At 41.6% G+C, this 144,179-nt stretch overlaps 2 protein-coding genes across 3 annotated transcripts; both read right to left on the bottom strand.

Annotated features, from left to right (window-relative positions):
* Positions 1-15,138: 15,138 nt before the first annotated feature.
* Positions 15,139-20,557, bottom strand: FAM83C (family with sequence similarity 83 member C). The gene is made up of 4 exons (XM_049869684.1): positions 20,045-20,557; positions 17,376-17,543; positions 17,064-17,188; positions 15,139-16,573 (listed from the first exon to the last, which is right to left on the bottom strand). Exons 1-4 carry the CDS (start codon positions 20,555-20,557, stop codon positions 15,139-15,141), a joined length of 2,241 nt encoding a protein of 746 aa, XP_049725641.1.
* A 5,707-nt stretch (positions 20,558-26,264) lies between these two features.
* LOC126067840 (ubiquinol-cytochrome-c reductase complex assembly factor 1) lies at positions 26,265-141,217 on the bottom strand. Of its 2 annotated transcripts, XM_049870110.1 has the most exons (11): positions 141,112-141,217; positions 120,279-120,383; positions 108,418-108,513; positions 105,197-105,304; positions 96,334-96,406; positions 87,878-87,935; positions 72,093-72,201; positions 37,755-37,832; positions 32,608-32,721; positions 29,285-29,335; positions 26,265-29,180 (listed from the first exon to the last, which is right to left on the bottom strand). In XM_049870110.1, the coding sequence occupies exons 1-11, from the start codon at positions 141,133-141,135 to the stop codon at positions 29,169-29,171; spliced, it is 828 nt and encodes a 275-aa protein (XP_049726067.1). In that variant the 5' UTR covers positions 141,136-141,217; the 3' UTR covers positions 26,265-29,168. The 2 variants fall into 2 exon arrangements, with proteins under 2 accessions (XP_049726067.1, XP_049726066.1); XM_049870109.1 differs by having other exon boundaries at positions 26,271-29,335.
* Positions 141,218-144,179: the final 2,962 nt, after the last annotated feature.

Here is a 144,179-nt window from a genome sequence, read left to right as displayed (position 1 = left end):
ATGGATTACACCTCGAACTAAAGAAAACAAAAATGCTCACAACTGGACCAGTAAGCAACATCATGGTAAATGGAGAAAAGATTGAAGTTGTCAAGGATTTCATTTTACTTGATCCACAATCAACACCCATGGAAGAAATCAAACGATGTATTGTATTGGGCAAATCTGCTGCAAAAGACCTCTTTAAAGTGTTGAAAAGCAAAGACGTCACTTTGGGACTAAGGGGGGCCTGACCCAAGGCATGATATTTTCAGTTGCCTCATATGCATGCAAAAGCTGGACAATGGATAAGGGAGACCAAAGAAGACTTGATGCCTTTGAATTATGGTGTTGGCGAAGAATACTGAATGTACCATAGACTGCTAGAAGAACGAACAAGTCTGTCTTGAAAGAAGTACAGCCAAAGTGCTCCTTAGAAGCCAGGATGGCAAGACTTCTTCTCCTGTACTTTGGACATGTTATCAGGAGGAACCAGTCCCTGAAGAAGGACATCATGCTTGATAAAGTAGAGAGAGGGTCAGCGAAAAATAAGACCCTTGATGAGATAGATTTTGACATAGTGCCTGCAACAATGGGCTCAAACCTAGCAATGATTATGCAGATGGTGCAGGACTGGGCAGTGTTTCATTCTGTCATACATAGGATCTCTGTGAGTCAGAACTGACTTGATAGCACCCAACAACAGCAACAACCGTTTTTATAGAAATAGACTGCCACATCTTTCTCGCATGAAGCAGCTGGTGGGTTCGAACCTCCCACCTTTTGCTTAGTAGCCAAGTGCTTTAACCACTGCACCACCAGGGCTCCTTTTAGCAGGTCTCATCTCACAATATGGTAACACAGGAGAGGGCAGCCCATGAAATATGTCTAAAAGAACATGTGAAGTATTAATAAACTTAATAAGTGAAATGGTGGAACATCGACCAGTTCTTTTTGGTATAGTGACTGTATATTCCTTCCATTTTCTTTTGATGCTTCCTGCGTCATTTAGTATTTTCCTGTAGAATCCTTCAGTAGTGCAACACGAGGCTTGAGTTTTTTCTTCAGTTCTTTAAGCTTGAGAAATGCTGAGCGTTTTCTTTCCTTTTGGTTTTCTACCTCCATATCTTTGCCCATGTCATCATAATACTTCATCTTCTCAAGCTGTCCTTTGAAATCTGTTCAGCTCTTTTACTTCATCATTTTTTCCTTTTGCTTTAGCTACTCAACATTCAAGAGCAAGTTTTAGAGTCTCTTCTGACATCCAGTTAGGTCTTTTCTTTCTCTCCTGTCTTTTTTATGACTTGTTGCTTTCTCCATGTATGATGTCCTTGATGTCATTCCACAACTCATCTGGTCTTCTGTCATTAGTATTCAACATGTCAAACCTGTTCTTGAGATGATCTCTAAATTCTGGTGGGATATATACTCAAGGTCATACTTTGGCTCTTGTTGACTTGTTCTAATTTTTTTCAGTTTCAACTTGAACTTGCACTATATGGATTATGATATGCCAGTTGACCTAGATGTCCCCCAAGACTATGGTCCCTAGGTCTCAAGCCTAGTATCTCAGCCCCAGGAGGTATACGGTTATGGATAAGTTTTCATGACTGTCCCCTGTGTGCACTATTGCTTACATGTGTATATTTGCAGCATGTACACACACACACACACATACACGTTATCTACCTATGTCTCCACTCCAACGTTATTGTTTGTTATTACTGTTGTTGCAGGATTGTATATGTTTTAGTATTTACCATTGTTGTCTTTTACTCTTGCATACCTTTCTTTGTCTTCTTTACCTTGATTATGTTGTGCTGACGTCCCTCACGTTGTGTTAATATGGGCTACTATTTAATTGGTGGTAACCATCAAGGAATGTTTCTGTCTGTGTGAAAACCTTTTCTTGATTTTTTGTAATACTGACCTCATACAATATTTGCCCTTTGTGATTGACTTATTTCACTCAGCATAATGTCCTCCAGATTCATCTATGCTGTGAGATGTTGGCGGATTCATCGTTGCATAGTGTTCCATTGTATGTGTATATCAGAATTTGTTTATCCATTCATCCTTTGATGGGCCCTTAGGGTGTTTCCATCTTTTTGCTATTGTAAATAATGCTGCAATGAACATGGGTATGCATATGTCTATTCATGTCGTGGCTCTTATTTCTCTAGGATATATATACCTAGGAGTGGGATTGCTGGATCATATGGTATTTCTATTTCTAGTTTTTTGAGGAAGTGCCATATAGCTTTCCATAGTGGTTGTACCATTTTATATTCCCACCATCTGCATATGAGAATTTCAGTCTCCCCATAGCCTCTCCCGCATTTGTTGTTTTCTGTTTTTTGATCGGTTCCATCATTACCTCTGTGAGATGGTATCTCATTGTAGTTTTGATTTGCATCTCTCTAAGGGGTAATGATCACGAGCATCTCTTCGTGTATTTGCTGGCTGCCTGAATGTCTTCTTTGATGAAGTGTCTGGTCATGTCCCTTGCCCATTTTTTAATTGGGTCATCTTTTTGGTGTTGAGTTGTTGGAGTTTCCTATAAATTTTAGAGATTAGACCCTTATCAGATATATCACAGCCAGAATTTTTTCCTGGTCTGTGGGTTTTCTTTTTACTTTGTTGGAAGATTCTTTTGATGAGCTTAAGTATTTGATTTTCAGGAGGTCCCAATCATCTAGCTTATCTTCTGCTGTTTTTGCTTTTTTAGTTATGTTTGATAATCTATTTATGCCATAAATTAGGGATCCTAGGTTTGCCCCTATTTTTTCGTCTATGATCTTAATGGTTTTAGGTTTTACATTTAGGTCTCTGATCCGTCTTCAGTTAGTTTTTGTATATGGTATGAGGTAGGTATCCTGCTTCATTTTTCTGCAAATGGATATCCAGTTTTCCCAGTGCCATTTGTTAAAGAGACTATCTCTTCCCCATTTAATGATTTTGATCCTTTGTCAAAGATTAACTGTCCATAGGTGGATGGTTTTATTTCTGAGTTCTCAGTTCTGTTCTATTGGTCTATGTGTCTATTGTTGTACCAGTATTAGGCTGTTTTGATTACCATGGCTGTATAGTAGGTTCTGAGATCAGGAGTATGAGGCTTCCTTCTTTGTCTTCTTTAGTGATGCTTCACTTATCTGGGGCCTTTTTCCTGTCCATATAAAGTTGGTGATTAGTTTTTTCATCTTGTTAAAGAATGTTGTTGGAATTTGCATTGGGATTGCATTATATCTGTAGATCACTTTGGGTAGTATTGTTATTTTCATAATGTTAAGTCTTCCTATTCAGGAGCATGGTATGTTTTTCCATTTATGCAGGTCCTGGTTCTTGCAGTAGTGTTTTGTAGTTTTCTTTGTATAACTCTTTTATGTCCCCAGTTAGGTTTATTCCCAAGTATTTTATCTTGTGGGGAGGAGGGCTATTTTAAATGGTATTGTGTTCCTGATTTCCTTTTCAGAGTTCTTTTGGTTAGTATAGAGGAATCTGACTGATTTTTTGTATGTTAATTTTGTACCCTTACTCTTTGCTAGGAAACCCTAGTGATGTAGTGGTTAAGTGCTATGGCTGCTAACCAAAGGATCAGCAGTTCGAATTTTGTCAGGCGCTCTTCAGAAACTTTATGGGGCAGTTAGTTCTACTCTGTCCTATAAGGTCACTATGAGTCGGAATCAACTCAACGGCACTGGGTTTTGTTTTTTGTTTTTTGTTTTGCTCTTTGCTATATCCATCTATTAGTTATAGTAGCTTTCCTGTAGAGTCTCTGTGATTTTCTATGTATAAGATCATGTCAACCCGAAATAGAGATAATTTTACTTCTTCCTTACCAGTTTGGATTTCTTTTATTTCCTTATCTTGCCTTATTGCTCTAGCTAGGACTTCCAGTACAATATTGAATAAAAGTGGTGATAAAGGTCATCGTTGTCTACTCCTCTTCTCAAGGGAAATGCTTTCAGTCTCTCTCCATTGAGGATAATGTTGGCTGTTGCTTTTGTATATATGCCTTAATTATGTTTAGGAATTTCCCTTCTACTCCTATTTTGATAGTTATTTTTTTAAATCAAGAATGGGTGTTGGACTTTATCAAATGCTTTTTCTACATCAATCAAGATGATCATGTGATTCTTTCCTTTGTTATATGTGGTGAATTACATTGATTGATTTTTCTAATGTTAAACCATCCTTTGGTAACTGGTGTGAATCCCACTTGGTCGTGGTGTATTTTTTTTTTTTAATTAATTTTTATTAAGCTTCAAGTAAACATTTACCATTCCAATCAGTCTGTCACATGTAGGTTTACATACATCTTACTCCCTTCTCCCACTTGCTCTCCCCCTATTGAGTCAGCCCTTTCAGTCTCTCGTTTTGTGCTAATTTTGCCATCTTCCCTCTCTCTCTATCTTCCCATCCCCCCTCCAGTCAAGAGTTGCCAACACACTCTCCACTGTCCACCTAATTTAATTGGCTCACTCTTCATCAGCATCTCTCTCCCCCCCGCTGACCAGTCCTTTTCATGCCTGATGAGTTGTCTTCGGGGATGGTTCCTGTCCTGTGCCATCAGAAGTTCTGGGAGCATTGTCTCTGGGATTCCTCTAGTCGCATTCATATCATTAGGCATGGTCTTTTTATGAGAATTTGGGGTCTGTATCCCATTGGCCTCCTGCTCCCTCAGGAGTTGTCTGTTGTGCTCCCTAGCAGGGCAGACATCGATTGTGGCCGGGCACCAACTAGTTCTTCTGGTCTCAGGATAATGTAGGTCTCTGGTTCATGTGGCCCTTTCTGTCTCTTGGATTCTTAGTTGTCGTATGGCCTTGGTGTTCTTCCTTCGCCTTTGCTCCAGGTGGGTTGAGACCAATTGATGTATCTTAGATGGCCGCTTGTTGGCATTTAGGACCCCAGGCGCCACAATTCAAAGTGGGATGCAGAATGTTTTCATAATAGAATTATTTTGCCCATTGACTTAGAAGTCTCCTCAAACCATGTTCCCCAGACCCCAGCCCCTGCTCCGCTGACCTTTGAAGCTTTCATTTTATCCCGGAAACCTCTTTGCTTTTAGTCCAGTCCAGTTAGGCTGACCTTCCTTGTATTGTGTGTTGTCTTTCCCTTCACCCAAAGCAGTTCTTATCTACTGATTGATCAATAAAAAACCCTCTCCCTCCCTCCCTCCCTCCCCCCTTTGTAACCACAAAAGTATGTGTTCTTCTCCGTTTTTTCTATTTCTCAAGATCTTATAATAGTGGTCTTATACAATATTTGTCCTTTTGCCTCTGACTCATTTCGCTCGGCATAATGTCTTCCAGATTCCTCCATGTTATGAAATGTTTCAGAGATTCGCCACTGTTCTTTATCGATGCATAGTATTCCATTGTGTGAATATACCACAATTTATTTACCCATTCATCCGTTGACGGACATCTTGTTTGCTTCCAGCTTTTTGCTATTGTAAACAGAGCTGCAATAAACATGGGTGTGCATATGTCTGTTTGTGTGAAGGCTCTTGTATCTCTAGGGTATATTCCGAGGAGTGGGATTTCTGGGTTGTATGGTAGTTCTATTTCTAACTGTTTAAGATAACGCCAGATGGATTTCCAAAGTGGTTGTACCATTTTACAATCCCACCAGCAGTGTATGAGAGTTCCAATCTCTCCGCAGCCTCTCCAACATTTATTATTTTGTGTTTTTTGGATTAATGCCAGTCTAGTTGGTGTGAGATGGAATCTCATCGTAGTTTTAATTTGCATTTCTCTAATGGCTAATGATCGGGAGCATTTTCTCATGTATCTGTTGGCTGCCTGAATATCTTCTTTAGTGAAATGTGTGTTCATATCCTTTGCCCACTTCTTGATTGGGTTGCTTGTCTTTTTGTGGTTGAGTTTTGACAGAATCATGTAGATTTTAGAGATCAGGCGCTGGTCGGAGATGTCATAGCTGAATATTCTTTCCCAGTCTGTAGGTGGTCTTTTTACTCTTTTGGTTAAGTCTTTAGATGAGCATAGGTGTTTGATTTTTAGGAGCTCCCAGTTATCGGGTTTCTCTTCATCATTTTTGGTAATGTTTTGTATTCTGTTTATGCCCTGTATTAGGGCTCCTAGGGTTGTCCCTATTTTCTCTTCCATGATCTTTATCGTTTTAGTCTTTATGTTTAGGTCTTTGATCCACTTGGAGTTAGTTTTTGTGCATGGTGTGAGGTATGGGTCCTGTTTCATTCTTTTGCAAATGGATATCCAGTTATGCCAGCACCATTTGTTAAAAAGACTATCATTTCCCCAATTGACTGACACTGGTCCTTTGTCAAATATCAGCTGCTTATACATGGATGGATTTATATCTGTGTTCTCAATTCTGTTCCATTGGTCTATGTGCCTGTTGTTGTACCAGTACCAGGCTGTTTTGACTACTGTAGCTGTATAATAGGTTCTGAAATCAGGTAGAGTGAGGCCTCCCACTTTGTTCTTCTTTTTCAGTAATGCTTTGCTTATCCGGGGGTTCTTTCCCTTCCATATGAAATTAGTGATTTGTTTCTCTATCCCCTTAAGATATGACATTGGTATTTGGATTGGAAGTGCATTATATGTATAGATGGCTTTTGGTAGAATAGACATTTTTACTATGTTAAGTCTTCCTATCCATGAGCAGGGTATGTTCTTCCACTTAAGTATGTCCTTTTGAATTTCTTGTAGCAGAGTTTTATAGTTTTCTTTGTATAGGTCTTTTACATCCTTGGTAAGATTTATTCCTAAGTATTTTATCTTCTTGGGGGCTACTGTGAATGGTATTGATTTGGTTATTTCCTCTTCGGTGTTCTTTTTGTTGATATAGAGGAATCCAAGTGATTTTTGTATGTTTATTTTATAACCTGAGACTCTTCCAAACTCTTCTATTAGTTTCAGTAGTTTTCTGGAGGATTCCTTAGGGTTTTCCATGTATACGATCATGTCATCTGCAAATAGTGATAGCTTTACTTCCTCCTTGCCAATCTGGATACCCTTTATTTCTTTGTCTAGCCTAATTGCCCTGGCTAGGACTTCAAGTACGATGTTGAATAAGAGCGGTGATAAAGGGCATCCTTGTCTGGTTCCCGTTCTCAGGGGAAATGCTTTCAGGTTCTCTCCATTTAGAGTGATATTGGCTGTTGGCTTTGCATAGATGCCCTTTCTTATGTTGAGGAATTTTCCTTCAATTCCTATTTTGGTAAGAGTTTTTATCATAAATGGGTGTTGAACTTTGTCAAATGCCTTTTCTGCATCTATTGATAAGATCATGTGGTTTTTATCTTTTGTTTTATTTATGTGATGGATTACATTAATGGTTTTTCTGATATTAAACCAGCCTTGCATACCTGGTATAAATCCCACTTGATCAGGGTGAATTTTTTTTTTGATGTGTTGTTGGATTCTATTGGCTAGAATTTTGTTGAGGATTTTTGCATCTATGTTCATGAGGGATATAGGTCTATAATTTTCTTTTTTTGTAATGTCTTTACCTGGTTTTGGTATCAGGGAGATGGTAGCTTCATAGAATGAGTTGGGTAGTATTCCGTCTTGTTCTATGCTTTGAAATATCGTGGTGTATTATTTTTTTGATATGCTGTTGAATTCTGTTGGCTAAGGTTTTGTTGGGAATTTTTGCATCTATGTTCATGAGGGATATTGGTCTATAATTTTCTTTTTTAGTGGTGTCTTTGCTTGACTTTGGTATCAGAGTTACACTGGCTTCATAGACTAAAAAAATAGATTCAAGAATATTCTTTCCTTTTCTATGTTCTGGAATAGTTTGAGTGGAATTGGTGTCAACTCTCCTCTGAATTTTTGGTAGAATTCTCCAGTGAAGCCATCTGGGCCAGGGGTTTTTGTTGTTGTTTTGGGAAGTTTTTTCTTGTTTTTTTTTAATGACTTCTTCAGTTTCTTCTTTTGTTATGGATCTGTTTAAATTTTGTGTTTGTGCCAGTTTAAGTAGGTAGTGTTTCTAGAAATTTGTCCATTTATCTAGGTTTTCAAGTTTGTTGGAGTACAATTTTTCATGGTATTCTGATATGATCCTTTTTTTTTTATCTCAATTGGTTCTGTTGTAATGTCACCCATCTCATTTGTTATTTTGGTTATTTCCATCTTCTCATTTTTTTCCTTTGTCAGTTTGACCAGTGGTTTGTCTATTTTTATTAATCTTCTCAAAAAAACAACTTCTAGTCTTGTTGATTCTTTCTATTGTTTTTCTGTTTTCTATTTCATTTATTTCTGCCTTAATCTTTGTTATTTCCTTTTTCTGGTGACTGTGGGCTTCTTTTGCTGCTCTTTTTCTATTTGTTTGAGTGGTAGGGTTTAGCTATTGATTTTGGCTTTTCTTTTTTAATGTGTGTGTTTATTGCTATGACTTCTCCTCTAAGCGCTGCTTTTGCTGTGTCCCACAGGTGTTGGTGTGTCGTCTTTTCACTCTCATTTGATTCTAGGAAATTTTTTAATGTCATTTTTGATTTATTCTATTATTCATTGGTTTTTCAGTAAAGTGTTATTCGGTTCCCATGTACTTGATTTTTTCCCCTTGTTCTTCCTATTACTGATTTCTAGTTTTATAGAGTTGTGATCAGAGAAGATGCCTTGTATTATTCTGATTTTTTTAAATTTATTGAGGCTTGCTTTGTGTCTATTCTGGAAAATGATTCATGTATGTTGGAGAAGAATGTATACTGTGCTGCTGTTGGGTGAAATGATCAGTATATATCTATGAGGTCAAGTTGGTTAATTGTGTTATTTAGGTCTTCTGTATCTTTGTTTGGAAACTCTGGTGACATAGTGGTTAAGAGCTACAGCTGCTAACAAAAAGGTTGGCAGTTTGAATCCACCAGGCACTCCTTGGAAACTCTATGGGGCAGTTCTACTCTGTCCTATAGGGTTGCTATGAGTTGGAATCAACTTGACAGTAACGGTTTTGGTTTTGATATCTTTGTTTAGTTTCTTTCTATTTGTTCTGTCCTTCATTCAAAGTGGTGTGTTAAAGTCTCCTACTCTTATTGTGGAACCTTTACTTCCTCTTTTCAATGCTGTTAGAGCTCTGTCATTGGATGTGTAGATATTTACTATGGTTATATCTTCTTGGTGGATTGCCCTTTTAATCGTGATGCATTTCCTTGTCTCTTATGATGGATTTTGATTTAAAGTTTATTTTATCAGAGATTAATATTGACATTCCTGCTCTTTTTTGGTTACTGTTTGAATGATATATATATTTTTTTCCATCCTTGGATTTTTAACCTATTTATGTCTTTGTATCTAAGGTGTGTCTCTTATAGGCAATGTATTGATGGGTCATGTTTTTTTTTATCCATTCTGCCACTCTCTGTCTCTTGACTGGTGCATTCAAACTGTTTACATTCAGTGTGATTATTGATAGGTATGAATTTACTGTTGTCACTTTACTATGCTTTTTGTTAGGGTGTTGCTGTTTTTCTTTGTTCTACTTAATTTTCTCTGCTGAGTTCTTTTTGTTCATGTATTTTCTTTTCATTTCCTTCATTGTTGATTTTGTGTTTACTGAGTGTTTATGGTTTTCTTCTTCTTTATTTTGGTAAGTAGGTTTATTAACTTTTCTTTGTGGTACTCTGACATTTACCTTTATCTTCCTAAGTTTAAAACAGTCTGTTATTTATTGATATTGCCATGACTTTCTCTTCATATGGAAGTTATATGTCTACACCATTTAGTCCCCTTATTTGTTTTGAAGTTGTTGTTGCTTAAACATTGACATCTGACTCCCTGTTTTTGGTTCTGTAGCTTTATTTTACTTTTGAGATTTCTCTGTCTGGGTTAGCATCTTGGTGATGTCATTGTGTGGCTTACTCTCAGGCTATTGTCTGATGTCATTGGTTCTCTATTCGAAGGACTCCCTTTAATATTTCTTCTAAGGATGGTCTGGTCTTTACAAATTCCCTTAATTTCTGTTTATCTGAGAATGTCCTAATTTTGCCATCATATTTGAGAGACAGTTTTGCTGGGTATATGATTCTTATTTGGCAAGTCTTTTCTTTCAAGGTTTTATATATGTCATCCCATTGCCTCTTGCTTGCATGGTTTCTGCCAAGAAATCAGAGCTTAGTCTTATTGGAGTCCCTTTGTAGGTGATATATTTTTTTTTTTTTCCTGAGCTGCTCTCAGAATTCTGTCTTTATCTTTGGACTTGGAAAGATTGATTATGATATATCTTGATGACTTTGGGGTCCTCCTGTACGGGGTTCATTGAGCTTTCTGGATAGAAGTCTTCCCATCTTTCATGATATTGGGGAAATTTTCTTCAGCAGATCTTCAAAAATTCTCTCTGTGGTTTTTTTATTTTTGTCTGTTCCTGTTCGGAGATTCCAATCATGCCTAAATTATTCCTCTTCGTAGTGTCCCACATAACTCAGGCTTTCTTCATTTTTTTTTATTCTTTTTTCTAATTTTTCCTCAAACAAATTGGTATCAAGTGATACGTCTTCTACTTCGCTAATTCTTTCTTCCATGGTTTCAATTCTACTCCTGTGTCCTTCGATTGAGTTATCTATTTCTGATATTTTATTGTTAATTGTCTGGATTTCTAGTTGCTGTCTTTGTATTATTTCTAATTGTCTATTTAATTTGTTTTGTTCTTGTGTTTTTTTCCTGAATTCTTCTAGGGTCTTCTCTGTGTTTTGCTTGGTCTCTTTGAGGACCCTATATATAAGCCTTTTGAATTCCTTATCAGGCAATTACATTACTGTCTCTTCCTCAGGAAGGTTTTTTGCCCCTTTATTTTGGTCACTTGGTTGAGCCATCTTGTCTTTTTTTTAATATGATTGTTATTGTCTGCTGTCTCCAAGGCATTAAGGTGTTATTTATTTTTTTTTTAGTTTTGTTTTATTTTGATATATCTGATCAGACACTCTCTTTGTTGGGGGGCTAGCTGGGCAGCTGAAGTTGTGCAGGCACTCTCTCTGGCAGGGGAGGGGTGGGGCAAACAGCTGGGTGTCACACAGGTGCTCTCTCCAGTGGGGGAGGTGTGAGCAGACTGCTGGGGGTGGTACGCAGGTGCTCTCTCCAGCATGGGAAGGGTGGGGTGGGTAGGTGCTCTCTCTGGCTGGGGGGAGGTGGGCAGACTGCCAGAGGGCACACAGGAATTCTCTTCAGTGGGGGGGGTGGGGCAGGTAGCTGGGGTGTGTGTGCAGGTGCTTTCTCTAGCCAGGGAGGTGGAAAAAGAAAAAAGAAAAAAGGAGGGGCTTGTCTATTGCTCTGTGTTTGCCACCCACCCTACTGGTTGGGTACCGCCACGGAGTGTCACCCTGTCTCTGGGTCCTGTCTCTGAAGCTCTCATCCTCTTTCCTTTGCTTTTCCTCCTTAGCTCCACCTCATGTCCTGCTCAACTTGCTTCACTCTAGGTTTGTTTTTGTAGTTTCTCTGTCTCCTGTTGGGAGTTCTGTGACATTGTCTTCCTATATTCCTCACCCAGAGATGCTGCTGGCCCCACTGTGCCAGACCAGCTGGAGGGTCACCTCTGCTCCATATCTCTCTCTGTTCGCTGCTGTCATTTGGTTTCTTTTTCTAGTCAGTGTTTGATCTAATTCTATGTCCTTTCATTTGATGCTTAGGGTTCCAGGATTGTCCTCTGTATCTGTTATACTGTGTTTCTCGGGTCTTTGCTGTAGAGGCACAGAGTGGTGCGTCTGACTAGGCTGCTGTCTTGAATCCTTTTCCCAAGTTCGTCACTAAGTTTGCAAAATTGATTTTTCTAAGTGCAGAGGCCACTCCTATGACAATGTTGCCAATATGTCAGGGCATTATAAAGGCATGGAACAGGAAATTTTAGAATGTAATGAATATGACGTTTTCATACCATGTGCTGCACATTCACTTAATCTTGTAGGACGTAGCACAGTAGATTGTTGTCCTGAAGCAGTTGATTTTTTTTTTCTACCATTCAGTTGCTTTATACATTTTTGCTGCCTCTACCCACTGATGGGCAGCTCTTAAAACATACTTAGGCAATGATGGAGTATTAAAATGTCTTTCTAATACACGTTGGGAAGCACATATTGTAGCAATGAGTACAGTCCCGGAAACGAACACTTGGACTCTAGGTGCCTTAGAAAATATTGCTGAAGAGCAGACACAAAAAGGAGATACTAAAGAGAAGCTGAAAACATCAACAAAACGCAAACACTAGAGTATGTATTTATGTTGCTTATGTGGAATAATATGTTGCCGCATTTTCATCAGACAAGTCAAGTTCTCCAAGATTCAGAAATAAATTTGAAGACATGCGTGGATTTCTACCAGTCATTAACAGGGTATTTACATAATTGAAGAGAAGATTTTGAAAATTCTGAAAACACAACAAAACAAACACTACCAAGTACTGATTATCAAGCAGTTCGTCATGGCAGAAGAATTAGAAAGAAACAAGTAAATGTTGGAAGTGCTTCAGAAGTATTGAGTACCAGAGATCAATTTGGCCTAACCACGTGCTACATTATCATTGACATACTTGAATCCTGCATGAAAAGAAGGGCAAAAGTGTATGAAGTTCTATCAAATAGATTTTCCTTCTTAAAAAATGTGGATATACCTGATAAAGAATGCATGAAGGCATCCCAGAAATTAGTGCAGGTTTATCCTGATAACTTAAATACAAACCTTTACAGAGAAGTGTGACAGTTTCATTCTTACACGAGAACTAAATTTATATTCAGGAAAGACAAATTTTTTCTCATGTAGGCATGTGTGATTCCATAATAGAAGATAAAATACAATGCGTATTTCTCAATGTTGCCATTGCTTTACACATATTCCTAACTTTAATGATCACAAACTGCACAACAGAATGCTCATTTTCGTTCCTAACGAAACTCGGAAACCCTCAGTGTACAACGGTGAGTCAAGAAAGACTAAACTCACCGTCCTTATTCTGTATGGAAGTAGATTTTTTTAGCAGCTTAATTGTGAGAAAATCATTGAAGAATTTGTAAGAGCAAAGAATAGAAAGAAATGTTTTTAATCATAACATGTTAGAGATGAAAGATCTATCTCAAAATAAAATATATTGTTATAATATTTGTTTTCTGATTATTAAATTTCCTTTTATGACATCTTTTCATTTGTTCATTTATAATTATAGCATTTATTATGAAACAAGCATCAAAACTGATGGATGAGCCATTTAAAGCAAAATTAGTGAAAGTCAATTTTTTGTTGTGGGAGATCCACAGAATTTTACATTGATGAAACAACTAAATTCACTGACTCACTTTTCTTTGTTGTAGAATATATGGAATATTCTTTTTGTAAAAAATGTGGTATATAGTAAAAATCTTAGTATCCCACATCCACTAAAAATTTTATGATCTAGTTCATCTCATTCCGCTAAAAGGCATATGTCACTTTTGCGTTCAATCACTAAATATTAAAAAAAAAAAAAAAAAAATTATAGTCCCATTTAAAAAGAACTTACTTCATGGATAGCTAAGACATACACACACAGATACAAAAACCTAAAAACTAAACCTGTTGCCATCAGTTGATTCAGACTCATAGTGACCCTACAGGACAGAGTAGGACTGCCCGATAGAGCTTCCAAGGAGCACCTGGTGGATTTGAACTGCTGACCTTTTGGTTAGCAGCCATAGCACTTAACCGCTACACCACCAGGGTTTCCCTTATGCATGTACATACAACTCACATATCCTGTTCAAATGTATGAGTAAGCAGAGGAGAGTGTACCACAGATTATCAGTGTTTAGGGCCTTCACATGCCTTAATTTGGCCCTGAGTGCGGGACAGACATCCACGAAGTAGGAAGATGGCCTTCTCTGGAGCAAAGGGAGAGTTAAGAGCTGAGGAATGAGATTTAGGTTTGAAGCCTGGGATGGATGAGGTCACCCAGGGAAAGGGTGTTCTTTAGGGAGATGTAGACAACCAGGACAGAGGCTGGAAAAGGAGATGCAGCCAAATAAAAGGGAACCAGACCAAAGCAGATATTGGAGAGGCGGGAGAAGGTGGATAAAGCAGGGTTTTAGGGAAAGTTGGTAGGGAGGGGCCCAGGGTGGACCAGGGTGTGGCGGCTGATCGGTTTCCACATGTGCCTCTCCTACGTACTTGGTCAGTCATTTAGCAGCCATCTTCAGTCCCCTGTGGGTTTCAGTCCCCTGGATAAATGGTGCTGACCAAGGTCCACCTTGAGAGGCTCAAGGACGGGGGCCTGGCTCTGCTCTCTTGGAGAGGAGTACCTGACCCATGTTTTGTAGAATCTACAAAAGCCTACCGTCTCTCAGAATGTCACGGTGAGGGCAGAGGGGGCTTGGAGCCCCTTGTCTCCACCCAGCCCTCCTGTGCATTTAATCCTTGTCTCCCAGGGACTGAGTCTGACTCATTCCTCAGCTCTATGGCATGCTCAGCCCAGGGCTGGGTACACAGCTCAGGCTCAAGAAGATATTGGTTGGCATGTGTGTACATGTGCCTGTGTGCATAATTACGGTCTGTGGACCCTGAGGGGGTCTACAGCACGCACTGAATGCATGTATTTTGTGTAGCTATTCATTTCGTCAAGTGACATTTATTGAGTGCCTACGGCTAGAATTCTAAGTGTTTTGGTTTATCTTATGGATCTGTGTGTGCTTACTGGTTGTGTGTGTCTGTGGGTGTGCAGTGTGTGAGTGCACACCCTGTTGGCATGCCTGTGTGTATTGTGCAAGCATTTAGAGCATTTCTGTGATATGTATATTTTCTGTGCACGGGGACACGTGAAGTATGGTTATTGTGAGTCCTGTCTGCAAAAAACATCATCTTTAGAGTCAGGCAGAGACATTTACTTGGATCTGACTCCAAACAAGTCATCCAAACTCTCTGGGCCTCAGCTTCCACATTTATAAAATAGGGATGATAATACTTATACAGAGGGTGTTGAAAGGATGAAGATGAGAAGAGGTAACTGGTGTGAATACCCAACACAGTGTCTGACAAGTGGGTTCCATTTCCGTGTGTGTGTGTGTGTGTGTGTGTGTATGTGTGTATAAGTAAGCCCAGGTAGTATCTGACCTGAGCTCCTAGACACTCCCCTCCCCATGCAGCCCCTGCTCAGAGTCTAGGACCTGAGCAAGTCCAGAGGCTCCATGGGTGGAGGAGAGACCTGACCCTGAAGGGAGTGCGGCTAGGACTCAAAGCGGCTTCGGAGCATCTTGAACTTGGGCTTGTTGTATTTGGTGATGAGGTCCAGTTTGCTGTGGCCCAGGGTCAGCCGCTTCTCATCTCCATACAGGTCATTGCTACCACCATTGCGATGGCCACCTGTGGAACCCACGGGCAGGCCAGGCTCAGGCCCCTGCCTGGTGCCCTGCAATTGGTGATATTTGGTGATGAGGTCCAGCTTGCTGTGGCCCAGGGTCAGCCGCTTCTCGTCCCCAGAGCCCACTCCAGGCTGGCGAATAGGGCTCAGATCAGGGAGACCATTGGGCCCGGGTCCCTCTCCCCGGAATGGGCCAAACTTTGTGATGAGGTCCAGCTGACTGTGACCTAGAGTCTGCCGCCGCCGCTCATCTGGGCCCTGCTTGCTGGGCCTGACTGGGGAGCTGGCTTCAGGGGGCACTTTGGAGCCCCAGGCCTTGGAGAACTGTGCCAAGATGTCCAACTGGGTCTGGCTGTGGCCCGGGGACAGCCTTCTGTCTTCTGAGACCCGATCACCAGTTCTTGGGGAGCCTGACTCAGGGGTCCTTCCAGCACCCTGGGCCTGGGGCAGGAGGTCCAGTTGGTTGTAGCTCTGGCTTGGGGCCAACCTCCTGTCCTCTGGGGCTTGCTCACCAGGCCGAAGTGAGTCTGAGCTGAGGGTAACCCCAGAGTCAGGGCCTCCTGCTTCTCGGGCTCTGGGGAAGGGGACCAGGAGGTCCAGCTGACCATGGCTTTGACTCAGATATGCCTTCGTCTCATCCACTGTCTCCAGGGCTGGGCCAGGTACTCGGCGACCTCGTGGAGGGCTAGGCCCCTGGCTTCCTGGGACCCCGTTCTCTTGGAGCCGGGACAGGCCTAGGCCACCCCGGGGGAAGGGGAAGAAGAGGCGTGGGTGGGGAAGCAGAGGTGAGCCCACAGCCAGGGCCAGGGGGCTGGCGCTATGGTGGTTGAGGGCAGGGAAGGCCTGGGACCATGCAGATGCTCCCAGCTTGCCCAGGTTGCCTAGGTAGAGCCCAGGAGAGGAACCGTGATTAGGGTCTGACAGCTGGCATTGCAAGGGGGTCTGGCCATTGGCCTCACGGCAGGCAGGACCTGGGGATGAGGACTCCATACCCTCATCACTGCAGCCTCCTGGTAGAGCGAGGTAGGAGGAGCGGCCCGTCAGAGGAGAGTGCTTGACGCTGCTGAGGCTAGCACTGGAGGGTGAGGAGGAGGTGGGGCTTGGGATGCCAGGCCCAAAGCCCAGGGCCACCGGAGGAGGGCGTGGTGCCCGTGGCGACGGCTTCTCACCACTGCAGAAGCCCTCCACAGGCCGAGACTCAGCATAGAGACAGCGGAACTCCCTGTCGAAGTCTTCCACGATGCGGCCCCTCAGCTGCAGCACCATGCTCGTGTGAGCCTGGCTGCACAGCCAGGTGAAGCTAGGGCAGAGGGACAGGGTCAGGAGGCCAAGCACTACCTGGGGGCTAGGCAGGGTCACAGCCAGGGGAGCAAAGCAGGAAACTGGACCAAAACTCTACCACAGTGAGGGGTACAGAGCTCTGACCCCAGGGTCTGCACTAGTCCTAGCTCTGCTGAATGGAGGACTTGGGCAAGTCCAATTCAGGCCCAATTCAGAGCCTCAATTTCCCCATCTGTAAAATGGACTAGGGGCAAGGTTCCCTAAAGTCCTTCCAATTCCAATGTACAATAATTATTCTCTATGCCAAAGACATTAAGGTAATCCTTCCACTACAGTGAGCTCCCCATACTATCCCCGAGCCTTGCACAGTGCCTGGCAGGTTGCAGGCGCTCCATGCATGTTTGAAAAGATGGGTAAAGGAGGGAAAGTTCAAAGCTGCCAGATCCCAGATGCCCTCAGCACCCAGGGACACAGCCCCAGGCCCTCTCCCCTCCAGTCCTCATGCTCACCTGTAGCTGCCCACAACCACCTGCTCACAGTCGATGATGACAAACTTCTCCAGTGCCTGCCCGGTGAAGCGGCGGCCTGCCTTGCTGCAGTATGTATCCCCACATGTGCTCCGCACACGCACGTTCTGGACCAAGGAAGGGGAGGGAGGTTGGAGGGGTGACCTTGACAGACTGTGGGCTCAAATCTGGATGTCCTGTGGAGTCTTTGACCCAAAATACTAAGGGAAACCAGTCCCCTGCTCCCACTGGCCCCCAGTGCCCGCTGACCACCCAATTGACTCTCCTGGCCTCCCCTCCCTGCCCCTCACTGACCGGCAGGTGTCCACCATTGAGGTCCATTTTGTAGCACATCTCCAGAAAGTGCCTCAGGTATTCCTGTGCCAGGAGCAGGTAGACAGGAACACCACGCCGGCTCGAAGCCTCCATGAGATCACACAGAAGCTCCATGTCAGTGAATATGTCCATCACCACAGCTATCGCCTGGGGGAAGAGGGGAAAGCTCAGTCCTGCTAGGCCCGGAAAGAGTACCAGACTGAAAACCAGGAGGCCAGAGCCTGTGAGAACATCTGAACTGGAAGAATCATCAGCAGTGACCTAGCCCAGGGCTTTTTAACTCAGGCACAGGAAGTTTTGACTGTCTTGAACCCAAGGAAGTTGTTTGAAAGTTTTAGGGTACATTTTTCTGTGGACAGAGTATTTATCTGTCATTGGATTCTCAAAGATGTCTGTGGACCCACTGTGCTGGTCTAAAGCCCCATCCTACATATGGGATCACTGAGGCCCAGGAGGAGGAAGGAGTCAGAGGTAGAACCCAGACCCAGATTCCGAGTCCAGCTCTTGGCACTTCCCACTAGCACTTGCCCTAGTTCTGGATGGTCTGAGGCTCCCCTCTCAAGGGTCAGAGCTGTAAAATAGACTGGGGTCTCCAAAGCCCTTCACCAGTGCTGCTTCAGTTTTCCTGTAAAGCTGCAGAGGTCTGGCGTGACACTCGTGGACTCCCTCACTTCTACCCACGACAAGTTTCCTGTTTAGTCCAGGGACAGGGGCTTGTGTCTTCTACTCCACATACAGGCCTGCCTCAGATAGTCCCTGACACCCCTGGGGCCTCCAAGCCCCTACTGCTACTTCTTCCCATCCCACGTATCTGCCTTGAGAGCATCCTCTCCCAAACAAGGCTGACGTGGCAGGGGCAGAGCAGAGCCCTCCAGTTCTGCGATCAGACTGACTGGGTTCAAATTTGGACTCTGTGCTTCCTGGTACTATGGCGTTGAGTGAGCCACTTCACCTCTGGGAGCCTCAACTTCCTCATCTGTTAAACAGAGATAATGACAGCCAGGTCTCAGAGTTATGGGGAATTAAATGTGAAAAGGCTCCACACACAACAGAAGTTCAGGAAATGTTCCTTTCCTGCTGCTTTCTTAACAAACGAGGGCATTGGGCTGCATGGAGGGGAAGCACTTCCCAAGGTCACTCTGAGCCGGCGACAGGGCCCAGAGCAGGAGCCTGGCTCCTAGCCCCAAGTTGGAGGATTCCAGATGGGGGATAAGGAGCAAGGCACTGGGGGATCACAGCACAGGCCTGGCCAGTGCTGGAGGGATAGGGACAGGCAGGAAAGATCAAAAGGGTAAGGGTGACAACAGCAGCAATAGCAACAACCTCCCTAATGACCTCATTCCAGATGCCAAGATGCCAATCAAGCCTGGCCCTCCCCTACCTGGGGCACAGGCAGGCTTGCTGCGGAGGCTCTGGCAAAGGTACTGGGGGACTCTGGTATCCCACCTCCTGAGTTCTACAGCACGCTGCTTCCTCAGGCAAGGGTCATCTTATCCATGCCTCTGCCTCCTGAGTCACAGAAGTCAAGGCCCAGTAGTGAAGCTCTGCTAGTCTGTGGCTGGAGCTCCCTAGCACTGACCACCCTTTCCTGGAGGCACCAGGTTTTTCTGATCTTCCCGTTCTTTTCTGAAAACCCCGCTCCCCAGCCCTGAGCCCAGGAGCCCCCATTCCCCTTTCCTGCCAGTGCAGAGCTGAAAGCCCAGCCCTCAAGGCCATGCCAAAGCCCATGCACGGTGCCCCTGCCCTGCCCAAACCCCAGCTGCAGATGCCATGCAGGAGGGGCTGAGGTGCAGCTGAGGCACAGGCCAGGATGCAGGACTGAGCCAGGGGCTCCAGGGCCTTTGTCAGGGGCCCCGCTGGGCCAGAGCCCTGTGTTCCCTGAGCATATCACAGCCCCTCTCTGTCCTCAGTTTCCTCCTCTGTAAGTCAAGGGGATGGCTCCAGTGTTCTCCAAGGTTGTGGTTCTTAGCTTTGGGGACATAAAACTTTTTGGGCATCTGATGAAGGTCACGGACCCTCTCTCAAAAAAGATACAGTGAAGAACCTCCCTGCAATATGCACAGCTCTGCATGCATTTTCAGGTGTTTGTGGAGTCCCTGGGATGGCTCCTGTTCTGTTATCCATGGTTTTCTTTCTAAATTTTATTTTGTTGTTGAGAATATACATACCAAAATATATACCAACGTAATAGTTTCTACATGTATAATTTAGTGACATTGATTACATCCTTCAAGTTGTGTAACCATTCTCACCCTCCTTTTCTGAGCTGTTCTTCCGTCATTAATATAAACTCACTGCCCCCTAAAAGTTCCTGTCTAATCTTTCAAGTTGCTGTGGTCAATTTGATCCAGTATAGATAGTTCTTAACAGAGCGTAAAGGTCAAGGCAGAACTTTTTTACTAGTTGAGCTAAACTATTGCTCAGTTTTAAGATGACTTCAGGGGATCCATAGTTTTGAGTGCCAAAGGGTTACCAAGGTACTTAAGATATACGCGCACCATCTAGGAGCTTGTCATCTAGTTAAGGCCAGAGGTTCTAGTCTCAATTCTACCCTTAATTGCTGTGTGGCCTCAGGCTGGTCCCTTTCCCCCTCTGGACCTCAGTTTCTATATCTGTGAAATGAATGTCTGAAGAGGTGAGGTCCTTACCGTGCGGGCCTGGCTGAAGAGGAAGCGTAGCAGGTCCTTGATGTTCTTGGCCTTGTCCCGCTGGAAGTGGACGACAGCCTGGGTAGGGGCGAAGCCTGTGGCCTGTGGAACTTCGGGCCAGCCCAGGTCCAGGTCCGGGGGGTCTACATCAGAGGCCATGGGGAAGTACGTGCCCGAGGTGACTTCGGAGAGCAGGCTGAGGTGGTCAGGCCCTGCGGCCTCCGGCCCCTGGGTCTCGCTGAGCTCAGGGCCCCCACGCACATGGCTGGTCATGTAGTGCACATCCAGGGCACTCAGGAAGGGCAGCTCCCGCTCCTCAGAGACGACCCGCAGGTAGGCAGCCTCACCCCGCTCCAGGAGGGCATCGGCTGCCAGCCGGGCGGCTTCGCTGTGCCGTAGCACAAGTGGTGAGGCCTCTCGCCACCAAGGCAGCTTGAGCTCCTCCACCCGGCCCCGCAGGGGTCCCGCCATGCCCTGGGCTCCCAAGCCCCCAGGCCTTAGGCTTCTAAACATGCCTGCCCACCTGGCTGCTCACCTGCCAGCAGGCGCCATGGCCTGCACCCCAGGCTGGCTGTAGCAGGAAGAAGATACCAGCAAAACAGCCTTCTGCCCGCCCGCCCAGTATGTGGGGCAGGATCCCCAACCTGCTGCTACCCTAAGTCAGACCCAGGCTCCACCCCATTGCCCCTGGCCTCTGGAACCTGTTGGGTCGGCCCCACCTATCTGCCCACTGCTGGGACTCGCCCGCCCAGGGAAGTGGCAGTGCCAGGCCCTTGGCATATGCTCCTGTCCCCCTCCACCCCCACCCTGCCCACCCTGCCCCACAACTCCTGCTCCATCCCGACCAGGTTCCTAGCAAGTTTCCCCCAAACCTTGACCTTCCAGGGCTCTTATGGAGGTGGGATTACGGTCCCAAGGGGCTCAGGCCTGCAGAGGGATGCACACATGCACACACATCCTGGCGTGTATGGATGACTCAAGATGACGTAAATACGCGAACACACAAACAGACATGCTGACATACATACTGACACACAGACAGTTGATAGACACACAGAGGTAGAATACACGCTGACACATGCAGACCATACATTTTGATCAAACCCACTCACTTAAACTGACCTGAACCCTACTCCAGCACACCACAATACACACCACAAGGCTCAGCACAGCCAGTGCACAGGCATGGAATAAGAGCCAAGAACCGCCAAGGACAAAGACACCCTGGCCTCCCTCCGTTGCTCCCATGATCATCACCCTGCCACTCGCCACCTCCATAACTGTGGCTCTCACGGCTCCCTGCCCAGCCCCACCCCTGGCTGAGCCCACTCTCCAAAGGCCCAGAGTAGTGGCTCAAAGAAGCCCAGGAAGTGTTAAAATGTAGGTCCTCAGGCTCCACTCACCCGGAGATTCTGATCTGGAAGGTCTGGGGCAGGCTTCTAGAACCCACCTTTAAAACGAGTGCCCAGTGCACTTGGGGCAGTGGGCCAGGCCCACCCCTTGAGAAATGCTGCTCTGGATGGCTAGGTTTCCCACACTCTCAACTCCAGGGGTGTTCTTGGCCCGGGGGGGGGCTGGGCCTCAGTCTTCCTACCCTCCTCAGGGCTGAGTATTAAACGGTTGGGAATGACGGAGGCTGTTTCAGAGCATGGGAGGATACACTACAAGATCAGGAGGCAAAGAAGTGGTCACAATGGTGCCCTGTGCCAGCTCAAAGCACCACGTTTATACGGAGGGACGAGGTACAATAAGGATGGCCATGGGGCAAGGGCAGGGTGTAAGGGTAGGGCAGAAGACCTAAAGCATGTCTCAAGGCCTCAGCAACCCCATTTTAGTTCTGGCTGCACCTAGCTTTACTTGGTCTTGGTCCATCTGTCCATTCCTAAAGGCAAGAACTGTCTGCTTCCTCTGCGTCCGCAGAGTCTGGCAAGGGGTCCAACACATGGTGGTAGGGGTGGGGGATACCATATGCTCTTAGAGTAGGCTCAGGGGCTCCCCGTGTCGAGCTGGACACTGGGGACCAAAGATGTATCTAGCTGGGGCTGTATCTTTCAGGGGTGAGGGCTCATAGGATGAGAACAGAAAGGCTGGGCCATGCCATCCCATGCCAGGGGCAGAAATGGAACACCAGGCTCTCTGAGGAGGCCCCCCTGGGGGAGGGGAGGAGTGAGAGGCAAGGGGTGAGTAAGCAGAGCCAGACCGTGGGAGAGTAATGAGCTGTGGGGCAGTCAAGGTGTGGTGGTGGGGCCCTCATTAAGGCATTATTTCCAGGTGTGTTTAAAGGGGGAAAACCAGGGTCTTATCTGGGTTGCAGGACTGCCCCTGGGGCAGAGAGGCAGGCCTTGGTTCTGTGTTGTGGAGTTCCTGTTTATCCCTCAGTGTGTACATGTCTGATGGTACATATTTTTGGCTTTGTATCTTTCTCTCCATGCCCATGTTTGTATTCGATTCCATTTTTATAAGTAAAAATCTATTGAACACTGGCAGTTTCATAGGGTTCAACCAGATACACGTACACACGTGGCTATGCATAACTACCTGTGCACGTCGGCGCAGATCTGTGCTGGAGAGCTGTGGCATTCCTGAGGCTGCCTGACAGTCTTTAATTAAGCACCTAGCCGCATGTCTGTATTTGCACCGTGTGCATGTCTGTGTGTACGTGTGTCTGGGGGTGGTACTGGATATGTATGGTTGTGGGGAGCTCAACTGAGAGGGCAGGGGTGGAGGTGGCAGAGTTGAAGGGAAAAGGGTTCCAGGGAATCCCAGCCATCCTATAACAACATATAAATCAGATCGAATCCCCCAGGCTGCACGAATGGCTGCCCTTCCTTCAGGCTGAGTGGGTAAGAAGCCAAAGGGAAGGGAGGCAGCCTTGTGGTTGGGCCTGGGGTGGTGACCCAGGGTGACAGGAACCATACAGATAGACCGAAGCCCAGGCCCTGGCTGCAGTGTTCCAGGCTCAGGCCCCTTAATGACTGTTATTAAGAGGAAGGAAAATATTTTTCTGCCCAGGAGGCGTGTCGGGCGCCTGCCTGGCATCATTCTACCAACCTGGGGGCCATTTGTCTGTTGTCTCTCAGAGGTCAAGCGGCGCCTGGGCAGGTGACTGTCGTGTGGAGGTGGTGGGAGCAGAGGCCAGACCGCAGCCCTCCAGTGGCAGCTGCTTTGATTCCAACACAGTCACACACATTTAATTTGTCCCCTCAGGGGGCCAGGGGAGGAGCAGCCCTGCTGAGGAGCAGCCAGAACCAGTAGGGGAGCCAGAGTGTGCCCACCCCTTGAATCAAGGCAGAGTCCTGGGAGCTAGAGAGACAAGGGGACAAGTGGTGAGGACGCCTTGAGGTGGGCTGGAGCTGGGTATTAAAGGATGAGAAGGATTTCCAAAAGTGCAGAATGGCAAGTAAGGCGTTCCAGGCTGGAGGAATATCGAGGTGCAAGGACATGCCCACTGAAGGAAGGTGGGGCCAGGGTGCAGGAAAAGGGGCTGCAGAAAGGCAGCCTGGAGCTACGCTAGGAAGGCCTTGAATGCCTGGAGAAGATGCTAGGCTTTTACTATAAAGATGATGGCGGAAATGCCCAGACATGGTTTTTAGGATAACTTAGTCCATGGCAGCCTCTTCGTTTTAGGAAATCTTAGGAAGCAGTTCCCCAGGGGGACAGTGGCCCAAAGCACCTGACTCCCACAAACAATGCCAAACTGGTGAGGTTCACTGTTGCTTGAGCAGGGGGTCACCATTCTGGGCTCTTCCCTCATACTGACATTCCAAAGGCTGGGCCCACGCAGGGACTTGGGTTGTGCCACTGGACTCAGAGTCAGATCATGTGAGTTTGAACATGGACTTGGCACTTAACGATGAGCTGAACAATCACAACTTCTCTGAGTCGCAGTGGCTTAATCTGTAAAACAGGTCTAATACCACCTCCTCACTGGGTTGTTGTGAGAAAAAAATGAGCTACTTTACGAGGTAGTAGCTCAGTACATGCTGAATCCAGAGCTTTTCTGGCTGCGAAAGGGCCGAGGTACGGTAGTAAAGGCCCGAAGGTAAGCTCAGCAGCAATGCCAGAGGAGCCTCCTAGCCAGACTCCAGGCTTCTTCTCAAAGGCTGGCCCTGCAGGCAAGCAAGGCCCCCAGGCCTTTTTCATGGAGCATGGCTGCTTCTGCGCTCTGCCCTCCTGCACAACCCCAGCAGAAAACCTGTGGCGGATAATTAACAGTGGACAGGCGTGAGCAGGTAGAGGACTCATGGTTAGGGGTCTGAAGTCTGGCTCACCCCTCCCCTAAGGCCAAATCCCCCCAGGATGGGGTGGCAAGACAAGGTGGGACATAGTGGGGTAAGGATCGAAGTGGATGGAACGAGGGCAACAAGGACAGAAGGGCTGCTCCCAAGGGAAGAGTCCAAGCACAGTGGGGCTGTCCTGTGGGCACTTCCTCTGGCCACAAACGTGCCAGCTCTCTTCCCCTCCCACTTCGCCTCAAAGGCTGATAAACTCTAGATTTCCTGGCCATCAAGACCCACGGACATCAGCTCTTCCTTCCCTCAGCCCTCACCTCAGGAATCCCTTGTTGCCCAACCCCTAGTCTCAGGAGGGGGTTCCCTCCTCCCCTCCAGAGCCAGGTCCTTGTTCTCAAGACCAGGCTCCCACTTCCAGAGGGATCTAATAATAATATCTAACACTTACGGAAAGTTTCCAGCTGAAATAAGTGCTTCAGCATTTAACCAATCTGACTCCTCCACACCCACCTTCAGCTTTTCCCTGGGCAGAACATACTTTATTTTTCATCCTGCTCTCCTAATTCCTGTCCCATTTCTCTCCATTTCTTCTCAGCTAGACGCTTCCCAAGATACTAACAATCACTGCCTTCTTAACCCTTTGCAATCTGCTTTCTCTCCAAAAAAAAAAAAAAAAAAAATCGTTCCTGGCGTGGTCCAAAGTCCTTGCACCTCACACACTCGCTCCTTTGCCCTCTCTCTGTAGCACGTGGCATTGAGAGCTTCCTCCTCCTGGAATCTCTCCTCTCCTCTGGCTTCTACTCCAGATTCTACCTCTGCCTACTAACCCAGTGCCGTCGAGTCGATTCCGACTCATAGCGACCATAGAGGACAGAGTAGAACTGCCCCACGGAGTTTCTAAGGAGCGCTTGGCAGATTCAAACTGCCGACCCTTTGGTTAGCTGTGAAATCCAGGCGACCTCACTCACGGCCCCACCTCATCTCTGCAGCCTTTTCTTCCTTTAGCAACCAACTCAGCTGGTTCACTTGGGTCTGAAGAGCTTCTTCTCCTGTGCCTCCACCTGGGCAGCTCCTCGCTTCTTCCCCCCTACCTAAAACTTCCCACCTACCTAAAACTTGCCATCCTTCATGTCCAGACTCCGTCCAAGGCTTTTCTGATTAACCCCCTTGTTCTGATTTTTCCAGTTAGTGTACGTTTCTGCCCATATAAGCCCACATGGCTGGAATACTGCTTTAGTTTTTTTACTTTTTAACATAGCACAAGTGCCCCTTCCCCATCTGGCATTGCTTTTTAGTATGAGAAGCAGTGCAGACAACCCCAGACTGCACGCAGGGTACGTAAGGGCCCCCCAAGCTTCAGTTTCCCTCAGCTGGAACATGAGCGAATAATCCTTACCTCACTAGATTCTCATCGAGTTAAATGAGATAACTAGTAAAAATACCAAGCTGTGTCTGTCACAGAGAAGATATTCAAAAAACACTGGCTGAATGTGACCTCGGCTTTAATCTTAGCTTGATGTAAGAAATAGCAATTATTTATTATTTTAAGATTTTTTTAGGTAAAACTGAAATCTTAGGGGTACTGTTTACTACATTAGTGTTTCTCACTTAATATCCCTTATAGTACATTCTGCTCTGAAGAGTAAGGAAAAAGTTTGTTCCTTCTGATGAACTGGTATATTCCCTTTTATGTGCTGAGAACTACATAAGCTTAAGGCTTTCTTTTTTCTACCTTTGGGTGCCAGGAAGCTCAGAGCAAGATCTCACACTCAATTGCAGGAGGTTTCCTCGAAGACCCGAGGAAGGCAGTGTGGAAGTGTGGAATGGGGAGCCAGCAGGGGCCCTGGAGCCAGACGACTGGCTGGAGCACACTCTTAGCTCTCTATACCCTGGCTAACTCTCTAGGCCTCATGTATGTAAAGAAGACAACGTACACAATGATGAGGATATTAGCCATGTTACCGCACCGTTGTGAGAGTGTGCATTTACAATATTTTATAAATTACAAATTTCATATAAAAGTTGGTTATTAGCTGCCTAGGTTTTCGATATAATTATTTTCCCTCCCAGTACTTGCATTTTATCTTTTAAACTTTGTTTTAATAGTTTTACCATAACTGTGTCTCTTACTGTAGTTTGCTTTGATCCTTTCTGGAAGGACACAGAGTACAAATAAATGACAAAATTATTGCTAAAGAGCAATCTCCCTGAGGGCAAGAAATCATGCCCTTCATTTGTTTTGTACAATAGTAACGATTTACCTTAGAAAATCATTTAGCTATGCAAAGAACTCTTAGTTTGATTCCTGTGCTGAAGACAAAGGAAGTACTTTATACCTAGTTGCTAAAATAAAGTGAACTGTAGGTCACACAAAGAGAATGGTCCAGAAAGGCACCTTTTTGTTGGACTTGAATTGATAATTGATGATTTAGTCATTCATTCCTTCTTTCATTTTATACCGATTTCATTTATACTGATGTCTACTATGAGTCAGGCAATCTGTTGAGTGCTGGAAAAACAAAGGTGACCAATACCAACCCAGTCTCCACTCTGAAGGAACTCAAAGTGCAGTATGGAAGGTGGGTATGTAAAAAAGTAACTTCAACGCAGAAGGGCTGAGCACTGACAGAGCAAAGCATACTATACCGCAGGAGCACGGCAAACAGTGTGCCTATGCCTGGGATGCACAGGAGGCGACACGGGAGGAAGGATGGGATTTCTCTAGTCAGAAGAGAGAAGGAAGAAGGTTCCCTGTAGAGGAAACACGGTGTGGCCTCTCCAGGTAACAACTGGTTCCATTTGCTTAGAGAAGAAATGGGTTAAGGACTCATAAAAAAAAACAAACCAAACCAAACCAAACCCGTTGCCGTTGAGTCGATTCCGACTCACAGCGACCCTATAGGACAGAGTAGAACTGCCTCATACGGTTTCCAAGGAGCGCCTGGTGGATTCAAACTGCAGACCTCTTGGTTAGCAGCTGTAGCTCTTAACCACCATGCTACCAGGATTTCCAGGACCCATAATAGGCTGGAAATGGAGGCAGGGGGCAGAGTAAGAAGAGCCTTGTCTGGATTTTATCTTGAAGTCAAGGAGGATTAGGACAGTCAGTGAAAATGCAGACGGCCAGGAAGTAAGGGCTTTAGGACATCAGACATGATAGATACAATCTGGCTCCTCTAAACGTGACTCCTTATTAGGAGTTCCAGCATTTAATGATGACTGCCATCCTACAGAGCGAGGACGTGGCTCTGGAGGCAGGAGCTAGCCGGTGCTAGAGGGGTTCATTACGACCTATACGAATATAGGCCAGCTGGGATGTTGAACGTAGTGGCCAGAGACTGGACTAAATGACCTTAAAGTTCCTTCCACATCTGAGATTCCAACATTCTAAAGCAAGCCCAGTAGCTGAACTGGTACTGTGGGCTGGGATCTGTGGCTGGGGAGCTGCCCTGGGCAGCAAATGGGTTAAGGCTCAAATAACTTTTATATATGAATTAATGTGTAGAGTTGGGAGCCAAAATCTGTTCCATTAATTTTTCCATCCATTCCAGGAGCAGTTAGGTACACACAGTAAAGTTTATTTTGGTGCATGGTATACTTCACTCCATTAAAAATAAATTAATCAGCAAATTCCTGCCTGGCTCAGCTCTGGTTTATGTAAATAGTGCCCAGCTGTAATGAGTTACAAGGTGTTATTATCTCACACACAGTGAAGGCTTCACCATAGAGCTCCGCTCGCAACAAAAGCATCTTAAATAAACCAAGAGAAGGCGGTTTGATTTGTAATGTTTTCACAGAAGTGGGATACACCTCAGCCATATAGAGTTTCTTTATATGACTCATTTTATAGCAAGTTAAATGAAGAAAGTCTGATTGGGGGAGGGGTGAACAATATGACTCCCCACCTCCTTCTTCAGCTTAAAGAAAATCCCCCAAGAGATGGCCTGCGCTCAGAGGAAGCAGGGGACTGGTCGTCCAGCACTCAGACTGTGGTAGTTCTGCAGTACAAGCCCTGAAGCTGAGAAGGGGACAGAAAGCAGGGCACACAGGCTGGGGCCCAGGACAGTAGAAGTAAGCCAGAACGAAGGTTCTCCTCTTCTCCCCAACATCTCATATAAAGAAGGCCGAGAAAGGAAAGACAGCATGTTCCTCACCCAGTTCACTGGGGGTGACATAGGGAAGTTTATTTCTGATGCCTCTTTCCAAATGACTCAGAATGGCCCCTTGGCCACCAGAGGCCTCCTTGGTCCCAGAGGCTGGGGTCTGGTAGGCTAGAGCAGCAATACACCTCCATAAACTGGAGATATAAGTGGCAGCAGAGACCCTTCCCTTCTCCCTGTCTGTATCTGAGCCAGGCAGTACCCCTCAGTTCATGGCATCACCATCTCAGCTATGTTTCTAAAAGCCACTACAATAAAGGAGAGCCATGGCAGAGATAAGTCTCCATTTCTTTTAATGGCCAACTAACCCATGGCTCAAAGTCAGGTCACAGAAACATGGTTACCCGTCTTGACTCAGCAGCATTACAAACTGCTCCTAGGCTACAGTGGGCCCTTGGTGGGGGTGTCCCCTTTCTAACCTACCCCCATCCTTTCCCATGCCTTTGGGAAAAGCTGTCAGTCACACATAGTTGCTGGTGGGGGGGGGGGGGAACGTGGGGAGAGTGTGCTGGAGAGCTCTTGCTTAGTGTTTCTCCAAGGAAGAGGACACCCCAGAAGAGCTAGGGGTTCTCTCAGCACTATACCCCACCAGATCAGACTCCTGGGCACACTAAGAGGAAAATGAATACAAATGGGGCCAGGTAGTTGAAGATGCTGTTCAAAGGTCAGTTCAGGCTTCTTTCTGCTGAGTCCTGGGCAAAGCAGCCATCTCTCTCCTGGAGGTTCCTCAAGCTAGTCGGCCAGCTGTTTGGAGGGAAAAGCCATCAAAGACCCTCGTCGTTGTAAGTTGGGTAATGGGGCTTCAGGATGCTCTGAGGATTCTTCTCCACTAGAGGGCGCCAGCTCACCTCCCCTGTCAGAAGCAGATCCTCTCCATTCATAGAGTCCAGGTATTGCATCTGCAAACAGGAGAACAGGGATCAGAGCAAAGCGACAAGGGCGGGGCAGACGTGAGGTGCCATAAAGAACTAGTCTCTCAAAGCTGAGGAAGGGGCGGGGGCTGCTGACCAGCCCAGCACCCAAGCCAGGGAGTCTCTGGTTCCCCAGATTCATTTCATTTAGGAGCTTCTGAGAAACAAAAATCACTGGGGCAGCTCACTGGGAAGGCTTCAGGGAATTCCCCATCAAGATGGATGGGATGAAAAGGCAAACAGACACATACATTCCAAAGACTACTCTTCTGATACACCCTCCCTAGAAAGTTCTTGTAGTCCAGAAGCTGGGTCTTGCAACTTACAGATATCATCCTGTCCATCCTCAACCAAAACTGCTGGGTAAGGGAGAGTACCGATCCAAGGTGAGCCATTTCCCCTGAGACCATGGGCCCTCATCTGAGAGAGGGGACAGTCATGTGTACCTCACAGGACTCGTGAAAAGATTAAATGACATATGTACAGTGCTAGTCATTCACTTTTTTTTTAATACGTAGCACTCTACTGTCCTCTAGTGGGCCCTGACACATGGTCAGCAGGCCCAGCTCCACCTTCTAGATGGCTGGGGGTGTTTGTCCCCCTGCACAGCTCTGCTGTTAAAATCACATCCCAGAGAACCCACTGCTGTTCTCCTATACTTTCACACTGATCCTCCTTCCCTCTGGAACTGGAGAGACCAAGCACAGTATCCTCCTGCTTCCCACACCGGCAGTTATCTGGAGACAGCAATCCTGGCCTCTCCGGGCTTTCTCCTAGCTGTGCCTCCAGCCTGTCTGGCATAGAGATGGTGAGCTCCAATCCCAGTGCTCAGAGCTCTACCTCCAGGCAAGGCCAGACTGAAGACCATGCCGAGGATCAGGCTGGATGCCACTGTCCTGGGCAAAGCCAGGCCCCTGGGTGCTCTCAGCCCTTTTCAAGGAATCTAAGTGGAGGTTCCATCCTTGAGGAAGGGGACAACTGTGACGGGAGAGAACCGGCACAGGTACAGGGGAGACGTGATCAGGCAGTTCTTCTAGAGGCAGTTGATCTAGTGACTGGCTGAGTCTCAGGAGAAAATGGCAGTCGCTGGGAGGATTCCCTAGGTTGCCTGCCAGTAAGCAGAGCAGCAGAATAAGAAATGCTTTTAAATAGAGAGGCAAAATCTGCAGTGAGAACTGAATCAGAGCAGGAGTCAGCACTGGATTCAGAAAGATGGGGCTCCATTTTGGGGTTTTTTTGGCATTTGGAGAGAGAGGGGAGGGGCAGGAGGCTTCATCTTAGGCCTTGAATTGTCTCCCTCTTCCAAGAGCGCATTCACTCCTGTTGCTTCATCTTCAGGCTGCTGACTCTCAAACCTCAACCCCCAGCTCTCACATATACCCGGGTCTGGCCTGCCACATGTCCTGCTATTTCCTTCAGTGCACAGAGCTCCAACTGAACCGTTACCTTCCCGAAAACCCACTCCTCTTCTCAACTACTCCATTTCTGTCTCTAAAGCCACCACTTTGTCCACCTCCTTGGTTAGAAACTTTGATACAACCTCTGATGGTCTCGGGCCATGTACCATACCAAATATCATCATAGCAGAGGACTAGTCTAGGCCCAGCTTCCCAATCTTTCCTGCCCTACTTGGTCAGAATTACTCTTTCTTTCTCTGGCCTTTTACAGTCCTTGTTCCTGCCTGTATCACATCACAGACTGACTTATTCTAGTATTAGCTTTGTGCCTGACTGGTCTCCTTGCCAAACCATGAGCTGGTTCCTGAGCACAGGGACTAGGTCTTAATAATATCTGCTTTCCCAACAGAGTACCCGGCACAGCAGATGCTCACAAGGTTTGCTGACAGAACTGGGTCCCCATCAAAACTCTCTGCTTTCTCAGGAGCCCCATAACTGTCTCTCACTAGGCCATACAGGGCTTCTTATATGGGCATTGGCTGTGGTAATCCCTTCATTTAGGACCCTCAGAGGTCCCAACTGTGCCCTAGTCATGGCCCCTGCACAAAGCCCACGATAGGAGAAAGCCCACCAAGACCAAAGTTGGGCTGGTCTCTCAGAAAACATAGCATTTGCTTTGCTAAATGCTTCCTTTGTCTGAGAGCGAGCCTCGTCAACAGCGTGAGTCTTCTGTGGAGTGGGACCCTCTGGCCACAGTGCCTTCTTCCTGCCTCTGGCAGATTTGAAAAATGGTCCACAAAAAGTCCTGGCTTCTGGGTTCTCTGCTCTCTGGGTCTGAAAAGGCCCAATATGTGGCTGTGCCAGCAACCAACATGCTAATCCTGCTGGCTCCATCTTTCTTCTCCTCAAGAGCTGGGGTCTGGCCTTCCTTCTCCTGGCTTTAGGGGGCTTGAAGGCCAGGGACACAAACGAATAGGATAATAACTGTGGGGTGAGGTCCTTTCAGCTCCAGAGGCCAGGCCCATGAAGCACAGCTATGACTCATGGGATAGCCTGAGCTGATGAGTGTTTGGAGCAGCTGGGGGCTCTAGTGGCTACATGAATCACCCAGCTTCGGCTCTAGGCCAGCTGTGTAGGCTGACTCACTGGGAGACCCTAGAAAAGCTTCTAAGTACCCTCTCCCTGCTGCTCTGCTCACTCATCTATTTAGTATGGGTTTCCCATCAATACAGGAACTGGGGGCAGAGAGATCAAGGAGTTAATTCTCCATTGGCTTGAGGAAAAACTATGCATTTAAACAGTCCTCACTCTGGAGCTTTCTCCTAAAGGCTCTGGTATCAGGGAACCCTGGGGAACAAGAAAGCTGAGGTACTAAAGCAGGGGACCCTGCTTGACTACCAATAGCAACCAGTGGGAAGAGGCTTGAAGGATGCCTGTGGAATGCTGCCCGGAGCCTAGTCCTGCTAGAAATCAGGAAGTATGAACTCCGGGGTTCAAAGTGGGTACAGAAAGGGACTACAGTGACTGGCTGCCACCACACCCTATGCTGGTGTCTTACAGGGCTTGTGTGCAGTGACTGTACCTGGCCCACAGGAGGCAATCAGATGTCTAGTGAAGGTAGGAGACTACTCAGTGCCTTTTCTTCTTCTTCCAGTCCCATTCCCCAACTCCTCTGGCCAAACTCATGGTTGGACACACAGAAGGTGCTCATCAGTGTCTCCTGCTGACGTGATTTGATTACAATTCCCTCAGAATGGCCTCTGGTAACTCAGCCTCCCATGATCCTCTGAAAGCCCAGCACCCTTAGACTGAGGGGTGACCCACTTTCCATGAGACTCCGGACAAGAGAGAAGGGCTGCTCACCTGTTTCCTCACGTATTCCACCAGCAGTTCAAGGTGTCGAGGGTCTTCACATTTCCGGCTGAACAAGCTTCTCCAAAGGGCAGCAGCCAACGCATGATCATCTGAAAGGATTCCCTGAAATACGGAGTACAATCTGTCTTCTCAGGAGTCTCACAGAGCCATGATACAAAAGCTGGGGATACTGTAAACAGGCTAGCACACCACAGAATCAGCTGAGGACCTTACAAATACTGTGAGGCAGTAATGGGGCAGCTAAGTAGCAGAACTGGAAGGGATCTGATGGCAGCATCTGGTTCAAGTCCTTCATTTTATACAGAGGAAGACCAGGGGACCCAGACAGTGACTTGGCAAGGTTGATGCATAGCTGGGGCTCATGTCTGGTCAACCCTCCCAGCCCCACGGCTCCTTCTACTCTACCACACAATGCACCTAGTCCAGGCAATGCTTAAGTGGCCAAGAAGAGAAATGGTAGCAACAGTGTTTCCACTGCTGTCAACAAAGCATGGGCTAGGAAGTAATTTGGTTTTTTTCCTAGTAATTGAGATGGGCATGGACTGAGCCTTCTCTCCTGGCCCAAGGGCACACATCTGCAAGGCAGCTGGCTCCTTGGGGAAGGGAGCCAGGTACCTTGGCCTCACCATTACCCAGCTCTGGGTTAGCCATGGCCAGCCCAGCCTTTCTCCCTTATTTTCCTCCCTTTAAGCAGAGGAACAGGCTGTTCAGCAGAACCGCCATGAGCCACAGAGGGCAATGCCCAGAGTCTGTGTGTATGTGTGCGCTTAGAACTGTCTCTCCCAGTACAGAGGAAACCTTTGTTGGGAAGCCTAACCATCAAGCAGAAGCTAAATGAAGGCTGGGGCCATGTGCTAGGGCCATTTTCTACTCAGATCTCTAGTAAAGTGGTGGGTGGGCGGGGCGGGGGGAAGGGTCTTGTTTCCTGAGGTGGGGGCGAAGGAAGGAAAAGGTCCTGAGAAGTTGTTTTGTCCAGGTGGCCAAGGTAGTGTGTAGAACCAGAAAAAGGACTGACTTGGAGTAAGAAGGCCAGGTCAGCAATGATAGGCAATTCACTAAACCCGAGTTTCAACCTTCTCACTTATTAAAAGAGATGAAACTGTTTGTCCTGTTTATAACATTCTTGAATTATAAAAAGAAGATAACGTAAGGGCATTTTGTTAGCCATTGATATGGTGGATACAAAGATTAGGATCATGCTTTGGCAGGCAGTTGTGGATGTAGTTGAAAGAACAGTGGGATCTGGCAGTCAGACCACCTGAGTTCAAATACCAGCTCTGTCATTTAATGGCTGCGTGAACTCTGGAAAGCCATTTACCCTCCTTTAACCTCAGTTTATATTCCACAGAGTTGTGAGAATTCAGAGATAATGGCCACAAAAAGGCTCTGTAAACAGTATATCATTACACAAGGACCAGGGAGCACTTACGCGATGTAACATTGTGGGTTGGCCTCTGGGGCATCATGGTGCATGAGGTCTGGCTCCAGGCCTACTGCCAGGAAGGGCCCTGTTCAGTATGGGGTGCTGACAGTTTGGTGGAAAAGCATTCCACCTGTTCCAAATGCCAGTGATAAACATCCCTACAGTTCCACAGTTTAAGAGGCTATGCTGGCGCAATGGCTAAGTCAGGAAAACCAGCTTCTTCCAGCAGATGGGGACAGGGGCCAAGGACAAGCTCAGGCACATCACCACTCTCCAAGCTGTTGGCTAACACAACAGCCTGCCTGTGTCTGAAATGCCCTGGGCACATGCCGGAGTGCTGCTGGCAGTGACCCACATGTGCTACATGGGGAGGGATGGGAGGGGAAGCGGGTGGCACAGCAACTTGAGAGAATGAGGGCAGGGCCCAGGAAAGCAAAAGCCTGGGAGCCACGGCCTGCTGTCATGTGTGAGATCCTGGGAAGGGGCAAATCCATAATCAGGAATTCCTGAGCACTCAGAAGGAGAAGGATGACTCAGGACTCAGGTTATAACAGTGATAACAAACTTATTGCTCCAGACTGTCAGAGTTCCTTCACATACCTCAAAATGACTATGTACGTCAAGTAAAGCAGATATTATTATCCCCATTTGAAAGATAAATAAACTGAGGCTTAGAGGTTATCTAGCTAATTGGTGATAGAGCTAGGACCAGAATGCACTAGGGAGGTCAGGAAATGGTATCTGACTATCGACTCAGAACGCAGTACCTGACACAGAGTGGGAGCGCAATAAAAATGGCTGAGTAAGTAAATGAACCCAACTCCAGTCTTCCTTCCACCACACTGCTTGTAAGTCAGTGAAAACAACTGGGACTCTGATCTAAGAGTATCAATTTTGACTAAGGAAACAGGAAAAGAAAAACCTACGCACTGAGGCTGCACAGCAATTTGTCTGCAATCTAATAGAATGCCTACTTGTTTTCCTTCATGATACAAAGAAAGGATCCTTCGGGGAATTAAGATGTCTAGGTCTAGAATAGCTGAGAGGACGCTGCAGGGATTGTCCTGGCCCTAGAGGGATCTGGTTATAGTTCAGGGTTAAGAGTGGCAGGGCCTCACATAGTAAAGATTTGATTCGACACCACTATGTACGTTCAATAAACACCTGCTTAAATGGGTGGGTAGACGGATGTTGAAATTCAGGGTAAAAAACACAAAAGATATAGCGAGGTCAGGGAAAGCTTTGTGGAGAAGTCTTTAAGGATAGGAAGGACTTAAAGAACCACAGCATATTCTAGACAAGAATATTTGTAGAGGGGGTGTCTACAAAGTACCAGGCCCAGAACTAGGCCCTAAGGTACAAAGGGGACAAAGACTCAGCTACTACCATCAACACCACAATGTCCAGCAGAGCCTCAAATGGCACAACATTTCTGTGGGGCAGTGAGACAAATGGCTGGCCTCATTTGGGGAGAAAGCTACACATTAGAGGGCAATGGGAGATAACAGTAGATGGGCATGACACAATGGGAGTGAGAAAGTCCACAGAAAGCCTGGAAGTTCCAGGGAGGAATTTGGACCTGATGTAATAGAACACAGGAAGGTTCCAGGAGTGTCCAGGAGGGAGGCACAAACCAAGCAAGACTCTAGGAAAAGGCTGCTACAGAGCAGCGCTATCCAAAAGAACTTTCTGTGATGATGAAAATGTTCTGTATCTGCACTGTCCAATAAAGTAGCCACTAGGCACACATGATTTTTGTGTACTTGAAATGTGGCTAGTGTGACCGAGGAACTGATTTTTAATTTTATGCAATTAATTTAAATCAAAATAGCCACACATGGCTAGTATTGGATAGCACAGTTCTAGAATCTTGTCACCGAAAGTGTGGTCTGCAGAAAGGTGGCACCTGCATCACCTGCAGCTTTTTAGCAGGAGAATCTCAGGCCTCACCCCAGACTTGACAAATCAGAATCTGCATTTTCACTAGATCTCTAGGTTGTTTGCATACATACACACCTTAAAATTTAGTGTTCAAGAATTGCATGTTAAAATCACCTAAGGAACATTTACAAATACAGATGCCCACCTACGCCAATTAAATCAGAATCTTTGAGGGATAGGGCCCAGACAGGATATTTAAAAAATATGCCTCAAGAAATTAGCGTATTTCCCAAACATTCTGCTCTTAAGAGTCACCTGGGGTACTTGCTGAAATACTAGGCTCTGCTCCTAACTGAACTGGATTCAGAGAGGTGTTCAAGATTTAAAAAGCATCCCAGGTATGTTTGGGTGAGACGCTCGGGCATACAGATGGGGGAGAGACAACTGACAAAATTCTGAACATCTTTATTAACACTGTTGAAAAGATTCAACTGAGCCACCTTCCGCAAAGACCTCCAAACAAATGCTAATAGAAAAGAATACTTCAGTTCTAACCCTCATTCTTTTGTATATGGTAATGTTTCTGAAGACAGACTCATCCAATTTAATAATTGATGTGTACATTTAAGCAGTGTTTTTCAAGCCCCACCCTACCCCTCAAAAGCTCCTGTTAAATTTACGGTGTGTGTGGTGTGCAATCTAAACTGGTCTCTTACAATTGGGGATTGGGGATATCTGGTAGATCGGGAATCAAGAGGTCCCAATTTCAACTAGTCCTGCAACCCTGGGAAAGTCATTTATTTTTTTTGGCGGGGGCAGGTAAGCTTATTTCTAGACTTTAATTATTATTTTCAGGCTGATAACATTTCCTCCAGCCTGAATTCTAGTTTCTTGCTTTCATTCCTTCATGCAATTCCGCTCTTCCTCATTCTTCACCTGCCACGAGCCAAGCACCACGCTAGGCAATAGAAATACAAACACAACAGACACTGTCACCACTGAGAAGAAATCCCCAGCCCAGCCGGGGCAACTTCCAGGACAGTTTCCCAAGAGAGAGAACACTTGCATTAAACCTGGAGGTAACCACAAAATGAGTCTAACAGGACATGGTTGGTAAAAAGATGAGGTATAGTGAATCTTGGTGGGTATATAGGAGTTCATTACACCATTCTTTTAACTCTTCCATGTGTTTGAAATTTTCATAATAAAAGATGAGCTAGATCTAAATGGTCTGATGTGGAAGGATGTCCAAGATATATTGTTAGATGAAAAAGGCAAGCTGCAAAATATTGTGTATAAAGTAACTCATTTGCATAAATAAAACATTCATCTGTATGTATAGGTGTTTGTCTATGCACAGATAATGTCTAGAAGGACACACAATAAACTATTAATGGAGTCTTCCTCTTGGGCAGGGAATTGGACAAAAGGGGGCAAAAGCCTTCTGGTTTCTACTTCAACCATTTATGTACATTTTATAAATTAAAAAAAAATGAGTATGTATTGCTTTTATAATTTAAACGAAACAAAAAAAAAGTGTGTAGTTTGGCATCTGGGGCTGGCACAAGGACTGACTTGCCTTTGAGCCCCCATCCAGCACCTGCTGGCTAGTGATCTGACTATATTATGTAGTGTTTTCTTTCCCAAGCATTAGGCAAACTGCTGCACATTCATTCTAGTTGCCCTGTCAGTGAGGATAATGAGGAAATAAATATGGAGCCCTAATGGCAGGAGGTGAGGGTGTTCCCTGAGGCTTCCCTCAGAGGCTCTCATCAGAAGCCTTTGTTAGTGGAGGCTACCCTTCTGCCTGAGGCTTGGCAAGTGATCTTACCTCATCATAGCCCAAGACTGCAGCATAGAAACTATCTGTCATGAAGATCATGTTCTTCTTCAGGATATAGGGATTAACCTAGAGAAACAAAATGGCAAAAACAAAAGTATGAAAGAAAGGACAAAACCAAAAAGCTGATTTTTGGCTTGGTTGTCACAGACTCTTAACAGGATGAAGAGCTCAGAGAAGGTCCCCAACAAGTCAAGCTGCCCATCCATTCCCAATTCTGTTATCTGTCAGGATTCACCTCAGTTTGCCAGTGTCTTTTATCTTTTAGATTTGATCCCAAATTACACACAGCAGTCACTCAGTTTAATAAACTGAGTCCCAACTACGTGTGCCCCAATACCCAGTAGGGGCTCCAACAGGCATGTTGATGACTGAATCCTGACAAGGGCTGGAGTACCACACACCGCATCTTCAATCAGATTACACAGGGTGTTTTAAGTTTTTTGCTGCTGATCACCTTCCATGTTTCTGAAATTTCAGACACATATTGCCAAACTTCTACTGCACTGTCTTCCTGAATGGGCTGGGGATGAGAGGCAAAGTCAAAGAATAGGCCAGAGCTAGAGTTAATTCCTTTGTAATGTGAGGATGGGACTATAACCCAGACCTCCTGATAGTCATGAGTGTCTCTCCCTACCCCCATACTAGTTGCTCTTCTCATTATCTAAGAAGAACCAGAGCCATAAAAGGACAATGCCAGAGGTGTCAAACACTAAGGCAAGAGCACCTCTCAGAGGCAAACTTTCACTGGGCCTGCTCAGCAGAGCTAGTTTTTGTGTTGCATCAAGCCATTAAGCATTAGAGCTGGAAGGGCCCTCAGAGACCCCTCAATTCCCTTGAGGAAATGATAAACTGAGACTCAGAAAGAGAAAGGGATTTGTCCAAGGTCACACAAGTTAGTGTCAGATCCAGGATTACAGGATTAGAATGAGGTCTCTGGGTTGGGCTTTTTCTACTTTACCATCTACAGGGGACTTCTGGAGATCACCAACGTATTAACCTGCAAACCTCAGTTCTTGCTTTCTAGGAAGGTCTGTGGACATACATTCTCTTGGATACCCTGCATTCTGACTAGCTATTGCCCAGAAAGAACACAGAGCAGGAATGGAGTTCCTTATTAGCAAGGTTCCTCTGTCTCCTGGAACTGCATTCTAATTCCAGTGACCTGTAAGCTGCCTCCTCGTCACCTTTAGCTGAGGGATGACAAGCTGCCACAGCTAGGGATGATTTTAAGATATCATCACCCAGGCCGGATTAGATCATGAAATGGGCCCTTCCTGGAAAAGGGTGGAAGCTCCACCAGTGCAGACACATGATCTGCAGGCAACAGGTGAAGAGCAGCTTCCTGAACTACTGGACTCAGCCTATTGGGCCTTCTGGCCAGCCCAGCAGCCAAGGGGAGGAGAATATTCCCTCTAGTGAACCCTTGTTGGGATTTTATTCCCTTGCTTAAGCTTTTGTTGGTTGGTGGACAGGGGGTGGACAGGGAACCTTTTGCCAGATCACTCTATATGGAGCAATCCACCCGTGAGCCATCCACCAGATGAGAAATTCCTCCTAGACTGTGTTGGGCTGTTCTCTTACTAAACTTTTCTCCTTTCCATAATGCTTTGCTTTTTATAAAAACCCATACATACAGCACCACCACCAGGAAAAGGTTCCTTTTATATCAGTTACTCATATTTTCCCATTTATTTAAACTATTAAAATTCATGCAGATATTTTATAAGCCATCAGGATTTGGTGACTGGTATTACTGAATGTTTAATAATAAACTAAACAGAAGAAATCAGAGGGTTAAATGATGACTGCAATTCCTGTAATGACTTAATTAAATTTTTATTGAGTACATAAACTATGACATCATTTCTAACCAACCATGGGTCTGCTTTCCCGGCTTGTCACAGGGTGGGAGCACTCAATAGGAGGCTAGGCTAAATGAGCAGCAGGTCTCAGCTGAAACGGGAGGGGAGCAAGGCTCATGTAACACACTCAATAAATTATCTGTTCATTTTTAAACAAAGTCCATGAGTTATAATATATTTGCCATGCACTTTTTATGACATAATAAAAATGTTACCTTAAGGATTACTTAACACATACTACAAATGTTATAGCAGAGGCAGGCACAAGGGGCAAAGAAAACAAACATGAGCAGGCCAGGGACAGGTCCTGGAGTTTACGTCCCAAGGGGAATAGCATAATATATTAAAAACCAAACCAAACTCATTGCCGCAGAGTCAATTCCAACTCATGGCGACCCTATAGGACAGAGTAGAACTGCACCATAGGTTTTTCAAGGCTGTAAATCTATATGGAAGCAGACTGCCACATCTTTCCCCCACGGAGTGACTGGGTGGGTTCGAACCGACAACCTTTCAGTTAGCAGCCAAGTGCTTTAACCACTGTGCCATCAGGGCTCCTTAATATATTAAAAAGGAAATGAAAAAAAAAAAAAAAAAGAGGGGGGGATACAAGACTTCAGGGTTACGAATCAGCAGATTAACGAATGAGACAATCAACAGGGAACACAAGTAAAGCAATAATGAATCTTGCAAGGCACATTCTTAATGTAGTATTTTCAAGGAGAGATGATAGTTCATCTGAGGCCAGTTCGCGGCCCTCTTTCCCTTTTTTGTTCTTGCTGCTCCTAAAAGACATTTACGTGACTGCTTAACAGAGGAACCAGATGATGTGGATATAGAACTGATGAAGGATTAAGTTTAAACTGTGAGCTCTACAAGGTTCTTTGCGATCAGTTCTTGGTCATCTTTCCTCCCTTCTCACCTCCTCCCACCTCCACACTTTTGTCTCACCCTCCAGTCAGAGTAAACCATGTTCAATTTCCACAGATATGTCATGCTCTCTTATATCTCTTAGCCATACTGCTGCAGGGAATCCTTCTCCCTTCTCTATCTACTAGGAGGCTAACTTCTACTCTTCAAGACTTAGCTCATTAATTATATCCTCTATGAGGCCTCCCCTCTCCCTAGTCTATATGTGCCACAAAAGTGATTCAAGTCAAGAAACTGTTCCCACAACTCAGTGTTTACCATGTGCCAAGAACTGTGCTAAGAGTAAGAGCTTTACATATATTGACTTATTTAATCCTTCCCAAAAACTCTATGAGATAGGTACCGTTCCTATCCCCACTTTAGAGAAGAGGGAACCAATGTTTGGGGACGTTAAGGTTAGACAGGTAGGAAATAGTGAGGTCAAGACTGGAATACATAGCGCAACTCCAATATTTCAACTCCTACGTTGAAGTAAACACCCTAAATAATGTGGCTGTCCTTTCTTATACCCTACGACTCAGGCTATCTGTAGAGGCAGGGCTAAGAAGTGCTGATGAGGCCTTAGGTAAATACAACTGAGATTTCTAATTCCAATGGTAGCTAGAGATGGGACACCAGATGGGTCATCAGCGGCCAGTAACTAAAACATCAGACAGCCCTAGTACAGCTAACCCCTCTCCTGTGATAACGGGGTGGGGGGGCGGGGAATGGCTCCCTGGTATAATTATGGTGGGGGAGGGAAAAAAACAGAAGAATGTTGGTATGGACAAAGTAAGAACTGATCAGCATGACGGTCAAGAATAAATTTTAGGCCCCCAGACACTCTTTTAGCTCAGTACTGAAGCCACTCCTGAGGTTCACCCTTCAGCCAAAGATTACACAGGCCTATAAAACAAAACAAGACTAAATGGGCACACCAGTAGAGAGGCAAGGATGAGAAGGCAGGAGGGGACAGGAAAGCTAGCAATAGGGAACCCGAGGTCGAGAACGGGAGAGTGTTGACATGTCGTGGGGTTGGCAACCAACGTCACAAACAACATGTGTACTAATTGTTTAATGAGAAGGTAGTTTGTTCTATAAACCTTCATCTAAAGTCCAATTTAAAAAAAAAAAAAAACTACTGATGAAGTTTAAAAAAAAAAAAGGCTAAGTTTTAGGGATACTCACTTGAGGCAAGTTTGGTAACAGTAGCAGGCTGGTAACAGTTTGCTGGAATCCATGAATGACAATGGGTGGCTAGACTTGCTGACTAAAGAATAAGGTATATATCAAATTCATCATAAGGCAACCATGCAGTACAAAGGATTGCACTGCAGGCAATGCTAGAGCCTCAATACCATGCATTACAGTCATTGTGTGGCAACAGGCTAATAATGTACACAGAACATCAGCCAGTCTATTAAATTTTTTTGAGGGGGGGGAGAAGGCATTTTATTTATTTTTATTGTGCTTTAGGTAAAGGTTTACAGAGCAAATTAGTTTCTCATTAAACAATTAATACACTTATTGTTTTGTGACATTGGTTGTCAACCCCGTGACATGTCAACACTCTCCCCTTCTCAACCTTGGGCTCCCCATTTCCATTTGTCCAGCTTTCCTGTTCCCTCCTGCCTCCACACCTAGGCTGGGATGCTCATTCAGTCTCCTATACATGGTAGAGCTACATGTATTATTGTTTGTTTTATGGACCTGTCTAATGTTTGGCTGAAGAGTGAACCTTAGGAGTGACTTCAGTACTGAGTTAAAAGGGTGTCCAGGGAAGACTACCTAAATTTAATGTTAGAAATGAGCCCACTGTGGAATACTTATATGGGACACAAAGAAACAGAGTGAGGGGAGATAGAAAGACACAGAGAAGGGGACATGGAGAGAGTAAATGCCCACGTGTGCATATAACTCACTTATTACATTATGGCTAAAAGATCTCCTGAGGCTCTTTTAGCAATGACCACAAAATACAAATAAAACTCTAACTATGTGAGTATGTATTAGGCAAGTCCAGAGAAAATTGTGTTAATGGCAAGAAAGAAAAGGAAAAATAATAAAACAGGAAAAGATGGACAATTTCAGTTTTTTCTTCCCTTTTTAAAAAATGAAGTGGCTATTTGAGGAAAGCATGTTCCAGTTGTGATGAAAGACCAACTTAAACGAGGCATGACACAATCCTTAAATTTCATTTTACTAAAGTACTTCAAACTTTTAATGCACCAGAGAAGCTTGCTATATGATTAAATCCCTTAAAAAAAAAAAAATCCCTTATTATTTATTTTGGAAATCCCAGTTTTGTTGCTTGGCATGTGCATATTTAAAATCCGCGTAGCCTGATAATGTCCTGGAAAACAAGGTACATGGATGGCAGGCAGAGCATTCAAACATATCAATAAACCCATAATCTCCTTGAAAAGCAGCTGATGGGGCACATTAAGGTCCTTTGAAGATCAAACTGTCACGCCACTTTAATTTTCTTCTATGTCAGGACACACAGATTAGAGGAATGTAACAGCTATAATCTACTTTGATTTCTGGAAGCTTTTCACTGTATTCCACATGACAAGCCAAGGTAGTATGGTCTTGTGCAAACCCCAGTTATAGGGATCAATACCTGGCTTGAACGAATCACTGTTTTCCTAACAGCACTGATGGTGTACAGGGTCCTGTAGGAATCAATCTTGGGTGCTTCCACTTAAAATCTATACTAATAATCATTATGATAGCAGTGGTAGTAACAATCATTATATACTGTATTTTGTTTGAAAATGTTTTCACATATATGACCTTATTTGTGCTTTACAATCATAACCTTGTCCTCCAGGAGCTCACAGTATAATCGGTACAGTTGTCCCAATTCTATAAGTAAGGAAGCAAAAATTCAAAAATGTTAAGTGACTTGCCTCCCCAAAAATCATACTCTGATTATAAGTGGCAGTGCTGAGAGTTTTAACTCAGGTGACCAGTCCCTAAATCTAGTATCCTTTCTGTACCATCATAGCTTCTGCTTCTGATAAGTCATAACAGAGATGGAGAATCACATTTGCACAAAGCTAACAAAAGTAAAATGGAAATGATTCTGAATTGTTGGAAAAATCATCGTAAAAACAAGATGAGATTCAACAAGCTCAAATGCACAGTAGCATGCACGGACTGACGGACAGACTGAATGAATACATGAATGAATAACAGGATGGAGGACAGGTTTGACTAGGTAGTCATAATAAAGTCCCAGGCAAATCTCGGCTCGTGAACAGATCTTACCTTTCTTGTGGGAGGTCTGGGTTTAATGCACAACCAACACATCTCATGTGCAGCCACCATCCACCTGTCAGTGGAGGTCTGCATGTGCTATGACACTGAACAGATTTCAGCAGAGCTTCCAGACTGAGATGGACTAAGAAGAAAGGCCTGGCAATCTACTTCCAATGTGAAAGTAGTAGTAATTGGACATATTAGAAGAAATGTAATATACAAAGGTCAAGAAGTATTCCTTCCTCTATTATTGTAAAAGTCAAGAGTCTTTGTTTTAGCTACCACACCTAAGAGTGAACATTGAGAAATGAGAAAGTTCAGTGAATGTCAGACTCTAACATAATGTCAGATTCAACTAACCGATCACAACAGATTGGCGCTGGGTCACAGGCCAGAACATTTCAGATTATATGATCAAGAGAAATGCCCACAGGCTGTTCCATGGGTTGACCTAGTTGTTTCCATCATCGGCTTCAAAAGGTAAGTGCTCTGATATTGTCTGAGGTGGACATCACTCTCTCGCTTGTTCTTTCTCTCCGCACCCTTCCTTAGGGAATCTGCTCCTCCCCAACTAGACATGAATTGGTAGGCTGCTGCTCCTGGAACCCTGTCCCCTCATCATGAGATAGGCAAACAGCCCAGGCTCAGCTCATCAGTCTCTTGCTTTGGAAAGTACAGATATCTGAAGATAAAAGGCAGCTAAAGTTGAATCTCTCTAAAGAGACTGTACATATGTTCCTGTTACTAAGATCCCTGCCTTCTCTGTATCTTTCCTTCCTGCAGCCTATTGTTAAATACTCTCTTCTATTCTGCAAGCCTTAGGAACCCTCCAGTAAATCCCTTTGTTTGCTTAAACTAGCTAGAGTCAGTCTCTGTTGCTTGCCACCAGCAGATACACCATCAATTCATTAAAACTTCTCTATAATAAAAGCAGTAATAACAATAACAACAGAAACAGCAGCAAACATTTGTTGAATGCTTACCATGTTCCAGAAACTGTATTAAAAGCTTAGTAAGTGTTATCTCTTCAATCATCACAACAATCCTAAAAGGGGAATGTTATTGTTCTCGTTTTATAGAAAAGGCATCACCACGTTTTCTGCCAAGCCTTTCAAGTCTTGTGCTTTCTCTTTTACATGGCTTTTAATACTTCATCAGGAACACTTAATGTTCTACCTTAAGGATCTGTTTATGGGGACAGTGGTGGTTCAGTGGTAGAATTCTCACCTTTGTTGTGGGAGATCTGGGTTTAATTCCCAAACAACACATCCCATGTGCAGCCACCATCGGCCTGTCAGTGGAGGTCCGCACGTGCTATGACACTGAACAGGTTTCAGCAGAGCTTCCAGACTGAGAGGGACTAAGAAAAAAGGCTTGGCAATCTACTTCCAAAAATCAGCCAGTGAAAGCCCTGTGGATCACAACGGTCTGATCTGCAAACAATCATGGGGATGGCACAAGACTGGTCAGTGTTTTCTTTTCTTGCGCATGGGGTTGCCATGAGTTGGGGGCTGACTTTATGACAGCTAACAATGACAACAATGATCTGTTCACAGGCTTCCCCATACTGCATTAGACTGTGAGCTCCTTGAGGGCAATGATATCACACCACTCAGCACAGGCATTGTAGAATGAGTGAGTACAATATTTTCTGTCATAATTACCTAATGTAATATTGATGTCCATACATTCTACAAATTTCAAGGGAGTTCTGAATACAGGGATTTGAAGAGGGGCTGAATAAGTCTGTGGACATACTGCTCCACTCTAACCTGAGAAGGCTCAACTCTCATCCTTTTAGTCTGTCCTCACATGGCCTCTGAAACCCCACAATCCCGCTCAAATCAAGCCCTTTCACCGAAATAATTTTAAAACCACCTCTAATTCCATTACTACCATTTGCTAGAGTTTTGGATTTGGAGCTACGATACTTACATACAAGTTTGAAGTAAAAAGGAGAGCTTCTGAATGAGCACGGAAAGAACTTCATGACTGCCAGGGCAAGGGAAAAAGTGGGCAACTGAGTTTCTTTCTCTCACTGGTCACTCTAGCAAGGTAATAGCCAACTAACTCTCTGAAGTACACAAGTTAAACATTAACAGACCTTAAATCTCTGCCTGCTCTATAAGAAATAACAAGTACTATGGAAGGATAATTAGGAAATTTTCTAAGAAGTGCCTTTCTGCTTATACTTCAAAGTTTAAGAAAGGGCTTAAACCCTGCTAACAAGTATTAGTGCACAAAAGTTTGGTTCAGGCTTTGATTTTCTGTGGTGAAATGTAAAATCTGGAAACTGAAGGCACAGTTTAATTTACTATTAGTTGCTAACTGCCAATAATCAAGACGGAACCAATTAACAAGACAATTATCTAAAGTATAAGCAAAACATAATTCTAATTATAAACAGTTTGTCTCAGGTGGGTATTTCAATCTCACACAGATGTATACTAAATTTTCTCTCATGATTCTTATCCCATCCCACTCAGTACTATCACAAAGTGATTTCTGTTCCTTGCTAGACCACAAGCTCTCTGGGTGCAGAATTCTAGATTGCCTTGAACAAGCTTGATAAGCATGTATGGAGTCCTACTATATTCTGACATTTGGTACGTACTGGAGGTAAAAAAGATGAATAAAATGTCCTCAAGAAGTTTAATCTCATAGAGAAGACACAGCACACAAAAACTATTATAACACTTAGCACACTGTAAGGAAAAAAAGGCAACGGTGAGTTTGGGAGCTGGAAGGTTTCAGAGAAGAGGCAACATTTATTGCAATGGGTATGGTCTGAAGGGTGAACAAAGATGGGTACTTTTCATACAGAAGGAATGGCAAGTGCAAAGCTACAAAGATGTAAACAAGCACAGGATTTTCAGAGGGAAGTCTGGAACACGGGGTTCATGGTGGGGAAAGGCAGAAGGTAGAGTTGCAAGGGCAGCTGGTGTTTTAGATTGTAAACGGCCTTGAATGCCAGGTGAAGGAAAGACAAAGAATGATTCTAAGCAGGGAAGTTACACGGACATGTTTATTTTTGAAAAGTAACCCTAGAAGAAGTACAGATGATAAAGTTTGGGAAAGGACCAGAGGAGGCTGTTGCAACAGCCTAGAAGAGAGTTGGTAAGGAATGGAATTAATAAAAGTGGCAACAGGAATAAAAAGGAAGGGATGTTTTTAAGAGAAATTTCTACAGTAGGATCAATAAGATTTGATTATCAAGTGGATGTGTAGAAAAGGTGAGACCATGACTTGGACATAATCAGCCCCCACCAAATGCGAGCTGAAGCAAGAATGCAACAGTTATATTCAATTATACACTGATGACTTTCTGACCCTGGCAGCACTCAGTGTAGACAACCAATCTTACATGGTTTTAGAAATCACTGTGCCCTCAATGTCTCCTATGTTGTGGTAATGGAAAATCTGACTTCAGTAAGATGTAATATGAGCAAGATGTGTATTTAGCTTTAGCCCGGCAGGCGTCCCCAGTGGAACAGGGGTATGGCACTTCAGGGCCTAGGAGCCTGAGCCCCGTTCCCAGTAATCTATTCGCTACATGCCCACAGACACCATTCCTCTGGGTTCTTTGCATTCTACCTGCAGCCATGAGGTCTGATTACTGTCAGCAAGAAGAAACTGATACACTTCACGTTTCCAGAGACACTTGCAGACTCCTAATTGCACCCTGGACCTCATGATTGCATTTATGAGTGTGGAAAAGCTTCAGGCACAACTTTACTTTATTAATGATTTTCTATTAAATTTAGACAGGCTGGGTACAGTGGAAAACTACAGGATGCTTGTTCCCCATCAATACCGGCCATCTCAAATGCACAGACATACAAGCCAAACAGCTCAAAATGGATAATCAACAAGTTATGGAGTGCTTGATTAATGGAGCTGTTCAAGGACAGCCTAGGCACGGTCACTTGTCATGGGTGCTGAAGACCTAAACACTGACCTCATGAACCCAGAATCTTTTTCCACACAGCGATTCTAAGATAGACATCATGTTACCTTGATAAAAGAGGATCCAAAATCTAGGCCCCTACCGATTTTGAGGCCCCGGGCCCTTTCAGCAAGCAGCTCTGCCTTCTCTTTCTCTGCAGTAACAGGAAGTAACACAGTAATTCGGAATGAAAGGAGCAGGACCACCCTAATGCACTGAATCACACATGTTAACAAGTAACTCCAACTGGGCAGAGTAGGTCAGTAGGTCTACAGCCCAAAACAGTAAAACAGACACTTTCGTTGTTCTCCATGGGTCACAGAATGCTCGTCTTTCACTGCTATGTCCTTACAGCTTACTGTTCAAAAAAAAACCAAACCCAGTGCCATCGAGTCGATTCCGATTCTGACTCTGTCCCTACAGGACAGAGTAGAGCTGCCCCGTTGTTTCCAAGGAGCACCTGGCTGATTCGAACTGCCGACCCTTTGGTTAGCAGCTGTAGCACAGAACTATATAATTTCCAAAATACTGACTCTCTGGTAATCTGAGAAAATGGCTGTTCCCTGCTGTTGAGGTGATGACTCAGAAAGGTCAAGTGACCTGACTAACATCATTCAGCTAGTAAGCGGGTGAATTGTTCATAGAAACAAGGTCTTCTGACTCGTAGTCTAACATTCTTTTGTTTGAAGATTCAAGCAGAATTGCTACTCAGCTTAGAGCTTATAGAATCCTGTAGAAGTATCCTGGGAATGGCTGAGCCTGGATCCTGGGCAGAAGTGATACGCTCATGGTCATGTCACACCCACTCAAGTGGTGAGAAGGCCAAACGCAAGGCAAGGAGTGAAGTTCAGATACCCCCTAAAAATGGAACTGACACTTGGCCTTGGAAGCTCTGAGAGGGGCACCCTATCTATAAGGTAATTATCTTCTTCTGTCCACTTTTCAGTAAAATGTTCTTAAAAGGGGTTAAGTATTCAAAGGAAAGAGGAAACCTTAGTTAAAAGCTATTATCTGTTAAGAGATGCTCTCTCTGGTGATCTGTATTCAAGTCCCACTCGGGCCTAAGAAATGTTCCGAAATCTAAGTGAATTATGGGCCCAGGAGGTCCACTTCCCCACCCTGTGGCTCTGGAAGACAAATCTGAGTTTCAGGTTTTTTTCCCCAAAACTATGCCTTTCTTTTTTACACTATCATGTGAGAAAAATGCTTAATATTAAACATCTATCTATACAAAGTGTCAGGCACTGTTAGAAGAGCCTCATGTGTGATAACTCATTTAACCCTCACAATGCTGTAAGGTGTGAGGTAGGTACTAAAGGTATTCCTATTTTACAGAGAAGAAACTGAGGTACCAAGATTCAATAACTTGTCGCACAGCTGGAGCTGGGATCTGAGCCCAAACAGTTTGGCTTTAGTGTTTGAGTGCTCCTAATTGCTGCCTCAGAAAGCAGGTTACAAATCCAACCCACTCCCCCACTTGGAGATGAGGGCCTGGCAGTCTTCTTTCCCTTGGCACCTGCCAGCTTGCCTAATCTCCTGCTGCATCCTTCCCATCACCCTCAGCCCTGCTCTGGACCAGCTTCTCTAGGGAGCCTGCAGGCAAAAAAAAAAAAGGGAAATTTTATCTTACTTGTTCCCAATTTAGTTTGGAAATTAATGCAGAAAAGATTCAACTTCATTTCTCTTCTTGGCATAAACCAGACCACAAGCTCTGTAAGATCACTCCGCCCTGGTGTACTGCCTACCAATAGCATTTAGGAACTAACACGTGGTAAGGGACAAAAATGTTCCTTGAGTAAGTAAATGAATGAAACAATCCTTAATAGAGCCATACAAATTAATACTCCTGCTGGACCTGGAAGGAAAAAAATTTCAATAAGGCCTGCGACATTTACCGAGTGGATACTCAGTGCTAACCATGTACCAGGCACTGGTCTAGGAGCTGAGGTGAGAGCAGTAAACACAAGAGACAATTCCTGAACTCGTGGAGCTCACATTCCAGAAAGGGGGGCAGGAGAATACAATGAACAAAATAAACAAAACATGTACCTTGAAACTTGTGAGAGGTGGAACATGATGGGACTGCCTTATTTTTCTGGGTCTCTCAAGTCTTCCACCTTTGATAGGGCAGAAAACTGCCTATCATTTGTTTCAGTGGAAAATATTTGAGCTTTCTGTCTCTGACAGGTTTCCGCCTTACCTAGGTTCTGGCTTTCAAAGGTTTTACCTTAGAATGCTAAATGGTAAATTTACTGCTAGCTCCCAAGTCCTGTCACTCAAGGTCCCTAACTGCCCAGCGCTGTGTATGGTCTACAGGTGTGGGGACAGGCTGAGAGCTTGCTGCTGCTAAAAGCTGGCAGGCACTGACGTGCAGGCAGGAGAAACTGCTCAGGGACAGAATCAGGGAAGTCTGCTGGAGGCTTTACTATGAGTTCCTGGAGACAAAGGCCCTGGATGGTCATGTGTTCCCAGTATAGTGCCCGGCACATAGTAGGCGCTGAGTGAATACTCCATGACAGTGAGAAGGGAGCATGGGCGGTCTCAGCCTCTATGTGCACCACTCTGCTCTGTACCACCATGCCAGATGAGAAAGGGCCAAGGGAATCACTGAAGAAAATTAACCACGAAATTATTACTCAGAATATGCTTTACCCATGCACCTGGCACAGACGTCTCAATACGTGTATTAACTTTAGAAGGATTATCTTTACTTCATTCTGGTGTTACCTTGGACCTTGTTATAATGCAACAAAACCATTCGTGAAACCAAGAAGGATTTCCTGTGTGCTTATGATGTGCCTTGCTGTGTTCTGGGCCCTCAGGAGATGATTTAAGGCTGCCCCACGATCCTTGCACTTAAGGACTTTACAATAATATTGGTAGAATAAGACACAAACGTAAATCTGGAGTGGTTAGGGGAGGTTTCAGCAGGGAGTCAACATGAGCAGACAGAGACTGGAAGAAAAGTTCTGCAGGGAGAAAAGGTAACATGATGACAGTAAATTACAGAGAGCCTTGTAGAAAGGTTAAGGGGTATGGCTCCCATTGAGCAGGTACTGGGGGTGCCATTGTGGGTTTTTGTGCGGTCAGTAATTTGATTTCAGTAGTGTTTAGGAAGATTAGCCAGGTTGCTTAAATGATTTGCAGAACAGATCTGAGATAAGACAGTCAAGAGGCAGGAAAGGCCAGCTAAGCATCTGATAGTGAGTTTAGATGAGAGGTCAGGACTGGATCTAAGAGTCAGTAAAACAGCTGAAGTCCTGTAGTGGCTGTTCTAAAGAAGGGCTCCTTTTAGCACCTTCTGCTCCTTTAAGGACTAGGCATGTCACATTTACTGCAAATATCACTGCCACTCAGAAAAGACCAGTTAAACAGGCAACAATTGATGTAGAGAAAGAAGTCCCTCCTTTCCAGCTAGACCTCTTCAGCTCTCACCAACCCCCCAGGATAATATGCCCAGCATTTTAAGGAAACGGGGGAGAGGTAGGTTACAGCTGGCTTACCAATGGATCCAGAAATACTCACAGCCCATCCAAGGCAGCTGCAATAAACGTCTGGCTCTCTTGTGTCCTGAGGCTGACCTCCCGAGCTTCCAGAACTTTTTTATTTGCCAGTCAGACGCTGGCTGAGCCACTGCCCTCTGGTAGTGCCCCAGTGCAAGGCTAAACCCACAAGAGAAGAGAGCAGACAGCTGCCTACTTTATGGTAGGGAACATGGAGTCAGGATCATCGTCAATCTTGCCTCACCCCAAGAGCTCCTCACAGTGCCTGTGTGTGTTCCTACTGAATCATTCCTTTTTCTGAAGGCACCATTTACAGCAAGCCCCAGTAAAATGCAAATGCTATCTGGGACCCTTAAAACATTATCCTATTAGCATCCATTTACAATTTAGCATGAATTTGTTTAGTAGCAGTAGAGAACCGTTCTAAGAAAGTAGAGTTAGGAACAGACTCAGTCATCCACCATTCAGCATCTGATGATTGCCCCCTATGTGCTAAGCATTGTGACAGACACTAAAACACCGACTCAAGGGAAGAGGATCAAAAGAGGTCTGCAAAATAGGAAGCTTTTCCCAGGAAGACAAAATGGAGGGGGTGTGTGCTAGCTCTGGGGAACGGCAAAGGTGAGAGCGTGATTTAGTGAAAACAGCAATAGAATGAATCAGGGAAAGTGAGTTTTCATCTTTGCTCTGCCACTGATACGTGACACTATTGTTGTTCAGTGTCATTGAGTCGGTTCCGACTCATAGCAACCCTGTATACCACAGAACGAAACGCTGCCCAGTCCTGTGCCATGCACACAATTGTTGTTATGCTTGAACCCATTGTTGCAGCCATTGTGTCAATCCATCTCATTGAGGGTCTTCCTCAATACGATGTCCTCCTCCGGGGACTGATCTTTCCTGACAACAAGTCCAAAGTATATAAGATGTAGTCTTACCATCCTTGTTTCTAAGGAGCATTGTAGTTGTACTTCTTCCGGGACAGATTTGTTCGTTCTTTTGGCAGTCCATGGTATATGCAATATTCTTCGACAACACCACAATTCAAAGGTGTCAATTCTTCTTTGGTCTTCTTTATTCATCGTCCAGCTTTCACATGCATGTGATGCGACTGAAAATACCATGGCTTGGGTCAGGCACACCTTAGTCTTCAAAGTGACATCTTTGCTTTTCAACACTTTAGAGAGGTCCTTTGCAGCAGGTTTGCCCAATGTAACGCGTATTTTGATTTCTTGACTGCTGCTTCCATGGCTGTTGATTGTGGATCCAAGTAAAATGAAATCCTTGACAACCTCAATCTTTTCCATATTTATCATGATATTGCTTATTGGCCCAGTTGTAAGGATTTTTGTTTTCTTTATGTTGCAGTGTAATCCATACCGAGGACTACGGTCTTTGATCTTCATCAGTAAGTGCTTCAAGTCCTCTTCACTTTCAGCAAGCAAGGTTGTGTCATCTGCATAACGCAGGCTGTTAACGAGTCTTCCTCTAAACCTGATGCCCTGTTCTTCTTCATATAGTCCTGCTTCTCAGATTATTTGCTCAGCACACAGACTGAATAGGTATGGTGAAAGGATACAACCCTGACACACACCTTTTCTGACTTCAAACCATATGTGACGCTGGATGAGCCATTTTCCTTGCCAGGACTAAGTATCCTCACTTGAAAAGGGTTGAATTAAGATCATGTCTGTAACCATCAGGAAACCCTGGTGGCATAGTCGTTAAGTGTTATGGCTGCTAACCAAGAGATCGGCAGTTCAAATCTGCCAGGAGTTCCTTGGAAACTCCAGGGGCAGTTCTACTGTGTCCTATAGGGTCACTGTGAGTTGGAACCAACTTGACAGGAGGGCATTTTGGGTTTTAACCATCAAGCTTGTAGGAGATCATCAGCCACTAAAGCAATTATAAGAGAAATGACCCAAAATATAAACACCGACTGCTCTGCAATTTTGACCAGCTAGGGCTCTGGCTGGGGCTTCCTGCCATCATCCAGAGCAGCCTGGACTTCCTTTACACAGTCCTGGGGGTTGTCACCAAGTGGGATTCCTCTGACATTCATACCTAGCCACTGCTTCAGACCAGAAAACCCTAGCATGTTCTGAACCCCACATTTTCCCTGAAACATTCTAGTCTCTCCTGGGTCCTCTGGGCTAAAGATACTAGGGATGAGCCAGTTATTCCAGGGCTACAGGGCAAGTGAGGCTTGGGAAACAGGAAGTTAATCTGGCAAAACGCTCTTCACTCTTACAAATTCTACTCTAGGTTAGAAAATTCTCATCTCATAGACTTTTTCCAAGCTGAAAGGCCCCTTCGAGATAACTCAGTCTAGGTTCTTCACCTGAGTCTGCCGGTAAGTGGTAGAACCAAGTCTAATTCCTTAATCTTCTGGCTCTAAGACTAGTAAGTGGTTTTTCATCTCTCCCATCCTCTCCTTCTTCTGGAGGAAGGCTCTTCTTTGGCAGGCAACTCACCTTGGGACCTAAAGCACAGCAGACTATAAACACCTCTGTCTTTGAAAGAGAAGAGGTATGTATAGTCATAAATATTTATATTTAAAATGCCAAAGACAACAGAGTTCATTTGAAATCCAAAGAGCATCAGCAAAAGGTCAAGGGACAGGGATGAAGAGGAATAGTGTAGAGAGATACTTAGAAGGCCACAGAGTGCTTAATGGGAATCATCTCCTATTTCCCCCATAACCATTCACATACCACAAGCCTGCTGATCCCTAACCCCGCACTGAACTGCCCAAGGCCCAGAAAAGGGGCAACATACACAGTTGACACCTTTTATTATTCTGATAGAAATTTCTCTCCTGGGAGCAGAAAGGGGTCAAAAGTCCAAAACCGAAAATATATATTTTTATAAGTCATGAGCAGAGAAGCATTAAAGTAGACAGTTATTAAAAAAAAAAAAAAAAAAAAGCCACAGTGAATAGAGTAGAGTAGGAGGTGTTAGAAAACTCACTCCAAGTAATTTATTCGCTGGGAACCACAAAGGGCTTTCCCAAGAACAGCAAAAACACCATTAATTTCCCCAGTACCCTCCTTTCAAAGGGCTCCAAACACTTCACACATATCACTTTAAATTGTCCTCAAAGTTTCCAAAATAAGAAGGTGTAATTATTTCCTCAGATACAGATGGAGAAAAGGAAAGCATTTGTGCCTACCTTCCTCTGCCCGAGTTATCCTAACAGATTCAGCCAACACTCACTGACTGCCTGCTATGGGTATGACCTGTGCCAGGCAAACCAGATGGTATCAAGATTAAAGCTATGACCTGTCCTCCAGAGTCAGAACCCAGTGGGGTGAGACAGATGCATAAATAAATCCTTACAAGAAAAGGCAGCCTAGTTAGGTGCTATAAAAAAAAAAGGTCCAAATACAGTGCCCCAATAGCTCCCATTTATCAACTAGTTCATATGAGCCAAGCACTGTACTAAGTCTTTACTAGCAGCATACTGTTTAAGTCACATGCGTGACTTATTTTATAGAGGAAAGAATGGAGACGCTAGGAGGTAAAGAGACTTGCCCAGGTTCTCAAGGCAGGGCAGGGACTGGAACTCAGGTCTCTCTGGCTCCAAAGCCCATGTGATGGAAGGCAACTGCTTCAGAAACTGGTCTTTGGACTTTTTTTTTTTTTTTACACATCAAGTGCCCACACCTCTTGGAGGTGGACACCAGACACAAAGGGGGCCCTCACCAGATTTGTGGGAAATGGCCTACTTCCTTGGTTAGAATTGCATATGCCTGTACTAACCTGGACTCACCATCACAGTGACTGCTCCTATGGGTCAAGAAGCCAAATGCAGGCATTTCTTCCAAAACGGAACAGAGTCTCCGGGCAAACAAGGGCTGAAAGGTCCTGAGCACTTCTTGTTCCGGAGGGTACAGGATCTCTTGGCTGGCTTTAACAGAAGGTACACAGCCTGTAGGAGCAGGGTGCGGTGGTCACTGTACACATGCCAGAAGAGCATCCTTTTCTCAAGGCCAGAGTGAAACTCCTGCAGGGGAAGGAGCCCTCTGTGGTAGATCCCTGGAAAAGGGCATGGCTTAATGACAGCTTCGCAGAGCTTACCTGGTGGTGACAGACTCCGCCTCTTTGGCCAAGGTTCCATTTTGGAGGCCAAAGAGGCAAGTGCTAGACTTGGAGGAAGGAGAGGTTATGGGGCAGCAAGCCACAGCCCCCAGATCAAACAAGTTATAGAGAACATGGTGAGCCCTGGGGAATCCCTGAGTGTAAGCAAGGGCCAGGCTACTAAACAGCTTTATTTTATGCCCACAGGACATGAAGTAGATGGGGGAAAGAGAAGGTTCTCCAAACCCTAGGAGCAAAGTTGAGCCTGAAACTAATAAGGAAGCCTGGTCCCCAGTCTAGCATTCTTCCCACTGAACTCATGGCATCCTTCTGCAATTGCTTTCAAATATTAATTTCAACCTAACAAAACAATAACAACAACAAAAAAGCCTTTTATGGGGCCAGGTACTTTCAGGTATTATTATCTCATTTAACATAAGTGACTTCTGCTCCTATCAGAAGATATGTTAGTTCATTAGTTCACTTACTTACTACTGCTTATATTTTACCAACTTCCAAAAGAAGGTTCAAGTTGGTTTACAAGAAAAGGCATGTGTTATTTGGCCAAAAGAGCAAAGGGTTTGAAATCCATCACATCTGGGCTTGTGACTTAATTATGTGAGTGCAGCCAAGTCCTTTCACTTTCCTGCCCCTCAGTTGTCCTCAGCTGCAGAATGGGAGCACGCTCATCTCTACTAAGGATAGTTTGTAAGGGTTAAATGTGATGCCTTGGATGGAGTGTGACCCATAATAGGCATCTCAACAAAAACAAAAGCCCAAAAGTAAAAGGATTAAGTAAAAAACAAAAGTAAAAGGATTAAGTAATAAATTGTGAGAGAAAGTGGATAATGAATAATTGCATCAAAACGTCTTAATAAGGGAAGCTCTGTGCTTTCTTCGGTAGTCATGGCAAAAGGCAAGTTGGGTTGATTATACCACTCTCACATAAAGGGAAGCATGTAAGTTCATCAGGAGAAAGAAACTTCTTAATTTTAAATTCAGAGAGGCACATATATACATGAGTAAACATGTATGTGTGCACACACACATACATACGCGTGTATGCGCACTTCTGCCATTTCTCTCTCCAACAGGAATGGGAGAAAATGGCTCTCCAGAGCCCTGCTACCCCTCTGACACCACACTACTGCTGCATACGGTGAAGTACTTCAACAGTTAAAACATTTCTGTGCCAATATTTTAAGAGTGCAGAAGGTTCCAAATTACATGTAAAATAAACAATGCCAGACTGTGAAAACTCTTGGCTGCAACGTTCTCTGATGTTAACAAGAGTTTCTTTATTACTGTAACCTTTCAGAAGTGAATAAAAGTTATTTCTCTGCCCTAGTTTTGCCCTCCAGTAAAAGGGAAGAGAACAGTGACCATGGAAAGAGCTGTACAATGGCCTCTCCTGAAGGCTGGGGGACTGAGAAGAGGGCAGTTTAAAACACATAGTCTACCATATATGTTTCTTGTCAAACGTTAGAAATTTAGTTTGTGTTGTGCTGATCATACTGTAAAATTTTACATTTCTAATATTTTTATGTAACTAAAAATTCTTAGGGGGATAAGAGGGCACTTGAGAGAGCCTGAACTGAGCTGGAGCTATGGCAATCTTGCCCAAGCCTCCTCAACCATTCGGTGAACTCCTTTACTCAGAAATTCAGTCTGAAGTGCCCTTAGGAAAAAGGGAAGAAGATCTAAGGGTGGCCAGGACTTAGATAAAATACATTACTTTGAAGACCCTTGAGTCAACGAGTCTGTGAATATCAGACACACAGAAGGGTCTCAAAATCGAGCTAGTCTAGAGAGAGTCTCATTTCACCACTAAAAGAAAAGATGGAAAAAAGTCACCGCAATGAAGCCAAACATGCTCTGCCCTCTCACAACACTCTGTGCCTTTACCCAAACTGTTCCTCTGCCTGGGATGCTCTTCTTGTCTACCAGACACCTACTTACTTGGAAAGATCCAACCCAATTGTCATCTTCCTCAAGCTTTTCTCCTCTAGGCCTTCTCAGCAATTTTTAAACATCATTATTTCTTAACATTGTAATTACCTGTTTTTGTGTTTGCCTTCCCTTACTAGACTGGACACTCAGGGACAATGTCTCTTAGTCATCTTTGTACCTCCAGTGACTAGTATAGTACCTGGAAGCTGGCAGGCCACAATAAAATGGATGGATAGATGGATAAAACCTTATGTGTGTCTGGGAACAGAAATCAGTCAGAGAATGATGAACTGCTAAAAAAACAGAATACAAGTTCTGGGATTTAACACAAGGCTAGCTTTTCAGACTTTCACAGAGTTGCAGAATGTTAAGTCTGGAAGAGAATTTAGAAATCATCTAACTCTCCTCCCCAGAGAGGTGAGGTGATTTGACTCACTCAAGCTCACCCAGACAGTGGCCAGACTAGCCAGAACTCCATTATACCACATTGTCCCTTTCTTATTATTGTCTAAAATTGTGGGTGTAAATGTACATTTGGCAGTGGAATAAGAAATGCGATTAAGACTAATACTGTGAGAATGTCATTTCATTATAAACAAATGAACGATGGATATCAACTACACCCAAACCAAACCCATTGCCGTCAAGTCAATTCCGACTCATAGTGACCCTATAAGATAGAGTAGAACTGCCCCCATAGAGTTTCCAAGGAGCGCCTGGTGGATTCGAACCACTGACCTTTTGGTTAGCAGCCGTATCTCTTAACCACTATGCCACCAGGGTTTCCATCAACTACACACTAAATTATATTCAAATAACTTGATATAAAACATAATCTGAGTTCCTCACAAACTTAAAACATAGTAACTGTGTGACCCAGCAATTCCACCCCAGTATATCCCCAAGAGAAATGAAAACATATGTCCACACAACAATTTGTACACAAATGTTCGCAGCAGCATTATTCCGGAAAGCCAAAAAGTATAAACAACCCCAAAGCCCATCAACTGATAAACAGATACACAAAATGCTGTACATTCATACAATGGACTATCCATAAAAAGGAATGAAGTACTGATTTATGCTACAACACAGATGAACCTTGAAACATTACACTAGCTGAGAAAAGTTGGATTTAAAAGATTACATTTACATGAAATGGTCGGAATAGGCAAATCCTAGAAAGACAAGGTAGATTAGCAGTTGCCAGGGGCTAGGGAGAGAAGAGAATGGGGAATGACTGCTGATGTGTATGGGGTTTTTTCTGAGGTGATGAAAATGTTCTGGAATTAGATAGTGGTAATGGCTGCATTTAATGCATTTAATGGCTGCATAGCATTGTGAACAGACTAAAAAGCACTGAATTGTATATTTTAAAATGGTGAATTTTATGGTATGTGAATTACAACTCAACTAAAAAAAAATATATCTGCCCCGTAAGAGCTAACAATCTAACAGATACCTAAGGACTAACGGGTTCAGCATTACATGACAAGTGAGTATTATGGGAGTTAGAGGAAGAAGGGAACAACATTTTGGTTAAAAATCTTAATGCTAATGCTAGAGCCACAGTTTTTAGTAATGATCTTTCTAGGCATTAAGAGCATGGGCTCTAGAGTCTGGCAGGCATGGGTTCCAATTCAGGCTCCCATATTCCCAGTGTAAAGCTGGTTAAAGTAGCTAACTGTGATAGGCTGAATAATGGTCCTCTAAGATATCTACATTCTAATCCTTGGAACCTGTGAATGTTACCTTATATGGCAAAAAAGGACTTTGCAAATGTGATTAAATTAAGGATTTTGAGATGAGGAGATTATCTTGGCTTATCCAGGTGGACTCTAAACACAATTGTAAGTGTCCTTATAAGAGGGAGGTAGAGGAAGATTAGACCTAGACAGAAGAGAAGACAATGTGACCACAGAGACAGAGATTGGAGTAATGCAGTCACAAACCAAGCAACGCTGGTAGCAACCAGAAGCTGCAAGAGGCAAAAGATGGATTCTCCCTAGAGCTTCTGGAGAGAGCGTGGCCCTGCCAAAACCTTGATTTTGGCTCAGTGAAACTGACTGCAGACTTCCAGCTTCCAGAACTGTGAGAGAATAAATTTCTGTTGTTCTAAGTTACCAAGTTTGTGGTAATTTGTTACAGCAGCTATAGGAAACTAATATACTAGTCTTTCTGAGCTTTAGTTTTTGCACCTGTAAAACGAGGATTAAAATACTACCTATCTCCCCAGACTGGACTATAAAACAAAATAATGCTCGTGAAGAGTGTTCTTAGTTCAAGCAGATACACAAGGCCAAATGGGTGCCTCCTGTCCGGAGGCAGAATGAGAAGGCAGAAAGGGACAGGAACTGGTTGAATGGACACAAGAAACTCAGGGTAGAAAGGGGGAATGTGCTGTTACGTTATAGGAAATGCAACTAATGTCATATAACAATATGTGTATAAATTTTTGTATGAGAATTAACTTGAGCTATAAACTTTCACCTAAAGCACAATATAAAGAAATAAAATACTACCCATCTTATAGGGTTGTAAGATTCCAATGGTGCTTGTAAAGTGTCTGGCAAAGAGTAAGTACTCAGTAAATGCTGTTATTATACACTGTTGAGTTGATTCCAACTCATAGCAAACCTATAGGACAGAGTAGAAGTGCTCTATAGGGTTTCCTAGGCTGTAATCTTAAAGGAAGCATACTGCCACATCTTCTTCCATAAAGCGGCTGATGTGTTCGAACTGTTGGCCTTTTGTTTAGCAGCCAAGCGCTTAACCACTGTGTCACCAGGGCTCCTCAATAAATGTTAGCTATTACTAATGGGGAACTGCTTCTGTGTTACGCTAAAATTCTCAGCTTTCATATGTCATTAGCCCATACACAGACCCTACTCCTCTTAGCGGGGAGAGTGTAAGGGTTGGCAATCAGGGGACCTGAGTTCCACTCTTCAGTCAGTTTCCAACTTAACTTATTCAGCTCTCTCGGAATCACTTCCTTCATCAATTAAGTGACAGGATCTGACTAAAGCAGTGGTTCTCAAACTGAGAGGTCTGTTAAAACACAGCTTGCTGGGCCCCACACCCAGAGTTTCTGACTCAGCAAGTCTGTGGTAGGTCCCTAGAAGCTGGATTTTTAACAAGTTCCTGGGTGATGATGAGATTGCTAGTCTGGGGACCACATTTGGAGAACCTCTGAACCAGATTATTTCCAAGTTCTTCTCAGTTTTAACAGCCTAAGATTCCCCAGAAACATCCAGGAGATGTAGCACTCAAGTAACAAGCACTGCTGTACCAGGCTGAAATAGCCTTAAAACTAAGTTCTTTTCCTAAGTAAGCGAGTGGGTAATGGGAGGGTGACTATGAGGTACATGGTAAAAACATAGTTTTACTGAAGTCACTCCCAAAGTCCACCTTTCAGCCAAAGATCAAACAGACCTATAAAACAAGCAATAACACATAGTGAAGAACGTGCTTTTTAGTTCAATCAAGTATACAAGACCAAATGGGCAACACCTGCCCAACAGCAAAGACAAGAAGGCAGGAAGGAATAGGAAAACTGGACGAATGGACATGGGAAACCCAGGGTGCAAAGGGAAATGGGCCAAGTGTTGACACATTGCGGGGATTGCAACCAATGTCACAAAACAATTTGTGTGCATATTTTTGAATGAGAAACTAATTTGTGCTGTAAACTTTCACCTAACTCAGCCAAAAACCCATTGATGTCAAGTAGATTCTGACTTACAGTGACCCTATAGGACACAGTAGAACTGTCTCATAGGGTTACCAAGGAGTGGCTGGTGGATTCGAACTGCTGACCAGGGCTCCAAACTTTCACCTAAAGCACAATAAAATAAAAGATTTGACCCCTCCACAAAATTAAAAAAAGACTTAACTTTTGACCTAAGCAGAATGAAAAATCTTAAGCAATGGCAGGATCAGGAAGAGGCTGTTCTTATCCAAAGTACTGGCCCCATTTTAATTTATCCTAATTCCACCTTTCTAACTTTTCAGCAGACCCTTCCCCCTTCTGCCTTCCTCTGGAAACACATCTAGGTGTCTCCTGAATTCATTTATTGGCTTTGCCGTGCACAGTATAATACTGCCTTTGTTAGTCCCCAGGCCCAGCCCCTCAGAGGATGGTGTTCAGTCTCGGTGTTTCTCTACTCTTAAAAAAAACATAACCAAGTAGTCTCTGAAAAATAATTGTAGAATCAACTAAGGCAAATTCAGACAATGTGGAGCCATTCAGACCAAATGCTGGAAAGAGAAACAAATTCAGCATATTGTTAGCATTCTTATCTGTCTTGTTTCCTCTTAATCTCTATTAGTCCTGTTGAGTAGGAAACCTCTGCCATATTGGGTTAGAAATTCTGAAGAAAAGGGACCTCAGGCTTGGGACTGCAGTGGAGAAATGGAATGCCTTTAGATTCAAGAAAAGCTGTCCTGTTGGTTTTTGTAAGTCCTCTGGAAGGCAGGAGTGAAGAAACATGCCACGAGGTGGATTTCTGGAAGTATTATGGTATAGTAGACAGAACACCAGACCAGGAATCAGCATGCTCTAGCTTCTGTCCTCACACTGCTGTTTACTAGCAGCTGCATGACCTTGGGCAAACCAATTAACTTGTCCAGGTTCCATTTCCTCACCACAGAAATAGGAGGATGGGGCCACATCTGTGGTCCTTAATCAAAGACATGTTTTGGAAACTTCTGAGATTTTTCAAAATACCTGAACCCCTTCACAGATTGAGAACCAATGAATTAGAGAATCTCTTAGGTATGAAATCTAACATCTTAAGGTTCATCTATACTATAAAGTTGTTATGCTTGAGCCCATTGTTGCAGCCACTGTGTCAATCCATCTTGTTGAGGGTTCTCCTCTTTTCCGTTGACCCTGTACTTTACCAAGCATGATGTCCTCTTCCAGGGAGTGATCCCTCCTGACAACATGCCCAAAGTATGTAAGACGAAGTCTCACCATCCTTGCTTCTAAGGAGCATTCTGGTTGTACTTCCAAGACAGATTTGTTCGTTCTTTTGGCAGTCCATAGTACATTCGGTATTCTCCGCCAACACCCCAATTCAAAGGTGTCAATTCTTCAGTCTTCCTTATTCATTGTCCAGCTTTCACATGCATATGATGCGATTGAAAATACATGGCTTAGATCAGGCACACCTTAGTCTTCAAGGTGACATCTTTGCTTTTCAACACTTTAAAGAGGTTCTTTGCAGCAGATTTGCCCAACACAATGTGTCTTTTGATTTCTTGATTGCTACTTCTATGGGTGTTGATTGTAGATCCAAGTAAAATGAAATCCTTGACAACTTCAATCTTTTCTCCGTTTACATGATGTGGCTTATCAGTCCAGTTGTGAGGCTTTTTGTTTTCTTTATGTTGAGGTGTAATCCATACTGAAGGCTGTGGTCTTTGATCTTCACTAGTAAGTGCTTCAAGTCCTCTTCACTTTCAGCAAGCAAGGTTATGTCATCTGCGTAACACAGGTTGTTAATAAGTAGATTAAAAGTATAACTGACAAAAGGGCCCAGGAGTTCATCAGGTAGGGCAGGGAGAGAAAAAGAAAAAAAGGAACTTTTTCTTTCTTTCTTTTTTGAGGGGAATAGAGAACGGTGAAATTGAATCCAGGTGTGATCAGAGACGATCTTACATCATGTCAATATTTGGGGAGATACTGATGGCCAGAAGCTAATAATAGAAGTACCTTTGTTCAGCCAACAAGTATTTGAGTGGTGACTAGGCACTCTGTGGAAGACACCAGGGATCCTAGAATCCTTATCCCATCGAATGGGAGTGACCCACATAAACCAATAATTACAGTAAAAGCATGGTAAATCTTATGTCAGAAGTTTGTGCAAAGGAATACAGAGGCGGGCATGGCCAACTATACTAATATTATTGTAGGGTGGTGGGAAAAGCTTCTTGGAGGAGGTACTATCCAGCTGTGTCTTGGAGTATCATGCACAGAGAAGTGATAAGCCCACTTTAGAGGGAACAGCATAAACAAAAGCCCAGAGGAATAAGATAATACAGCATATTATGATACCAGTGAAAGTCTGGCATGAGTGAACATGTGTTTGAGTGTGTGTGTGCAAGCCCATGAACATTTGTGTGGGATTGGGAGGAGCAGCTTGTTGGAGATTAGACTAGAAAGGTGGGTTAGGGCCAAAGTGTGCAGATTTCTTTTCCCAAAATTTTTTACTTTGAAAAGTTTCAAACTTATAAAAAGTTATAAGCATAATATTACAAAAACTTGTATAATCTTTAGATTCACAATTGTTAATATTTTACAACATTTATTTTGTATCTATACACACACATAAGCTTTTTTCTTTTGCTTAACGGTTTGAAGTTGTAAATAATAAAACATTTCACCCCTAAACACTTCAACATGAAATCATCAGGTTTCTAAGCAGAGGAGGGACAGGATCAGATGAGGGATTTAGGAAAAAAACCTCTGGCAGTTATATGGAGGGAGGGTTCACTGGAGTAAAGGCTAGGACCTACTTAAGAGGCTATTTGCAATAAAAGGAGAGATGATGATGTTTGACATGAAGCAATGAAATGGAGAGGAGAGGATAAAATCAGAGATACTCTAGGTAGAAAACTGACAGGCCAGCTACAGGTAGAGGGTGAGGCAGGAGTTGAGGATGACTCTCAGAATTCTAGCTTGGGAGACTGGGCTGATGGTGATGACATCAGAAGTGAGATAGGAAACACAGGAAGAACAGAACAGATTCAAGGAGCTATTTATCTCCTGTATCCCGAGTGAGATTTCTTTAGAAGCGTTAGTGACCGCTGAAGGGAGGTCTGGAAAATGGCTTCAGCTGTACTCAATATGTACAGCTCTGAGACACTTTTAACAATGGCACAAAAGATACCAAATGGAACTGGGCACCCAAGGAGATTGGGAGACAAAAGAAACATGAGGAATTGGCGAGGTAAACACTTCTGAAAGGAAATGTGCTGAATGGAGTACTTAACATGAGGAGTGCTTAAGGAGGGGCAGTATAGAAAGTGTCAGCAGACTGAAGCTGCCAGATCTTTGAAAAATGGAAATCAGCCATGGTCTTTCTCCTACAGAAATTCCTTGAAGTAAACTGAATATAGCAAAATGTGATCAAATTCACTAATTTACTCAGTCAGGAACTCTACTGAATGACGATTTTGTACAAAGTCCCATTTTTGGCGCTGTAGGAATACAAAGATCAATAAGAACTGGACCTTAGGAACTCTGGCAATCTATAAAATATAGTTGAAGGTAAAAAGGACCATGACAGAGACAGATGATCGTGTGCTGAATTAGGAGTTTCAAGCTTCATTTCATTTCAAATACAGAAATATTTTTAATTTCTCTTTCAGGGACACCCTCTGAAAAGGAGAGGCCAGTGTGCCACCAAGAAGGACAGGTGACCTGGGCCATCAGAGTGGCATTCTGGTTGCATGCACACAGGCACTGATCAGGTGGATAACTTGCCTAAAGCACCTACTCAGTGCACTCTTGCTACTTCGTAAGGCCGGGGGTATGAAACTTATCCAGAGAAAAGGAAAGTATCTACAAGAAGCACATCTTCAGTTGGACCCTGCCTAAGTTCATGAGCCAATTCTAACATGAAATGACTTAGCCTTCTAAGAGTGTAGCTTTCTCTCCCCTAATAACTGGGTATCAACTCCAACAGCTCTGACATTTAAAAAACTTTCAAAAGAACAGCTGATAACTGAGAACAAATACTCTTATTTTAAAGGGCTCAAGCGCAAGGGATTGCTCTGTATTTATAGTCAAACACCATTCACATTAATGGCCATGGAAACTATCTTAAAGTGGTCCTTGGCTTTAAAAACAATACCTTTGGCAGTGAATTTTAACTCTGATTAGAGATGCAAAGTTTTTAACTCATGGCAAAACAGAGGAGTTTGTTTGTGTGAAGACTTTTGTGTCTGGGGAGGAGATGGGAGTGAAATTATGGAAGCCTGAAAACTTTCTGAAAAACTCTTGCTGTTGTCATTAGCTGCTGTTGAGTCAGCCCCGACTCACGGTGACCCATGTAAAACAGGACAGAATGCTGTCTGGTCCTATGCCACCTTCATGCTCAAATCCACTGCTGTGGCCACTGTGTATTCTGAGTGCCTGCCCATCTAGGGAGCTCATCTTCCAGCACTATACTGGACAATATCCTGTTGTGACCCATAAGGTTTTTTACTGGCTAATTTTTGGAAGTATATCACCAGGCCTTTCTTCCTAGTCTATCTTAGTCTGGAAGCTCCACTAAAACCTGTCCATCATAGATGACCTACTGGTATTTGAAATGCCAGTGGAATAGCTTCCAGCATCAGTGACACAAATGTCACCACAGTATGACAAACTGACAGATGGGTGGTGGTCAGAAAAACTGAAGTGTGTGTAATTCCTATTTTTAGATGCTAATGTCTTTGTTAGTTTAGAAATATAAGATATGTATAAATTGGTTTTTTTTTTTTTAATCAAATAATTCCATTAGAAGATGGGGGGAAAAAAACAGAAAAATGAAGGATAGAGAAAATGATTTTTCATTTTTTTTTTCTTCCAATATTTAAGACTAACACATCAAACAAATATCCTTGGGATAACAAAGAAGTTTCTTCTCCCCACCCCCTTCCTCCAATACTTGTCTGGGCTTTCAGAAGTCTTCTTTCATTCTTTTAATATCTGCTCTTGCCATGAGTTGATTTCAACTCACAGCGACCCCACGTACGCAGAGTAGAAATGCTGCATAGGGTATTCGAGGCTGCGACCTTTCAGAAGGGGATTGCCAGGGTAGGTTTGAACTACCAATTTTTGGCTAGTAGTCAAGTGCTTAGCCATTTGCGCCAGCCAGGGTCTCCTTCAGGTATTTATTGGACACCTGTTCAGCCAACAAATAATAATAGGCACTGTAAAAATGGGGTGGTGGAGGTGTCTAACCTCCTCTAACTTCACAAGGGGAAAGGAGAATCAAGAGCAACAGCTTGACGTTGATTCCTATGAGGCCTCTTAGAGGTCAGAGATGCCTCCTCTCTGCCATCTTTACCAATTCCAACACCAACTGTTCCTCCCACAGCACTTTCTACTTCTCTGCTGAGTTTGATAATTTGTTGCAATGGCCACACAGAACTCACAGACCATACGCACAGTTACAGGGTTTATATGGGAAATAACAGGTTACAATTCAGGTACAGGAATACTCAGGATACAGTTCTTCCATCAGGACAGCCTCTTCTCAGCCATGTCCACAGGCACACCTCTCTCTGGCCCTTGGCCTCTGCCCTGGACGCCAAGTGTTACAAAGCTCTTTTAGCTCTGTTGATAAGTGTCTGGAGGTACCCAACTCCCCCATAAGCCTCAGCCAGAAGGTGTTCAGCTGTAGCTCCATAAATTGGCATACCTAGCTCCACCAAATGCCTGGAGGCACTGTACTCTGCCAGCAAGTCCCCTGCCCAAAAGGGCTCAGCCTTCTGGCTCCATGGGCTCCCAGCCCACCACACCATCTCCTGCCTTGCTGCAATTTCTCTGCTGCAGCTTCTTGCTGTCTTCAGTGTTACAGCTCTCTCTCTCTCTCTCTTCTGGGTCTTGGAGGGTCTCAGCACAGGGATCCCAGGTCCAAAGGATGTACTCTGCTCCTGGCTCTTCTTCCTTGGTGATACAGAGCTCCTCTCCTCCTGCATCTGGGATGGCTCTTTTCAAGCCTAGTGGGATGGCAAAACTGACCAATCCCTTTGTTAGCGTTCCATAGACTTTATTTGCATGGTCCCACCCTCACACAGGTCCCATGAACTTTATTTGCATTATTAGCAAGCTATCCGTTTCCCTTGGTGGACCACGATTATCTTATTTGTATACTCCCATCCAATCATTTGGGTGGGGTTGTCACAAGACCATGGCGAGAAAGGCCGTATAAATGCAACTGATCGCACGGAAGGCACTTTGGAGAATTCAAAGATTGCATGTGACCCTGCCCCCAGGAATTCACCTGAAAGATAGTCCACATAAATGAATGACAATGATACAAAATAGAAACAGTAAGTGCCAGACAAAGGTTACCCACCCAGTGCCGTCGAGTAACAAAGGTTACATATAAATTATTATGGTACTTCCAGCTAGGGGGTATTGGGGTTGGCTTGCAGTTTAGGGTGGTAATGGAATCAGCTCTTGAAGGATGTGAAGGAATTGGGACTCAGATGTTAGGGCAATCTAGGTATACATACAGCATGAGGAAAGGCACAAGGTAGGAAAAGCAAGGTATTTGTTTGGGTCGAGTGAAGGGTATGTGAAGCAAGGATGGAATGTGATCCTACTGAGTGCTTACTATGTGCCAAGGACATGGGATAGAAGATTTCACATATTTAAGGTTTGAGAAGAGCTAGGGGAAATGAGTTTGGAAAGGTAGTCTGGAGTGTGATCACAGAGGACCTTGCAAAACAAATGCTGGTTCTGAAAAGCAAAGCAGAATTTCACAAGAGTCCAGGTGAGCCCACGGCTCCTCCACCTCTTCTAAGGCCTCTGTACTATCCCATCAAGCAGCTCTGCTACAGCAGAGAGCAGGAGACCATTAGCAATGGATTCTTATTCTGAAATACTGCTAGCAAGAAATCATCTTAAGTCTTATTGAGGCAACTGGCATGTCAGGGACCACTGATAAGGAGTAAACTGTCCCAATTTCTTAACTACACCCCACCCCCACCCCTTCCCACGTAGTCTCCATGGCTTGGAAAGCTTAAACCTGCTCACTGTAAGCCACAAGGTGGAGATGTCTGGCAGGGCAGAACTGAGAGGAAGTCGTTGAGCCAACCTAAGGTTACCATTAACACTTTGAGCCACTGCCTTGAGCTAATTTTTATGTTTGTTTTTTAAGTTTGGTTGAAATGTCACAAATGGAAAAATTAAGTAAAGAGCCCCAGTTAGCCACAAGACTGGACACACCTGGCTGCAAACCCAGCAAAAGAAACTTACTTCATTAGTAGGAGAGGCAAAGAGTGAAATTTACATCTGAAATTTGCCTGCACCAGGAGAAAGTGCTGAGGCCAAAGGCGCTGTCTGTTTTTACAGCTGTGTCAAGTCTTAGTTCTCTACCCTTACCAACACTCATGAGTGCGGCAAGGGCCCAAGGAAAAATGGTCTCCAACCTCTTCAGCTGAGACTCAGCTCACAAAGGTTTTTAAGAACTAGTTAATGAAATAAAACAAGACCAGATGAGGTGATATAATGAACTTTATTTCCACTGGTAATTTATGTGTTTAAATCCTAAATAATGTGTTGGTTTTTTTTTTAAGTCAGAACACTCTGAAATTATTGATGTGATTTTTTGTAACCTTAAATTTAACACTTGCTTGCTTTTTGTGCCAGCTTCACCAGTGATATATGAGTCTGCCCAATTTTTCACAATAGTTGAGTTCCGAAAAGACTGGTAAAAAGCAATCTTTTTTAAAATGAGAATTTCCCCACCAAACAAGACTGGAGTTCTAATTTCAAAGGAGTTCTTGATGCAAATTTGATTCATCATCAATTCACAAGGGGCTCTCTCAGTTCTCAATCTTCCCCACACCCATCCACTCAAGAAAAGTAATGGCCTCTAAGAATTCTTTGGCACAAGAAAAATCACCACTACATCGATCAGCTCTGTAAGCTCCACTCTTTATATGAGTCTTCTTAAAGAGGTACACCTGGGATGCCAAATCATACAGAGATTTGCAAATTATCACCTTCAAATCATAGGTTCTCAAAGCCAAAAAGAAACTTAGAAATCATGTAGTTATCCCCCTTCTTAAAAGGGAGAAACTGATGCACAGGGGAAGAAAGACTTGCCAGCCAGGGTGAGAGCCAGGCTGGACTGGCTCCACACTGCCTGCTACTCCTCTCTAGCCACACGTTCCTAACTTTCCCATTTCTTTTGGTTGTACACACGCAGAAGACTGAGATCCCCTTTATGCACAACTTAGAAGTGACTAATATACAATTTTCTTGCCTTGTATAAAAGCTATCTATTTATACCATGGGACTGGAAAGGGGAAAGCGAATCAATTACAGTAGAAAAGCAATAATAGTAATTCTCAACTCATTCATATCTCTGTTGTTTTTAGATCATCATCTTTTATTTATAGTCTTTGTAACTAAACGTGAGCTTAGTATTTCTCTTCATGAAGACAAATTTAAGAGTCTGTCTTGGGGAGCGTATGGATCACCTAAAACCCTGTTATTCAAAGTGTGGTTTCCTCCTCCCAGCATCCCACAAACGGCATCGGCAACACCTGGAAGCTTCTAAGAAAGGGTGACTATCTGACCTCATCCCCAGATGAACTATAGGCACATTAAAGTTTGAGAAGCACTGATCTAAAAAACTTACAGGGCAGCACCATTATCTAGCACAATCCAGATAGAACAACTGGCTACATAAAATGGGGGAGAGAAAAAAAAAAAAAGAAAGACTAACTCCTACAGGACTGCCTGCACTGATAAACACCTGGACCAGAGAATGATAATCAGATACAGTTTATCTGATAAATAAGATAGCCTTAAAACAGAATTCCAGAGGCTGAAGTTCAATTCATCCATTCATTCAAGTGTTTATTCATTCAATGTTTACTGTATAAGCAAAGAAACGTGAATAAGACAGGGTTCCTGCCTTTATAAAGCTTACAGTTAAGTAGAAGAGAAGATTACATTATGAAGTAACATAGACGAAAGCTCAAAGTGATGACTGTTAGGATGGACTGTGGTCCCAAAGAAATTCATTTGGAGCGAGGAGGGAGGAGGGCAACTGAAAGGTTCCTGTGGTCCAGAAACAGCTGTGGCTCACATGGCTCTAGTGGCCCAACTTCCAACAGAGTTTAGTCAAAGTGATAAGAAAAACAGACTTGCTAATAGAAGAGCTACTGCATAGCTGCCTGGCAGTCAGCCAAGGCTTTGGCTGGCCAAGGGGTATCACTGGTCATCATTAAATGGGATGATTTGAGACAGCCAATACCACCCTATGTCCACTGCACGCTGCTACAGAGTTGAGACTTGAGGGCAAGAAGGAAAGTCAGCTGGATGAAGAGCTTAAAGTGCAATAGCAAGACTGCTAATCCCACTCTGGGCAGCTAGGACAACAGGAAGGCATGACAGTAAGAAAAATGAAAAAGGAACCAAAGAGGATAATTACAAAGATAATTGAATATTAACTGCAAAACAGAAAATAACAATAACAGCTCAAATTTCATACATGCTATTTGTCTTCTTAGAATGAATAGAAATGCCAACAGTCCACTGTCCCAGGGAAAGGCATGTAACCGTTAGCCAAGATACTCTAAGATGAACACATGTCCATGTTGCTTCCGACGTATGTAGTCCCTCCAAAGATTTGAAGCTTTAAAAATACCCTCTACCCAGGTTCCCAGTAGGCAACCAGTATCTCCATGATAATAGTCTCTCAAAGATTATAATTTTACACATGAAGTACACAATACCAACAGACAATAACACAGGACTTTGTGAAAGTAACTAAAACATGGCTGAAGATCTCCCATTTAACTCCCATGCAGTACTGGAAGATCTCCAAGACATATCATTGTGTGAAAAAAAAAAAAGCTGCGTATCAGTACACAGAAATGATATCATATATATATTGAAACAGAAAAATGATTCTCTATTTCTATAGATAACACAGGAAAAAATCTTAAAAGATACACATAAAACTGGAAATAGTGGTTACTTCTTGGAAAGAAGTACTAGCCAGAGATTGATAACTAAAGGGACTTCAGCCTTAGTTAAAACGTTTTGAATTTTTAAAAAAATCGTAAAGTAAAATAAAACCTAATACATATTAAGCGAAAAAAGCCAAGATGTAGAACATTGTATATAGTATGATTTCATCTGTGTTATGTTAAAAGAACATACGTTTATAAACTTGTATTTGTACAGAAAACAACCAGAAGGATACACATCAATTCTTAACAATGGTTAATTTTGGGGAATTGGATTGGGGAAAAGGCACTTGTTTTTTTTAACGTTATATGTTTCTTAACATTTAGTTTTTATTCCATCAGGGTGTATGACTTTTATAATACATATACAGCTTTTCAACTGACAGGGAGAACTTTCCTCTGTAATGAAAGAAACTAAATGAATTCATCTTATTACTCAATCTGATGGTTCTGGTTTGTATGCTCCCAAACTGGGAGGCAATGAAATGGGAAATAACAAGGAACTAGAATCTACTAAACATGGTCTAGACACACAAATACACAAAAGAATAGATTATTATTTATATAACCAACTGCATTCTAATGTTTTGGTTTCATTTTTCTATTGTCATTTTCCGCGTGACATATATAAAAAACCAAACCAAAACTATGGATGCACTAGCAAATGAGCTTGCTTTTTAGTTCCGAGGATAGTGCAGGCCCTATACCAGGGTCTTTCCATTTAGAGGAGGACTGGTTCAAATGCTGAATCAGTGTCAGAGACAGTGTACTTAAGCTAGATAATTATTTGATTCCCTCCAATCACCAAATCCATCTCTCCAGTCACCATGACTTGGGCTTTATAATCCCACCTCTAGATACAGCATGCCCTCACACTGACAAACCACAATAACGGGTGCAAATACAGAAATAAAGGATCAGTAGCATGTCAGTCTCCACAGAGGCAGAACAAGTGACTCTAGCTGAGAACTGCCACTTAACATTAGGCAGCTTTTCACAGAAATCTAAAAGCAAGTACATTCTAGAATGGAAAAAACCCCAATTCGAGTCAGGTAATTCCTCATCAGTTTTCCAGGAGCAAAATTTGACAGTAGCACTTACTTACCCCCATGACTTTGCTACGCTGCTCAACATCCTGCCACATAAAATGAACTATGATATGACACATGTATTTTCCGCTCCGGCCTTCCTGCTTCATTCGAACTAGACACATCCTGGGTGGGAAGAAGATATAAAGAGTCACTGGCTATCTGCAGTTTTCACATTACATATTTCCATTGAAGGTCTGTTCAACCTCATCTAAGAGTGATTCAGCATAGGCCACAGAATCCAGAAACTGGAAGATGCCTAATTAAAAAAAAAAAATCCACTGAAGTATAACATCCATACTGTAAAGTACATGAATCTAAGTGTACAGCTTGATGAATTTTTGTATACGTTCATGTAACGATCACCCAAATCATGATATAGACTAGAGCACCTCAGAAGGCTCCCTCATACTTGGAAGAGATCACATTTAGTTGTTAGAAGATAAGTAAGTTTAAACCCTTCATTTTACTGATGAAAATAGGACTCCTAAAGACCAATACCACAGAGTAGTTTGTAAAGCTGAGTATGGAATGGTATTGTCCAATATGGCAGCCACTAGCCACATGTGGCTACTGAGTACCTTAAATGTGGCTAGTTCAAATTAAGATGTGGTGTAAGTGTAAAATACAGATTTTAAAGATTTAGTTCAAGAAAAAGAACACAAAATTTCTTACTAATTTTTTTTACACTGCTTACATATTGAAATGATATTTTGGATATATTGGGTTAAATAAAATTAATCTCACCTTGTTTTTTTATTTTTACCTTTTTTAATGTAACTACCAGACATTTTAAAATTATATATGTGACTTCTATTGTATTTCTGATGGACAGCAAAGGCCCAGAATATGCATCAAAGAAAATATGATGACTATATTATCTGTAATTAGCGAATTGTTAGCCCCACTAGAATGTAAGCTTCAGGCAAAAGTCAAGACTATTTTTTTTAAACTATTGTTATCTCTAGGGTTTAAGCACAGTAGGCACTATATCTATATACAGATAGACAGAGAGAGATAGACAGATATAGATATCTGCTGAATAAACACCCCAGGTTTTTAGGCTCTTTCCCCTATACCACATTCCCTCTAATGAGTCCAGAGAGCTCTCTGCTTAAGACCTTAAAAAAAAAAAAAAAGATAAAAATATAAACAGGGTCACCAACTTTTCAAGTTAATTCCTAGTTTCATTCTTGTAATCACACTTATTTCTATTATCTTTCATTAAATAGTTATTAAGCAGCTACAATATGACTATTCATCTAAAACACAGTTACTGCTATAATTATGGAATGTTCAGTCTAAAGTGTCAATTCAATCTTTGCGGTCCAAGGGATCACTTTTGTGTGGCCTTTCTTGCCATGGTCTTGTAACTCCCACCCAAGCGATTGAGTGGGACTATGCAAATAAGGTAAATATGGCCCACTGAGGGAACTAGTCAGTTCTGCCATCCCACTAGGCTTAAAAGAGAGCCAATTCCAGAGCAGAAGGGTCTCTCACCACCATCAAGGAGGAAAGGCCAGGAGCTAAGCGCATCCTTTGGCCCTGAGATCCCTACGCTGAGAGACAGCACGAGTGACCTAGAGCAAGAGAGTGAAAGCGAGACAGCTGCAACACTGAAGACAGAGAGAAGCGGTGGCAGAGAAATGGCAGCAGGAGAGAGAGACTGGCAGGAGATGGCAAAGTGGGCTTCCCAGCCCACGGAGCGAGAAAGCTGAATGCATTTGGGCAGGAGGCTTCCTGGCAGAGTAGGGTGCCTATAGGCACTTGGTGAGCGAGATTTGCCGATTCACAGAGCTAGAGCTGAGTACCTTTGAACCGAGGCTTACCGGTTGAGTGGGGTGCCTCTGGGCACTAATCAGCAGAGCTAAAAGAGCTTTATAACACTTGCCCCCAACAGGGCAGACGCCAAGGGGCCAGAGAGCGGCCTGCCTGTAGGCATGGCTGAGAAGAGGCTGTCCTGACAGAAGAACTGTTTCCTGAGTGTTCCTGAACTGGAATTGTAACCTGTTCACTTCCCTATGACTATAGTCTGTGAGTTCTGTGTAGCCATTGCAATGAATTATTGAACTCAGCAAAGAAGTAGAGAATGCCGTGGGAGGGACAGTTGGTGTCAGAATTGGTAAAGATAGCAGAGATAGGAAGCACGTCTGACCTCCGCCTCATAGGAATCAGCCTTGGGCGGTTGACCTCCTTCCCCTTCATAAAGTTAGAAGAGCTCAGACACCAGTACCATGCCATTTTTACAATCTCCATATACAATTAATCCCATCCATTAAAATCTATTAGCAATAATAGCATGATACAATGGAAGGATTCCAGCCTAGACTGCCTTAACATCTGTTAATGCCTTAGAGGAGAAAACAAAACATTACTTATCAAGCTTGCAGATGACAAGAAGTTGGACAGGAAAACAAATATGCTAGATGACCCACAACCTGACCCAAAAATACTTCAGCAGGCTGTTTCAATGGGCTGAATCTAACAAAATGAATTTGAACAGGGGTAAATTTAAGAGTCCTGCACTTGGGCCTAAAGAACAACTATGGAGGTACGGGATAGATGAGTCATGCCTACCTATGTGTGAAAAAGACTTTCAGGCTTAAGTGGGCAGTATATATTCTACAAGTCAAGACAAGGATGAGGTTACCCTAAAAAGTTAGTGTGATTTTAGATACAGTAACAGAAATATATCTTCAATGTGCAAAGTGAGAATTTTGTTCTACTCAGCACAGATTAGACTCTACTTGGAATACCGTCCTTAATTCTGAACATTATATTTTGAGAGATAAGAGGGAAAGATTAAAGACTAGAAGATAACCTGAAGAAAAAGAAGAGTACCTTAAATATTGTAAAAAAATGACTAGACTATGTGTCCAAGAGTTAGAATTAGACCCAATAGGTAGGCCTTAGAGGAAGATTACTCAATATTGAACAACAAAAGCAGAAACTTTCTAACAGGTAGGTGTCTGAAGAGTCAAATGATAGAATGGATGACCTCAAAAAGTAGAAGTTCCTATTACTGAAAGGTGAATAAATGCTTGATGGGAACTCAACTGTGTGACAGAACGTTGACTACATAATCACTAACAACCTTCCAACCTTGGGATTTGTTGATGCTGTCATTCTCAGTTTGTAACCTCTGAACCCAGTTAGTGCATAAGAAATAACACTTTGGACAATAATGAAACATGTCATGGAAAAAGATCGGGCTACTTTATATGATACAGGGCATATTCCAAGGCAGAAACAAACTGGGGAAAGTTTAACAGTCCTTTTTCTTCTAAGGGGTAATCAAATCACTCGTGTCAGCCTCTCACCTGAAAAGACGCTGTGTGTTTTGATGCATAAGTGTCGTCAGAGGCCAATTCATCAACAGCAATAGTGAGGTAATGGAATTCTTCATTTATTTGAAAACTCTGTAGTTTGTTAATACACCTGCCCACTGAGGTTTGAAAGTCACAGATTTTCTCAGATCATAAACTTTCTAACTATATCAACATGGGGTGAAATGTTTTTTTGTTTCATAGCACAGTTTATTCTATAGCCCTTAGAGATAAGCAGTCTGCTCAAATGGTTATCTTCGTTGAAAAGTTGCAGCAAAATGAAGACAGTTTCAAGATGTTGACTGACAATTCACTTGATGAACACAAATTAGGCTCCTACTACATGAAGCTATATGGTTGGATATTGTAGGGATTACAGTGATAGCTAAAACTACAGCCCAGCTTTCAAGGAGCAGTTAAGTCTTCTGTGAGAGATAAAATCTGCCATACAAACACACATAAAAGAGAATGCAGCAAGTGTCCCAAGAGAAGCACAAAGTGCAACAAAGTTTGAGAGGATTAATTTTGGCTAAGTGGGATCAAACCTTCATGGAAAAGGAAACAATGTGACTGGGAGTTAGAAGGATAAGTTGAAGTTGGACAGGTAGAGACAAAGGATAAAGGGAATTTTCAGTAGATGGAATAGTACACACAAAGTGAGGGCCGTGGAAGAGTTCAGCACATGGTAAGGGAACAATGGATGCTCAGATTCTGTGGGACGGCAGGGTGTATGAAGCAGAAAAACGAAGCCAGAAAGGTCATGAAGGGCTTTGAAATGTCATTCTAAAAAATCTGAACTTCATTCAGTAGACAATGAATAGTCACTGACTGTTTTTCAGGAAGAAAGAGTGTAATATAATTAGCACCTTGGCATTGAGAACAGAGTCTCTAGGAAGCTTCCCTTCTCTTCCCACCTTCGATCCTGCAATTAAATATCAATGCCAACAGGGCTGAAAAATGACAAATCTGGCAAATATTTACTTTAGTAGAATACTATGGTGCCCAGAATAATGTGATCCAGCAATATAATCTAAAGATTTCAACTGTCTTTTGATAAATATGCAACCAGTAAAGTTCATTATAACCTGTACCTAATGTTGCCGATAGTTTAGAAAACGTGGGTTGGCGCCTGTTAAAAGAAAGGATGGCAAATTCTAATCACGCCTAAAACACTGTGCCTAATTAGTTCAAAAGACACTTGATGTAAAACACTTTCAAATGTAAAGCTCTATAGCAAGTTTCATCATGCGTAGCTATAGTTCTAAAACTAAACCAAAGACTCAGTCTTCCTATTAACAGGAAGTATACTGAAGAGTCCCACGAGCACTACTGGGAAAGCAAGATTCTGAGCCATAGGGCTGTCTAGTCACAGTACTACATTCAGCTAAAAAGCTTAACTAATTTTTGCCCTGAGTTTGTGAATCAAATTCTTTAGGAAGTTAAGGGAAGAAAAGTAGTCCTGTTGTGAGGAACTTCGGTGTTTGTCTTCTTCAAAGGAAAAACAGAGTTGAAGGCTGGAGCCCACAGCTTAGACCAGCAGCTGCCTGGAATGTCCAGACTGGGCAGCTGAAGGTCAATACTTAGGCTACTTGACCTTGAAGCCTATCACATTCAGTCTACTCCTTTCTTTGTTTAATAACTGTTTTGAATAGGTAACACACATACACAGTAGTAAAAAATAAGTCCCCTCCTATCCTCCCTCCCTAGTCACTCCCCAGTCACCCAGTTCCCTCCCTAAGGCAACCATAGAGTAGTTTCTTAGGAATCCTTCCATATATTTTATTACAGACATACATATGTGTGTGTATGTATGTATGTGTGTGTGTGTATATGTATATATAAGCTTGTATGTATGTATATACACAAGCTTATATGTCATGTATTCTTTTTACATAAATGTTAGCTCTTTATTTTTTCCTCTTTTTAACATTCTACATACATTATTCTTACCTCAAGAAAACACTTCCTGCTACAAAAAGGACAGAGGTGAAGAAACCTCAATTCCAGCTCTGTGTCTCATCCACCGATACCACATTCACCCTAGTGAAACCTTTTTTGGAGGCCAGAGATGAAAGATTCCTACTAATTTATTTAGCAATTATTAGGGTAACATTTGATCTAGGCTGAATTCAGCTTATCTAGCAATTTTTCCTACTCTAGAAATGACTCATAGAAAGAAGCAAAAAAAGATCTTAAAATAGCAAAAATGGACAAAGTGTCATAATTAACAGCTAACACAACTATGTGCCAGGCACTGTGCTACGTGATTTAAATACATTATTTCATTTAATTCTCACAACTCTATGAGGCTGACATTGTTACTGTGTCTCTTCTACAGTTGAGGAAACTAAATCTTAGAGAAGTTAAGTAATTTGCCCAAAGTTACAGACCTAGTAAGTGGCAAAACTGAGATCTGTACTCAGTCTGATCCCAGAGTCATAGTTTTTCTGCCTCCTTTAATGACAAGACCTGGTGGCAGAGTAGGCAACGCCAAAAGATCAGCAGTTTGAAATCACCAGCAGCTCTGCAGGAGAAAGATGTGGCAGTCTGCTTTCATATTTACAGCCTTAGAAGCCCTATGGGGTCCTATGAGTCAGAATCGACCCCATAGCAGTGAGTTGGGTTTTTTTTTTTTTAATGACAAGGACAAACCCTCCAGGATCCATCTATGCTTATTTTTCATTTAATCCTCACAAGAGCAATAATTTAAGTTTCAAAATTGGTATCATGTTAGAATTAGCATATCAAAAGGAAAAAGACTGGCTAACTTGAGGCAAGCATACCTACAACAACAAATGTAACTGCTGGCAGTCTAACAGGAAAAGGAAGAAACTAAAAATTTATTTTAAAAGGCAATTTAAAAAAATTATTTAATAATCTTATTAATAAGTTATGGTATATTCACACAATAGAATACTACACATTGATAAAGAACAATGATGAATCCGTGAAACATTTCATAACATGGAGGAATCTGGAAGGCGTGAGATGCTGAATGAAATTAGTCAGTTGTAACAGGACAAATATCGGATGAGACCACTACTGTAAGAACTTGAGAAATAGTTTAAACACAGAAGGAAATATTCTTTGATGGTTACGAGAGTGCGGAGAGAGGGAGGGAAAGGGGTATTCACTAATTAGATAGTAGACAAGAACTATTTTAGGTGAAGGGAAAGACAACACACAATACAGGAGAGGTCAGCACAACTAGACTAAAGCAAAAGCAAAGAAGTTTCCTGAATAAACCGAATGCTTTGAAGGCCAGCGTAGCAGGGATGGGGGTTCGGGACCATGGTTTCAGGAGACATCTAGGTCAACTGACGTAATAAAATCTATTAAGAAAGCGTTCTGCATCCCACTTTGGTGAGTGGCATCTGGGGTCTTAAACGCTACCAAGCAGCTATCTAAGATGCATCAATTGGTCTCAAACCACCTGGAGCAGAGAAGAATGAAGAACACCAAAGACAGAGGGTAATTATGAGCCCAAGAGACAGAAAGGAACACATAAACCAGAGACTACATCAGCCTGAGACCAGAAGAACTAGACAGTGCCCAGCTACAACGGATGACTGCCCTGACAGGGAACACAACACAGAATCCTTGATGGAGCAGGAGAGCAGTGGGATGCAGACCTCAAATTCTCATGAAAAGACCAGATTTGGTCTGACTGAGACTAGAAGGACCCTGGAGGTCATGGTCCCCAGAACTTCTCTTAGCCCAAGACTGGAAACATTCCCAAAGCCAGCTCTTCAAACAGGGATTAGACTGGACTGTAAGACAGAAAATGATACTGGTGAGGAGTGAGCTTCTTGGCTCAAGTAGACATAAGACTATGTGGGCAGCTCCTGTCTGGAGGGGAGATGAGAAGGCAGAGAGGGACAGAAGCTGGCTGAACAGACACAGGAATACAGGGTGGAGAGAAGGAGTGTGCTATTTCATTAGGGGGAGAGCAACTAGGAATATATAGCAAGGTGTATATAAATTTTTGTATGAGAGACTGACTTGATTTGTAAACTTTCACTTAAAGCACAATACAAATAAAATTAAAAGAAAAAATTTAATAGTTTTATTAGAACAAAAAATAAAATAGCACAGCAACTGAGGTTCAACAAGGTAAGGTAAACCCATCCAGTGCAACTCAAAGCAGACAATATGGCAAAATATAGTTATGAGTTATTATGATAAACCTGAATCATCCAGAAAAAGTTAAACTGTGTTTGAAGGTGAAAGGAAAATGAGTAAAACTTAAAAGTCAAAATGGCTAACAAAAAACAAAAAAGATTTGATAATCCTGGTACCCAGTGAAATCAAAGCCAATGCTTGTCACAGGCTCTGACCATACAGTAACAATGTTTGAGTCATTTAGTAAGCTGTTCTACAACAATTAATACTGGTTTAAGCCAAAGAAGAGAACAGCTCTACTTCGATTCACATCATAGATACACTCCTCATAATGAATGCTTAAATGTTGAGAAGTCAAATTATATGCTGCCACTGATTTAACTTTATCATTTCAGAGGTCATTCCCAAGGGATGCAAGGGACTTCCATATTAAAAAATAATAAAAATCACCCTTAAGAATTAAAAAAAAAAAAAAAAAAAACTGTTAAAGAGACAATCTAGTAATAAAAAAGATTCATATATTTAATAATTACCTCATTCATTTAACAAGTATTTACTAAGCCTCTGCTCTGGGTATAGACTAAATCTGTGCATAGCTACTCTGTTTAGGAACAATTTCAGTTACTCCTCCCAACTTTGATGATGTTCTTAAACCCACAATTTATTATTGAGGTTTTACACTTCACAGTACTATCCTTGTCTCTCAGTGACTCCAGTGGCTCATAAATAATACTGATCTCTTTTACATATAAGGAAAGCAAATAACCCAGCTAGCAAAGTAAAGAAAAAAAAGTGTTCAAGTCCTAGTATGACAGCTCCTTAATAGCTCTAAAAGGCAAGTATAGAGGCAGGGGACAACGGAAGAAAAACTTACTGACCAGTAGGAGTCTTAAAAATAAACGGCTAAACTGGAATTCTGCTGTATGGTAAATAATGATAAAGATTACTAACATTTATTATGTTCTCTAATACCTGTCACTTAAGATCCATTTACATTCATTACCTCTTTCAATCTACATGATCATCTGTCTAGTATAACCATCCCCCTTTCACAGAAAAGAAAACTGATGCTGAGAAAGTTAAGTAACTTAAGGATGCACAACAGGCAAAGAGAGAAGCTGGAATAAAACTTGTCAGGCCGCAGAGCTCCCTGCGTTTTCACCTCAAACCACAAGGGCTCCCACGCCAGCCTGCATTGGTTGTTTCTCCCATTCTCTGACAGCACAGCCCCAAGAGCCTCTTCCTGCTAAATAAGACAAGAAGAAAGATGCAATGCTGTCTGCAGAGTTAAAAGGAACCAGAGAGTGTCCTAGCCATGATTTCCTCTTCTCTGCCTAAATCTGGGAGGGAAGAATTCTTGTTATTCCTGATGCTGACCTCCTGCCACGTACTGGCAGTTCTGAGCATCCTGTCTCGCTTGCTGTTCGGGCCCTCTGACAATGCCAGTTGTGTTTTGGCCGTGTTTCTCCCACATGGTAGTTTATAAGCTTCTTACAACGGACCTGATTTTGAATTCAATGGAAGACTAGTGAGCACTTGGGCAGGTTTGTCACTCTGGCTGCTATGAAGGAATCCCAGAAGGGGCTTTCATGCAGCTTGTTTCCCTAACTCTGCCATCAGCTGAGGCCAAGAAAGCAAAGCCTACATGGCCACACTCAAGCCCCAGCAGTGTGCTAATGAATGAGTTTATTTATTTGTGAGCTGGCACACTCTTCCTTTCCTGGGGCTGTGTACATGGCCATCTCCACCTGGTTTCCTAAACTCCTTCCCCATGAAGCCAAACTCTTATGTGGGGATGGTGGAGGCACAGGGCAGTCTGTGGGCAAGAAGACAAGTGGGGTGAGGCACTTCCTGAAGCCATCTCACCTGACAGTGAGCCTCCTCCAAGAGCTACACCTGGCCTGGGGCCTGTTTGTCAGATCCACTATGAAGAACAAGCTCCTGGATAGCAGGTACCAGTGCTCTTAGGTTATGTAATGTTGGTAAAATGCTGCTGCATAGGCCTCTGGTTTTGGCAAAAAAAGCTACAAGGGTGGGTGTTTAGACAGAGCACCTCTGGCTGGGGCAGAGAGAAAGAGGAAGTGCACATGGCCAGGGCTCACCATATATAGCAGGTCTGGAGCTGCTGGAATCCTGCAGGAGCCTGAACACCCTACAGCTACATCAAAACTGCTGTGGTGGTTCTAAAGAGCCCTCTTGCAAAGGCTGGGAGTATCTGCCAGGGCAGTTCTCTGGCTGGACTAAGACTACAGCCAGTCAGGTTTTCAGCCCCTTCCCACCCCCACACTTCTCTCTCTCTCCTTTCCCAGAGGCTTCTTCCTCTCAGCTTATAAACAAGTCCCACTGTTTCTCTCATCTTAAAACAACTCCCTCTAGTGATCATCCTCTTTTCTGCCTTTCTCACTCAAAACTTGTTAAAAAGTAGTTTATGATTTCTCCTTCCACTCCTAATAACTCCTCAACCCCACGTCCTCTGGTCCTATCCCCAGAAGGCCAAGGAAACTGGTTTCCTTGACCGTCCCCAGGCAGCTCCCCTACCCCTATACTCCCGAAGATTTGTACGTCTGCTTAACACAGCACATGTCACCCTGTACTATTTTCAGGTTCACGTGTTGTCTCTCCCACGACATAGACCGTGGCTCCAAGAAACACAGTGCCCACCATATAACTCTGGTCAGTAAATGTTTACTATGCTGTTCACATTCAGGGGAAAAGATTGCCCTCATCATCCCCACCATCAAGAGAGAACACTGAGGCAGTTCAGTCAGCTTTGGATTTGCCTCTCAGATTCTCCATTACTAAGTGGCCTGTGAGAAATCCCTGAAAATTGCTACAACCCCCTCCTCATTTGTAAAACAAGGGAATTGGACTAGATTTGTGGTTTCACCATGCTCTGAGTTCCTATGGAGCTACTTAAGGGTCCTTTTCAGTGGTCATAAATGTGAAGACATTAAGTGAGTAGTAGGTCATTCCCACCTCCTTCAACCCAAGTAGCAATCCTTTTATCTGATTTATATATTGTGGCTGAGCATAAGATTTCATTTTCAAACAGGGTTCTGCTGTTAAAGTTTGAAAACCACAAGCTCGCCCAGCCTGGAACACTTATTCAACCATTCTTTGACTTGCTAACTTCAACTCATCCTTCAGGTGTGAGTTTAAGCCTCACCACTTGAGCGAAGCCCTCTCTATCCTACTCTCCTCCCAACTAAATTAAAACACTTTGCCATCAACTCCGACTCATAGGGACACTACAGAGCAGAGTAGAACTGCCCCACAGGGTTTCCGAGGCTATGATCTTAACGGAAGCAGACTGCCACATCTTTCTCCTGAAGAGGGGCTGGTGGGTTCAAACTTCTGACCTTTCAGTTAGCAGCCAGTGCTTAACCACTGTACAACCAGGGCTCCTCCAACAATTAAATTAGATACCCTCTTTTCCCCCAGAGCCCGGTCATTTCCTCTCACAGCATTTATCACAGTTGTACTTTATTAATGGTCTGTTTAATGTCTTTCTCCCCCCATCTAAGCCCTATCAAATCTGTCTGGTGCACGCAGTAGGTACATTTACAGAATGATGGTTATAGTTTTATGGACCTACGTTTCAATAAGCAGGTACTTAGTTAAGTAATAAATATGGATTGATATTAATAAATCTTAATAGTAATTATTTTAAATCACTTTGATAGTTTTAATTATTAACAAGGAAAACAACTTAGTACTTTGAGTTAGCCAGATCTGCACTTGAATTTCCTCTCCGCCACTTACTAGCTAGTTCTTTGGGCGAGTTCTCTGACTTCTCTAAGCCTCTGATCCCTCATATATAAAATGGGGGTAAAGTAGTTGTGAGAATTTGTGAGATAATATACCCAAATAAAAATATTTGTAATTATATCTATGATAAACCTGGCTTTAAAACAATTTTAAAAAAACACAAACTGCATTTTACTGTTTTCCATCTCACCTCTATCACAGGCATGTTCTAATTTTATTTATTCCATTCCATTTGCTAAAATTACTTTCTGCATCTAGAAGGTCTTAGTGATCAACGACGAAGCTTAAAAGAGGAGTCTCCACAAACCCATTAACACTTAAAATGACAAAATAAATTCCAACTACAGAAATCTCTCCCCTCAGGAGAGCTGAAGTAGGAGCAGGGCTCTGCCCCTCTTTCCTGACTATCTGTGGCCAAGGCAAGAACCCTTCTCCTTGACATTGCCATGGCAGCCAAGTCAGATCTGAGGCCATCAATTATTTAATAAATATTTATTGATACAAATTAAAAGTAAGACATGGGACTGAGTGGAAGACATGAGATACAAATAAAATGAAATAATTCTTGCTCTCAATAAATTCATCCTCAAGAAAGACCCCCCAAAAATAAAATAAAATATAAACATATTATGTGATGGGTGCTATAATCCAAACCAAACCCACCACCGTCAAGTTGATTCCAACTAACAGCGACCCTGCAGGACAGAGTAGAACTGTCCCACAGAGTTCCCAAGGCTGTAAATCTTTATGGAAGCAGACTGCCACATCTTTCTCCTGTGGAACAGCTGGTGGGTTTGAATCGCCGACCTTTTAGTTAGCAGCCGAGTGCTTTAACCACTGCACCACCAGGGCTCCTGGTACACAGGAGAGGAACTAACTCTGCTTTCAGAGGGTAGAGAAGGCTTCAAAGAGGATAATATCTGAGTTGGATATTGAAGGGAAAATAAGTTTGTCAAATGGAGAGGAAGGCGAAGGGCCTCCTAGGCAGAAGAAACTGCAGAACAAAGACTTGATATTTCTACTATACAGATTTCTCCCCCCTTGCAGAGGAGGGGATGGTGGTGGTATTGGTGGACGGAACAGCAACAGATGATACTAGTAAAGGCAGCATGGGGGTCACACTTGGCGGGATGCAAATGCTATACTAAGAAGCTTATATTTTATCCTGAGAATAATGGAGAATATTAAGAAGAGTGTGTGTTTAAAATGAATTTGAATGGAACAGAATATGCCAGAAATTATCTGACATTATAAGGATAAATTTTACAAAACATTTATGTCAGATATTTGTGTGTATACTAGGTCGCAAAGTAAAATGCATTTGTTCCTGATCAAAAAAATCTGAGATATGATGAGGCAGGTGACAGGTGACTGACCAGATAAAGGGGGTGAGGGAAAAGTCAAGGATGACTCCTAGGATTCTGCTATGGGCACCTGAGTAGATCACAATGCCACTGACCAAGACAGGAAAGAGAGGAGGAGGTCTACTTTTATCAAGTCCATGCAGGGATGCTGGACAGCCCAGACAGCAGCCTCTCAGCATTTTTCAGCAGCCACAGTCAATACTAATCTCATTCAGCAAAGACAAAGGACACACAGTCATTGCAGCTGCAAGCTCACATGAGTACACAACTGATAAGGCATACTAGGAATTGGACGAATCCCAGATAATATGATTTAAACAGTTCTAAATCTCAAGTAAAGACCCCCGGTGGCACAGTGGTTAAGTGCTCGGCTGCTAACTGAAAGGTCAGCAGTTCAAACCCAGCAACTGCTCCGCAGGAGAAAGATGTGGCAGTTTGCTTCCATATAAGATTTACAGCCGTGGAAACCCTATGGGGTCCTATAGGGTCACTAGGAGTTGGAATCAACTCGACGGCAATGAGTTTTGGGGTTTTTTTCTTTTAATTTCAATCAACAGAAAAACTCCGGAACCAGAGAAGGCAGACAGGGTAATGGAAACATCAACACTTCCTCCAGGGAACTAACAGGATGTGAGAATCCCTGCCCCTATTCTGAGAGGCAACAGGGAGACATCGCCTTTGGTAACCCACGCAAACTCTCAGAAAGCCCGCCACCAGGGTTTTTGCTTTTTTTTTTTTAGGGGGAAGAAAGGTTGTTTCTACTGTTTTTAAGCCTCCTCATTCTCCCTCATACCACTACCTAGAGGAGGTATTTCAATCACTATCTAACAAGTCTACTGAGTCCTATAATACAGGATTTAGCTAACTCTTCATCACTCTCCTAGAGCTTCAGGCTAAGAGATCAGAGCTAGAAGAACAAGGCTTCTTCACAGACTTGGAAGTGGATTCATTATACCTCCTATGTCTTCTGTCCCTCAAAGGAGAGAGTTCTCTAATTCTTCTTAGGGGATCATAGCAAAATTGGGCCCACACTATTTTCCTGGTGATCCTTCCTACTATATTCCTCCAAAAACCTGCCCCAGACACTTCAGACAACTGGCTCTCCTCAAATCCTCCATGTGTTTGTACATGTTCTGTCTTTTGCTCCTGCTCTTCCCTCAGTCTAACGTGCCCTCCGTTTCTGACAGAAATTCTACACACCATTCACAGTGCATCTCAAATGCCACCTCTACCACAGGAATACCCTTTATCCAACACTCCCCTGCCCCAAATTTAGATGTAGTCACACCTCCTGTGCTACCACAGCATCTGCTTGTACCTGGGGCACAGCACTTCTTTCATTCTGTCATCCATTACAGACAACAGTACTTATATCTGCTTTCCCTCTAAGCTATGTTTCTTGAAGGTGAAGACCGTGTCAGTCTTCTCTCCAAAGCCCCACAGTCCAGTCCTTAACACACAGTACGTCCTCAATACAAGTTTGCTGACTCAAACTCAAAAACTATTGATTCATTCCATCAAAGCCTATAGATCATCAGAACTTGAAGGGAGGAGAAAAGGGTAGAGGGGGGATCAAGCATAGATGTAAGCATACAGCCTTTGCCTTCCTACTAAACTGGTGGCGGTACTCCCCACTCTGAGAAATTAAACCAATCTCAGCAAGAAGGACTCAGGAGGCACGGTTTGGAAATGGTGGCTAATTTAAAGAACTATAAGTAGTTTCAAGGTTCTCCCAGCTGCTATTAGTCAGGTATTGACCTTGGGATGTGGTCACAGGGGTTATATGTTTTATTTGCTATCCACTCCCTCTAACACTCTAATACCTGTAGCTATATGGGCAATAAAGAGTCTTTCATACGGGCACTGAATATTATCTTTGAGCTCCTCTGGGAACAGCCTAATCCTCCTTTCAACCCTCCCACCCTTTCAGCGAATAATTTCACAGTGCCACCTCAGCAGTCCTCCTCTCTTGAAAAAGTAGTTTTCCCTTCAACATATTCAGCTTCCCCCCCTGGCCCTCCTCCCTAGCCTTCTCCATCAGGACGAATGGACAGTAGTTTGCATTCTTGGCTGCCTGACTAAAAGACATGGCACATTTCAAAGAACTAGTAGGTAGAACTAGTAAGAGTTTTGATAGTTGTAGCTTCCTCCATGATCCCATAAGCACTATTTAATTCACATTTACTATAAAACTCAGTCATTCTGGTTTGTAATTGACTATTTTACATGTCTTATCTCCTTCACTAGACTGTGAGCTTCTTCAGAACTATCTCTAGTTCCCAGCAAAGTGCCCAGGACATAGTGTGCACTCAATAAACTACCCACTTAGAAAAAAATAGCATAAAATAAATTACCACGTTAGGCCCTTTAGCCAATCTCCCTGACTATGTGAGTTCAGAAGAAGAAACATTTCAGAAGTGATCAAAACCAAAAAGTCTTTATATAGCAGTCAGTCTCATGATGCAAAGGCTCAGCTCAAGGCAGTCTCAAACAAGGGTCCTTTTGACAAGGCAGCCATTCCCTATGTTCCTCAGATACTCACTATGGTCAAAGTAGTAAACTTAGTTCTCCAGAATTTACTTCCCCAAGATCTGGCAATTCAATAAATACATTCCCCAGCCCCCACTTCAACATCTCTCCTATATCCTTCTGACCTTTAATAGTGTGTAACATTAGATGAAAAATTGATTTTTTTTGGCTACTTATTTTGCAGCTGTAGGAAAAATATACTGTTTAAGGTGCTAAATATTTTTACATGCAACAAACCTAGCATGAATCTAACCTGTATGCACATTTTAGAGGTACAGGCATAAATGTCACTGCTATAATTTGTTATAGGTTTCTGATGACCAGCAATGAAAATGACCACGGATTCTCACAATTCAAACCACTTTTACGTAAATGTGAACTTTCCTAAAACACCCAAAGGAGAGAACTTTCCATCCAAGCTCATAGAGTCCCTTGGAGATACTGATAGCATTGTTCACTGAATTAGGTGTTCTTTGAGAAAATCCTACAAATATTAGTTTCTTTCTGGGCCTATGCTTTGACCTTTATAAAACTGTGCTTTGAGACACCAGTTATTAAAATGAAAGAAATGGTTTTTAATGCCTGAACAACTGCCATTTCATATAATCAGCCCTACTGAAGGCACACCTTACAAGTCAGCAGTATTTTTTGTAAAAAATGCACTTAGTGACTTCACTTAAATTGCTCACTTACCAGACATGAAGTAGGGTTATAAGAAACCATGAATTGAATGTATCAGGAATCTGACACCCTAGAAAATAACAATAAAGTATAAACATGTGAGGGCTTAGAGAAAGCATACTGATTATATATTAAACATTGGTAGGAATTTGTTCAACTAAAACATACAGCAGTTACAGTGCTCTCTGACTATGTTATCACAGACGGGGCAGTAGAAACACAGGGCAAGACCGTGGATTGAAAGAGCAGTGACTGTAGTCAGACAACCAGCCATCTAGTTCCAGTCCTGTTATCACCTTGTTCTATGGCTTTCCACAAATCACTTCTCTTCCCTGAACCTCAGTTTTCTCATTTAACACGGCCTAGGTCACTACTGGAAGCCCTGGTGGCATAGTGGTTAAGTGCTATGGCTGCTAACCAACAGGCCAACAGTTCGAATCCACCAGGCACTCCTTGGAAAACCTATGGGACATTTCAACTCTATCCTATAGGGTCACTATGAGTCGCAATTGACTCGACAGCAATGGGTTTTTTTGTTTAAGTCACTACGAGTCAGAATCAACAGCAATGGGTTTGGTTTTTTGTTTTTTAAGATCATCTCTATGGTTCCTTACAATGTCTTCCCTTCCTGGTCTTAAATTCTCACATTTAACATACTCAGCTTCCCTCCCTGGCCCTCCTCCCTAGCCTTCTCCATCAGGACAAATGGACAGTAATTTGCATTCTTGGCTGCCTGACTAAAAGACATGGCACATTTCAAAGAACTAATAGGTAGAACTAGTAAGGCGCCATCTCATCTTTTTTCACTTGAGCCCACCTGAGAAGTTTAAGTTCTTCTAGTGGTTAAGAGCTACGGCTGCTAACCAAAAGGTCAGCAGTTCAAATCCACCAGGTGCTCCTTGGAAACCCCATGGGGCAGTTCTACTCTGTCCTATATAGGGTCTATATAAGTAGGAATCGACTCAACAGCAAAGCGTTTTGGTTTTAATGTGCTATGGAGATCTCAGTGGGTTAAATGATTTACCCAAAGGAAATGACCAGGAGAAAGAAGTGAGACTTTAGGGAGCTGGGCCTGAATAAGAAAGGAGACCATATCTAATTAAAGAATGCCTTTCATCACTCCAGGAATGACAAAACTGGGCAGGGCTTCTCTGTTTTAGATCCCACAAATCAGGTCAGTGCTCAGACATCCAGCCTCTCAATTCTCAGATCTCTGAGAAAGGACTTTGGCTAGGTAAGTGGCCTCTTACTGAATGTGCCCTCTTTGTTACATGACAGGAGAAAAACTGGAGCAAAAGAATGAAGAAAAAAAAGAATTAGTGAGAAATTTAAGCCCTTAATGTAGAATCTCCTTTTTGGGGCAATGACTTAGGAAAGAAGTGATATCTTCTGCCTTTCAGCAATAGGTAAAGTGCACAATGTTGTTGTTGTGAGGTGCCATCGAGTCGGTTCTGACTCCTAGTGACCCATGTACAACAGAACGAACCACTGCCCAGTCCTGTGCCATCTTCACAATCGTTGTTATGCTTAAGCCCACTGTTGCAGCCACTGTGTTAATCCAACTCATTGAAGGTCTTCCTCTTTGTCGATGACCCTCTACTTTACCAAGCATGATGTCCTTCTTCAGGGATTGATCCCTCCTGACAACATGTCCAAAGTATATGAGACATAGTCTCGACACCCTTGCTTCTAAGGAGCATTCTGGTTGTACCTCTTCCAAGACAGATTTGTTCGTTCTTTTGGCAGTCCATGGTATATATTCAATATTCTTCTCCAACACCACAATTTAAAGGTATCAATTCTTCTTTGGCCTTCTTTATTCATCATCCAGCTTGCATATGCGTATGAGGAGACTGAAAACACCAAGGCTTGGATCAGGCGCACCTTAGTCTTCAAGGTGACATCTTCACTTTCTGACACTTTAAAAAGATCTTCTGCAGCAGATAAAGAACACAATACAGTATACTAAATGATAACAAATAGGGGCCACCAGTGGTTAAGTGCTACGGCTGCTAACCAAAGGGTCGGCAGTTCAAGTCCTCCAGGTGCTCCTTGGAAACTCTATGGGGCAGTTCTACTCTGTCCTATAGGGTCACTATGACTCGGAATTGACTCGATGACACTGGGTCTGGGTTTTAGGAGATAAAGCACAGGACAGGACCTCTGTAAGGAACGCTAAATTAAAAAAAAAAAAGAGTTGCCATTGAGTCAATTCTAACTCATGACAACTCCATGTGTGTCAGAACTGCTCCCCCTAGGATTTTCATGGCTGTGATCTTCAGAAACAGATTGCCAGGCCTTTCTTCTGAGGCACCTCTGGGTGGGTTTAAACTGCCAACCTTTTGTTTAACCATTGGTACCACCCAGGGACTCCTAAGGTACATGAACAGCACCAATAATAATAACAAGTGTAATTCATTGTGGGCTTACTATGTGCCAGGTATTATACAATTGGTGCTTTACATGCATCAGCTCAATGAATCCCACCAATAACCTTATAAAAAAAAAAAAAAAAACCTTATAAGGTGGGTATAAATACACCCCATTTTATAAAGAAGAAAACTGACTTTTAGAGAGAACAAGATAATTGTTCAAGGTCACACAGCTATAAAAGGAAACAACTGGGATCAAATTCAGATGTGCTTGATTCCAGACACTATGTTCGTCATTACTACTATAACTGCCTCTATAATATTAATATCAGAAACTAGCATTTGCTAAGGGCCCATACTGGATGCCAGGTCTGCTGCTAGTCACCTTAATATGTTATCTCACTTAATCCTCACTTTATCCCTGGAGGCAGGCGCTATAATTCCCATTTCAGAGATGAGGAAAAAGGCTCAAAAAGGCTAACTTGCCTACAGCCACAATATTAACAAGCTAGTAGCAGAGGTGGGGTTGAATCCAGGTCTGTCACAAAGTGACACCAAAATACTTTGGTAAGCTTACTGGGTGGTGCCCAGCAGCTGTCAAGTGGACTTCCTCTCAGAGCCCAGCAGGAGGGAGGTGAAGGCTGGCCTGGCCAGCCCTACAGCTATTAAGATACATGCCATCTGAGAGTGGGCCAACCACCCTCCACCTAGAACAAGAATAGCCATGAGAAACTCTCAAGCCTGGATACTGAAGTTGGGTCTTTTTTGGATGCTAGAACAAAACATTAAAAAGAAAAGTTTTCTTGGAAGTCTGTCTTTCAATTTGGAAAATGAAATTTGGCCACTTCTAAAGGACAATCTGTTCAATTGCTACCTCTACATCAAAGCTTCTCAGCAGCCTCCAGGAGCCTTTCCAATTTTCTCAGAGAGGGAATCAGTTCTTGGGCTGGAAAGCACAGACAGAAAGGCCAGAAGCTGGACTTGGGTCACAATTTCCCCTTCTGGGGGTCGGCTCAGGGCTGAGGATGGGAAAAGAGCTAGCATATGATTATGTCCTTGTACCCATTAGGGTCAGAACAGAAACTCACAGGGTTGTTGTGGGTCCTATCAAGTTGATTCCAACTCATAGTGACCCTACAGAACAGAGCAGAGTTGCCCAATAGGGTTTCCAAGGCTGTAATCTTCACAGAAGCAGACTGCCACATCTTCATTCCATGGAGCAGCTGGTGGGTTCAAACCATCGACCTTTCAATTAGCAGCCAAGAGCTTAACCACTGAACCACTGAGACTCCTTGTCCACAGCATAAAGCAACACAAAAACACAGGAGACTATTCAGATCAACGAAATGTGTTTAAACACTTCAAAGTTAAAACCTGCTATAGTCTTTTGCCACGATCACGTTCTTGCTCCAATGCACACTCACCCGGTACATTATTTTCTGAGGCGAGCTACTTTCTTTCACGACATCAAGTTGAAAAAAATAATTCATTCCTGTTATTTGGAAGGCAGTATTAACACAGTTTCATAATGAAGGCTTTGGGGTCTGATTGCCTGATTCAAAACCTTGACTCTACCTCTTACCCACTATGTGACTCTGGGTAAAGTTACTTAGCCTCTCAGTGCTTCAGTTTCCTTCTCTGTAAAAATGAAGGTAACAAAAAGAAACAACTTTATAGGGTTTCTGTGACGATTAAATGAGATAAGGCCTGTACTAAACATTTTAGTACAATAGTTACTATTTAATAGGTACTTGATAAATATTTAATAAATATTGGAGTCCTAGGTGGTATAAACAGTTAAAATGTTTGGTTGCTAATCAAACGGTCTGAGGTTCAGGTCCACCCAGAGGAGCCTCAGAAGAAAGCCCTGACAATCTACTTCTGAAAAATCAGCCATTGAAAACCCTATGGAGCACAGTTCTACACTGACACACACACGGTTACCATGAGTTGCAATCAACTTGATGACAACTGGTTGTTTGTTTTCCAATAAATATTAGGTGTTGGCTTTCAATAAATCATTTAAATGTGATGGTTTAAAATATCCTTTTAAAAACTCACTACTTAAGATTGTGTCAACAAAGTAATTTCCCCTCCAACCACTGACCCAGAGCTTATTTACTCCTCTCCACGTAATCAGTCTCTTACGGGCTAAAGACAAAGTAGTCTGCAGACAACAATGTGGAATTAAACACAAGCTTTATTGATTTGCCACTTTTGCTCTCAACTGTTCTTCCTAGTAGAACTGATCTCCAAAAGACCAGTCAGCAAAGCACTATGCTCACAGAGGGCACACTCCTTTATGCTGCAAATGACATCATCGGAACATCCTGGAAACAACGGTGGGTTGTAGGCTATCTCTCCAGTCAAAATCCCCATGTCTAGCTTTCTGGGTCCTAGGCTCTTGAACGCTTTGGCTCTAAGATGAAGACAGTCCATAGCTTTGCTGCCTTATGGAAGCCTACCTAAGATGTTGATAGGCTTAATGTTTGCCAAAGCTTCTCTGTAAGTAAACAATTCATACAATCTTCATGAAGGGAGATGAGAGGATGACAATGGTTAGCTACCTGAGCCTCTCTATCCTTTTAAAAAATTACTGAACTTTCAGGACTATAAAAGTTAAGGTCTAATATACCAAAAATCCAAGTGAGAAACAGGCCACTTTAAAAGTGTAATTTTGATTGGCATAATAAAATCTACTAAGAAAACATTCTGCTTCCCACTTTGGAGAGTGGCGTTTGGGGTCTTAAACGCTAGCAAGCAGCCATCTAAGATGCATCAATTGGTCTCAACCCACCTGGATCAAAAGAGAATGAAGAACACCAAGGACCACTATCACAAGCCCAAGAGACAGAAAGGGCCACATGAACCAGAGACTACATCATCCTGAGACCAGAAGAACTAGATGGTACCCAGCTACAATCGATGACTGCTCTGGCAGGGAACACAACAGAGAATCCCTGAGGGAGCAAGAGAGCAGTGGGATGCAGACCCCAAATTCTCATAAGACCGACTTAATGGTCTGACTGAGACTAGAAGGACCCCAGTGGTCATGGCCCCCAGACCTTCTGTTGGCCCAGGACAGGAACCATTCCCAAAGCCAACTCTTCAGACGTGGATTGGACTGGACAATGGGTTGGAGAGGGATGCTGCTGAGGAGTGAGCTTCTTGGATCAGGTGGACACCTGAGACTATGTTGGCATCTCCTGCCTGGAGGGGAGATGAGAGGGTGGAAGGGGTTAGAAGCTGGAGAAATGGACACGAAAAGAGAGAGTGGAAGGAGGCAGCGGGCTGTCTCATTAGGGGGAGAGTAATTGGGAGTGTGTAGCAAGGTGTATATGGGTTTTTGTGTGGGAGACTGAGTTGATTTGTAAACTTTCACTTAAAGCACAACAAAAATTATTTTTAAAAAAAGTGTAATTTTGAGAAAATATATATGTATGTTCTCTTCTCTTACCCCAAACCTGTCTGGTCTCTTCTTTAGAATTCAAGCCGCAGAAAAGTCAGTCTCATTAGTTTATAGTCCTTATCTTCTGCCTCCAAATGGTACTTTCCAGACTGGTTCCTTTTTAGTCACTAGCCACAGTTTGGAATTACTTTGGTTTGAATTTAAAATTTAATCCACCCACAAATGACAAAGACAGGCCCCAATGGAGCATAATGCAAATGAATGTGCTATTGGTCTTAGGCGGCAAGTCTCAAATTGAGTCCTAGAAAATCTGAGTAAGAGTGTTGCCACTAAATGCAGAACAGAATTTCAAATTCTCATGGACTCTAGACTTTCTGGAGCCATGGAGGGTAGATGAGTCCTTGAAACTACTGCCCTGAGATTATCTTTAAACATTAAGCCAAAAACATTCCCTGAAGTCTCCTTAAAACTAAAAAATAGTTAACTAGTATAAAAGGTCTGCTTGAGCATTAATGCTCTTTTAAGAACTATATGGGATCAAACTGACAACAGCAACTCAAAAGATTAGACAGTAACCTTAGGGAACTGTGAGTTTATGTTAATGAGGGAGGGACAACTCAGAAAAGGAGGGAGAGAATGGTTGTATGACTTGAAGAATATAAACATTACTAAATTGTGTAGAAACTGTTGAATTGGTATATGTTTTCCTGTGTATACTCCCAACAACAACAAAATAAAATTTAGAAGGAAAAAAAGAGTGTTGTCACTGAAAAATTTACTGCCTCCTTAGGTAATTACTTTGAAGGGCAACGCTATGACAACGTTCACTGAGATGCACACTATCAGTTTACAACTCTGACACAACATCTCACAGAGGTAATTCTCATTCAAAATTTAATAAAATGTAAAAATATTAAGATGGATTATAATTTCTAATTTGCAGTTATTGAATGCGCTTTCACATTCATTCACAGGCAATAGGTTATACTGGAAAAATCCCTGGATTTAAAGCCAGATAACACAGGTTCAAGGCTTGGCTATGCAACTTCGGACAAGTCACTTAGTCTCTTTAAGGCCCAAATGTTTCTGAAAACAAAACAAAAATGAAAATAATAATACCAGCCCTTGCTATCCCACAAGGTTTTGTAACTCATAAATGAGATAAACATAAAAGCACACTATGAAAATATGAGTTTATTAGTATATAATTGTAATAATTTTTATAAACTTTTCTTAGGTTTTATAGAAGGTTACCAGTTGAGACATGATATATTAACTTAAATACTTAAAAATAGCCTCATTATTCAATATTATAATTAACTCAAGAATTTTCAATAATGGGGAATTGGCTAAGACAAAGATAGCTAGTAAACACCCTTTCAAAACAATAATTACAAATTTCCGAGCTATTTATTGAATCAAGTGTTAAATAGTTGTTTGATTATGAGGTTTTTAAAAAGGATCTGATGAAAAATGCTTAACCACCTGGATTCAAAAAGTCACTTCAGAAAAATCCAGCTTCTAACATTCAGTTTCTTCATCAGGTAGAGAAAGAACATTTTCTGTTTCAGATTAATTTCTCCTAGGCCAAGAAATTGTTAGAGTCTAACAAAGAAGAAAAGTTATCTTTCCTGGTTATGCATAAATAAGAAATGGAAGGTGAATATTAAATTAGGATTACAACTCAGGTGGTATTTTAAGTTTTTAATATCGATCCGTTGAAGTAGTAAACTAAGCAAAAGAAATTGCATTTGTTTTAAAAAAAAAAAGGTATCAAGTAGTCACAACTGCATTTAGCTTTGTTCACTGTTGTTAGCATAATTATACATAAATATTCGTTATTGGGGGAAAATATTCATAGTATATAGGTAGGTGTTTGTTGCTTTGAGGATAATGGCTATTATCATGGAGCTGCACAGCACACATTTCCTCCCAAAATCCATGGCTGGAAATGGCTTAAACTCTCCCAATGACTTTACAAGTATCTGCTTTAATTAACTTTGGTAATAACTGAAATAGCTTACAATATCAAAATGAATATTGTAGTGCTACAATCACTCATGGTGGCTTTAAGCCGGTAAAACCCTTTTGGAAAACAAATTATCAATAGGGTATAAACAATAAAATTACATGTGCCCTCTCATCCAATAGGGTCGTTACGAGTCTGAATCAACTCAACAGCAATGGGTTTTTGACCCAGTAGTCCTCCAACAGAAAGAAGAAAAAGCATGAGGTATTAACTAAAACAACTACAAACTAGAAACAGAAGAGGAATGACTGGCAAAAAATTCATGTCAAAGTGCTAAGTAAAATATCAGAATGAAAAACAGATGATATGTTTACTACGAGTATTCTTATGTAAAAGGACACATGCAAATGGAAAAGAGGGGTGACAATGTTAAGTTTGAGAGAAATTGTTAAGTTTTCTCAAGCTTGTTAAAATATTTCATTTATTGTATTACATTTATTATAGAACTATTGATTTAATATATTTTATTATAGAGTTTTATTTTGTTATTTACTCTTTTGTCTTTGTTTAGTCTATTAAAAGAAAAACAGCTTGTGTTATATACTTTACGCAGGAAAAATTATTTCGCTAGAAACTTGAAAAAGTCTATCCTCTTAATATACAATAATAAAAATGAAAGATTCATTTTCCTTTTCATAACTATCAGACAATAACTTACTTCGAAAGAATTCCTCGAAGTCAGTTTTCTCCACACAGCTAGTATACATGCGCAGGGCCGCAATCTTAATCTTCTAGATAAAGAAAATAAAACCAAACTCAAGACATGACCAAGTGGGTGTTCTAGTGCCATTAGATCTAGGTCACAGAATCTTATATTTTTTCAGTCAAAAGGAAGGGTCCAAACCTGTGTCTAAGCAAATTAATAACTAAATCAACACAGATATTCATTTTTTCTTAAAGCTAGCCATTCATACAATTTTCACTAAAATGTCAAAGAGAATTTTCCATTATTTAAATGAAATCTCTCCTTTAATTCAAACCCATTTCACTGCATTAGTGCCTCTAAACCACTGTATAGCATCATTCATATAAAAACTCTTTATATTCTGAAACCTTTTATATTAAAAAATTACCCATTCTTCTTAACAAAAACAAACAAAAAAACCCTCAATCCCTTAATCTTTCCTCAGAGGCACTACTATCTATTCTGTAAATCTTTGTCTTTACTTCCTCTAGATTTATAGTGTGGGGATTAGCAGAAGACTGTATATATAAGTAAGGGTTACTAATGAAGGTAAAATATAGTAGAAAAATTATCCTATTACTATACCTCAAAATCCTAAGAATTGTCTTAGAATCTTAATGTGAGTGGTGGCTTTAATTTTTTCATTTAGCTGTATGCTTAAGATTTTAAAAAATATTTTACTGTATGTAAATTACACCTTGATAAAAATAAATTTAAAAATAAAAAAAATGAATTCTTTTAAGAGTTGAATTGTAGATCTGAAGACCAACTCAAGGCTAAGGGAACATAAATGTATTTCTAAAGATTTCCAAAACATTTCATAAATGATACAACTAAATAAATTAGTATATCAATTAAGAATTTTTCCTTAAAATGATGGGGAAAAAAAAGAAAAAAAAATGACACGGAAAATTAAAAACTCAACTATGCAAAAGGACAAATATTGTATAAGACCACTATTATAAGAACTTGAGAAACAGTTTAAACTGAGAAGAAAACATTCTTTTGTGGTTACGAGAGGGGGGAGGGAGGGAGAGTGGGAGAGGGGCATTCATTAATTAGACAGTAGATAAGAACTACTTTAGGTGAAGGGAAAGACAGCACACAATACAGGGGAGGCCAGCACAATTGGACTAAACCAAAAGCAAAGAAGTTTCCTGAATAAACTGAATGCTTCGGAGGCCAGCATAGCGGGGCAGGGTTCTGGGGACCATGGTTTCAGGGGACATCTAAGTCAACTGGCATAATAAAATCTATTAAGAATACATTCTGCATCCCACTTTGGAGAGTGGTATCTGGAGTCTTAAACACTAGCAAGAAGCCATCTAAGATGTATCAATTGATCTCAACCCACCTGGAGCAAAGGAGAAGGAAGAACACCAAGGAAACAAGGGAATTACGAGCCCAAGAAACAGAAAGGGCCACATGAACCAGAGACTACATCATCCTGAGACCAAAAGAACTAGGTGGTGCCTGGCTACAACCGATGACTGCCCTGACAGGAACACAACACAGAACCCCTGAGGGAGCAGGAGAGCAGTGGGATGCAGACCCCAAATTCTCATAAAAAGACCAGACTTAATGGTCTGACTAAGACTAGAAGGACCCTGGTGGTCATGGCCCCCAGACCTTCTGTTGCCCCAGGACAGGAACCATTCCCAAAGCCAACTCTTCAGACGTGGATTGGACTGGACAATGGGTTGAAGAGGGATGCTGCTGAGGAGTGAGCTTCTTGGATCAGGTGGACACCTGAGACTATGTTGGCATCTCCTGCCTGGAGGGGAGATGAGAGGGTGGAGGGGGTTAGAAGCTGGAGAAATGGACACGAAAAGAGAGAGTGGAAGGAGGCAGCGGGCTGTCTCATTAGGGGGAGAGTAATTGGGAGTGTGTAGCAAGGTGTATATGGGTTTTTGTGTGGGAGACTGAGTTGATTTGTAAACTTTCACTTAAAGCACAATAAAATTTTTTTTTAAAGTTATTTTGAATTAAATCACAAACCTTCACTAATATCCTTAAAAAAAAATCAAATATGCACAGACTAAAAAAAAAAAAAAAAATGCAGCCAGAATGACATAGCAACTAAACGAAAACCAATCTAAAATGTTAGTGGAGCTATGTTATTGAGGTTTAAAGGCACCCATGATATACTATACCCAATACCATGTGATTTTCATATTTTTCTATACTTTCCTGGGTCAAAACAATAATTTTTCTTATGGGCAGAAATACTTGTAATCGACTAAGGAAGGATTATGCCTCTACATGTAATGTTTAGGATTTTTAAATTTGCTAACTAAAGCTCAAATGGGGAAAAAGAGAACAAACACATAACAAGTAGAAATAGATATGCTCAATGGAGGAGCGAGTCTGCATTAGAAGCCCAGGTTAAATAATCCCATGGATAAGACACAGAAAAGAAGCTCAAATTAAATCCAAAACAAGCAGAAAGAAGCATACGATAAACATAAGAGCAGAAATCAATAAAATTTAAAACAGAAAAACAATACAAAAAATTAATGAATCCAAAGCTGGTTCTTTGGAAATACCAATTAAATTGATGAACCCATAGCCAGACTTGATGAAGGAAGGGGGAAAAAAAAAAAAGGCCACAAACAGAGAAGATACAAGTTACCAATATCAGGATCAGAAAGGGGACATCACTAAAGACATTAATAGGATCCTAAAGATCTTAAATATAAATAATTCTAAAGACATTAATAGAATAATAAATACTATGAACAACTTTAGGCCAACACATTTTATTACTTAGATGAAATGGGCAAATTCCTTGAAAGACACAAACTATCAGAGCTCACTAGAATAAACAAATAACATGAATAGTCCTGTATCAAAGAAATTGGATTTGTTGTTAAAAACTTTCCCACAAAGAAAATTCCAGGTCCAGATGACTTCACTAGAGAATTCTACCAAACATCTGAGCAAAAAATGATACCAAATCCACATTAACTCCTCAAGGAAAGAATATTTCCCAGCTCACTCCACTACCCTGATATCCAAACCAAAGTCATTACAAGAAAACTACGGACCAATATCCTTCATGAACATAGATACAAAAATTCTTAACAAAATATTTAGCAAATCAAATGCATCAATATTTAAAAAGGATAACAGATTATCATGATCAAGTGGGATTATCCCAGGAATGCAAGACTGATTAAACATTCACAAATCCATCAGTATAAATCGCCCTGATGTAGTCCACATCAGCAGACTAAAAAAGAAAAAGCATATCGTCTCAACAGATGCAGAAAAAACATTTGACAAACTTCAACACTCTTTTGTGATAAATATTCAGGAAACTAGGACTAGAAGGGGTACGTCCTCACTATGATAAAGGGCATCTAGAAAAACTTACAGCTGATGACATTCTCAATAGTAGTAAAGAATCCCATGGTGACATCAGAGAAATTCAGCAGCCCAGAGGATGGTAGCTGTTTGTCTAATTTCAGCATTTCCAAAAAAGTGTTCTAAGAAACATTAGTCCTGCAAGTGGCTTCAGAAAAAGCAAGGGTCAAGTAAGTTTTAGAAATGTCCCTTATAAATATCCCCTGCTGGGACTTCTAGAAGTTACTGCTCTAGAAGTTATTGAAGTCCTGCAGCCAATAAGCCTGTTCAACTTGGTTTACACCTGCAGTTCCTGAAAGCATTTAACTAAAGAATACATTTTGGGAAACAATGATCTATACCATCGTCAAACTAATGGTAGCCTAATGATATCATTATCCTAACACTTTGGCCTTAACAGGTCTATTCTTATCTTTGAGACAGGGAATTTAGGACATCTGGTAGCTCCTCGCTTCACTTGACAAATAAAATATTGAGTATCTACTCTGTATCTGGAAACCCTGGTGGCGTACTGGTTAAGTGCTACAGCTGCTAATCAAAAGGTTGGCAGTTTGAATCCACCAGGAGCTCCTTGGAAACCATATGGGGCAGTTCTACTCTGTCCTATAGGGTCACTATAGGTCAGAATCGACTTGACAGCAATGGGTTTTTACTCTGTATCTGGCACTGATCTAGATGCTGAGGATAAAGCAGTGAACAAAACAAACAAAAAACCTCCTGCCTTCATGGACCTTATGTCCTAGTTCAATGACAGACAAACTTATAATTTTAACTAAAATTACCAGTTGCCTGTTTGATTTTTTTTTTTTAACCCTACAGTTTCCTTCATATTCCTATACATACAAAGTCCTCTGGGTTCTGCCTAGAGGAAAGGCAGACTTGCCTCCAAGCCCCAGGTCTTTCCCTTTGGCCCTTGAGAAGGAGGCTTTCCCTCATACCATGTTCCTAAAGGAAGCATTCATTACAAATCATGAAGACCTCACCAGATTGGCCAGTGTATTAATACAGAGCTCATACTGTGGCAATCAGGAGCATTTTAGAGTTCCTCACTTTTCCTTCAGCAGAGCCAAGCCTTTGTACTGGGGTGAGCCACTTTCCTGGACAAGTCTCTAAAGCAAGTCCCTTAAGACCATCACACAGGGCATGGAAATAACAACGTGAAGAAAGAATCTCTTGAAGAATCATGAGTTAACATAAGTTAAGGAGGAAGGTGGACTAAATTTCCACACAGTCAATACAAGCTGTTCTGATCCTCATTCTAACTTTGGAAGACTTCATCACTCTACTTGACTAAGACAGAAGCACCCTGGACAGCTTTAGGAAATGAAAATCAGCTCTCCCACTCACTGATGCATCTTATACCATCCTACAAAATGAAAACAAAGTAAAAGCCTTGCTCTAATAGCTGTGTGAGAGTTAGAAGGAGCTTTGAAGTCATTTGAATGTTCTATTCTGCACTGGAATTCCTTCTACAACATTCTTGATTCACAATCATCTAGACTCCTGTTCAAGCAAGTGCAATGACCTTGTGAAGCTATCTGTCCCACTGGAGAATAATTCTTTTTATTAGATTCACTGAACTTAAGTCTTATTTAGCTTAAATCTGCTTCGTTTAACATTTACCCTTATTCTGCTCACTGGAGTACCTCAGATTAAGTCTCTTCATTTTTTTTTTTTTTTTAACGTTTGTCCCTCAAATAACTGAGAAGAACCGTTCTAACTTCTGTTTTCTAGGCAAAGCATCCCCATTTACTTCAACTATTCTTCACTGAACATGGTTTCTGAAGCTTTTACAAGGCTCACTGCCCACTCCTGAATGCGTTCCAGATTATAAGTGTGCTTCAGAATAGGAATAATTTTTTGGCTTAATGTGAATATGGAAACTGCCCATTCTATGACATGTGGTAGAATCTGGTAAATGTTGTCCTTATCTCACCTGATACTGCTACATAAGGATAATGAGAAAGAACGGTTATTTCAGAATAAATAGGTTTAAAAAGGCTATGTTTAAAATCCTAAATAACATTCTAGAAGAAAAATGGAAGCTACACATAGAAATGTTACAGAAAAAGGTGGAGGAAAGATAGTTGATACTGCTTATGTGGACAGACAAGCAGGCACTTTATTCCCTAATCAAATACATGTGAAAAGGTCAAAGAATTTTGCCATTTCAATCCAATACAGGTGTTTAGCCATACATTTCTGAGTCAACATTATTGAAAAGGGCTCTGGGCCTGTTTCAAAAAGAAAAGTTTTACCTAACTTTTCCCACCTAGATCATACTAGAATGTCATACTTTGTCGTCACAAATTAAAATATGAGGGTAGATACTGCCATATCACAAAAGATTTTAAAAATGCAAATATTAAAGACTTAATTGAGGTCACAAAGGAACTAAGAAAAATTGGAGGCTAACTTAAGCTAAACAGTGAAGAAATTTTCCTGATGATTTAGTAATCCCCCAAATTGTAGCCAACTTTCTCCCTGGAACCATGAAAAAGCAGACTAGACAAAGCATATGGTAACAACCAAATGGAACCCAACTACCAAGAAATGAATAAAATAGTAAATTTTTCTCATTTGTGCTTAGATCTCTCCTCTAACCTTTCTTTCTGCTTTCATTTCCCTTTTCCTTTAATTAATTTCTAATTTTCAAGCCAAAAACATATTTTAAGCTTTTAAATCCAAATGCCATAATTACAACCTTTTTTTTTTTTTTAAAAGTAAGAGGGAATAATTCTGGTCAATAGAATTATCATATATACCAACAATTATCAACTGTCAAAGAACTAAGATTTAAAAAGATAACTTTAATGAACATAATATTTCTTTGACAATTAAGAATGCATTTTATGAAAAAAAAAAAGCATTTTATAACCTTAGCATCTCAAGGACATCATTATTACTTAGTATTTGCATTATCTTCTACATTTTTCAAAGCCTCTTACAAATAAAATGCTTTTGTTTACTTTTCAGAATTCATGCAAAAGGGAGATTATAAAGAGAAGCCAGTATTTGCTGCAGGGAAAATTGTTAGGAAGAGAAACCAACACTATAATAAAAAAGAGCCCCTAGGTGCTACAAAACAGTTAACTCATATGGCTATTAGAGCAGTTGGAGAGTCAAGTTCACCCAGAGGCACCTCAGAAGAAAGGCCTGGCAATCTACTGCTGAAAAATCAGCCATTAAAAACCCTGTGGAGCTCAGTTGCCTTGAGTTGGAATTGACTCAACAGCGATTGGTACTGGTACCTAACAGGTAATGTGCTAGGCCCAGAGCTGATTAGGAGTGATATTAAAAAAAAAATTTTTTTTTTTTTTTATATAGTTAGCAAATATCCCTGCATAATAAAAACCACAATAAATCACAGGGTTATTTAATTAGTTAATAAAAAGATGCCTACTAGTAAAATTTTAAAGAAAACTACTACAATCACCTATGAATATGGATTCATCGAGAATATGTTTTTAAGAATGCTGTCCAAAGATGCTCAGCACCATTAGCCATCAGAGAGATGCAAATCAAAACCACAATGAATACTACTGCACTCCTACTAGGATGGCTAAAGTTAAAATAAATAAATAACAAATGTTGGCAAGGATGCGGGGAAGTTGGAACCCTCATCCATTGTGGGTGAGAATGTAAAATGGTACAGCCATTGTGGAGAAGTGTGACGGTTCCTCAAAAAACTAAAAACAGAACTACTGTATGACCCAGCAATTCCACTCCTCAGAATATACCCAAAAGACTTGAAAGAAGGGACTCAAAAACAGACTTGTACACCAATGTTCACTGTAGCAATATTCACAATAGCCAAAAGGTGGAACCACCTTAAATGCTCAATAGATGAATAGATAAACAAAATGTGGTACATACATACAATGGAATACTACTCAGTGAACGGCAGAAATGAAGTCTTGATATATGCTACAGTACGGACGGAGCTTGAAGACATTATGCTGAGTGAAATAAGCCAATCACAAAAGGGCAAATACTTTATATGACCTTGTTTATACAAAAAGACAAGAAAAAGCAAATGTATAGAGACCAAAGTTTATTAGTGGTTACCAGGGGTGGAAGGCAAGGAGAAAATGGGGGTTAATGGTTATGCAAAAAGCACACTGATTAAGGGTAGGGTTGCACAGCCAATTATTGCATTTGTCATCAATCAGTTATACACCTGTAAAAAGTTGCAAGTGGCAAAAGTTGTGTGATAGATATATTCACAATGACAAAAAAAAAAGTAGCTGCTGAGGCTGCTTATGTACAATCAAATATCTCATAGGATTTAGCTCCTTGGTTTGGAGGTTTAGGGTATGGGTTTCATGGGACATCCCAGTTAACTGGCCTAATAATATGTCTAGTGCTTCTGGGGTCTTAAAAGCTTGCATGCGGCCATCTAAGGCAAAACAACTGGTCTCTATTCACCTGGCGCAACAAAGAAAGAAGGAAAATCAGGACTAGGAGGAGGATATGGAATGTGTGGCTAACTGCCTCCATGAACAACTACCTCCTTTGCCATGAGACCAGAAGAACTGAATGGTACATTTTGATCAAAGACGTCATAGAAAAATCCTGATCAAAAGAGGGAAAATGCAGAACAGAACTTCAAATTCTCATGGACTCTATAAACTTTCTGGAGCCATGGAGGGAGGGATTATGAACTCCTGAAACTCCTGCCCTGAGATAATCTTTAAAACTTAAACCAAAAATATCCCCTGAAGTCATCTTAAAACCAAACAATAGTTTAGCTTAACCAATAAAAAAAGTCTGCCTTGAGCGTTATACTCTTTTAAGAACTATCTATATGGTGCTTCTTGGAAACTCTATGGGGCAGTTCTACTCTATTCTATAGGGTCGCTATGAGTAGGAATTGACTCCATGGCACTGGGTTTGGTTTTTTTGATATGGCATCAAACTGACAACAGCAACTCAAAAGATTAGATGGCAACCTTAGAGAGCAGTGAGCTTATGTTAATGAGGGAGAACTACTCAGAAAAGGAGGGAGAGAATGATTACACAACTGGAAGAATATAATCAGTGTCACTAAATTGTACATGTAGAAAATGTTGAATTGGTGTATGTTTTGCTGTGTATATTGTCACCAACAAAAACAAAATAAATAAAATTTAGGAAAAAGAAAAAAAGAATGCTGCCCATCTTACACCTTAGAACTCATCTGTATGGCATGCCATGTGGCAGAGGCCAAGAGAGCCCAGTCTTACTGCCATGCCTGCTACTGAAATACTTCCAAAGAGTCAGGTTGAAGGAGCAGAGGGAAGTATTTCAGCCCCACATGTTGTAAAGATCTGCCTTGGAGGTGGGGGAGGGGGCAGGACACACATTTTGAGGCTCTCAAAATGACATATGAATCTCACAAAAGCAAAGCAAAAGTTTTAAAAAATCATCTATGAAGAGCAGAGAGCACAAAGCCCAAAAGGAAAAATGCAAAGAACTTAAAGAACTTTACCCATTTACTGTATTTCAAAGGTCCAGTGAATCCCATGGCTTCGATGATCTTCGTGAGGGCACCAACCTTTTCCTCGACAGGCTGTGGGGAGCCCTTGGTAGTAAGAAGCTATTTAACCAAAGAGAAGGGACCAGAATTAGTTGCAGAAAAAAACCTTTCCAAAGAATGCTTTTGTTCCTCATTAGGTCTCAGGGCATTTTATTGCTTAGATTCTTTTTTTCCATTTAGAATTTTTAATTTTCATTTTTTAAAAGCATCTTATCAGTGCAAACACACCTGGAATTTTATCTAACAGATGTTTCCTCCAAATTTCAGAGCAAGATATACCCACCTCACTGACCATATACCTATGAACTCGTGCCCAGGAAATGATAAACATCTTGGGTATCAGAATAAAAATTCTATAAATGACAATGGTGGGATAATTTGGAAAAAGATAGGAAGAATGGTTGCACAACTTGAAGAATGTAATGTAATGTAACACGGACATCGCTGAACTGTACATGTAGAAACTGATGAAATATTTGTATGTTTTGTTGTATGTATATCACTATTAAAAAATTCTATGGAAAAAAGTACTCTTAAAAGAAAATCTTGACCGCATATCCCAAAGAACAATTCTAAGAGAAATGGTCTATGTTTATTGACATAACAATAAAGGGAGAGAAAAATACTGTGTGAAAGCACTCAAAAGTCATTCAGAAGTCTGGATTCCACAAGAATCTGAAATTCTGTTCTGTATTTTGCCCCTTTTGTTCAGGATTCTTCTACAGAATCTTTGATCAAAATGTTCAGTAATGGTAGCCAGGCACCAGCGAGTTCTTCTGGTCTCATGGCAAAAGCAACAGTTGTTCATGCAGGCAATTAGCCACACATTCCATTTCCTTCTCCTATTCCTGGCTCTCCTTCCTCTGTTGCTCCAGGAAAATAGAGACCTACTGTACCTTGGATGTCCACTTGCAAGCTTTTAGGACCCCAAGCACTAAGCAACAAACTAGGAGGTAGAAGAGAAACACTAAACACGATATTAGGCCAATTAACTGGGATATTCCACCTAATCGTGACCTACAATCTCCAAATCAAGGAACCAAATCCCAAGAGGTATTTGGCTGTACATAAGCAGCTTCGGCAGCTACGAAACCCTGAAATTATTGCCCTGGCATAAAATAGTTTATATAGAAAATGTTCTACAGTCTACTTTGGCGAGTGGCGTCTGAGGTCTTAGATGGCTGTAAACAGCCACCTAAGATACTCCATTGGTCTCATCCCCTCAGGAGCAAGGAAGAATGAAGAAAACTAAACACACAAGGGAAAGATTAGTCCAAAGGACTAATGGACCACAACTACCATGGCCTCCACCACAACTAGATGGGTCCAGCACAACTAGATGGTGCATGGCTACCACCACTGACTGCTCTGACAGGGATCACAATACACGGGCCTGGATACTGCTGGAGAAAAATGTAGAACAAAATTCTAACTCACAAAAAAGACCAGACCTACTGGAGAAACCCTGAGAATATGGCACCTGGACACACTTTTTGCTCATTAATGAAGTCATTCCTGACGTTCACCCTTTAGCCAACAATTAGACAGGCCCCCAAGACAAAACGAGACTAAAGGGGCACACCAGCCCAGAGGCAAGGATTAGAAGGCAGGAGGGGACAGGAAAGCTGGTAATAGGCAACCCAAGGTTGAGAAGGGAGAGTATTGACATGTCATGGGATTGTTAACCAGTGTCATAAAACAATACGTGTACTAACTGTTTAATGAGAAGCTAGTTTGTTCTGTAAACCTTCATCTAAAATACAATTAAAAAAAAAAAAGAAATTATTGCCCTGAGATATGCTTTAAACCTTAAACCAAAAATATCCCCTGAAGTCTTCTTAAAACCAAACAATATTTTAGCTTAAATAGTAAAGAATTTCCATCTTGAGCACTGTGCTCTTTTAAGATCTATCTATACGGGATCAAACCGACAACACCAACTCAGAAGATTAGGTAGGAACCTTAGAGGGTAGTGAGTTTATGTTAATGGGGGAGGAATGCAATCAGTGTCACTGAATGGTACATGCAAAAATTGTTGAACTGGTGTATGTTTTGCTGTGTATATTCTCAACTACAACAAAAATAAATTATTTTTAAAAAGTCATCGAAAACCATAATCAACCAAAAACACTCATGCATATTTATCACTATAAAAATGTATATGTATATCACTATATAGTATATGGAAACCCTGGTGGCGTAGTGGTTAAGTGCTACGGCTGCTAACCAAAGGGTCGGCAGTTTGATTCCGCCAGGTGCTCCTTGGAAACTCTATGGGGCAGTTCTACTCTGTCCTAAAGGGTCGCTATGAGTAGGAATCAACTCAACGGCACTGGGTTTGGTTTTGGTACGTAGTATATACAGCATGTAAAACCCAAAACCATTGCCGTTGAGTCAATTCTGACTCACAGTGACCCTATAGGACTGAGCAGAACTGCCCCACAGGGTTTCCAAGGGGTGGCTGGTAGATTTGAACTGCCAGCCTTTGCTTACAGCAGCTGAGCTCTTAACCACTAAGCCACCAGGGCTCCATGTAGTAGATATATCACTACAAAAAAAATTATATGAAAAGAAGTATTTTTAAAAGAAAATCTTGACCCCCTCCATCCCAAAGAACAATTCTAAGAAGAGGAATGGTCTATGTTTATTGACGTAACAAGAAAGGGAAAGTGTTTTTAAACTCTTGTATTCTTTGTTTTAAGCTCTTGTATTCTTTAATGTTCTTCAACTCTTGTATTCTTCAACATAAAAAGTTTTATTAATGACTATAGAAGCTAGGAATTTTGCAGTTTGCAAATAAACTCCAAGGAAAACCTGTTCTAATACTAAGCCAGGCTAACTGATAGAAAATTCTCCAGAAGTTAAATATAATTTTATTTTTAACATATGATTTGTAAAGACTTTTTCCTCTAAAGAGTTTTCCAGGCAGGACAGTACAATGGAAGAAACACAGGACAAGGAATCAGAAGTCTTAGGTTCAAATATTCAGTTGGTCTGTCACTTACCATCCTGTGACCTTGGCAAGTCACTTCACCTCCCTGTGCCTCATCCCTGTATTCTCAAAACAGGTGTAATAATTCCTTGCCTCACCCAGGTGACAATTTTGCTGAGATTCAAATAAGTACATCTGTGTGAAAGCACTCATAAACATAAAAAGCACTAATAATTCTCACCTTGTTTGTGGTGTGATATTTTCTACTCAGCCTTATGTCTATTCCAGGAATCTGTTCCCATCCACCACATGCTAGGGACTGGCTCATCTGGGGCCACTGGGAGGTAAAAGAACAGATGTTAGCAACACTGAGCATTCATTTACAGGGTTAATCCAAGCAAAGCTGCTTCAAATTAAAGACTACAGGATCTTTCCAACCTTGTTTATCAGCCCAGTTCCTGGTGATCTGATTGTGAAGTAGCCAATATCAGTATCTAGAATGGTGTCTGGTACAGAGTAGGTGCTTGATAAATACCTGTTGAATACCTGAATAAATAAAAGGATTCAGCCCTAGAAACCTGGAGCTAAATCTGAGTCAAGTCTAGGAACTAGAATTTCAATACTCATTTAAATATTGGCATATATGGGAAACTCGAAATTGAGTTTAAAACCTGCTTCTACCACTTAGAAGCTAGGGGTGACCATGGGGCAAATTACTGAATATCAGTTGTAGTGAGGATTAAAGGAGGTAACATACGTTACCTCGATAAAGTAGATACTCGATAAACAGCAAAAGCTTCCATCACCATTATCATAAACAACATCATTGTTGCTTAGATCAGAATTGCCTTCCCTTTATGTTCACATTGCATCTGAAGGCAATCTGGCAATACAACAGCCATTGTTTATAATAATTAGGTCCCAGCTACTGAGCTAAGTGCCTTATAATATTTCCTTATTTAATTCTCACCAAAAACCTATTAAATTGGTATTATTACAACCAAGAACAATAAATGTAGTTTTGGAAATAAATTCCTAAGGAAAAAATCTATATGCAAGAGACCCTCATTGTGGCACTATTCACAAAACTGAAAACTAGGAAAAAAAAAAAAAGCCCAGTAAAGAAATGATTAACTAAATTAAGGTAGCCACTCAACAGAAAGTCCGGTAGGCACTGGGATTATTTTGAGCAACATGAAAAAAGGCTTTACAGTATATATATAATTGTAAGTAAAAACATGACTGCATATGGACAAGTCTAGAAAGGAACAGAGAAATGAAAAGAGTAGTTAAATAAGTAGGATTCTGGATGACTTTAAGAACCTAGTTTCCAAACTCTCAGTAATGTTATATTACCTTTATAATAAAAAAGGGTGGGAATGGGACAAGGAGGGTTATCCCTTGAATTCTGGCTTATTTTGAGAAGAGATAGGACTCATGGAATGAAAATGATTATTTTCTTTAATCCCAGTGAAGGAAAAACAGAACTTCTAATTGCAGAGAGTTACTATTACTTGTCTTTCCAAACGAGGATATTAAAAGATTAGTCAGGATTCTTCTGGTCACTCCCAAGGATGCCTATGCTTTAATTCACAAGTATCAAGCAGGCTTTGTAAAACACAGACTAAACACAGAACACCTCCCATTACATGACATACATCGATGTCACGGTCCATCTAGAACACAAAACACTTAAGCTGGTTCAAAGAACACAACCAACAGTAGTTTCAACTAGCTGTGGTTTGGAGTTCTCTTCTACTAGTTACGTGATTTGTCTTCCCCCATAGCTCCAAGAGAATCAACTCAACGGCAATGGGTTTTCTGTTTTTTTTTTTAAAGCTCCAAGAATAACCAATAGGCTCTTTCTGTGGCTCTCTCACCACCTGCTGCATTTCTGTCCTACCAATCAATATTCATGAGTTGACTATACTGAACTACTGATGTATTATCACCTGGTACCAAAGGCAACATCCAGTTTCCCCACACCTATACACATCTATAAACACACATTTACTTTTTTGTACTACACATGGTTGCCCATGCCCCCCACCCAAAAGATTCCCTCTGCCCGTAAACACATAAATTTTTCCTTTATTTAGAATGAGAAGATACCAATAAATAACATTAAAAAAAAAAAGCTCCAGAATATTCAAATACCACTTTTTCAGGAGGCCTTCTCTGACCACCTTATCTAAAGTAGGTTCTTGCTATCCTATTATTCTCTATCATAGCTGAAGCCTACTTGTTTCCTTCAGAATACTTATCACAATGCATAATTTTATATTATGTTCTTGCTTATTTTCTATCACCACTACTAAAAAGATCCATGAGGGCAGGAACTAGGTATATAAGCATAATCAAGTACAGCACATTGCACATAGGAAACACTCAAGTATTTGTTGAATGAACAAATTCTACTACCTGTACAATTTTTATTTTTTTTCCTTCTACCCTTGTCCACACATGTGCCATCCACGCATCCTTCATTGATTCAACTTCTATTAAACAACCACTATACGGTCCTTGTGCCAGGTTTCAGAATGCAAACAGAACTCGTTCTTGTGAACAAGAGAAAGAAGACTCACTACACAAGAAACAGAACCACATAACACATTTTAAAATGTTTAAAGGTTACCACCAAAAAAGAAACAACCCTACCAAGTGCTAGCAAAGATATGGAGCAACGAGTACTCTTACACACTGCTGTTGGGAGTGTAAAATGGTAAAATCACTTTGAACAACTACTTTGCGTATACTGAAGCTGAATAAATACACATACTATGACTCAGCAATCCCATTTCTAAGTATACACCCCAACAGAAATGTCTACACGTGTTCACCAAAAAACATGTACGAGAATGTTCATAGCAGCCTTATTCATAAAAACCCCAAAATGGAAACAATCCAAATATACATCAATAGAGGAATGGAAAAATGAATTGTGGTATATTCACATAATGAAATACTGTACAACAGTGGGAATGAATAAACTATTGCTATACGCTATGAATTGGAACTGACTCGATGGCACCTAACAACAACAACACATGGAGCAACATGGATGAATCTCAAAAACAAAGATGAATGAAAACAAACGCAAGAGAGTGCATACTGCAGATTTGAAAGGCAATACCAATCTACAGTGTTCAAAGCGAAGAAGACCAAGGTGAACCTTCGTTGCGTGTACTGACTAAAAGGGGATCGAAGAGGCTTCTGGGGTTCTGGTGAATTCCATTTCTTGATCTGGAGGCTGGTTATATTCACTAGTAATTCACTGTGCTGTATACCTATGATTTGTGCCTTTTTCTGTATTTTTATTTCAATAAAATATACGAAAGTGTTTAAAGTTATAAGATAGGTAGTATATACAACAGGAATTTGGAGGTGGAACTGAATGACCTAGAGTCATCAAGAAAGACTTCACTGAAAACCCTTAAGAAGTGGGCAGGATAGAGAAGGTAGAGTGAGAAAAAGGCAGAGGTGAGGAAGCATGGTGTAGTAAAAGAGAAAAACACTGAGTCAGAAGACCTGCACTGAAGCTCTAGCTCCACCTATCTCATAAATTTGTTTTGAGAATCAAGTAAAATAATGTATGTAAAAGAGATGTGTAAACCACAACGCATAATATAAATGTAAAGAACTGTTCTTAACAACTCCACTTATAAACTCTTCTGGAGGTACTCCCTTATTAAAAGGAATACGGTGAGTTTTTTAAGTTACTATTAATCTAGCAGCAGTACCAGATTTGGCTAAGATTTCACCCTTATATTTTGCTTCCAAAAAGGTTCTGAAAGTGAAGACACACGTGATCTAGAAGGAATGAAAAAAGGGAGAGAGGAGGAAGAGAAGGAGAGAGGGAGGAGGAAGGAACTCAAGCAATTCTTCAGTACCACGAATGTATGTGTCTGGTAGGAAACCCTGATGGCACAGTGGTTAAGAGCTATAGCTGCTAACCAAAAAAGGCTGGCAGTTCAAATCCACCAGGTACTTCTTGGAAACTGTACGGGGCAGTTTTATTTTCTCCTATAGGGTCACTATGAGTTGGAATCGACTCGACGGCAACTAGGATGTATCTGGTAAGGAGCCCTGGTGGTGCAGTGGTTAAGCATCCGGCTGCTAATTGAAAGGCTGGCGGTTCAAACCTACCAGCTGTTTCATGGAAGAAAAATGTGGCTGTCTGCTTCTGTAAAGATTACAGCCTTGGAAACCCCATGGGGCGGTTCTACTCTGTCCTATAGGGTCACTATGAGTCAGAATCAACTCGATGGCAATGGGTTTGGTTTTTTGTTTTGTTTTGTTTTTTGATGTATCTCATTCTTTTAGCAAAACTATAAGCTCCACCAGGGCACAACTCATACTTCTTTTATTTTCTGTCTCAGTGCCCTACACCATTCTGGGCATGGAGTCGGCACTCAATAAAACCTAGGTGGATTTTTTTTTTTTTTTAAGAGAAGGATAACCTGGAGAAAGTCCAGAAAAGAACTGCAGAATGATCAAAGGGATGAATAAAAGGTCCTAGTGGAAAGGTTAAAACGAATTGAGGCTGTTTAGCTTGGAGGAAAGGCAACTGAAGAACTAAGGAGTAACTTATAATAAGAACACTTGAGCTAGAAGAAATCTCAGAGATCTTCTAATCCGACCTTTGCGTTTCACAGATGAGGAAACTAAGACCCAGGGAGAGGCTGGAACTTGCTTAAGGTAGTTTTAGGACAAATTAAAAAAAAAAAAAAGTTTCACTTTATACAACGAAGAGAGAAATTTACTGGTACTTCCAAGTAGCACGAATATAAACAGCAACAAAAAGAGCAGTTACAAACTTTGGAGAAATGGTTGAATCTAGGGCTGTGGCAAAGAAAATACACAAGCCTCAAACATCTCGTGGTGCCAGGAAATAAGGGAGAGCTCAAAAAACGATGGAGGCTCCTGACAAAAACTCTCAGCAAAATAGGAAAAGAGAAATTCCTCAACATAATTAAGGGTATATATGCAAAACCAAGTCAACATTATTCTCAATGAAGAAAGATTGAGCACATTCCCCTTGAGAGCAGGAATGAGGCATAAACAAAATCAAACCCAGTGCTGTCGAGTTGATTCCAACTCATAGCGACCCTACAGGAATGAGACACAGATACCCTTTATCACCAGTCTTATTCAATATTGTACTGGCAGTCCTAACTAGAGCAGTAAGGCAAGAGAGGGAAATAAAAAGTAGCCAAATTGGAAAACAAGAAGTAAAACTGTCCTTATTTGCAGATGACATGACCCTAAAACACAAAACCAAACCAAACCCTGTGCCATCGAGTCGATTCCGACTCAGAGCGACACTACAGAACAGAGTAGAACTGCCCCATAGAGTTTCCAAGGAGTGCCTGGCGGATTTGAACGGCCGACCTCTGGTTAATAGCCATAGCACTTAACCACTACATGACCCTACACATAGAAAATCCTAGAGACTCCACAAGAAAAGTTACTGGAACTAATAGAAGGATTCAGCAAAGTGGCAGGTACGAGATCAATATACAAAAATCAGCTGGGTTCCTCTCACTAACAAGAACTCTGAAAAGGAAATCAAGAAAACAATACCATTTACAATAGACCCAAAAGGATAAAATACCTAGGAATAAACCTAGCCAGGAATGTAAAACACTTATACAAGGAAAACTATAAAACACTACTGCAAGAAACTAAAAGACATCTATATAAGTGGAAAAACATGCTCACGATTGGAAGACTTAACATTGTCAAAATGTCGATATTACCAACAGCGATGTGTAGATGTAACACAATCCCGATCCAAATCTAACAACATTCTTCAGTGAAATAGAAAAACTAATATCTAACTTTATATAGAAAGGAAGGAGGCCCTGAATAAAGCAATATTGAAGAACAAAGTAGTGGGCCTCACACTTCCTGATCTCAAAACTTACTATACAGCCATGGTAATCAAAACAGCTTGGCACTGGTTCAAGGACACACAAAGACCAATGGAATAGAATTGAGAACCCAGAAGTAAACCCATCCATCTATAGGCAGCTGATCTTTGACAAAGGGTCAAAGTCCATTCAATGAGGAAGAAACAGCCTCTTTAACAAACAGTGCTGCCAAAACCGGGTATCTATATAAAGAAAAATGAAACAAGATCCGTACCTCACACCATGTACAAAAACTAACTCAAAACAAATGAAAGACCTAAATTTTATAGCAACTATAAGTCCCTGGAAGATAACATAGGGTCAAAACTAGGAGACCTAATATTCAGCACAAATAGCCTATCAAACAAAACTAAAAATATGCAAATGACAGAATATAAATTAGGTAACTGGAACCTTCTAAAAATTAAATACTTATGCTCATCCAAAGACTTTACCAAGAGTAAAAACAGAACCTCTACAGACTGGGAGAAAATATTTGGCAATGGCATATCTGATAAGGCTCTAATCTCTAAAATATATGGAAAGCTTTAACAACTCAACAACAAAAATACAAACAATCCAATCAAAAAACAGCCAAAGGACATGAACAGACACTTCACCAAAAAGGACATTCAGGGGGCCAACAGATATATGATTATTAGCAATCATTAGCCATTCCAAAAACCAAACCCAGTGCCGTCGAGTTGATTCCGACTCACAGTGACCCTACAGGACAGAGCAGAACTGCCCCATAGTTTCCAAGGAGCGCCTGGTGGATCCGAACTGCCGACCCTTTGGTTAGCAGCTGTAGCACTTAACCACTACACCACCAGGGTTTCCCATTAGCCATTAGACAGATGCAAATCAAAACTACAGTGAGATACTGTTTCACACCTGCAAAACTGGCAATGATCAAAAAAACAAAAAACAACAAACGCTGGCATTTGTTATACATTGATGGAATTACAGACTGGTACAACCACTATGGAAAACTGTATGGCACTCCCTCAAAAAGCTAGAAATAGAAGTACCTTATGATCCAACAACCCCACTCCTAGATATATATCCTAGAGATATAAGAGCACTGGCACAAATACACATATATGTACACCTATGGTCACTGCAGCATCATTCACAATAGGAAAACGATGGAAACAACCTAAGTGCCCACCAACAGATGAATGGGTGAATTCTGGTACATACATACAATGGAATATTATGCAACTATAAAGAATAATGAGAAGTCCGTGAAACATTTTATAACATCGATGAATCTGAAGGACATTATGCAGAGTGATATAAGTCATTTAGAAAAAGACAAATATTGTAGGGTCCCACTATTGTAAACAGTCAAGAATAGATACACACACATAAAGCAAAGTTCTTTGATGGTTACAGAGACGGAATCACTTTCTAGATAGCAGACACTTGTTACTTTTGGTGATGGGAAAGGCAATCCCAAGTATGGGAGAAGTCAGCATAATCTGACAAAGGTAAATAAAGACACTAAGAAGCACACGAGAATAGGGACAATTTCGGTAAATGCAATTTTGCAACAACAGTAAAAACAACCAAAAATCCTGTGTGTGGTTATGTAGGTAGATATGGATACATATTCATAGGAAGTCATATGGGAGTAAATGCACATGTATGTATAGATGTATCTGCAGGCATATGTATATACACGTTTGTGCTGCATATATATCCACATATATAACAAACCACACAAAGGCACATTTATGAAGGCTCCCTAGACATATCCAAATAACTCGTGAGATTGGTTTACTGGATCCAAAGGCTTGGGACCATAGTCTTGGGGGACAACTTAGTCAACTGCCATCACAAAATTCCAAAGATAACGTTCTACATCCTAGTTTGGAGTGTAGTGTCTAGGATCTTAAACGCATGTGAGCAGCCATCTAAGATACAACTATTGGTCTCTACTTGTATGTAGCAAAAAAAGAATGAAGGAAATCAAAGGGTCAAAGAAGAAACTAGTCCCTGGGACTAATATCCCACACAAACCACAGCCTCCTCAGCCGGGCTACCATTACCGACCTTTCTGAGAAGGTCCCGGATAGAATGGGAGAAAAATGTTGACCAAAACTAAAATACCTTAAAATGGACAGACCTACTGGAGCCATAGAGACTGGAGGAACCCCCAAGACTATCGCCCAATTGAATCTATTTCTGTAGGTCAACTTTCAGCCAAATAACAGATTAGCTTATAAAATAAACAATATCACCCATGAGTAATGTACTCCCTTAAACAATAACTATATGAGAACAAATGTTCAACATTTATCCAAAAGCAATGATGAGAAGGCAAAGAGAGGAAGGGAAGCTAGATCAAAGGAAACAGAACAAACAGGGTGGAAATAATGAGGATGCTGACACACTGTAAAAACGTAACCAAAGGCACAAAATAATCTTTATAAAAATTGTTAACCAAAAACCAAACCCACTGCCTTCCAGTTGATTCCGACTCATAGTAACCCTAGAGGAGAGAGCAGAACTGCCTCAGTGTTTCCAAGGAGCAGCTGGTGGATTTGAACTGCCGATCTTTTGTTTAACAGCCAAGCTCTTAAGGACTGTGCCACCAGGGCTCCAAAATTGTTAAAGGGGAATTGTCATGGATTTAATTATATCCCCCAAAAAATGTGTGTATCAACTTGGTTAGGCCAGGATTCCCAGTATTCTGTGGTTGTCCTCCATTTTGTGATTGTAACTTTATGTTGAGAGGATTAGGGTGGGATTGTAACACCACCCTTACTCAGGTCACCTCCCTGATCCAAGGTAAAAGGTGTTTCCCTGGGGTGTGGCCTGCACCCCCTTTTATCTCTCAAGAGATGAAAGGGAAGCAAGAAGAGAGTTGGGGACCTCATACCACCAAGAATGCAGCACAAGGAGCTGAGCGTGTCCTTTGGACCTGGGGTCCCTGCGCCTGAGAAGCTCCTCAACTAGGGGAAGATTGAAGACAAGGAATCTTCCTCCAGAGCCGACAGAGAGAGAAAGCCATCCCCTGGAAATGACATCCTGAATTTGGACTTGTAACCTACCAAACTGTGAGAGGATAAATTTTTCTTTGTTAAAGCCATCCACTTGTGGTATTTCTGTTACAGCAGTACTAGATGACTAAGAACCCAATTTGCTGTGTAAACTTTCACCTAAGACACAATAAAATATTGTTTAAAAAAATCAATAAATGATGGAGGTATGTCAAAAAGACATAGGAGCAAACCTGAAGGCATTCACAACAGCCAAAGCTGGGACAATTAGATCAACAAATAATGAGAATAATGAATTATAACCAATAGGAGAAAATAAATATGAGTTCACATTGATGTAAACAGTTGATTAAATAAATAAATGGGGAGAAATGACAGCTCTCCCTTGGTAGAATTCTAATCAACAAATGTATTAGGAATGATGAAAACAAAAAATTACCATTAGGCGAACACCACAGTGATGCCAGCTGCAGACAAGAATGATCAATCGATGCTAAAATTAGTGAGCAAAAATATGAGAAACAAGACGGTTGCATAGTCTCAAAGTATCCCCTCACAAAATACCTATTAATTGCAAAGGAAAAAACAGTAACTTTATAGTGGAGAAACCTGACCAGACACCACCTTAACCAAGTGATTAAAGTTAACACCGCCAGTAATGAAACATATTAATATCATGTAGCCCCTGATATGATGCACTAAGAAGGGAACATCACTTCTGCGAAAACTGCATGACTCCAATCTAATTATGAGAAAAGAGCAAACAAACTAAATGAAGGGACAACTTACAAATAACTGGCAGTACTTTACAAAAGTATCAAAGTCTTAAAAAGATGAAGAAAGCTTAAGAAATGGTCACAGATTAGAGAAAACTAAGGAGATAGGACAACGAAATGTAATATGTGATCCTAAACCCCAAAAAAGGACATTAGTGAAGACAACTAGTAAAACTGGAATAATGTAAGTAGGTTAGTTAAGAGTATCATAACGACATTTATTTTGTGGATTCGATAATTGCATAATTGATCACTGTTATATAAGATGTTAACATTAAGAAAAGCTAGATGAAAGGTATACGGGAACTCTACTATTTTTGCAACTTTTCTGTTAAGACTAAAATTATTTCAAATAAAATTTTAAAAAGTAGACTTATCAAAGAATGACAACTTCAAGAGGTTATTTAGAAAAAAGACGAGAGTAGAATGTTTCCAGCTTTTTAAAAATAACACGATTATAGCACTGGACATTACCTTAGAGATCATCCAATGAAGGACTCCTTTATGTTATGCCCTTGACATAGAATCATCCAGCCTTTGCCTGAATATTTCCAGTAAGAGTCAATTCAGGATGTCAAAATGTAGCACACATATTCCATTACACCACAGTTCTAATTAACACAAAGCTCTTCCTCATTCTGAGCCAAATCTGCTTCCTTGTCAGTATGTACCTGAGGATGCCATTCTAAGGCAATAGCTTCCAACAAGAGGGCCTCAATAGTGACAAGACGTACTAGCGAAGTCTATTAAATGTCAAAATGCCCCATTTACTTACATTAGCTAAAATTATCAGTGTAAGATAAACCACTCTGGGTTATCTACATGGATGATTTACTGTAATGCTGTTCCAGAGCCTAAGAAAACATCTGGTAGACACTAGGTGCTCAAGAAATGTTTATTGATTGAAAAAAATGGGGCACGAGTCAGGGATTCTTATCCAGTATTAAAATTTTCTCATCTACAAAAGGTAATATAACATAATCCAACCCCGAAAAAAAACATCTGCGTGACTATCCAAAGCAGTCTGGACAGGCAGATTCATTTGTCCCCCAAACACTTAGTGCCCACTCTGTGCTAGGCTTAATGAAAAGCCCAGGAAATACAGGGACAAACACATAGCCTCAGAAGAATGGAAGGAGAAATTACTCCATATTAAAATATATACTTTTAATGTAATTATATACAGCAAAAATAAGTTCTTAAAAACTGCGTAAGCTATGAAAAAAAAGTTAATGGTTACAGAAGAAACATATAAATTGATAAGTAACAAATTCCCAGTAGATAAATGGAGAAATGATAGAAGCATACCATTTTCACAAACAGGAATATTAACTGGTAAACGTGAAAAAAAAAGTTTAACCCTGATACCTAAAAAAATAAACAAAGAAACAAATACAAAGCAAAACCAGGTAACATTTTCTACCCAATTAGTTTTTTAAAAATATCCCATTTGGAGGAGATTATGATAAAAAACTGGTTATACATACATTGCTGAGGGCAGTATAAATTACAACACTTTGAAGAGGCAAACTGTTCACACTCTATGATTCCTTGGAATTAATTTTTGGTAAATAATTTTTTAAAAGTTTAAATATGCCAAGAAAATGTTAACTGCATGAAAACCTACAATGGTGGGGAAAAAATTAGAAACGATTTTAATATCAAACAAAGGCTAATGGAATATCATGTAGCCATGAAAAAATGTAATCACAAGTCTAACCAACAAATGAATAAATGCCTACTCTAATAAGTAAAAAGGCAGAATATAAAATTCTATGGATATCTGTTACGGCCCGTAAGGAAAAAATTAGTCACACACACATAAACATAAGGACTAAAAAGGAACCAGTAAAATGAAAATACTGATGATTTCAGGTTTGAGGTCACAGGTGATTTTTATTTCCTTTGTTACTAAATTATTTGTACAATTAAGAGAAAGAGGGGAAAAAAAACCTCAAGGAGGGCCCAAGGTGAATCACAATATAGTGAATCATGTGGTTAAGGGTAAACTAAGGCCTCAAATGATTGTTCCTTGGATCTTATATTCATAAAAAGGGGTGGGGGGACCATATTTTTCAGCCCGTAGTAAGACTGGCACAAAGCAGCTATGAAAAGAAAACTGAAGAAAAGTTAACTCTGAGACGAATTATCTGGAAAGACTCCCAACAGTAAAAATCATCAGACTGTAGCACGGTATCCCAGGCTAAGTTCCACTGCAGGGTATATTTAGAAGCAACGTCCTAGACACTACACTGTAGGAATCAGTCCCGAGCTGGCACCACAGAGACCCAGAAGTGGTCTCATAGTTTTTTCCGTCACACAACTTGGTTGGCTAATCTATAAATACGTAACATTTGCACATAAACACTAAGGTTTTCATACCAAGAAAAGAACAACAAACCTTACCTGGGAAGTGCCAGGCGGCGTCCTGCCCCACTGTTCTTGGGTAGGAGAAACAGTTATCAATCGGCTGCATACTGGAACCCACTGGGTGATGCTAGTTTGGTTCCTCTAGAGAGAGAGAAAAAAAAAACTAGCTGTTAGGAATCTACACCAGACTCCATATACAGAAGGCAAAGAGGGTACTGCCAGAACAATGCACAAGACAGGAGAAATTCCAGAACGAGACCAGGACCAAGTCTCCCCATGCTCATCTCTCCAAGGATACGATGTACCCCTAACTATTCCTGGCCCCACAGACTAAAAGAATTCTGGCAATAGGAGGGTATGGGCTCCCTCTAGGGAAATGAAATAAGCAGACCTTTAGGAAACCCTGGTGACGTAGTGGTTAAGAGCTATGGCAGCTAACCAAAAGGTCAGCAGTTCGAATCCACCAGGCAGTCCTTGGAAATCTTATGGGGCACTTCTACTCTGTCCTATAGGGTCACTATGAGTTGGAATTGACAGCAATGGGTTTGGTTTTTTGGTTTCTTATATTTTACAATTAGATCAGTATTCAAATTATAGTTTGCAATGCCTTTTTATGAACACTAATTTATCTGATCTTCACAGAATTCCTTTACTGTAAACAGTGCCTAGGGTCATCATCATCCCCCAGCGGATAAACAAACTAGGCCAGAAATTTATAGGGTGGGAAAATGCATGTAGACAGCTTGACTTCCAAGATAAAAGAATGACTGAATGGCTGTTTGAGTTATGGCTGAGATTTAATTTTCCGTCTGGCATTAGCTGACTTCAGAAGGGTCTCTTGGCTAAAGCGAGATGCTAGGCTAGAGAAAGGGGGAACTGTCTTGATAAAGGATAAGTGTGCTTTTTTTCATGAACCTGAGATATATTTCGTTGTATAAGTGGCCTCCACGTACACAGCACTGGAAATCTCTATTATAGGAACCAATCCTGGTGTATCCAAGGGTTTCTGTCATTTGACTTGTAGATTTAACAGGGCCATAATGAGGACTGGCTCCTTGCTCTTCTTGCTTGTTGATAATAAGGTTTTTTTCCTCTCTGCTTGGTTCTCTTTTATATCTCAAAAGAGATTGACTCAACATACAACCTAATCCTGTAGATTGAGTCCTACCTTATGTTAACAGTTATTAACGTAACTTCTTCTAATCCTGCCTCATTAACATCACAGTGGTAGGATTTACAACACCTAGGAACACCACATCAGATCACAAAATGGTGGACAACCGCACAATACTGGGAATCATGGCCTAGCCAACCTGATACACATTTGTGGGGGGGGGGGCACAATTTAATTCGTAACAATACCTATACAAAAATCTACCAGGGACGGAGCAGCTTTGAGTCCTGGTACACACACAAACTGAGAGCGATGTGTCGTAGTAATGCACTAAATACTGCAAGTAGTATGGTAAAACCTGTGAAAGCTGGAACCTGTGTAATGCAGAAACCTGTCAGAGAAGGAAAACACAAATACTTTCCACTAATAAACATTAAGTTGAATCTGAATCTCTGTCTCCTCACAAGCAGGCAGGAAGGAGCAGGGTGGGGTGGAGAAAAGTTTAGAATTTTAAACCTAGAGATGCTTTCTAAATTATCTCACAGTTCTAAAATTATATAGCTGTTTCTAATAGGAAATTTACAGCACCTTACATTTCAAATGAAAAGTAAAGCTAAAAATACTTTATTTCAGCGGAGGTTTGATTTGTTGCAACAGTTGTCAAATGAGAGACAGTTACTGACTTTTTGTTTTACTCATTGCCGACAGATTTACCAGAAATCAGTCAGTGTCAGATGTTATTCTCCTAAAAACATAAATATGGGATAAGATGAAACTCCTAAAAATTCAGGCCCAAAAGGGGGAGGGGGAAGGCAAGAGGAAATTACAAGTAAGAACAACACAAACTTACGGAAAAAGAACTTCATCACATTTTTTTCAGTGTCAACAAAGTTTTTCTCTGTAATTTTGGCTCTACCTGGTCCTATGCCAATACTTTAAATTGGCTCTTATTAGAAGAAAAGAACAATCTGCTCTGTTCTTTCCTTCTCCAATCCTACAGCAACAATTCTTGTCTAAATCCCTAATTGAAACTGCTGAGGTGCAGCAGAAAGGGGGTTTGAATCCTGAGCCTACCATTAAAAAGCTGTGTGACCCTGAACAAGTTATTCAATTCTTTGGGCCTCTGTTCTCCCTTATGTAAAATGGGAAAATAAAAACTAAATTAATGATATCTTTGTGTTACAAGGAATATTTGTAGAAGTACTTTGATAGCAACAAAATACACACGGAGGCATCATTGTTAGTAACAACTGTTACTGAACATCGTAAGCAAACTCATCTTTCTCCAGCAAACTCAGAGCAGCAAGAACCATATTCCTAAAACAATTGTTTTGAATTTGACATTTCCTTTCTCAAAAGCTTGTAGTGCCTCTTCAGTCAAGCACCTGATCTTTACAGGTCTTTACCAACTGGGCCCTTCTTGACTCATCTTCGGACTCACATACCCTGCCTTGTAGTCTCCACTCAGAGGTTCCAAAAGCTAAGGCTCTGTTTTGGGAACCACTGCTCCACTCCACGGAAGCTAATCCCCTTGTAGTCATGTACTCCTGGATTCTCTTCTTCACTTCTACCCAAACCGTAAACTCACTTGCTTTATGAAATCCCTCTAGACTCCTAGTTTTCCTGACTTAACTAAGTCCTTTTTCCTTCCCACCTCTTCTAATACTTCACTTACAAATATAACCTGTGGAAGTATTTATTCTCTTACAGGTAGTAATATACTAGGCCTATATTTTTATAACAATTAGCAAACCTCAACTTCTCCTAAGTGCAGAAAAATATTTATAGCCATCCCCAGCAGTTAAAAATATTGCTTTAACTTAGGATAAATAAATCTTTACTAAATGGAAACTAGTTGGTGTTTTTGCCTTACCAATGCTTCAAAACCAGATTTTGAAAGCCATCTTCCATGGTTTTGTTTCCTGCCCTTACTGTTAGCTGGAGGTGATTTTACATTTGTGTTTCAAAATGTTCTGACATATCAGCTCTTTTTTTGACTACACTTTAATTGGTCCAGAGATAGGCCTGTTTCTGCATGCATTTTTAAAGATACATAGTGTTTTCCTTGGCATGAGCTGGAAAACATTCTAAAGGTCGTCACAAAATCTACTCTGTAATTCCCCAGCAGGGCCTGTATTCTGAACACCAGAGGCACTAATTCAATTCCATAGTCCACGGAGAGATACTATTGTAGCAAATGTTCCTGCAAGTTACAATGTGGCATGCTACAACAGGATACTTCCACAGACAGGAGGAGCAGAGAAACATTTAATCATTCCTTCAGTAATTACTGAATATGCTTTGTCCTCCCACTTTGTCCAGGATGGTGTTGAGGGGTCTAATCTGAGCTTTCTAAAAGACTGATGACATACAGGGAGGATTTCAGCAAATCAATAAATACATTAAGGATGAGCAGTTGGGTTTCCATCAGAGAAAACATGGAAAGACAGAAGTCTAGAACAAACCCCATGGTACTGAATTGGACTGAGAATAACTGGCATGAGCTTTTAATACATAAATAAAGAAATGGAAATATGTGTGTTTATATACATATGTATATTTCCTACTCCAGTCCTGAAACGGCCTGGAAGCTAAAAGCAATGAGCACATGTAAGACCCAGATCATGGTTTCTAAATAGGAATATCCACTAAAAGAAACTTTGTTGTTCTTCTTTGGATGCTGCTCTTCTTCCAGAACAGTGATAAAGAAAATACAAGAAGAGCTTGGGACATCTTATACCAGAAAGTAAGAAAGTGCGTGCTCAGAGAATGATGGAACATGTCAAAAGAATACAGAAGCCGTCAGCTTGAAGGGCCCCACTGGTCAAGTCTGAGACAATCTCAGCATCAAAGAAATGACAGTTAAAGATTGTAACTCTTTGAATAAAACAGGAATCCATGAGTTCATGCTGATATAAATAAATAAATAAATGGAGGAGAAGGGAAAGCTTAACCTTATAGCAGAAGTACCAAAGTATCTCCCCCACAAAATGTTTATTAACTTCACACTGGAGAAACCTGCCAGACACCAACATAACCTAGTGATACGTTAATAGCACCAATAATGGGACAAAATGAAATTATATGCCTTCTGGTATGACACAGGAGTCCCTGAGTGGCGCAAACAGTTAAGCACTCAGCTACTAACCAAAACGCTGGTGGTTCAAATCCACCCAGAGGTGCCTTGGAAGAAAGGCCTAATGATCTACTTCTGAAAGACCGTAACCGCTGAAAGCCCTCTGCAGCGCAGCTCTACCGTGAAACACATGGGATCACCATGAGTTGGAATCAACTGGACAGCCACTGGTTTGGGTTTTGTTTTGTTTGTTTGCTTTTTAAATATGTTACAATGAGAAGAACAGTGCATCCTATCTTAGGTTTTCCCACCAACAAATGCATAATTTATGAGGAAACATCAGACAAGTCCAAACTGAGGGATACTCTACCAATTAACTAGCATGTACTCTTCAAAAATATCAAGATCACAAAAGACAAGTGAAGATGGAGGAACTGTTCCAGGCTTAAAGAGACTAAAGAGGCATAAAAACCAAACGCAACATGTAATCCTGAATAAGATCCTTTTGCTATAAAAGACTTCAAATTTCGGCAAATTTGAGTAGGGCCTGCAAAAAGTATTACTGAATCAATGTTAATTTCCTGATTTTGATACTTATACAGCCCTTGTTTGTAGAAAATATATATTAAAACATTAAAAAATAATAGGCATCATATCTGCAATTTATATTGCAGAGGAAGAGGCAGTGGGTGGTGACATTCCTCAATAAGATGGTCCCTGAGTAGTTAAACTTTAAGCCAAGGAAATGGTCCCTATAAGAGGTCCCTAACTTGATAAAGTCCCTAACTTGACAAGGTGCCTAACTTGGTAATTAAACCTTAGCCAAGGAAATAGCCTCTATAGAGGTTCCTGTCTTGGCTGTTAAACATTAACAGGGAGAGATAAGAGACAAGAAAGGTATAAAACCCTAAGAAAATGACTATCGGGGCACTCAGATTCTTTTCTCTGAGTAGACCGCTTGACACTTCCTAGTCAAGTGTACTTTTACTACTAACCCTCTGCTTGCTAATAAACCTCTTGCTCGTTTGGCACTATTTGTCTCAGTGTTTGAATTCTTTCCTACTTTCCTACATGGAAGACAAGAACTGAGGCCGTTGTCCGGTAACACTTTTAGTGAAAATATTTGCATTTTCCTTCTCTGACAGGATTCCACCTTACATACATTCTGGCTTTCACAGGTTTTACTATACTAAAGGTTTCTGTTTTGGTTTGGTTTTTTCCACAATTTTTCAGCAAATTAGAAAATATCTCGGACACTCCATTCTAGGACCCCTGGGCCTAGCTTAAACGTTACCTTTGCAAGATACACCATGGAAAAGAGTGGAGTAAGGGTCTCCAAAATTCTCTCCTCCATAAACGCAATGAGAACACTGGCAAAATCAACTTTTTCAGAACTCTAGAAATTAACCAAAGGGTTGCAGTAATCCTGGGAGTGTTTATTCAAGAAAAATGGCTGAAACTCAGTTAGAATGCAAGCTTTGTGGTGTATTAACTTGGTCTTTTCCTATCTCCACTTCTGCAGCTCTGTGATAACCTGGAAAACGAACAGCCCATAATCACAATGAAAACATGTAGCCTAGCAGCTACAAGAGGGGACAGAATTGAAATGATGCTCCTTGAATGTCTCATTCACAAAGCATTGGCATTACTTGCTCTGTTTGGTAGTTCCCAGAAGAGCCCACTTGCAAGTCTGTTTTTATTTGACCTGACTTGCAGCTGCCAGTGTGACAAGCCTTCTCCCCAGGAGCCTTTGTAAAAAACAATAGAGGCAATTGTTTAACTTGATGGCTGCCTGAGAAGATGAATAACAGTTAAAGCAAACAATAGGTTAATCAAAAAACTTAAAAGGGCCATCTAAGATACAATTATTGGTCTCTACTCCTCCAGAACAAAAGATAAAGACAGAAACCAAACACTCCGAGAAGAAAGTATTCTATAGGACTAACAGTGTCCAATTCTATAGGACTAACACTGTCCACGAACGACAGCCCTTATCTATGCTGAGACCCAGAAGAACTAGATGGTGCTCGGCTACCACTACCATTCTCTCTGATTAGAGCCACAACAGACAAGTGCCAATGGAGTAGAAGAAAAATGTGGAACAGAACTGAAATTCTTCAAAAGTCCAGGCTTACTGGACTGGTTGAGACTAGAAGACTCCCCAAGATTATCACCCTGAGATACTCTTTAAACCTGAAACCAAAATCATCCCTTGAGAATACCTTTTAGCTAAATAACAGACTGGCCCATAAAATAAAAAATATCCATGAGTAATGAGCTCCTTTAAAAAATCATTTATATGAGACCAAAAGTCAAAAATTACCCTATAACAAAGATGAGAAGGAAAGGGGGCAGCGAAACTAGAGTACTGCAAATGGTACAACTAAAACAGAATGGATGAGAATGACGACACACTGTGGAAAATTTAACCAATATCACTGAATAATCTGTATAGAAACTGTTAAATGGGCACCTAATTTGCTATGTAAACTTTTACCTTAAACACAATAAAATACCTTTAAAAAAAAAAAAAAGCTTAAAAGGGAAAACTAGGGAATAAAATGTCTATACCAAAACCAAATGCACTGGTTGCTTGTGGAGTCAATGCCCACTCAAGATGACCCCATGTGTGGCAGAGTAGAACTGCTCCATGGAGTTTTCTTGCCTGTAACCTTTATGGAAGCAAATCGCTAGGCCTTTCTTCCATGGTGCTGCTGGGTGAGTTCAAACTGCCAACATTTGGGTCAGCAGACAAGCACAAACCATCTGTGCTACCCAGGATTCTCATGATATCCATAGAGGCTTTGGAAAGCTCTGACATATTCCTGGGAATCTAGAAGGCGGCACACATGCACAGGACTATATGCATGCTCAAGGTTGTGAGCAAGCTCAGGAAAGACCTGAGAATGCCCTAAGCTCTCACCTGTGGCTGAGGATGAGCCTCTGCACAAGCAAAAAGTAAAGAGTAAGGCAAAGTCATCAACTGCCTGTCAGGAGTGTTAAAAGCGTACCTCAAAATGCACACAGAGCCCTTGAGCAAAACTTAATGATCCCAGGTATTTAAGAAAATCTCTGTCCAACCATTAACTGATCACTAAGCAAGCCAAAATGAGTCCTGGTGGCCTACTGGTTAAGTGCTTAGCTGCTAATGGAAAGGTTAGAGTTTCAAACCCACCAGCTGCTCTGTGGGAGAAAGATGTGGCAATCTGCTTCCACAAACATTACTGCCTTGGAAACCCTATGGGGTAGTTCTCTTCTGTCCTACAGGGCTGTAAAGAGTCAGAATCAATTTGATGACAACAGGTTTGGTTTTTTTTGTCTTAAGCACATCAAAGAGACTCTGGTGGCAACACACAACAAAGAATATACAGACTTTACAGAATTAATTCATAAACATTACAAAAATAAACAAAAACCCTAGGGGTGAGGGAAAAATGTGATTTCTAGAGTTGCCACATTATCGCTGTTGTTGTTGTTAGGTGCCATCGAGTTGGTTCTGACTCATAGCGACCCTGTGTACCACAGAACGAAACACTGCCTGGTCCTGCACCATCCTTACCACCGTTGCTATGCTTCAGCCCACTGTTGCAACCACTATGTCAATCCATCTCATTAAGGGTCTTCCTCTTTTCAGCTGACTCTGTACTTTACCAAGCATGATGTCCTTCTCCAGGGACTGATCCCTTCTGACAACATGTCCAAAGTATGTAAGACGCAGTCTCGCCATCCTTGCTTCTAAGGAGCATTCTGGTTGTACTTCTTCTAAGACAGATTTGTTTGTTCTTTTGGCAGTCTATGGTATATTCAGTATTCTTCGTCAGCATCACAATTCAAAGGCATCAATTCCTCTTTGGTCTTCCTTATTCATTGTCAAGCTTTCGCATGCATATGATGTGACTGAAAATACCATGGTTTGGGTCAGGCGCACCTTAGTCTTCAAGGTGACATCTTTGCTTTCCAACACTTTAAAGAGGTCCTTTGCAGCAGATTTGCCCAATGCAATGTGTCTTTTGATTTCTTGGCTGCTGCTTCCATGGGTGTTATTGTGGATCCAAGTAAAATGAAATCCTTGACAACTTCAATCTTTTCTCCATTTATCATGATGTGGCTTACTGGTCCAGTTGTGAGTTTTATTTTCTTTACATTGAGGTGTAATCCATACTGAAGGCTGTGGTCCTTGATCTTCATCAGTAAGTGCTTCAAGTCCTCGTCACTTTCAGTAAGCAAGGTTGAGTCACCTGCATAACGCAGGTTGTTAATGAGTCTTCCTCCAATCCTGATGCCCTGTTCTTCTCCACAGAGTCCGGCTTCTCAGATTATTTGCTCAGCATACAGATTGAATAGGTATGGTGAAAGGATACAACCCTGACGCACACCTTCCCTGACTTTAAACCACTCAGTATTCTCTTGCTCTCTCCAAACAACTGCCTCTTGATCTATGTACAGGTTCCTCACAAGCACATTTAAGTGTTCTGGAATTCCCATTCTTCTCAAAGTTATCCATAATTTCTTATGATCCACACAGTCGAATGCCTTTGCATAGCCAGTAAAACACAGGTAAACATCCTTCTGGTATTCTCTGCTTTCAGCCAGGATCCATCTGACATCAGCAATGATATCCCCGGTTCTACGTCCTCTTCTGAATCCGGCCTGAATTTCTGGCAGAGCCCTGTCTGCAGCCGCTTTGGAATGATCTTCAGCAAAATTTTGCTTATGTGTGGTATTAATGATATTGTTCGATAATTTCCGCATTTGGTTAGGTCACCTTTCTTGGGAATAGGCATAAATATGGATCTCTCCTAGTCGTTGGCCAGGTAGCTGTCTTCCAAATTTCTTGGCATTGACGAGTGAGCACTTCCAGTGCTGCATCCTTTTGTTGAAACATCTCAATTGATATTCCATCAATTCCTGTTGCCACATTATATTACTTAAAATACCCAGTTTTCAACATAAATTATGAGACATGCAAAGAAACAAGAAAGTATGGCCCATACACGGGGAAAAAAGGAGTCAATGAAAATTGTCCCTGAGAAGCAGGGAAGTTTGATTTACGGACAGGGGCTTTAAATCAGCTATATAAATATGTTCAAAGATCTAAAGGAAACTATGTCTAAAGACTATAAGAAAGTATGAGAATATCAATAAGACTTTCTAGATAAACAAAAACTGAGCGAACTCATCAACAGCAGACCTGCCTTATAAGAGATACTAAAGGGTGAACTACAGGCTAAAATGAAAGGACACTAGACAATAACTCAAATCTAGATGAAGAAATAAAGAGCACTGGTAAAAGTAACTACTTATGTAAATATAAAACACAGTATAAATGTATTTTTTTGTTTGTAACTTTTTCTTCTTAATTTAAAAGACAGCTGTATAAAGCAACAGTTACAAATCTATGTTGATGGACACACATTGTATAAAGATGTAACCTGAATGACAATAAGAGCACAAAGGAAGGGGAGAGAACAGAGCTATGCAGAGAAGTTTTTACATACATTTGAAATTAAGTTTGTATTAAACCAAACAAGGTTGTTATAAATTAATATGTTAATTACAATCCTCAGGGCAACCACTAAGAAAATTAAAAATGCAGTAAAAGAAATGACAAAGGAATTAAAATAGAAAACATATATTTAACACAAAAGAAGATAACAACAAAGGAATAGAGAAATGAAAAAGACATGACATAGAGAAAACAAATAGCAGAATGGCAGGCATAAATTCTACTTTAGTAAATGTAAATTAATTAACACCCCAATTAAAAGACAGAGATTGACAGGATTAAAAACAAGATCCAACTATATGTTGTCTACAAAAGGCACACTTTAGATTCAAAGAAACAACAGATTTGGGAAAAGACAGATCATGGAAACAGTAACCAAAAGAAAGCTGCAGTGACTATATTAATATCAAACAAAATAGGCTTTAAGATAAAAACTGTTACTGGAGACAAAGAAGGACATCTGATAATGATAAAAGGGTCAATCCATCCAAAAATATAACAATTATAAATATATATGCACATAACAATACAGCCCCAAAATACATGAACAAAAACTGACAGAATGGGAGATACAGACAATATGCCAATAACAGGTGGAGACTTCAACACCTCACTTTCAAATGGACAGAGCTGAACAGGATTTCAACAAGGAAAGAGACTTGCACAACAGTAAAAACCAACTAGACGTAACAGGCAACTACAGAACTCAGCAAACAGAATATACATCTTTTCAAATACACATGGAACATTCTCCTGGATAGACTATACATTAGATCATTAATCAAATCTCAATAAATTTAAGAAGACTTAAATTATACAAACTATGTTCTACAACTACAATGAAATGAAATTAGAAATCAAGAACAGAAGGAAATCTGAAAAAATCACAACCAGTGGACCAAAAAAGGAAAATTAGAAAATACTTTGAGATGAATGAAAATGAAAACACAACATACCAAACCTTATGGGATACAGTGAAGGCAATGCTTAGAAGGAAATTTATAGCCATAAATGACTGTATTAGAAGAAAATAAAGATCTCAAATTAATAACTTAAACTTCCACCTTAAGAAAATAAAAAAGAGTGAACTAAACTCAAACTAAGGAAAACCCAAAAACCCAGTGCCGTTGAGTCAATCAAACTAAGGAGAAGGAAGAAAATAACAGGAATTAGAGAAAAATTAAATACAAAATAAAAAACAATAGAGAAAAATCAACAAAACTTTGAAACGATCAACAAAATTAACAAACCTTAGGCAGACTTGCCAAGAAAAAGATTCAAATTCCTAAAATCAGGAATGAAAGAGGAGACATTATTACTGGTCTTACAAGAAGGATTATAAGGGAACACTATGAACAGTTGTTCACCAAAATTAGGTAACCTAGGTGAAATGGACAAATCCTTATAAAGACAAAAACTACTGAAACTGAATCAAGAAGAGCAAAATCTGATCAGACTTACAACACGTAAAGAGACTGAACTAATAATAAAAAATCTTCCACAAGGAAAAACCCAGGACCAGATGGCTATGCTGGCAAATTCTACCAAACGTTTAAAGAACTAGTACTAATCCTTCACAAACTCTTCCCAAAAATACCAGAGGACACTTCGTAACTCATTCTATGAGGGAAGTATCACCATTCTTAGATATCAAAATCAGACAAAGACAATACAAGAAAACTACAGGCCAATATCTGTTATGACTACAGATGCAAAAATACTCAACAAAATACTAGGAAATTGAGTCCAGCAATACACAAACAGGATTATGAACCATGACCAAGTGGGATTTATCCCAGGAATGCAAAGTTGGTTCAACAAACAAAAGTCAATCTAATACACCATGTTAATAGAATAAAAGATAAAACCCAAATGATCATCTCAATAGACACAGAAAAAGTATTCAACAAAATCCAATATCCTGTCATGACAAAAACATTCAACAAACCAGAAATAGAGGGGGACCTCTTCAATTTGATATAGGGAATTTACGAAAAACCCACAGCTAATACCATGCTTAATGGTATTTCCATCTAAGATCAGAAAAAAGGATGTTCACTTTCACTACAACTATTCAACATTGCACTGAAAGTTCTAGCCACAGCAATCAAGCAAGGCAAAAAAAAGAAAGAAAGAAAGGCATCACAATTGGAAAGGAAGAATTAAAACTACCTGTATTTCAAATGACATGACCTTATATATAGAAAATCCTAGAGTCAACCAAAAAAAAAAGAAGCTATTAGAGCTAATACATGTATTCAGCAAAGTTACAAATACAAGATCAATATACAAAATTCAGTTGAATTTCTACACACTAGCAACAAAACTGAAGCTCTGGTGGGGCAGTGGTTAAATGTTTGGCTGCGAACCAAAAGGTCGGCAGTTCGAATCTACCAGCCACTTCTTGGAAACACTATGGGGCAGTTCTACTCCGTCCTACAGGTTTGCTATGAGTCAGAAGTGACTTGACGACAACAGGTTTTTGCAATAAACAATTCAAAAAGAAAATTAAGAAAACAACTCCATTTACAATAGCATCAAGATAATATTTAAGAATAAATTTAACCAATGAGGTGAAAGACTTACACACTGAAAACTACAAAACGTTGCTGAGAGAAAATGAAAGAAGGCTTAAATAACTACAACAACTAAATGGTGCCTGGCTACCATCACCAACTGCTCTGACAGGGATCACAATAGACAGTCCCGGACAGAGTGGGAGAAAAATGTAGAACAAAATTCAAACTCACCAAAAAAACAAGACCAGACTTGCTGGTCTGACAGAGACTGGAGAAATTCCAAGAGCACTGCCCCCAGACCCTTTTAACTCAGTACTGAAGTCACTCCCAAGGTTCACCCTTCAGCCAAAGATTAGATAGGTCTATAGGGCAAACAATAACACACATAAGCAACCATAGTTCAGTAGCGTATATGAGACTAAATGGGCACACCAGCCCAAAGTAACGACAACAAGGCAGGAAGGGACAGGAAACTGGACAAATGGAAATGGAAACCAGGGTGAAGAAGAGGAGAGTGTTGATACATCATGGGGTTGCCAACCAATGTCACAAAACAATGTGTATTAATTGTTTAATGAGAAATTAATTTTCTCTGTAAACTTACACCTAAAACACAATACAAATAAAGAAATAAACATAAAAAAAAAAGACCTAAATAAATAGACATCTACGTTCATGGATTGGAAGATTTAATATTTAAGATGGCAATGCTCCCCACAGTGATCCACAGGTTCAATGTGATTCCTATCCAAATCCCAATGGTCTTTCCTGTATAAATAGAAAAGCCAACCCTAAAATTCATAAGGAAGCACAAAACCCAAACCAAACCCATTGCCATAGAGTCAATTCCAAGTCATGACAACCCTATAAGACAGAGTAGAACTGCCCCATAGGGTTTCCAACTGGTGAATTTGAACTGCCGACCTTTTGGTTAGCAGCCATAGGTCTTAACCATTACACCACCAGGGTTTCCAGGGAAGCACAAGGGACCCCAAATAGCCAAGACAATCTTGAAAAAGAAAAAAAAACAAAGTTGGAAGGCTCACACTTGTCAATTTCAAAACTTAATACAAAGCTACAGTAATCAAAACAGTGTGGTTCTGGCATAAAGGCAGACATACAGGTCAATGACATAGAATTAAGAGTGCAGAAATAAACCCATATATCTATGGCAATTGATTTCAACAAGGGTGCCAAGACCATTTTATGGAAAAAGGATAGTCTCTTCAACAAATGTTCACAGAATAAGAACAAAAACTGCCCAAAAGGCAAAGTATTGAGGTGAAAAATGGGCAATTATCACCTGTCTGTTTCTATAATTTGGGAGTAATATGCACACACACGAAACCTGATACACTAATGCTTTTCTTTCTGAACATTTATGGTAGCCCAAAATGCCACCATCTAATTGAACCTGGCAGGGTTACCTCCTTTCCTTCAAATCCTACCAGAAGCCAGTAGAATAACAAATATACAATGCGCTGAAAACTTCGTATTTCTCATCTATTGCCCGGAATTCTGGTCCCAAGGCTGGGTCCATGACACCCATTATCTCCTCAATAGTGTATGTTCCAGATTGTCAGAGAACCTCAAAGAATGAAGGGTCCTTGGGATCCCTTCATTTTAAACATGAAAAAAATGTAGGCCTAGGAGTTAAATAATTTGCCCAAGTTGAGGCAGCTCACACAGACCCAAGTTCTTCATAGCCAGTTTAGCATTTGTCAGTTTAGATGGGTAAATGATAGATCTGAGAAAGGAACAGGTCAAGCTCACTACAACTTTCACTGACCCTTTATTTCCTTCTTAAAAACTTTGAAATTCTATACGGCAAATGGTGCTAGTCTTTTTTTTTTTTTTTTACACGCAACTAGATCTCTATCATGCCATCTCTTCAAACTAACATATTCAAATATAAGTGATATAAATAGTCCCACCTTAAAAGTACAAGGTGGTTTTCTGCAATTTCTACCACTCTAAAAGCAAAAATGACCACTAATGCCCAGAACAGCTCTTAAAGCCATAAGCATGTACAGTTCCACCGCTCGAGCGTCCAGTTCTTCTGCTGGAGCTACTCAGCAACTGCAGTGTTTTAGTTTCCTCCTCCCCAAACCCATCACTGCAGAAGGAAAAAAAATGTAGACAGGCTGATCAGACAGCAAAAGGAAGAAGGGAAGGGAGACTAACAAGACCATTTCAGGGCTAAAGGGGTGCACCAGCCCTGGAGCACGGACAGGAGGGAACAGGAAAGCTGGTAATAGAGAACCCAAGGTTGAGAAGGAAGAGTGTTGACATGTCGTAGGGATGTTAACTAATATCACAGAACAATGTGTGTGCTAACTGATGAGAAACTAGTTGGTTCTGTAAACCTCCATCTGAAAAAAAAAGAGTGCTTCAGGGACACAACCTCTCTGTGGTTTAATTTTCTTATCTGTAAAATGGGGGAAATAAAAAAATTTTTTAAAAAGTTGGTTTTTTTTTTTTACCCTTTCTTACCCTTTCAAAGGATGTTGTGAAGATTAAGTGAGCTTTTTTTTTTTTAATTTTTATTGTGCTTTAAGTGAAAGTTTACAAATCATTTCAGTCTCTCACAAAAAAACTTATATACACCTTGCTACATACTCCCAATTACTCTCCCCCCGCTCCCTCCCTCCACTCTCTCTTTTCGTGTCCATTTCGCCAGCTTCTAACCCCCTCTAACCTCTCATCTCCCCTCCGGGGAGGAGATGCCAATACAGTCTCAAGTGTCCACCTGATCCAAGAAGCTCACTCCTCACCAGCATCCCTCTCCAACCCACTGTCCAGTCCAATCCCTGTCTGAACAATTGGCTTTGGGAATGGTTCCTGTCCTGGGCCAACAGAAGGTCTGGGGGCCATGACCACCAGGGTCCTTCTAGTCTCAGTCAGACCAGTAAGTCTGGTCTTTTTTTTTTTGAGAATTTCGGGTCTGCATTCTAGTGCTCTCCTGCTCCCTCAGGGGCTCTCTGTTGTGTTCCCTTTCGGGGCAGTCACTGGTTATAGCTGGGCACCATCTACTTCTTCTGGTCTCAGGCTGATGCAGTCTCTGGTTTATGTGGTCCTTTCTGTCTCTTGAGCTCGTCATTATCTTGTGTCCTTGGTGTTCTTCATTCTCCTTTGATCCAGGTGGGTTGAGACTCATCGATGCATCTTAGATGGCCCCTTGCTAGTGTTTAAGACCCCAGACACCACTCTCCAAAGTGGGATGTGGAATGTTTTCTTAAGAGATTTTGTTATGCCAATTGACCTAGATGTCCCCTGAAACCATGGTCCCCAAACCCCTGCCCCTGCTATGCTGGCCTTTGAAGCATTCAGTCTATTCAGGAAACTTCTTTGCTTTTGGTTTACTCCAGCTGTGCTGACCCTGCTTGTATTGTGTTGTCTTTTCCGTCACCTGAAGTAGTTCTTATATACTATCTAATTAGGGAATACCCCCTCCCACTCTCCCTCCCTCCCCTTTCTCATAGCCATCAGAGAATATTTTCTTCTCTGTTTAAACTAATTCTCGAGTTCTTATAATAATGGTCTTATACAATATTTGTCCTTTTGCAACTGATTTCACTCAGCATAATGCCTTCCAGATTCCTCCACGTTATGAAATATTTTACAGATTCATCACTGTTCTTTATCGATGTGTAGCATTCCATCTGTTGATGGGCACCTTGGTTGCTTCCATCTTTTTGCTATTGTAAACAGTGCTGCAATGAACATTGGTGTGCATATATCTGTTTGCATAAAGGCTCTTATTTCTTTAGGATATATTCCAAGGAGTGGGATTGCTGGATTGTAAGGTAGTTCTATTTCTAGCTTTTTAAGGCAGCGCCAAATGGATTTCCAAAGTGGTTGTACCATTTTACATTCCCACCAGCAGTGTATAAGTGTTCCAATCTCTCCACAGCCTCTCCAACATTTATTGTTTTGTGTTTTCTGGATTAATGCCAGCCTTGTTGGAGTGAGATGAAATCTCATTGTAGTTTTGATTTGCATTTCTCTAATGAAGTGAGCTCATATTTTAAAGTGTTTAGGCAGGCTTGGCACATACTAAATGATGTATGAGTCAATTATCGATGTTATTACTTAGGCAATCTCAGCAACATCTGGCTTCAACTACAACCTATATCTCCAGCTGCTTTAAAAAAAAAAAAGCTCCACCTGGATATTCTTGATGAAAGACACTGCTATCAACTCAGTCATCCAAGACAGACTTGAGACTCATTGTCAGACCCTTCGCTTTCCCTCACCTTCTACGTGTAACCTCTCACTCAGCACTGTAGACTATTTCCTCGACCTCTTGAAACCACTCCTTCCTCTTTAACCACACCACCCTCCTGTAAAACAGGCCCACCTCACTTCTTCCAGGATTACTGCGGTAGCTTCTGACTGGCTTTAGGGCCGCTAATCTCAGCCCCCTCCTACTGATCTACTCAACTGCTACCAGTTGCTGAAAAGTCAGTTATGACTCAGGGCAACCCCAGATGTGTCAGAGTCGAACTGAGCTCCATAGGATCTTCAGTGGCTAATTTTTTTGAAATAAACTGCCAGGCCTTTCATCCGAGGTGGCTCTGGGTGAACTTGAACCTCTAACCTTTTGTTTACCAGCTGACTGTATTAACCATTTGCACAACCCAGCGACACCTACAGGGATCTATTAAAATAAAACTAGTAGTGGATACACAGGTGTTATCATGTTGACTTTTTAAAACTTTTTTTAATACTTTCAAAATAATTTTTTTATTTCATTAAAAAAATGAGTGGTCAGGGAAGAGGAGAGCAATGGGAAAAAATGATTGCAAAGAGACACGAAGAAATTTTTGAGGGTAAAGGATATTTTCATTATGACAATGTGTTGATGGCTTCTCAAATTTTACTTACCAAATTGTGCACTTTAAATAAGTGCAATTTATTGTATTTCAATTATTCAATTTAAAAAATTAAATTAGGAAAAAACAGAGTAAATGGATAAAAAGACTTTTTAGAATAAATCCTTCCTTGCTTAAAATACTTCAAGGGCTCACCTCCAGAATAAACCTCAAACTCCTAACCATGATACACAAGGCCCTGCCTTCTCTCCTGCCATTTCCCCATAACTACCCCTGACTTCAGCCAAACGGATTTATTTACAATTCCTTGATTATCCAGCTTTATTAGCATAAATTAATACTTCTGTATGTCCTTTCTTCCCGCCATTCTCTATCTAATGCTGTCTCACTTAGTTCAAGCATCTCTTCCTGATGGATGCTTGTCCTCCAGCTGAGTAGGTTCCTCTACTCTGCTCCCATAGCACGAGGTATATACCTCTATCACACCGTTTCAAGTATTGTAGCTGTGTTTTTCTTTCCTGTTTCTCCCATTAGATTATAAACTTGAGAGTAAGGTCTGTGTTTTTCATTCTCAGTGCCTTACACAGTAGAATGTAGTAAGTACTCAATATAGTTGCTGAGCAAAAAGGAAGGGAAGAAAAACATATAAAATTGACTTGTATCAACTGATGCTCTGATCAACCCTATCAACCTTACCAATTAAGAAAATCTGAGGCTGGGGAGATTAGAACTCTTATGCACTGCTGGTGGGAATGTAAAATGGCACAACCACTTTGGAAAACAAAATGGTACTTCTTAAAAAGCTAGAAATAGCATACAATCCAGCAATCCCACTCCTAGGAATATAACCTAGAGAAATAAGAGCTGTCACATGTGCATCACATCCACATCAATGTTCACTGCAGCACTATTCACAATAGCAAAAAGATGGAAACAACCTAAATGTCCATCAAAAGCTGAATGAATAAACAAATTACAGTACATACAAGGGAACACCACGCAACGATAAACAACAATGATGAATCCGCAAAACATCTCACAACATGGATGAATCTGGAGGGCATTATGCTGAGTGAAGTAAGTCAGTCACAAAAGGACAAATATTGTATGAGACCACTATCATAAGAACTCAAGAAAAGGTTTATACATAGAAAAAAGCATTCCTTGATAGTTACAAGGGTGGGGAGAAAGGGAGAGGGAAATCACTAACTAGATAATAGACAAGTGTCACCTTTGGTGAAGGGAAGGACAATGCACAGTATCGGGGAAGTCAGCACAACTAGACCAAAGAAAAAACATAAGAGTTTCCTAGACACATCCAAACACTTTGAGGGACCGAGTAGCTGGGGCTGGGGCCTGGGGACTGCAGTCTCGGGGGACATCTAGGTCAAGTGGTATAACATAGTTTATAAAGAAAATGTTCTATATCCCACTTTGGTGAGTAGCATCGTCTGGGGTCTTGAAAGTCTGCGAGTGGCCATCTAAGATACATCTATGGGTTCCATCCCACCCGGAGCAAAGGAGAATGAAGAAAACCAAAGATACAAGGAAAATATTGGCCCAAAGGACTAAAGGACCACATGAACCAGAGACTCCATCAGCCTGATACCAGAAGAACTAGATGGAGCCCGACTACCACCAACAACTGCGCTGACAGGGATCACAACAGAGAGTCCCAGACACAGCAGGAGAAAAATGTAGAACAGAATTCAAATTCACATAAAAAGACCAGACTTACTGGTGTGACAGAAATTGGAGGAACTCCCAAAACTACGGCCCCCAAATGCTCTGCTAACCCAAAACTGAAACCATTCCCAAAGCTCACTTTTCAGACAAAGATTAGACAGGCCTATAAAACAAAAAATAATACACGTCAGGAATGTGCTTCTTAGTTCAATCAAATATATGAGTCCAAGTGAGCAGCTCCTGTCCAACAGCAGGATGAGAAGCCAGGAAGGGACAGGAACTGGACGAATGGACACAGGGAACCTGAGGTGAAACGGCGGAGCATGCTGTCACGTTGTGGGGATTGCAACCAATGTCCCAAAACAATACGTGTATAAATTTCTAAATGAGAAATTAACTTGAGCTGTAAACTTTCTCCTAAAGCACAATAAAAAAAAAAAAAAGAAAGAAAGAAAATCTGAGGCTCAGAGAAGTTAGGTGACTTGCTCAAGGTCACACCAATAGGACGTAGGATCCAAGCTTTCAATCGAGGTCCTTCAGATTCCCAGAAAAGTGCACTTTTCTGTATTTGTGAATTCTTCAAAGTGCCTAGCCCAAAGGTCTCTTCATAGCAGGTAATCAATAAATGTCTACTACTTTCATGTTTACTGTCACTTTCAAAACTAAGGGAGTTTCTGTTGCTTTGTCACACGCTACAGGAAATCACAGTATAAAGTGAAAGTGACTTACATTCTCTGAACATGCTTTTAACTCACAAGATTAATAGAAAAGAATAAATTTAAAAAAGAAAGAAGATCCAACCAATATAGAGCAGATGGAGAGGTAGTTTCTATAGCTGCTACCACCTAAGAAGAAATGAACCTGCAACAACAGCCCACATGCTCAGGGGCAAGGATATATAAATTAGGTCAGCCAGCTACTACTAGCTTCTAAGACAAATCAAGGTGTTCATTTCAAGTCTCAAGCATCATACACTTTTCACCTTTTTCCTCAAACATCTATCTTAAAAATTAAATAATTTGGGACATCCTAGTTGCCATTTTCCCAGCAGTGATTAGATCTGAATCAATTTCTGCCATGGCATCAACAATTACTTCACCAAGTAAATCCTTCTGTAGGTTGCAGCAGTTATTCTTTGAACAAACATTTACTAAGACCAATCAAGGGTACTGCACTTTGCTAGGCTGCTACGGAACACAAGAATAAAAAGTGCAGTCAAGTCAGCCATGCACAAAAAGATTAAAAAACACAAGTGTAGAATAACAACTCAAAACATTGCCAGAGGCTGGAACAGTGTCTGCTACGACGTCCTTGACCCAGTTTTTTAAAGACTTGCTAAAATTATAAACTTTCCCATCCCTCCATAATTAGGAATTAAAGTCTGTAACTTTCTAGCCTTTCTTCTGCTGCCGGTTTCTTTCTCCTTAATTCCTAGAGGTTAGAATATGCTAAAAGGATTTGGACAGACACTCGAGAAGGGCAGTAACTTTCCACATGGGTGCTAAGGAGTCTAGCAGTCCTAACTTTCTTTATTTCATTCTTTCAGCAAGTATTTATTGAACACCTATGACATTGTGCTAGGCAAAGTAAAAACGACAGACAGGCCCCGGTTCTAGTGCTACTTTCAGTCTAATAATCTCTAATAGTGCTCCACTCAACACTATGGTTTCGAATTGACTTACTGATCTCTGAAACAAACCCAGAGAACCTCAGAATCTGAAGGGACCGCAGAAGATTAAAGGTCCCGTTTTTCACATGGGGAAACTGAGGCCCAAAAGTGACTTACCAAAGACACACTGTGTACCAACCAGTGACAGAACAGGAACTAGAACCCAGAACTCCCGAAACTCCAATCAGCGTCCCACGTGCTGCCTCTCCCTGGGAGGAAGCCGTTTGCAAGTGGTGAAGGAGGAAAAGCAAGGCCATCAAAGGTCCGCTTGTCACCATCCTTCTAGAAACCAAAACCAAACCCAAACGGGAGGGGGGAGGCTGCCTCAGTTTCCCCGCAGAAAAGCAGCCGTGCAGCCTAGTTAGCGCACTCCTGCATTTCTCTTCAGTTCCTCCCGCCCCGCCTTCTCCAATTCCAACCCCAGGACCCAGCGTGAGACCGTTGAAATGTACTCCTTCACTCACAAGGACTCGCACCAGTAACGCCATGTTCCTCGACAACCATTTCCGGGTGAAGGGTGGGTTTCCGGAGTCCCGGCTGCTGCCACCCCCTCACTACGTTCTCCTTTTGCAGGCGGGACCCGGGCAACGGCAGCGCAGGCGCATAGAGTCCGGTGCGCGCACACGCGCACGCGCGCTTTCCCAGCTGTGCGCGAGGCCGCGCGCCTCCAGCCATCTCGCTCTCACCGGAACGCGTCACAGTGGCGCAGCGCACTTTCCAACGCCGGACCCCTCTGATCTCTGACATGGGGATTTTTCTTATTCGGCTCCTTACCCTCATTCCCTCCAATCTCACTCTTCAGCACTCCTTTGTCAGGGCTTCTCAGAAACGCTCCTTCCCTGACTCTCCATGAAGATCCCCGTTTTTCACAGGGGAGTGAAAAAGACAGGACCTTGAAGAATTCCGACATTTAAGAGGCGCCTCAGAAGAAAGGTCTGGTGATCTGCTTCGAAAAAAATCAGCCATTGAAAACCCTATGAAGCACAATTCTATTCTGACATACATGCGGTTGCCATGAGGCAGAGTTGACTTGAAGGCAATTTTTTTTTTTTTTAAAGGAGCCTGAGAAAGAGTAGTCTGAGAGAGAAATGCAAGAAACAGCAGAGGGCTGAAAGTCAAGGGAAGAGGGTAGTCAAACACTGACCCCAGGCCTGGTAAAGATAGAGGTGGAAGGAGGGTTTGGGGATCTTGTTTCTTTGTTTAATGGGAACATCTTTGAATATTGATAGGAAAGGATTAGTAAAGATACAGAGAAAGAATCAAAGATACAGGGAATTTCCTGAGGAGGTGTGAAAGAATGGCTGTGGCTCCAGGACTCCTCTTCCATTGCATCCCAAGAGAAGCAGAAGAGAAGGTGTGGATGTTCCTGGGTTGCCCGGAAGGAGACAGGCAGGATGTTGAAGGATTTCCTTCCTTTTCATTCAGTCAACAAAGACCAATTGAGCATCTACTGTGTTCATGGAGTACATAGGATGGTGGGGGAGGCACACAAAAGTCTACTAAAGCACTGAAAAAGTAATTGTGGTGAGTGCTATGAAAGAAACAACAAATACCTAAGCTAGAGGATAACATGGGGAACTAGTTTAGACAGTGTGGCTGGGTAGGGCCTCTCAGAGAAGGTGACATGTAAAGTGCAACCTAAAGGATGAGAAGGGGGCTAACATAGGCAGTGACTTCACACAGGCTATTCTATCCACAAATATTTAGGGCTGGGAGTGAGAAAAGATTCCAGGACAAGAGCCTTGGATGGGAAAGAAAAAGGGTATATTTCAAGAACTCAATGAAGACCAATGTGGTCTTTAATATCAGTTTAAAGAGATAGGCATGGGCTAAGTTATACAAGAGCTTCTAGGTCAAGTCTGGATTATTCTAAGTATAATGGGAAGCCACTGGAGGATATTAAGCAGGGAAGGATTGTATGATTCATGGTGCAGTGGGATGGATTGCTTTTGTGTCACCTTTCTCACCATGGTCTTGTAACTCCCATGGGTACAACTGTGCAAAAAAGGTAATTGTGGCCCACCAAGGGGACTAGTCAGTAGAGCTATCCTACTAGGCTTAAAAGAGAGTCATTTCAAGAGCAGGAAGAGGCTCTTAGCACCAACAAGGAAGAAGAGCCAGGAGCAGAGCGCATCCTTTAGACTGCGATCCCTGCACTGAGAAGCGACTGGAACTTGGAGACAGAGAGAGAGAACACTATAATGCTCAAGACAAGAAGTGGCGACACAGAAATGGCAGAAGAACCAGGAGACCAGCAGGAGATGGCATGGTGGGCTTTCCAGCCCACAGAGAAAGCTGAATGTCTCTGGGCAGCAGGGTTGTTGGTGGAGTAGGGTGTCCCTGGGGACTTGGTGGAGCTAGGTTTGTGAACCCACAGAGCTACAGCTAATCCGCTTGGGGCAAGAGGCTTACTGGCAGAGTGGGGTGCCTCTGGGCCCTTATCGGCAGAGTTAAAAAAACTTTTGTAACACTTGCCAGAGCAGGGCAGGGGCTGAGGGGCCAGAGAGATGCATGCCTGCAGGCACAGCTGAAAAGAGGCCGCCCTGATGGAAGAACTGTATCCTCAGCATTCCTATATTGTTACCTGTTACTTCCCTAGTAAACCCCATAATCATGAGTATTGTCTGTGAGTTCTGTGTGGCCACTGCAATGAATTATCAAACCCAGCAGAGAAGTAAAGAGTGCCACATGAGGGATGGTTAGTGTCAGAATTGGTAAAGATAGCCGAGAGAGGAGGCATGTCTGACCTCTGCCTCATAATAATCAGCCCTCAGCTGTTGATCTTGATTCTCCTTCCCCCTTATGAAGTTCGAGGTCAGACACTGCCCCCACATCATTTTTACACGTTTAAGAAATTGACTTTGGCTGCTATATGTAGAAGGGATCAGAAAGTTAAATATGGAAATGGAAGACAAATCAATAGGCTAATGGTCTACTAACACTAACGATTTTAGTATATAAATTAGATTTTGTTTTCATACAGAATATAAAGATTTCCCTCATTAATCTTCCATGCAAAGGATTTTACAAGCCTGAATGAAGACACTTTCTGCACACAAGTGTGTATCTTACATGTGTGGATTGGAATGCAATGGTGTAGTGCTCCTACATATAAATTAAAACAAGTGGCATCCATATTAAAAAGGGTATGTCTTCGTTTCCTAGGGCTACCATAACAAAGTACTCAAACTGGGTGTATTAAAACAGCAGAATTTTCCAAATGGTCAACAATTACTCTAAAGCAAAGATGAAAGGGTAAGGGGACAGGGAAACCAGTTTACTGGAAGCAAAACATCCAGAAGGAAATTGATAAAAATATTAAAACATTATGAAAAATGAAATCAGTGTCCCTGAACAATATGTGTAAAAAAAAATTGTAGTAATTGTTAAATGGGAACCTAACTTGCTGTCTTAATTATCTAGTGCTGCTACAACAGAAATACCACAAGTGGAGGTGGATAGCTTTAACAAACAGAACTTATTTATTTTCTTACATTTTAGGAGGTCAGTAGTTCAAATCCACCAGACGCTC

The sequence above is a fragment of the Elephas maximus genome, chromosome 25 (assembly GCF_024166365.1).
Source record: "Elephas maximus indicus isolate mEleMax1 chromosome 25, mEleMax1 primary haplotype, whole genome shotgun sequence".
Taxonomy (NCBI): domain Eukaryota; kingdom Metazoa; phylum Chordata; class Mammalia; order Proboscidea; family Elephantidae; genus Elephas; species Elephas maximus.
Note: the sequence above shows the minus strand (reverse complement) of the source record. Positions and strands in the feature narration are given on the sequence as shown.

Bases quoted from the DNA above. Each gene is read 5' to 3' on its own strand.
- LOC126067840 (XM_049870109.1), bottom strand. From the start codon at position 141,135: ATGGCGTTACTGGTGCGAGTCCTT. The intron at 108,514-120,278 runs GTAAGGTTTGTT...TTTACCTCCCAG, and splicing joins CGCCGCCTGGCACTTCCCAG to TGGCCCCAGATGAGCCAGTC. The intron at 87,936-96,333 runs GTAAGTTATTGT...GTTATTTTCTAG, and splicing joins CTTCGAGGAATTCTTTCGAA to GGTGTCAGATTCCTGATACA.
- FAM83C (XM_049869684.1), bottom strand. From the start codon at position 20,557: ATGTTTAGAAGCCTAAGGCCTGGGGGCTTGGGAGCCCAGGGCATGGCG. The intron at 17,189-17,375 runs GTCAGTGAGGGG...TCCTTGGTCCAG, and splicing joins TCAATGGTGGACACCTGCCG to AACGTGCGTGTGCGGAGCAC. The intron at 16,574-17,063 runs GTGAGCATGAGG...CCTCTGCCCTAG, and splicing joins GTGGTTGTGGGCAGCTACAG to CTTCACCTGGCTGTGCAGCC.